At 43.4% G+C, this 144,179-nt stretch overlaps 2 protein-coding genes across 2 annotated transcripts; one reads left to right on the plus strand and one right to left on the minus strand.

Annotated features, from left to right (window-relative positions):
• Positions 1–5,200: 5,200 nt before the first annotated feature.
• On the plus strand, positions 5,201–50,205 carry CSGALNACT2 (chondroitin sulfate N-acetylgalactosaminyltransferase 2). Its single transcript, XM_084845257.1, has 8 exons — positions 5,201–5,306; positions 26,739–27,979; positions 36,400–36,616; positions 37,327–37,428; positions 39,717–39,895; positions 42,797–42,891; positions 43,707–43,788; positions 46,803–50,205. The coding sequence occupies exons 2-8, from the start codon at positions 27,322–27,324 to the stop codon at positions 47,093–47,095; spliced, it is 1,626 nt and encodes a 541-aa protein (XP_084701383.1). The 5' UTR covers positions 5,201–5,306; positions 26,739–27,321; the 3' UTR covers positions 47,096–50,205.
• Positions 50,206–58,687: 8,482 nt separating this feature from the next.
• Positions 58,688–106,608, minus strand: RASGEF1A (RasGEF domain family member 1A). The gene is made up of 13 exons (XM_084845258.1): positions 106,398–106,608; positions 99,087–99,266; positions 86,411–86,539; positions 81,399–81,536; positions 77,440–77,661; positions 75,610–75,684; positions 72,580–72,672; positions 69,539–69,641; positions 67,841–67,920; positions 64,940–65,131; positions 64,532–64,655; positions 63,753–63,825; positions 58,688–62,361 (listed from the first exon to the last, which is right to left on the minus strand). The coding sequence occupies exons 1-13, from the start codon at positions 106,422–106,424 to the stop codon at positions 62,337–62,339; spliced, it is 1,461 nt and encodes a 486-aa protein (XP_084701384.1). The 5' UTR covers positions 106,425–106,608; the 3' UTR covers positions 58,688–62,336.
• Between the last annotated feature and the right edge of the window lie 37,571 nt (positions 106,609–144,179).

Below are 144,179 nucleotides of genomic sequence, written 5' to 3' on the forward strand. Positions count from 1 at the left end.
CCGTCCCTCCCCCTGGAATCCTGGACAGGGGGGGAGGCGCTCCGTTACCCCCCCCCCCGGAATCCTCCTTGGCCTGCTGTGCTCCGTGGCGGTTCTGTGGAGCAGCCGGCCAGGCCTAGCCAGGCCAGAGCCGTCCGCAGCCGGATTTCCGGCCGCGGAGGGCTCTGGGAAAAAAAACACAAAAAACTGCGTACGCAAATGGCGGCGGCTACAGCTGCCGCCATTTGTGTTCCTTATTTTTGACGTCTTAATCTACGTAAATATTTACGTAGACTAAGACGGCGAAAATAAGGGGAACGCAAATAGCGTAGCCACCGCCATTTGTGTATGCTTTTTTTTTTACCCAGACATTTTAGGCTATGTAAAAACTTACGTAGCCTATCACGTCGATGTAAAAAAAACAAAAACAAACCTGCAAATGGCGGCAGCCGGTCAGAAGACCAGCCGCCGCCCGGAAGATCCGCCCCAGGTAAGTCTCGTCCTGGGGGGATCTGCGGGGGGGCAGGCTGTTCCGCCACAGATTTAGGGGGGCCGAATGCACTGGCATGCGGCCTCCCCGAGATCCGTGGCGGAATCCCCGCCATCCCTATGTGGTATGCTTTGGATCATGAACTGTTCCTTTCCTTCTCCATACTTTTCTCTTCCAATCATTCTGGTACAAGTTAATCTTGGTTTCATCAGTCCAAAGAATCTTATTCCAGAACTGGGCAGGCTTTTTTAAGTGTTTGCTGGCAAAGGTTAATCTGGCCTGTCTGTTCTTGAGTGTTACCAGTGGTTTGTTGTGAAGCCCCCGTATTTACATTCATACAGCCATCTCTTGACTGTAGATGTTGACAATGACATGCCTACCTCTGCAAGAGCGTTCTTGACCTGGCTAGATGTTGTGAAAGAGTTCCTCTTCACCATGAACAGCATTCTGCAGTCATCTGCTTTAGCTGTCTTCTGTGGTCTTCCAGGTCTTCTGCTGTTGCTGAGCTTTCCAATTAATTCCTTCTTTTTCAGGATGTTCCAAGCTGTTGTATTGGCTACTCCCAATGTTTTTGCTATCTCTCTGATGGGTCTATGTTGTTTTCTCAGGCTAATGATGGCCTCCTTCACTCGCATGGACACCTCTTTGGACCTCATGTTGGGAGTTCCAGTGAACAGCTACCAAATGCAAATGTAACACTCAGAACCACCTCCAGGCCTGTTATCTGCTTGATTGGTCATAGGGTACCCAGGAAACAGGCCACACCTGGCCATGCAGCTGCTTGCCAGGCATTCGTTCCATTACTTATGAGCCACCAACGATAGGGGGGGGGTATGCCACTGGCTGTCCTTCCTGAATGGTTAGTGCCCCACTTTTGTCAAACCCCTTGAGTTACAGCTGAAAGTCCTGACTTCGCTCCCATCTGGGTGTGTTTCCTTCCAACTTTAATGTGGTGGTGTACAGAGGCCAACTGCCAAAACAGTTATCCTTGTTCCAATATTTCTGACCCTGACTGTATGTCTCTCCCCAGATTTCATGTTATAAATATGATACAATATGATATATTGTATCATGATGAAAACCCTCCCTCATATTTACAATTGAACTAGCTGGTGTACATTTATTCTTACCAGCCCAGATACTCCTTTTTATACCACTCCTATGTTGACAACACTTCAGCTAACAGTTCAAAGGGTGAAATCATTTCTAGTTTCAAAACAAAACAAAACACCTGATCTTTGCCAGTGAAGTCTGATACTGAAGGTTATTACATTTGTAAACAAGTAGTGCCAGAGTAGTGGTGTAAATCACAAATTGTGGCACAGATCTAACATGGCAAGACATTTTCTTGGTGCAACAGCACGAGGCAGATCCCACTACAATAGAAACAGCTGCCAGTAGCTGACATGGCATGATTCAAAGTTGCTTCATGATATGTAAGTGGGTATCAAGACGGGTGTTGTGTCTCCGTCATCAAAGACAGCAAGAATGAAGTACACAGGATCTCTAGAGATATAGGACAGCAGGCATTTTCAGGGACACTGCATCCTCCAAAACTGCCTGAGACCTCGTTCAAGGCAAAGTCATCAGTGGACCATCCTGTGAAAAGATTGTTTTGATTCTGCCCCTGAGGCCAAGGCCTCAGACTCCCCAAAGAATCTGCCCCTCTGCTTATTTACCAATTGCCCAAAGCCTCTCACTCTTTGGTACGTTCCTGGCTGAGAAAAGGCACAACTGGTGCCCCCTAACCCCAGCCAGGGGCATGAATGCATAGCTTCAAGCTGAGCTTCTGCTTAGCTTGCAGCTGACAGAAGGAAATATAGCAGGCCAGCTTGCATCACTATTTAGGGCAGGGGTGGGCAACATGTGGCCCTCCAACTGTGTTGGCCTACAGCTCCCATCAGCCCTAGCCATCACAGCCAATGATGAGAGTCATAGGCCAGAACATCTGGAGGGCCACAAGTTGCCCACCCAACTTAGGAATCAGCTAGGCTCTGACCACTGTCAAAGCAATGCCTGCCTGCCTGGATATGCCCTCCTGCTATCTGCTCCCCAATGTCAAATGACTCCCGCTCCAGTTCAGCCCTGCAAGGCTTGTTCTGTGGGCTCTCATCCTGGCCAAGCTAGAACAGGAGGGTCTAGTTGGAGATCACTTCTCAGCACCTTCTTAAAGGAACTTCAGCTATGCTGCCACATATCTACATAATTGTGATGCAATCCAGCCGCCCTAAGGAGTTAGTTCCTAGCTCTTAACGTGAGACCACCAACAGTACTGCATTAAACAGGCCAAATGGGCCCTTCTACTGTGAAAGCAGGTGCCAAGCTCTCAGTCATGCTACCACCAGTTGCTATTGTCTCAAGGCCTGTAGGAGCCGGAATATTCCCAATCAAGAGTAGCTCATAGCAGGCAAGGCAGGTGTGGAGAACCTTAGGCTAGAGGGCCAAATCCGGCCCTCTGGGGTTCCCCAGATGGTCATGCTCTATCTTCTTTGTTACACCCTTTCACATGATTACCGATCATTTGGTGGTTTCCCAGCTTTTGTGCAATCCCCCCCCCCCCCCATTCTAAAAGGTTGAAATAGCTCTCCTGGGGCTTAGTTACTGGCAGTAAGAACCTCAAGCTAAAATATGCTGGGTTTTAAAAAATATTTATTGTAATTTTGGCTCTGCCCCTTTTGCCCCACCCACCATAGGAATGTGCCCAGAGAGCTTCTCCTATAGAATTTTTCTTTCTATAGAATCTGGGCCTTGTGTTGAAAGAGGCTCCCCGCTCCTGAGACAAGGCATCTAGCCCTTTGTACCAGTTCTTTCAGAATTACTCATGTTATCCAGCGCTAGCACTGTAAGGTACATAAGGCAGAATATATAAACTATTTAACCCAGAAGAAATTGTTATGCCATTAGAAGGAAAGCATAGTAATAAACTTTATATAAAACTGAAATAAAACTCACTTTCTCTCTCTCTATTCCTACTCTTATTGAGGCTAGTGTTACATCAAGAGTGGTTTCTCAGACCAGCCAAGGTAGCTTTCTGTGTGTAGAATGGCCCGACAGCATTCCTGAAGACACAGCAAAAGTGTTTACATCTGGGAGAATCCTCCACAGCCCTCTTAAACCACCTTTGTGTAGTGACCTGAAGATGACATCACAAAGCTTTTAAACTGCCAGTGGCAATTGTTTCCCAAGGTTCAATTAGAATGTTTTGTCCCTGACAGTTATGGGTACTTCACTGCAACTTCACTCACCAGAGATAACCAGTTGGCGTCATCAAAAGACATAAAGATGTGTCTACTAGAATTGAAAGAATTGAGTTAGCCATTAAATATTCCCCCCCCCCCCCGCCCCATGAACCCTGTTGAGGGAGACCAGTTATCCAGGTCCCAAGTTGTTTAAGGCTTTAAACAGTACCTTGAATTGGGCCCAGAAAACAAAAACAGAAGCCAGCACAGCTGTACAATACTGGTACAATATGGTCAATTGACCATGCTACCATTCTCCTGTCAGAAGCAAGGGCCAAATTTCTGAACAGTTCTCAAGGGCAGCCCCATGTAGAATGCATTACAGCAGTCTAAACTAGACGTGAGCAGGGCATGCATAGCTGTGGCAAGATCAGCTTTCTCCAGGAAAGGCCACAGTTCACTCATCAACTAAAAGCACTCCTATCACTAGGCTATCCAAGAGAAAATCAGAGTCCAGATATATTCCCATATAACCTACTCATTTAGGGAAAAATACAAACCCCACGCAAAACAAAACAAGCAAAACAAGTTGAATGCCGCTTCCTGGGTCAGGCATGTAACATCTGTACTTCCATCTTATATGGATTAAGCTCCAGTTTGCTAACCCACCCCCAACTCCCCAGCCAGAAAGCGCCCAGGTCCTCCCCCTGCTCCTACATCCTCTCTCTTGCTCACCCTCTGCCTAAGGAGAGAGAGGGAGGGAGCACACAAATGCCTCTGTCCGCCCACCATCTTTCTCGGGGCAGTGCAGCATAGAGGGTTGGTCCCTGCACGAGCAGCGCCCCCCCCCCCCGCCCTTACTCCCTCTCCTTCTGACTGGCATAGCGGCGGGGATCAGGCCCAACTCGCTCAGGCCCCCACGCGACTGGAGGGGAGGAGGCGGCTGTCCCTTTTAGGGCCAACCTTGCACCCCGTAGAGCGGGAATGACGGGAGTGAATGAGCAGGCAGAAGAGGTGGCTCTTCCTCGAGGCAGGACTGCGGGCCAAACCCTCTCTGCCCGCTCCGCTGCGTGCCCAAAGCGGGCGAGCCGGCGAGGGAGGGGGGAGCAGCCGGTTCCCACCCGCTCAGAAGAAGGGGCAGAACTCACAGGAGACCGGGGGGGGGGGGCAGCAGCTGCAGAGGCTTCCTGACGGGGGCGTTCTTTTCTGCTGCAAGACAGGGGAGAGGAAGCGTGGCCCTCCGCGGGTTGCTCCCCTCTCCTAACGCAGCTCGCGCCTGGGTCGCCTAGGGCGGCGCAGAATGGCCAGGGCTGCGGGGTGGGGAAGGGGCCCTGGGGGCGGCCGGGCGGCCTCGCCCTCCCCCGTCCCTAAGCCCTTCCGGCAGGGCGTGTCAGGGAGCGTGGACAGACAGAAGGCGAAGAGGGGGCCGGCGGGCCACCGTTCCCTCCTTCCCGTTGCCTATCGCTTTAAGGGGCTGCCGCGGCCGGGCGGAGAGCAGCGGCTGAGGCGAGCCAATGTCGCGGCCGCCTCCGTCTCATTTCCTCGCTTGCTCACAGGAAGTGGGGTTGCTGCTGCTGCGCTGCGCTGCGCTGCGCAGCCCTCCGCCGCCGCCGGAGCGGCTCCCTCTGGAGAAGGAGGTGGTGGGGGCTCCGCTTGAGGTGAGTGCTGTGCTTTACGGGGGGGGGGGCATTCCTTGCCTGCCTGCCTGCCTGCCTGCCTGCCTCAGCCTTATTTTGACTTGCTCGTTGTTGCGCTGTATCTGCCGTAAGTAGGCACCCGTCCCCTCTCCTCGCTCCGTTTGCCTCCCTCAACCCGCCCCCAGGTGACAACCACATTTTAATGCTTTAAACAGGGTAAGGCTCGAGTGTTTGAAGTCGGTTTAAAAATATATACTCCCCCCCCCCCCAGTCATGTGTGTGTCATGTTATGCCTGCAGCCACACACACGCGTGCACACCTGCGGGTGTATTTTTCCTTAAATAAATCCTCACACCCGTCTGTGTCTTGTTGCACCTTTTTAATTCTTCCATCTTCAACCACCCCCTTGTAGGAGTGAAATCTTTTCTTTTTCACCTTCAACCGGCCCCCCCCCCCACAAAAATAAATACAAAAACCCTTAGGGTTTTAGGAGAGCTAGCTGAATTCAGGTCTCTGGATGAAAACCGGTTAACGCCTCATTCCAGCTTTCCCCAACCTGGTGCCCTCCAAATGTTTTGGACTTCAGCTCCCATCAGCCCCAACCAGCAAGGCTGATGGTCAGGAATTCTGGGAGTTGTAGTCCAAAACATCTGGAGGGCACTAGGTTGGGGATGGCTGCTTTGTACTCTTCTGCACACAAGCAGAGTAGTTTTAGAACGGTTAAAAGGGGGATTTCCCCCATTCCATCCTTGTAGTGCTGCATTATCTTGCGGAGTAGTAAGTTACTGGTTGTCAGTATAGTACCAAGGCTGCCGCTTATTTAGAATAAATTGATTTAGATTATGCAGAAGGAAATTAATGAAACTATGCAAAATTCTTCAGTACTCTTTCTTCCTTTTTTTCTTTTCTGGCTTATTCCTATTAATTATTGCCCTGTCTTTGCCTAGTGTTGTTGACACCCTTTCCCCTAGCCCATTTTGTTAAGATAATTGTATAAAATCACACTTTCCTCCTCTACCCTTTTGTAATTGCAGTTCTTAACATAGATTTGAATTGCCCACATGATCTCCATGCACAGCCCTGTGGTGCATTTGTTCTCCCTCCCCCTATTTTGGTTTTGTGCCCCTTATTTTCTTCAGATACCTCTTTTCCCTAGAAGAGCTTTCCCTGTTTCTGCATCTTCCTTCAGGCCTGGATTTCTTCCTGAATCCCTTGTGGAGAAAGCTGTTTTTTAAGCGTTGTTTTAGGATGGGGCATACTTGAAGTCTGAGGTGGTAAATAAATGGTATGTTGGACAGTACTGTGCACTGTCTTTAGAAACAAAATACTCTTAATAAAGAACAGAGGCGTGTGTGTGTTTTGGTTAGACTTGATTGCTCATTGCTTGTCTTATTTTTTAAAAAAAGTGGTATAGGAGAGCAAGTATGGGAGGAAGCCCCTTATTTTACCTTGTTTGAGTGTTCATTTTCAAGTTTAAGAGATGAGCCAACTGAGCTGGCACGAACTGTTACAGAGCTGCTTCAGTAGGGTGGCTAAGAAACTGAGCTATGAATCAGGAAATCTCTGGTTCACTTCTCAGCTCTGCCATGAACTCGCCAGGATGGTGGTACTGGGCAAGCCTCCCAGTCAATAATATGTTGATAATAATATTGACCTACCATATAGGGTTGTTAGGATTAAAGGCAACATATGTGAAGAGTTTTGAGCATACCAAAGCATTATATAAATGCTAGCCATTATTTATAATGAAACAATAAAACTGATTTTAAATTTTTGGTTGTATCCAACTGTGTCCCTCTGATGACAGAAGGCTCTTTGATCCATTAGAGGCTACTGTGAATGGAAAGGAGAGTTTCACAAATTTCCAATTTCTCCTGCAGCCCTTTGCACCAACTCCCATACTGTTCCAAAGGGTCCCCCAATCCTCTTGAGCAGCTTTGCGAGGGTGGGGAGCACAGGGAGCTGCATAGGGAAGGGAGAATTGGCAAAAACTTGGTCCCCCTCCCCCCTTTCTGCTTACAGGAGCCTCTGCTGGATCAAGGAGCTTCACATCAGGAGAGGGACACAAGTGAATAAGAGCCTTTGTTTCTGATGGGAGAAATGAGTGGCCTCAATACTACTGGCAGCAAATCTCTAATGTCAAGCATGTTGCATCTGGGGTGGGAATGCATGTAGTAAATTGATAGGCTGTACTGGCAGTTCTAGGATCATCTTAGATGAGAAGTGTGTTAAATGGTGAGTGAAATCTTTCTGTTTAGATTGGCTTAAGCAAAGCCGACTTGCATTGCAGTGACACAGTACAGAATTGTGATTTGGCACCCGTTGAATTAAACTGTATTGGAGTAAGTGATGTAGGTTTTCTGGAAAATTTTGAATTGGCGCTAATTAGGCGAATTTGCATGGGGTCGTTTTCATTGGAAAATGTTAAATTTACATTGGAAAATGTTCTGATGCCCTAGAAAGTGATCTAATTTAGCATGTTTATTTTACTTGTGTTTAGTAAATAACAAAGCTAAAAAAGTTCCCCATGTTAATTTTTTGTCCCAATATATCACAAGTGTTTGACCTGAAATACCTGAGGGGAAAAAAAATTAAATCACACTTAATGTAATTTAAACATTATATTATGTATACATTTTATTGGAATACTTGTAAACATTTAGAGACAATAGCATGTACTACTCTTACATTGTTTTAGGGCACAATCTTATCTAGATAGGCGGCCACCTCTAAACTCGGAGGTGACTGCCTATCCAAAGCAAGGCCGGAGAAGCATGGGGGGGTTGTTCCCTCTGTGCCTCTCCTCCCCTTCTTTTTCTGCTAGACTGCTGATCGTGGCTGTCTTGCCGTGGGCGGGGGGAGCGGGAGAGGAGGCTGCGTGTACGACACATGACACATAGGATGTATTGTACACGCAGTTCCGCTCTCCCTGCCCTGGAACAACCCCATCCATGCCCCTTTTCGGCCGCTCTGCACTCTTCTTCCAAGCGTGGAGGATGGGGCTTCTCAGCGCGGAGATGGGGGAAGGTCAGTTTTCCAGGAACCGACCTTGGAGCACGGGCTCCAAGGTCGGTTCCCAGAAAACAGCATATCCTATGGCTATCTACCAGCCATAGGATTGCTCCCTAAATGTAAGAAAAAACCAAATGTACTGAAAAGTGTTGACACACTTTTTTATTTTAGCAACCCAAAGGACTGTGCTCGATATGCTGACAACACGCATCTATTTCAACAGCTTCCTCTCTCTTCCATGGGACACCTTCAGTTTCACTGTCACTATTATTTTTTTATTTTTTTATTTATTTTCTATACCACCCAATAGCCGAAGCTCTCTGGGCAGTTCACAAAAATTAAAACCAAAGAACACAAATAAAACAAGACAAAATATATAAAACATTAAAACCACAGTAAACAATACAACCAGAATAAAACCTAGCAGCAGTGTGGGGATTTAAAACAGCAAAGCTAAACATCTAAAGAGCTAAAATGCTAAAATGCCTGGGAAAATAAAAAGGTCTTCACCTGGCACCAGAAAGAATACAATGTAGGTGCCAGGCGAACCTCACTAGGGAGCTCATTTCACAGGCGGGGTGCCACAGCAGAAAAAGCCCTCCTCTTAGTAGCTGCCCGCCTCACTTCCTTTGGCAGGGGCTCACGGAGAAGGGCCTCTAAAGACGATCTTAAGGTCCAGGCAGGCACTACGTATTAATTCCTTTCCACACTGAGACATACATGTATTTCAATGACATACGTATTCTTTCACATACTTGCTAGCGACAGTCGCCTGAAAAACATTAGTTACAACTTTGAAACTGCTAAGCTTACCTACTATTGTATTTGCAGTTGCCATCCATTCACTGTTAATAATGAACTTATGAAACAGAACATTTTCTGTGGAAAAATAAACTTCTAGAACATTTCCTGAGGGGGAAAAAACTCAATTTGGAAAATTTTCTACCTATCATCACTTATTGGAGTTCAGATTGGTAAAGGTGAGGTGAAATTATTTACTTGTAATTCAGTCATCGAGTGAAGTGATGCAAATCAGCTCTAATGATGCCTTTTCAGCTAAATGAACTGGCTTGGGTTTCCCCATACCCTTACGTAGTACAAGATCATATCCATCTCTTGGTACATCTCTTGGACTGGGAGCAAACTGATTCTAGTGCCCCATTGGCCTGATTCAGATGTAACAATCTTGTCTTAAAACTTTATTAAGGAAAATATGTTAATAAGGTAATTGCTAGTATTGAATTATTTGCTCTTTGTGGACGTTACATCTTTGTTCCCTTCTGTGCTTGCTTTGGTTGAAGAAAAAATTAGTGTATAGTTGCACAGAAAAAATTGAAAACTGGTCCCTTCTAAATCTGGTTGGAGTCAAGTATGTGGTCTCCTAATGAGCTCCCAAAGCTTGATTACCGTTCTTTCATGTGAAGCTACTATTGCATTGATAGAACTGGATGGAAGGTGCTTGGTGCAGCCAAGTGCTGGTGCAGATATAACATCTCCTTGTCCTTAAGTATAATAAAGGGACTAGAAGTGGCTCATTGGACTGTGTGTAACTTCCCTTTTGCATGTAAACTATCAGCACCCTTAAAGATAATGGGCTGGTTGTCCTTTTCTTGTTTGGACATTTAAAAGTAGCATGCCCTGGCTGCTGAAGTGAGATTTACGAAAGATTTGAGTAGAAACTCGGAGGTGGCTGCTTGAGCCATGATCTAGTGCAGGAGTAGGCCACTTTAGTTGTTTTGGCCAGCAACTCCCATCATCCCTCACCATTGGCTGTGCTGGCTAGGACTGATGGGAATTGTAAGCCAAAACATCTGGAATACTACAAGTTGCCTACCTGCGATCTAATATATTGTGCAGCATGGCCCAGATTGGGTATAGGCAGCATGCAGCCCCTGTGTTGCATATTGAAATATGAAGTTTTGAAGTTACTGACACGGTAAATACAGCACAGCAAATAAAATAGATTGTTGCTGGAGAACAAGCACAAAGTTACACATTGATGTTTAATATGAGCTGGGTGTATTTTCAATTACTGTATGTTAGTTTCTGGGGAAAGTATTCCTGTACGTAAATATGGAAAATTTTAACAAGTTTAGTTTAGAGTAGGATTAGCTTTTCTTCTTGCTTTTGGAAAATCTAATTTTGATCATAGAACCACTCCTATGTTTCCTAGCTTGGTTATCATCAAGGTGAAAGAGCAGAATGAATAAATAAAAAACACACACACAAGAAAGTTTACTGCAGAAATGATTAAGGCAGCATTGTGACTGAGAATCTAACCAGGCAACTAGGAAAACTCAACTCTTATTTCCCACAAAGTCCATAAATCTGCCATATTGTACGACTTTATTGGTGTCTACTTTTATGCCATATGTGAAGCACTAGACACATGCTATGTGGATGAGTTAGAGATGATGTGGGAATTATAACTTTGACTAGCTGAACTTAGAGTAACTTAACAGTTCTTAACATAGTACAGTGGAAAATTCTTTTTGCATTGATATGTCATACACTCGGCATTGTATTTGACTGCATTGCTTTAAGGTAACTCAGATGTTCTTTGTTTCTGAATGATATTCCAGGCCTGATCTTTTAACTGCCCTTTTATTTATGTTTTGATATCTGAAAGAGTAACTGTTCTAGAGATGACTGCTCCAGTGCAGATGTTGTATATCATGCTTTCACAGAGTGTTCAGTAATGGCTTCGGATACAGATAATGGTGATGGTGAACTATTCTTGGTGTTGGTGTCAACATTTTAAGAAACTCAACTAAGTGGTGGTAGGAGTAGTCATTAGTGCCAGGGCTTAAGGAGACATCTGCTGCTGTATATCTACAATAATCGTCTGTATATCCTTTGCTCATATGTGTCTGTTTTGGAAGCAACATGTTCTACATACAAATTGAAAAATTGGTTATTGTTGCTACAATCTTCTGCTGCCTGATGTACAATATCCACACAGGCTTAGGGCAGGTGAGTCTTGACCATACAAAAAATTAAACAGTATAGCTAGTGAAAAATGTCCACCAACCCATCTGTGATAGGTGTGACTTTAATGAGGTGGGGGGAAGATGAAAAACTCATTCCCTTGTAATTTGATTCCCCGGGTTACATTACACTTAACCAATACAAGTGAATACAATAAAAGTACAAGCTGAAACAAATGAGAGGGCAGCAGGCCATACACAGATGATAAAACCTGACAAATAATAAAAACCCTAAAACCAGCTAGTCAGCATACTGGGATGCCTCAGTAAAGAGCAGAAGTCTTTACCTCATGCTGGAATAACACCAGGCGCACCCTCACGCCGGTCATTGTCCAGCTGATGTCTGATGGCAGGGGGAAGAGGCACCCCTTCAGATAGCCTGGGCTTAGGGTTTTATAGGTAACAGCCAGCAATTTGGATCGTGCCCGGAAATGGACTGGCAACCAGTGTAGTTGTTTAAATACTTGTGAGATATTCCATAAAGTTGGCTCCAGTTAACACAAAAAGTGCTAGATTACTAACGGAAGTTTCTAAGAAGTCTTCAAGGGCAACCCCATGTAGAAGCCATTGCAGCAGTCCAGGGGTGGGCAACTTGTGGCCCTTCAGCCGCTATTTGTGATAGATGCTACTTGGGCTTCAAGTGACAAAGCTAGATTTATCAGCTGCGAAACTGATTCTCTCAGGTGAGTGCAGAACAGTTAAGAGTAGATTCTAAGTTTGGATCTCAAGAGGTGGTAAATACCTCTTGTGAATGGTGACCTGTCTTTTTGAGGCCTTTTAAAATAGTATTATAAAACAACTTACTTATAAAAGTGATACCAGTTCCATTTGTGAAGGAAAATAATGTATTTCTCTTGGAATTTGAAAAATGGTGTTTATCAGTAAATGTTTTTCCAACTCATGCTTCAGATCATGGCATTTAGTGCCCGAGTAAGGCTGTGGTGCTATGTAGTATGATACAGCCTGGTTGCTTATAAAATACCTGCTCTTTTTGCAGGTTATATGTATGTACTATCTTGCTATAGCATGAATAAGATGTGGTAAAATAATGGCACCAAAGCCATCTGGCTATGACATGGTTGATACAGGTGCCAGTGTTTTGGCACCACTGACCTGTATCATTATTTTGGTGGTTAAATAAGCCTGGAAGAAATCATGAATACAATATAGTAGAGGAACTAGTTGATATAGTCAGGGGAATTAAACGGTAAATCTCTTCCTCTATTACATCCTAAAGGGGTATATGCATATTTGAATGCTCCACCCAGGAAGAAAAAAACCCTGAACGAAGAACTATTGGGGAGGTGGGTTTTAGTCTAGCTTTCTCCAAACATACTATTTTTTTATATGAGCAAGGAGCGTGTTTTGGTTTGTTTTGGGGGAGAATTCAAACATGCAACTGCCATGCCTTCCACCAACAGTGTGAAGTAGCATAATTCAGGAAAACCATTAGCACTCAGTTCTGCTGATTGTACAAATGGGCCTAATATTGGAACAGGTAAGATAGTTCTGATAGCTGAGGCACACTATTCTTCTTAATTAAGATCTGGCACACCATTCTCTGAAAGGGTTTCTTTCAGAGTTTTGTAAGAACTGTAAGAACTCATTTCCTGAGAGAGAGCCCACCCTCTGTGTTTCTCTGTGAGTCATTGTCCTTGATAATGACACCTCCAAAGGGTGAGTAACTTCGCTACATCTCTACATCAAGAATTACTGAATGATCCAATTGCACGCAATGCGGGGATCCATCAGATCTATCCTCCCCTAGCAGTCCTTGGTTTATCTGATTTTAGTACAAAGCAGATTAACAGTTTATGGTTGTCAAAATAACCTGATTCATCGTTAGTATATGTATATGTGCAACTGGTGGAGGAGAAGAAGGAAGTGGGATGGTTTAATTTGAAATTAGTTTAGTCTGTGGTTGTAACATAAACTGTTGGCTAACAAGCTTGAATTAGTACATGCACATTTTGAAATAATTACAGTCAGTTATCAGTCACTATCATGAAAGTAATAGTATAAATGAAGTCAAAACCATTAATGAATGTGGTCTAATATTAGGCGGGACATATTGACCTGGTTTGCACATCACTCCAAGCCGTGATGAGTTGTCACCATGGGTGGTTGCAGGGTGACTTAGCGTGACATTTGAACCTGGTGCAGCTTTTCTATCGTGGGTTGTTTTTTTGCAAACAAGCCACCCTGAGAACCGTTGGCTTGTAGTGAGCTTGATAAGAGTGCCTTGTTCTCAGGGTAGCTTGTTGTAATGTCCGAACCTGGCCAAGTCACTTTAGTGTGGGTTGTTTAAAATGATGAGAGAGCTGCCTGGCAAGACGGGCAAAAAACCCTGCCGGCTGCTCCTTGTAATCATACTAACGCTATCCCTTCTCTCTTACATCTTGAAATGACAGTCAATTCATTCCTCCACTTCGCTGCCTCCCTAGAAAGTGACACCTCCCCCCCCCCCAATCTTTGGGAAGATTTGTGCAAATTTAACAGTATTTCCCCCCCTGCCCCACTTTTGGGGAGATTTGTGCAAATTTATTTTTTCCACCTTCAGGGAGATTTGTGCAAATTTAGTGTTATTTTTCACCTTCAGGAGATTTGCGCAAATCCGCTTCAGCGCAGTAACTACTGCACTTTAGTGGATTTGGCTTAAATTTGCATATGTTTAGCAGTCCTGCTCACTGCTGTGTAACCCTCTTCTACATCTGACAGCTGGCAACAAAGACCAGTGGAGGAATTGACAAGCACGAAGGGTAGGGAGGAGCTGAAAGTGGCTGGCAGCTGCAGGAGAGAAGGAGCTTTAGGGGCAGGTGTTATTACTTCAGTAGAATGTGAAGCAAGCCTTTTCTTTAAAAGGTGTTTGCTAGCAAGGAGAGCCCAAAGTGGAGGGTGAAATTGACAGGGACATTGACAAGAGGGGAATATGGCTGTGCTGAGCTCAATAGCAGACAGGTGGTCTTGCAGTCTGACACAATTGTGCAAGACCCCTAAAATATATATATATTTTTAAAGTTTGCGAACTTGTTCCCACGTACATAAGGGCTCAGAAGCTTAAATCTCTTTGGCGATCTGGTGAGGGGGGGCAGTTTCCTTCGTGAGCTGGCAACCCTAGTGGACCAGCTGGAGAAACGGTGCTGATGTAGGGAACAAGGAAATTAGGATTTCAGACACAAAGACTCCTGGGATATGGGCCAGGAGTGGCCAAGAGGACTGAGAGGGACTGAGGGAGAAACAATCCATGGCAATCCACTGAGTGGGCGACAGTACTCGTCTGTCGGGAGTAACAAACAAGCCACCCACCCACTGTGGCTTATTCTCAGGGTGGCTTAGTGTGATGTGCGAACTTGCCCACTGTCAAAGTTTCTAGGTAGTCTCATTGTATAATTGTGTGCACTTCATCACTGAAGCAGGGGCTGGGCAAGAAATGTAGTCAACATGGCAAACATAATCTTCAGGTTTAAAAACTTGTAGTGAGGGCCGGCCAAGCTGATGAACATCAGAGTGGATTCTGTTTGTAGCAATATGGAATTTCTTACTGGATATATGATTTTCATAATACTGAATGCCCATTCACACTTTGCCATTGATCTAATTGAAGTATCAACAGCTGCTTTAAGTGGCTGAAGGTTCTTTGATTTACTGTCATAGGGCTCCTTCTGTATTCTTGAAAGGTTTAGAGAGCCTCTTTCTATCTTTCAGCCTTGCCCAGGTTAGAATTGTTTGGGGCTGGGAGAGGCAGAAGCAGGCAGGTATTTGAATAGATAGCTGCTTCTTCCTCTAAAACCTAAACCAGGAGTAGGCAAATTGGTGTCCTCCAGATGTTTTTGACTGCAACTCCCATAATTCCTGACTATTGGCCAGGTTAGCTGGAGCTTATGGAAGTTAGAGTCCAAAACATATGAAGGGTATCAGGTTGCCTTTCCCTGGCCTAAACCCAGCAGAGCTTGTGGCGTCTCAAGTTGTTGGAAGAAGAAGCTGTCTTCACAAGTGCCTGCCTCTCCTAGCTCAACAAACAGCTGTGGCTTGGCTGTAGTTACTTTTTGCAATAATGGTGTAACCCTGCTTTGTGTAGCATGCTGGGATGGTTTTACATCTGTTGAAAAGAAATAGAGTGGCATCTCATCTCACTTTGAAAACTCGGCACAACCCAGTTGCCTTGTTATCTTCTTAAAAAATGAGATCTTTGGCATGATTTTGTCCGTGAGTGACATTTAAAAAGCAAGTTATAAATTGTCTTCCTTCTCAAAGTTAATGAGTGGAGAACAAGATATGACTAGCTGTTTTGTCTCTTGATGAGCTATGTTATGCGGACCATGTAAAAAGAGTTTGGATTGGGTGAAGTCAATTACAGTCTGGTCAACATTCTGTAGAATAGGAGATAGATGACAGTGTCGTGGGAAAGACATATTTTGATGTGAAGCCTAAGTTTTGTTCTCTGTTGGCCATAACAGTATGCTAAGCGATTGTTCTGAGCTAACAGTGTGATAGAAAAATATCAAATATATATTTCCATAGACGATGTTATGGGATGTAAAAATAAATTAAATTACTACAGTTGTAATCTGTAGGAACTAATGATGTGGAAGATTTGGCTTGTGATAGTTTTCCATGCAGATGTTATTAATTTATTAATTTATTTATTTGCAATATTTATATAACACTTCTCATTTGAAATAAATCCTGAAGCAGTTTGCAAAACAATAAAAACAAACAAAAACCACACACACAGATTAGTATCATGAGGTTGGTACAAAGATAGCTCATGGCTGCGGGAAACCCAAAGGAAACAGATACGTCTTAAACATCTGAAACATGCCAGCACTGAGGCCTGACGTACCTCAGAGGGGAGATTGTTCCACAGGGTGGGAACCACTGCAGAGAAGGTCTGTCTGCATGTCATAGGCTGTGGCATGGACAACAGGGCCACCCCCCGAAGATCTTAGTGGCCTGGGAGGCTGGTATAGGGAGAGATGTTCCTTGAGGTTCTGAGTTGGTCTCAGAACCTCAAGGAGGTTCTGAGTTGGTTCTGAGTTGTCTAGGTCTTTGTATACTAATACCAACACCTTAAACCTAGCTTGGTAGCAGAATGGCAGCCAGTGTACATCCTTTAGTACAGTAATATGTGTGCAGTAACACACCCTAGTCAATAACACAGCTGCAGCTTCCGAAGCAGCCTTAAGGGCAGCCCCTCATAGAACACATTACAGTAATTCAGTCTTGAGGTTACCGAAGTGTGGATTGTAGTTGCTAAGCCATCCCTGTTCAGGAACGGGTACAGTTGGCATACCAGCCTAAGCTTGTAGTAGGCACTCCTGGCCGTGGAGCACCCGCAAACTGTGAACCTCTTATTTCAGGGGGAGTACAATGCCATCCAGAGTTGGGAATTTCCCTAATTCCCAGACTTGGGCACTACTCACTTACAATGCCTTTATCTTATCGGGATTCAGCTTCAGCTTTTTGGCCCTCATCCAGCCCACCACTGTGTTCCAGCACTGGTCTAAGTTGAGAATCTTGATTCAGATGTAATGGAGAAATAACGTTGGATATCATCAGAGTACTGATGGGGGATTTAGGACAAGATGCTGTGTTTATATTTTGGTTTGTTTATAGCAGGGGTGGGCAACTTGTGGCTTTCCAGATGTTTTGACATACCGTTTGCACCATCGGCTGTGCTGACTAGGATTGAAGGGTTTTGCAGGCCAAAACATCTGGAGGGCCACAGGTTGCCCACTCCTGGGTTATAGGGACCTTGTTCTTGTTAAACTTATAATATATAGTCTGTTCAGAGCAGACAAATCAACAGGGAATAGTAGGAAAATGTAGAGAGTAGTCATAGTGTGTATCACGGGTTTCCTCTGGATGAGCTGCTGTTCCTTTATGTTGAAATATACCAATAAGACTCTTACTTTGAAGAATAGAGTTGTATGGGATAATATGCTTGTCTAGTTTAAATTAAAACTAGAGATCATAGCTTCAATTCATTGCCTATGTGGTGTAATGGTTAAAATGTCAGATAGGACTAGAGAAATCTGTGTTCAAGTCCCCACTCTGCCACAAAGCTCAGTGGGTGACCTTGGGCCACTCACTATCTCTCAGCTTAACATCTCACAGGATTGGTATGAGGCTAAAATGGAGTGATGGGGGTGGGGGCATGTATGCCACCTTGAGCGCCTGGTAGAAAGGTGAAAGTAAATATAAATAAGTAAGTGAAGTAAATAAAAATACATTCTGCAAATACAACTTCTGCTGTAAGAAATTATATTTTATTTGATTTTTCCATTGGTAAATATGAGAAATCATGATGTGTATAAATTAAGTTTGGGGGAGAAAGCATTCAGTATGCATTTTAATCAAAAGTTACCCAATTTTGCTCTTTCGAACCACTGTGTGAACTAAAACACGGTTATCTGTTGAAATTCTCACTTCTCTGCATTTTGCAGTGGAGTTCTCCAATTTTTTTTAAAAAGCATATGAAAATACATATATTAGGGAAAATAATATTAAAAATGCATTATAGCTATCTATTTATTTATTTCATTTTTATACCACCCAATAGCCAAAGCTGGCTTGGCGGTTCACAAAAATTAAAACCACAAGGTACAGCATAAAACAATATAAATATGAAAGCTTAAAACTACAATATTAAAAGTACAACTAGAAAAAAACCTAGCAGCAATGCAAAGATTTAAAATACAGATTTAAAACAGCAGAGCTAAAATACTAGAATGCTAAAATGCTGGGGAATAAAAAGGTCTTCAGCTGGCGCCAAAAAGAGTACAGCATAGGTGCCAGGTGAACCTGTCTTGGGAGCTCATTCCACAGCTGGGGTGCCACAGCAGAAAAGGCCCTCTTCCTGGTGGCCATCTGCCTCTCTTTGTTTGGGAGGGACTCCCAGGGAAGGACTCCTGAAGGTCTGGGCAGGTACATATATAAGGAGGCAATCCTTCAGATAACCTGGCCCCAAGCCGTTTAGGGCTTTGAATATAAATATCAGGACTTTGAATCAGGCCCAGACATGGACTGGCAGCCAGTGCAGCTGGGAAAGTACTGGCATAATGTGATCTTGTTGGCCAGTCCCCATTAACAATCTCGCTGCCCTGCTTTGGACCAGCTGAAGCTTCTGGACCATTTTCAAAGACAGCCCCATGTATAATGCATTGCAGTAATCCAGACAAGAAGTTATCAGAGCATGGATAACTGTGCCTCAAGTGACAGTTCTGGGTCCAAGAGCACCCCAAACTACAAACCTGATCCTTTAGGGGGAGTGCAGCCCCCTCCAGAACAGGTTGAACATCACCTAGCCAGGCAGACGAACCACTCACTAACAGTCCCTACATCTTGTCTGACTTGAGTCTCAGTTCACTGGCCCTCATCCTGTCCATTACTGTGACCAGACACTGGTTCAGAACAGCCGCTGCCTCATCGGGATTTGATGAAACAGAGAGGTAGAGCTGGGTATCGTCCGCATATTGATGGCACCTCTGCCCACACCTCCAGATAACCTCCCGCAGTGATTTAATGTAAATGTTGAACAGCGTAAGGGATAGAACCCTGTGGAACCCCATAGCATAGTGGCCAAGGCACAGAGCAATAATCCCCCAGCACCACATTCTGGAGTCTGCCCTCCAAGTAAGAGTGGAACCACTACAGTGCAGTGCCTCCAACTCCCAACCCAGACAACCTATCCAGAAGGATACCACGGTTGATGGAATCGAAAGCCGCTGGGAGGTCCAGGAGAATCAACAGGGTCGCACTCCCCCTGTCCCTCTCACAGCAGAGGTCATCCTACAGGGCGACCAAGGCGGTTTCTGTTCCAAAACCAGGCCTAAAGCCCGATTGAAATGGATCTAGATAATCCGTTTCATTCAACAGTGCCTGGAGCTGTCCTGCAACCACCCGCTCACGCACCTTGCCCAGGAAGGGGATGTTGGCCACTGGCCTATAATTGTTAACATCCTCCAGGTCCAGGTCAGGCTTTTTCAGGAGTGGTCTAATTACCGCCTCTTTTAAAGCGGCAGGCACCACTCCCTCTCTCAGGGAGGAATTTACAACCTCCTGGACCCAGATGGATATTCTTGTTCAATGTAATAAGCCAGGAAAGATGAGAGTCGAGCACCCAGGTGGTTGACTGGACTTGGCTAAGCACCTTGTCTGCTTCCTCAGGCCTCAATAACTGAAACTCATCCAATAAAACTGGAGCAGATGGTACTCTGGACACCTCTACTAATGGAACTGCATTAATTGTGGTGTCCAGTTCATGACGAATCTGAGCGACTTTATCTTCAAAATGCTGTACAAACTCATCACAGCATCCTACTGAAGGTTCCACAGTTTCTTTCCCTGGGCCCAGAATGTAGGAGGCCATGAACCACTTGGGAAAGCTCCACTGGATGGCACTGAGAAGATGAATGCTGGTGGAAAAGAACTGTCTCTTTGCCACCCTCACCGCCACAGAGTAGGCTCGATAATGTGTCTGATCAGACTCAGCATGGGTTTTCCTCCACCTGCGTTCTAACTGTCTCCCCTCTTGCTTAATTGCTCTCAGCTCAGATGTATACCAAGGAGCTGGCTAGGCACTGCTCAAAGGGAGAGAGCGCTTAGGCCTGACATGTTGATATTCGAGTCATCTGTGCACCCCGCAGAGCAAGCTTTGCTTTGACAGGAGCGCTAGCCATACCAGCGGAAAAATCCCCCAAAGCCCTCTGGAATCCATCATAGTCCATTAGCCTCCAGGGGTGGACCATTTTAATGGGTCCCCCATCCTTGTAAAGGGGAAAGGCTGCAGAGAGTCTAAACCTCAGTAGGAAGTGATCTGACCATGACAAGGGGGTAGATATTAATCCCCCCACTTTCTGATCACCATCTTCCTGCCCAGTCAGGAAAACCAGATTAAGCATGTGTGCTTTTACATGTGTTGGACTGATGACATGTTGAGACAGCCCTGTGGTTGTCATGGTGGCCATGAAGTCCTGAGCCACACCAGATACAGCAGCTTTGGCATGGAAGTTGAGAACCCCCGGAACCATCATTCTGGAGGTCCTCAACACCAAATCCAAGACCACCTCCATCAGCTCAGGCAGGGAATGTGATAGGTAGTGGGGTGGGCAGTACACCAGCAGAATCCCTTATCTGTCCCAGGTACCCAACTCAAGGTACAGACACTCAAGATCCTCACTCAAATGAACAGGAAGCCTAGAGAGGGAGATTGTATTGCTATAGACCACAGCACCTCTGCCTCCCCAACCCTTGAGTAGGTGTTAGTGCTGGACCAAGTACCCAGGACAGTAACCCCTCCCAGTTCCCCCATCCAGGTCTCAGTAACACATACCAGGTTGGCCCCCTCCTCCACAATCAAATCACGGGATGAGGGAGATCTTGTTTTGGATTCAACAGCAGCAGCATCAGACCCAAGGGCAAGCTGGTAAGGCCACCAGGAACCATCTGGTTGGGGGAAGAACCAGAAGAAGGGATAGCCATATGGTATCTAGCCCCTCTTCTCCTCAACCTTATATTAGGAAGATTGGTTTAAACATACGTATATATTAGGCAAAATGCATACAGAATGCATGTATTAGGAGAAATAAGCACAAAAACACTTACACATTTTCATGCAGACTTTAACAATTCTCAGAGTTTGGGATGAATCAAACAAGACTGGAGAAATACTCAAACTTGGAGACCAGACAATGAGAAACTGAGAGAAACCAAACTTGACAGAATTGTCTATCCCTAGTGTATAATCCACAACACACAGGGTCAATGTGGCACCCAACATTTGACTATAGAATGTCTGGGGAAAATGTTACATTTGCCTAGTACAGGGATGGGTAACCTACCGTCTATGGGGTTTCCCCATCTGGCCCATCAGCTTCTGTCCTGGGCTCTGCCCTCTCTCTCAGAACCCACCTCCTGCTCAGTGCTAGAGAAAAGTTGCCTTTTACTAGTGCTGGGCAGGGTAAGGTTGCCCCTTTCTCTGCCCACAGAGAAAGGGGCAGATCAGGGATTGGGGCTTTGGGAGGGTGTGGTCACTCCTTGACATCAACTAGCCTCCAGGAGGTGTCATGGATTAACCCTAACCCTAATCCTCCACAACTGGAACAGTTCCTCACCCCTAGCCCAGTGGCTGTGCTGCTGTGCTGCTGTGCTGAGTCACTGGCAGAGGCATTGTTTGCTGGCAGAGGCATTGTGCCACAGTATACCAACGTTTTTGAGCCTGTGGGCACATCTGGAAATCTGAGAAACTGTCCTTGGCATCACTACAAAATGGCTGCTGTGGGGGCTTATCTAATCACAAATTAAATGAGTACAAGGCGGAGTTTGGGTGTGAACCAAATACCACACTGCATGTTTGCCCACAAAAGCACAACAAATATCCATTTCACAAAAGAAGAAGTAGTGATGCTCAGACCGCACACACACACCCCACACACATATACAGGCTCTCCTCTCCAGTGTCCCAAGCTACCAGCCAGCAGCAGGGCCTGTTCTTTGATAAAGTTTTGGCTGAATGGAGAAAAGCAGGGCGCTGGCCTCCAGCTGCTCCACCCTTTTCCTTTCCTTTCTGTAGAGGAATTCTGGGGAAAGGAAATGAGGCGATAGGGCAACTGGAGGGTGGTGCTTTGCATTCCAGCTTCCCAAGGTATTTCTTTTAATTTTATACATACATACGTACATACATAAAGTCAGAGGACCTTGGCAGTACCAAGGGAAGTGTTTCCCGGTGGCATATTGGCGACCTTTGCAAACGCTTTGCCATCTCTTTGTACTGTAGATGTTGGAAGGCTTGATTTGGGTTTTCTTTCCAGTCATATAATGTCATTGTGATCTATAGATTAGCTACCACTGTTGCTAGCCCAGTAGAATTTTGGATTTGGGTCAAAAGAATTAAAAGCCCACTGAATAGAGATGAGCACTTTATATTGACATTAAAGGAAGTTGCACTTGATCATACAGTAGCTACCTTTCAAGGTCCTCATGACCCCCCCCCCCCAAAAAAAAAAGCTAAATGTGAGGTAGCTTTATTGTGTGAGATTAGCAGGATTTACAGCTGGGGGAGTAGCTCAGCCTTCTGCGTTATGACTTCACAAAACATCTGATAGATAAACCAGTGATCTCAAACCTGTAGCTTAAAAACAATTATCACGCTAGTAGATCCCATGAAGATTCGTGAAGGGTACTGTACTGTTTCCTGTAAATTGAATATAAATGGTTGCTGCTTGGAAAAATGCACCTTACTTAGTCCATTTAAATGGAATAATCAAAGAAAATCATGAATATGATTTGTCTCTTGGAGATAAAATTACTGAGGTTCTTAAATGGAGCTGGATAACCACAGAACAATTTAGCCAAAGGACCACTTTGTAGCCTAGAAAAAAACCAACATTTGGGAAATGAAATTCACATATGTCTCAAAAGTAAATGTGTGTGATTAGGTCATTACTGTAACAGAAATATTTGGCTAGCATAATAAAAGCTGTCATGAAATTTGGTTGGCTTCCCTTTTCAGAGTGTTAGTGAGATTTCTTTGTAAGAAGTAGAGGCCTTAGTCATAACTAATGGTAATTTTTTTCTCTTGCATCTTATGGGAGCGGCACCTATACATCTTACACCAGTTGCTGGGGTACATGGGCAGGAGCATGCTGTTGTACTCCTGTCCTGTTTGTGGGTTTCCCATGGGCAGCTGGTTGGCCACTGTGTGAACAGAATGCTGGACTTGATGGACCTTGGTCTGATCTAGCATGGCTCTTCTTATCACTGACAGTGAGGAGATGCTGGTCTAAAACACTGGACCTCAAGGAACTGAGATAGCCCAGTGTGCTAGCTAAGGCTATATATGCCCTGCTCATTTCTACCCAGATGTTTTTCTGCCTTCCTCCCTGTTAACAAAAAATGCTAGAATCATGCTTCCCTGTCTCTGGACTGAAGCCCAGTTTAAACATGACACAAAAGGATAAATTATACCATTTAGGGTTGACCAATGTAATATTGTCCAATGTTTTAATAATGGTTAAGTATTTTAAGGTACTAACTTTATCAGAACAATAAAAAAGATACTTTCATCAAGTTTGATACTTATGCTAACTATTGTTTCACAATAAGATTTAACTTTTTAAAATGTATTGAAATATTATAACAATACTATTGGGTGAGGTTTCTATAAATGTGAATGATTCACTGAAATGTTCTCCTCTTTGGCTTTTATCCTGGAACCCGGTGTGAGCCTACAGTTACTTTATTTTTCTTTTAATTTCATTTGTTAAATTTTGTAACAGCAGCTTTTTAAAAAGTTGTTTGAGGCCAATTCTTCAACCATCAGTATTATGGTTTGATGATATTTGAGCTCCTACTAGTTGACCACAATCAGTTGACAATATTTGATCAGTCTGTTGGCCAGCATGTCACTCATTCAGCATAAATTGCATTAAACAGAGTTGCTGAGTTAAGTATCCATGGCCCTATAATACATTGTGTTAATGATGCGCATATAGATGCCAGCAGCCTGATTTAAAAATGATATGTTCATGGAATCCCACCTGGGTAAGATTTGGGTTTGTTTTCTTAATACATCTGGTATGTTGTTCAAACTGGGCAATACTACTCATCCAGCTCCCCAAATCTTGGCTCTGTTTCAGGCTACTTCTATCAGATCCTATTATTGTTTACTGCAAGTCTGTATCTTGGATAAGACTATCCACAGCACCGGCCTAGCTACAGATAGTCTTCAAAGTAAGTTTCTGTGAATAATGAACTTGTTCACTATTCCCCAGTTAACTGAGCCAGTGAAACCACAGAACAAGGTAGTTCAGTTTTGACCTTCAAACTGCAGGTCATATGTATCACTTTTCTTAAAGGTGGTCATGCTGATTACTGCAATCGGGCAAAAACTGTGGGGCACACCAAATTCATGTGATAAGTGACTGTATAGAAGAGAAGACCATTGGTGTTGGAAGTACATTCCAAGGGTCAGATGGACGATATTTGAGGATTTTTTCTCTTTAAGTTAAGGCTTCTATTCCAATGAAAAGTTAGTTTTTCTAGTTACAATGATGTTGCTTTCACATGCAGAGTGATGTGTTGAAATCGGAAATGGCAAATATAGATACTTGAATGGTGTAAAGTCATTTATTGGCAGTGGTCTTCTCCCTTTCCAGAATGCATATGAGAGTATCAATTTAAAATACATATGAGGACTTATTTGCTTTACCACAACATAGCTAAAATTCAGTAGAGCTACTGGAAGCCGTGTAAAGTTGTTTCGGGTATTGGATCAGGCTCTTGAGCTACCAGGTGGCCATCTGTTATAGATGATGATTCATCCTTGTCCCTTTCCAAAGCATTCAGCTTGTTAGATTATAGCTGTCTGCCTTACTCTTTAGAGAAAAGGAAGCTTGCTTCTCAAATGTAAAATGTATTTGGATGTAGTGGTGACTGGTTAAAGAGTGCACTGTTTCCTTATAACTGTTCTTACTGCTCGTCAAGAATGTGAGTGCTGCCCTCAAAAGGATGTTCCATCATAGTCAAGAATGTGGACTAATGCTGTGAGGATTCCCCAGGTCAGAAATGGGTTGTTCTATGTCTGTTGCCACTGTTGGCCTGATCTCTGCTTAAGGGTATAAATAGGCTGAGCTTGCTTATTCCTGTTTCCCATACCCAAATATAGATATCTGCAGTCTTCAGTTAATAATGATATAAGCAATGCTTAACTTCTATTTAATATTTTTATTCTAAAATAAAAATGTGGAATATTTTTTCCTTTGCAGTATCTTGAATGGACTGTCTAAGAAGTTGTATGTACAGAAAATTCTGTTTTTACTATAGATTTAGAAGTAGATTTAAACCCAGCTACTACATCTGCTCCCCCAAATACTGTGGAAGGACAGTAAGCTAATATAGAGATTGGAAGCTGTGTTTGCCTCATCCCTTTGTCCTAGTTTGGCACATGATGCGCTCTCTCCCTCTCTCTCTCTCTCTCTTTCTTTCTTGATCAGATCATTGACCAGGGTGCAGATGTGAAGACTCAGCTGCTATCACTTCTATATGCATGTAACTTTTATTAAACACTCTTAGTTTGGCTAGACTCTTATCCTTGCATGCTTTTCTGTAGTTTATACAAGCATTGTCTTAAATATATCTATTAAAATGATAAACTAGAGAAAATCTTATCTTGTCTCCATGAACATATTCCCTGCTCCCCAAAAGGCCAAATCAAATGACCTTAACACTCTGCCTTTGACAGGTGTTTGCTGGTACTGCTAATACATCTCTGCTCACGCTTTGCACAAAGGTAGTATGGTTTAAGAGGTTATGCTGAGACAGTCTCAAGAGATTACACTGTGACCTATGGGAGGAACTAGTTTCTATAATGAGTGGGTGAGTTTCAAGACATTTTGGGCTTTATAGCACCAAATCCAGACCATGAATTGTCTGGGAGGCAGTGCTAACACCCAAGAGTATTGTGTGATACAATCTCGGGCTTGGCATCTCACTCCAATTGGGCATTAGAGTGGTTTTGGAAGTGTAGTCCCATGTAGAGCCAAATACAGTAGTCTCATCTCTTGGTTATGAAGTTGTGCTCAGAATTATAAAGTCTGCCAAGGCACTCAAGGCCTTTTTGGTCAATGTGAAAAGCACACTGGCCACTAAAGCAAACTGCTGTAGCTTCTCTCTCCCACCTTTAACTTGTTCTCAGGTTCTTTCCCATCTCCTCCTTCCCATTCCTGGTGACCAATATGTCCTTCTCATTTTCCCTCCTTTCTGTGGCTTTGCAGTCCTGTGAGCCCAAGATCATTAGATGACGTTCTCCCGTCTGCTGGAGGGGGAGGAGGTTCTCTTCAAACCTCCTGCAAGTTGGAAGGCAATTCCATGATGTAGCCCCATCACATTTCCTTTAAAACAAAAAACATCATAACCACCTCAAATACAACTGAAAAACACACACTCTAGCTAATTTTCTGAAATTCTATATCCCTGTCAAATTTGATGGTCCATTTCCACTCTGCAAAAACTACAAATAACTTTCCCTCCAAAAGGTGATAGAAAATCCTGCAGGGTGATATAAAATGTGATCAGGAATAGAAGCAAAATTCACCAAGTTCTTAATACATCTGTTATCTTAAAGAAAGCTGGTTATGGTGCTTTCCAGAAATGACTAGCACAGGGAAAGAATTATGTGACAGCCTACTTATAGGGTTGAAAAAGCTGTTTTTTATTAGCCCGTTGGATGAGCCTGTTTCAGATATTTCCATAAGAAGGAAATCAGTGATGTGTAACCTAGTAGAAAGAATTGAAGCTTTACAACGGTCCCCTGTCCTGGATCAGCACAAAAAATAAAATTTGTCATTCATCATGTCTACATTTTTAGGATATTAAAGCTTGCCTTTATGTCATGCTTTCCAGATGTCTAGTTGCTTTGTAGTTCTAACGGAGTGTAATTTTCATTTAATTTTAGGCTCTTGCTTAATTTTGCTGACTCAGATCACAGATTTCCAGGAAGAGTGAGACAGAAGCAAAACATGCCAGAGGAAAACATCATGCAAACTGTCCAGCAAAAATTACTATTGCTGAGATATTGATGACATCTGTGGTGTGCATAGATGGATGTCAGCAAAAAATGCCCTCATGGGTATAAGAACATCCAAAAGCTGAGAACTTTTTTCACTTTATACTTCTCAGAATTTGATGATACATTTTTAGCTAGTTGTCTTTGGAAAACAAAAGCATAATGAAACCTTTGTGACTTCAAGTTTCTATATTTAGACAAATTTCCCTGAATTTAATGGGGACTGTACTTGATAGTTTCGACTGTAATTACTTGCAGTAATGGAAGTTGTAATAATACTGGAACTTGGAGTTGAACAAGACAACTGTTGCCTGAACAAAACAACTGTTGAAATATTTTTTTCCTCCTCACACAAATGGATGTAACGACTGAGAAAATTGTTTTGCTTCCTCTTTAAAACTATGGCTCCTTTCAGATAGAACTAGCAAAGCATGACCAAAAATACTAAAAAAAACCTAAAAGTGCTCTAAGAATGCCCAGAAGAGGCTTAATATTTCAAGCCAGGACTCGATGGCTGTTGGTTGGTCTTGCTTTACTGTTGAGCTTACTGCTGATCATGTACCTTCTTGAATGTGCTCCACAAACAGATAGCAATGGATCACTTCCTGGTGTTGTAGGGGAGAATTTTGGCAAGGAACACTACCAAGCCCTCCTGCAGGAGCAGGAAGAGCATTACCAAACCAGGGCAATGAGCCTCAAGCGCCAAATTGCCCAGTTAAAGCAGGAGCTTCAGGAAATGAGTGATAAGTTGAAATTGTTACAGGAGAAGAAAAGTCCAAGAGTCAACAACATGGGCTACCAAGGCACCAAAGAACAAGCACCTAATGATCTCCTAGAATACCTGCATTCTCAAATAGACAAAGCTGAAGTGAGTACGGGAGCCAAGCTGCCTAGTGAATATGGAGTCGTTCCTTTTGAAAGCTTTACCTCTGTGAAAGTGTTCCAGTTGGAGATGGGACTCACACGACATCCAGAGGAGAAACCGGTCAGAAAAGATAAGCGAGATGAATTGGTGGAAGCAATTGAGGCTGGTCTAGAGGTAATTAATAATCCCGATGAAGAAGAGGGTCAAGATGATGTTGATGGAATAGAGGACAAACAGCTTTACAATGAAAATGATTTCATAGAAGGTACTGTATCAATGTAGTTCTAGTTTGTGTTAAAGCATTCTACACAAAACAAATTGGCAGAATCTCTGAAACAATAATCAGTGAGCTAACTTGTTTTGCTTTTATATAAAGCATGATTAATGGGGCTAAAATATTTTAGATTAGTTAGCAGCAGGCTTGGTCCAGTTCAGATTTAATGCTGAAACCAAGTTTTAGAGATGGGATCATGGAATTGTAAGAGCTCCTCTCATATATGAGCTCCCCCTCCCCCCTTATCCCTTTTACCTAGGTATGCTCCTAACCCTGATACTTCAAGTGAGTCTATGAGCATATGTGGTTTCATCTTTACCTGTGTTATAGTTGCATAACTGACAAAGCCAGGTTGAGGGGTGGGCTCATGTATGAGGTGTGGGTACACACTCTTCTGCAGCCCACTCCTAATGTCTAAATCCTCGCTTATCTCTCAGACTGAACCAGCCTCAGTTATACGTATCCTAGGGGCTAGATGCCACAGATTTTCTCCTTCTTGATAATTAGAATTATATTGCAATTCTTCTCTTGTAATATTTATTCTGTTTATGAGAATTCAAGGAATTACTGAGAATGGTGCAACTGAATAATAATAAGTAGATACAAAGACGTCCACATATTCAAACAGGGCCAGAAATAGTTACTGACCTAGTGTCTGTAATATGTTTCATATTATACCATGAATAAGGGAAAGGAAAAACCACATTAATGTTCCAGAAAATTCTGTGTTCACTTAGAACCAGTGCATCTGTGTGGCATCAATCTGCATTACTTAATTAGAATGGTATGGATCTGACCAGTCAGCTAAGGGTTTTGTCTCTATGCACAGAACCTTAAATTATTATTCAGAGTTGTATCAACTTTAAAATAATTCCTAATTTATATAAATTGCTGTAGGACCATGGAGTAGCTATTACTACTACATGGAGACCAAGAGTAGCTATTACCACTCTTTCAATGGTACATTTATCTGCCTGATAAAAGTTGTCATAAGCTTAAAGGTTTACAGACTTTACACGCTGATACACAAAACAGGTAAAGTAACGGGTTGCCTTTTGATAACATTCTTTGCTGTCTGTGTGACAAGAATACTCCATCTCACCTAGGTACTGACCTGGTGTCTTAGCATTCAGTATTAACTCAGGCCTGCCCAACTTGTGACCTTTCACTGCTGTAGATGATAATCCACCAGGGTTTCAAAAAACTCCTGTGGTCTTTTGCCTGCCTAACTAAGCTCTTAAAACCAAGGGAATTGTCAGGCATCTGGAAGGCCAGCATATGTGGTGTCAGGGTAGAAACTGAGCCGATAGAACCCCAGAGCAGTTCTGATTCTGAGGAGGATCAGCAATCCGTGGGAGAGGAGCCAGCTCATCCCTCACAGGCACAGCAGCTGGCAGAGATTCCTCCTACTGGCATTCCTGAGATAGATAGTGACCCAGGCAGTGAGAGAATGCGGGAGGGGGGCTTGCTAGACGCTCGATGCAGATGCAGGGAGTGACAAGCGATGGAGGGTGTGGAAAGGAGGCGTAGCAGCCGTTTGGTGCGCAAGCAACAGCCGCCTCCCATGGACCCAAGGGAAAGAGGGAGGATCTCTCCCTAGCCCATAAGTTCAGGGTCTTCAAGTGATTCTCCTTCAAACGGGGACCAACTTTCTACCCGGAACAAAGGCTACTCTGCTGTTCATTGCTTAGTCGCTCGTGATTAGCATCTGAAAGAGTCATTAAGTTGTAAAAGGATTAAAGCCTTAAAAAGAATCCTTTCGTCTGTGTCTTGAGTTGGCTATTGGAGTGTACTGAAAGAGCCTGCTAGGGCGCTCCTGACATGTGGATGGTGAGCTGCATTTGACATAGTGGTAAGGTTGCCAATCATTGGGTATAAATTACCTACCCATTCAGTATTTTGGCATCTGGTTCAGTATTCGGTATTGGTTGAATAAATCAGGTACTTTTTAAAGAGGGTGGGGTTAACTTTCCCCCCTTTTGACTTCATCTCTTGGCCCACCAGGTTCTGTCTGACTTGACACAGTCCACCAGGCTCCATCCTCTGTCTTTCTCCTTCAGTCCATTCTCCCTGGTTCATCCACAGATCATGTATTTTTAAAATCGCAAGTTGACCGCTCTACTTCAGTGGGTCACAAGCTCTACAGGCCTGCAAGTCAGGGTAGTGAGTTCTAATGTAGTTCATAGCAACCTTTTTTTTTTCTTTTTTTTTTTACTGTAGTCTGGCAAAACATATTTTAGTGATCCCAGATTGAGTGTACTTGACACTCTACACTTGAAACTCGTACACAATATGCCCAGAAAGTCAAAAGTAGAAAACTGCTGTGACCATACTTGAATGATGCATAAAACAATCTGTTTGTTTTGGGAGTTTTTGCAGTCAATTATTTTGGAGCTAGAAGATGTTTACAATAGTTTCATTTTACTGCTAGTTCTTCAGGCAGCAGAAACTAGTTATTTTCTCTTTTGGATGCCATGCCATGCTTTACAAAAAGCAGCTATTAAATATGGCAGTGACTTCCTAGGCTCATTGAAAATGTTCATGTCCAAGATTGCCTTGAGACAGTCATTTTCAAGATGTCGCATCACAGTGGTAAGTAATACCATTATTTTTTTCCATTGGCTTTATTTCTACGGTCATGAGTACTTCTGCAGTTTTGTGATTAGGCATTTAAATCTTCAGGTGTTGATTGATACTAGTTCGTTCTACTCAAGTGTGAAGCAACCCCCTCCACCCCAATGGTATGTTGCATTGTACATAAGGTATGTGAAGCACTTTGAATACCCATAAAGCCCTCTGCAATTAGTAAGTGATTATTAATCACTAAAGCACAATGCTTTCAGTACAAAATAAGCACATTCCCTTCATGGCCAAGTGTGTACATACTTGGATTATAGACACCATCAAATCATTCTGCAAATTCCAGGAAAATAGCTGTGGGAAGTAAATCATTAAGAGTCTGCTAGTAACTGGCCACGGTAATACAACACTTCCTTTTAGCAAGAATAGGAACTTTTTAGTAGTTACTCTGCAGTTTTATATAGCTGAGGAAATAGCATTGGCTAAACTGTTTTGGCCAGTTAACAGAAGATTTTTGGTCAGAATTTAGCAACTATGGCAACCAGTAACTCAGTCTTCCCCTCTCAATATTTCATTTGCTGTACTAGTTTTAGTATCTTGTATGTCTGGTTACTTCATAAAAATTGTAGCCCAGTTCAAATGTCAGCAGCTTGCATCAACAAATGCAGTATTTTTTCCATACACATCTAGCTGCCTTACTTGATATTCTTGAGTGGAATTCCTAAGTGTTTTTTAATGGATCAGTTAAGAGTCCAGTTTAAAAGCAATCCTGGGTGTTAACTGCAAATGTTTAAATGTTAGGATTTGTGCACATCAGTACTGCAAGAAATGACAACCACAAATCCGGAAACAAAGTTGTCTTCTTGATATCAGAATCCTTCGATTTTCAAATCTTTGGCAGGCAGTGGGCTAATTTTAAAAACCCCACACAGTTAAAGTTATTACCACTTTAATTGTGACTTTTCCTGTTAAGCTTAAAGATGTAGAGAAACTGACAAAATAAAGTCAAGAGTTGCAAGTAGATGCTGAATTTCAAATTACATCCATGTAAAATCTAGACGTCCTATCAGAGGTGATGCCAGTATGCATAGCACTATGCAAGACAATAGCACATGTTCGATAGGGACCACTCAAACAACTTAACAAGACACCTAAGTAGGTCTCTGAGCATTTGGTCAGATACAGCAGGACTCAAGAGTAACTTACTGTGGAAAATTTTACAAAATGCAGTACTTTCTTTTGAATGTATAAATCAAGGATGTTAGTTGCATTTGAAACTGGTTATTTTGTTTACGAATTAGTTTCACTCCGTCATTAAATAAAATAGAACTGTCCATTCATTTCAATACAGTATTGAAGTCTAATATTATTAGGGTTAACTTGATCATTACACCATGCCTGAGAATGCTAACCATTTTGCAAAATGGTTAGTAATAGTCTTTAGTTATATGGTAGGAGGGAACAGAACAGGAGCCTCTTGAGCATTGTAAAAGGCATCAACAGCCCCCATTGAAGCAAATAAAACTGAGATTATGTGTTTGTACTTCTCTGCATTAGTTAGTATGCCAGCGAACATCTGTGCAAAGCATGATGGAAATCCTCATGGACAGATAAGAGTTATTTGTTGCTGCTGTTGGGTTTTTACCGTCCTCTCTATACTGGCTCCCATAAAATGCATAAAAATACTAAAGCATGCATCCAATACGTTCAGAGACTGTTGCTGTTCAATAGTCTTGGACCATTCTGTTACAAGATACCATAGAAATGTTTGTAAACTCCCTGGCATTAAATTATATTAAAACTCCTGGGCCTAAGAAGGTGGACTTAAGGACTCTGAGTCCATCGCTAGTCTTAGAGGAGAAATCCTATAGAGATAGATGGACACCTCTGACCTCCCCTGAAGTCGGAGGCGACCGCCTATCCAATGCAGGGCAGAAGCAGCACAGAGGAGAGGATTCCATCCGTGCTGCAGCTGCCCTGCAGTTTGCCTTAGATGTGCGTTTTTACGTGTCTAAGTAAAAGAGGGGGCGGGAACGGAGGGGGGGCAGGAACGGAGCTGGAGATCACATAGGAAAGCTGTCTAAAACAGGTTGGCCTGGCTAGACTGAGGAATTAGACATGAGTTCCACACCCACCAATATTTGTTCAAGGAGGAGATTTTGAATGTTATTTTAATAAATCGTGTTTTGCCTGTGGATCAACTTCCCCAACCGCTGGCTATCATAATTTTCTACAGAGTCAGCTACCTATTCTGCAACTTCTCAGCCTGGTTTATGTTTTGGGTTTTTTTTTAACAAGCAGTTAGTTGAATCTCTTCACTTTAAAATCTTAGGAAAATGTCCATGGATCAGTATATAGCTATTAATATATTACTGTATATCAAGAACTCAGGGCTCAGTATACTAAAGAGAGGGTAGCTTCTCTCTGGCTACCTTTCACAATGGTACTGCTATATAAGAATATAACTTCCTAGTTATCAATTGCTATGATGCCTTATTGTGCCAATAAGGCACAATATGCCAGTGTGTCGCACAATAGGACCTAACAGCCACTGCACTGTAAGCCCCTCACCCTACATAGACTTACTTATCTACAAGCTGGAAATCTGTACAGCCTTAAAGTACATAGTAAATGAATTATCAAAAGCAACTATTCCGTTTTTTATTTTGTTTGCTGCTTTAATAGTTTTGTCTGCTGGGCTGTTCCTGGAAATGTGCCTGCTACCTGTTCAATAGGGGAGTATAAAGCTTATTGTACAGCAAGCCTTGAATCAATACTTTGGTTGATAAGCATGAGAAATAAAAATGGAAATAACCATACTTGCGGTAGTATTAACTTCCTTGGTATGCATAGTTTCTGACTGTTTCTGAACTGATATTGCGCCACATATTCCACAGGAGAAAAATTGTCCTGCATTTGAATTAATAAATTTTAAATACTTCCATTCAGATTATATAGAAAAATCAGGATTATTTAAATGACTGTGTTTGAGTGAATTTGTTGGGTGTAGTGTCTAATCTGAACATATATTGTGGAGGAACATGTAATCGAAGTTCTCCACTGCCTTCTAAGAGAGAATGTATATTGCAGAGCTGTAATAGAACAGAAATTAGGCCAATTGATTATGTTCCCCTGGTTGCTTTCTTCTAAGAAATAGCTGATTTAACTAGAAATAATTTACTTTTAAGTACCATTTACCATCTTTTATCTTTATTTATTTATTGCATTTATACCCCGCCTTTTTTCCTCTTGCAAGGAACCCAAGGCGGCTTACATTATCCTCCTCCTCTCCATTTTATCCTCACAACAACAACCCTGTGAGGTGGGTTGGGCTGAGAGTCTGTGACTGGCTCAAAGTCACCCAGTGAGCTTCCATGGCCGAGTGGGGACTAGAATCCGGATCTCCCAGCTCCTAGTCCAACACTCTTGCCACTACACCAATGAAAAACTGGGAAAAGAATCACTGTTTGCTTTTTAATTATGCTTAAAATTAGTTTAACAACTTGGGTAGTTGCACACAATTTTGATTTTGGGGTAAGTTGATTAGCCTCCAAGCAATACTGTTAGAAAAATAAAATCTTCATACTGTTAGATTAGCTGGCTTTAGTTGTAAAGAAATGCATGACTGACTCTGAGGTGAACCCAGTGGCTGGACTGAGACGATGCTGATCCCTGATTAGTAAACAATCAGCCTTGCCAAACTGCAGGCTCAGCTGTTGGAGATAGGTAGTTGGCATCTTACCCATTTTTATACTGAATTATTCTTCCCAAATGCCTGCTTAATATAAAAGCAAGGAGGCAATTTGTTTGGATTTGTCTGTTTAAAGATCTGAAGGCAACTCATTCCTAGACACTTAGTATTTTGGAAGAGGTAGGGTAATCTAGTCCACGGTAGACTGAGTACCTGAACAAAACTGAAATTAGAAGTCTTTTCTAGATCTGTAGAAATCCACCTAGTACTGTTCACTAATATTCTGGATACTATATGTGAGAATTCTATTTGCTAGTGGAGAACTATGGCCCATTCAGAATCTCTGCACACCCTGGGTGCTTATACTTATGTTCAGCCTGACTTTATGTATGTTTACTTGGCAGCTGCCACTGATTTCGGAGGGACTTACCCCTACATAAGTGTGCATAGGATTGCAGCCTTTGTGTATCTAGCTCTTTGAAGCAGATAGAAGAGAAAGGCAGATGGTGAATTCTTAAAATTATCCATATATCAGGAATATGTGGTGGCCATCATTCTCCCCTACACACACACACACGTGCACACACACACACACACACACACACACTTACACTCTGCCCTGAAACAACATTAGGTCTGGGGAGAGGATGCTATATTGTGGTCAGGCTGTCAGCACAATTGCCACCACCACCACAGCTGCTATTGGTGAGCTTCCCCACCCTCAATAAATTATTGGAGGCTTTCTCCTCCACCTGGAGAATATTCAATAATATGGTCCTCCCGTTTTTGCCATGCACAGATAGGGTGGAGAATGTCAGAGGTCATTTTTGCTCAGCTCTGTGCAAAACCATTCCCTGAAGAATACCCCCTTTCCCTTCCAGTTAGGCAAAGATTTCAGTTTGAGCAGTGTGTGTAATATCTCTGCAAAGGACAATAGTATTCAGTTAGATCTACCACAGTTGATTTACTAGTGTATCCATCAAGGAAATAGGAGAGAGCGTTATTTTACTTCTTGCAATGAGTGGTTTCTGAGGCTGACTACAGGAAACTGTTTGCTACTCTGGTTTCTATGATGTCTAAATACATGTTGTTTGGAGGTAATGTACATTTGTTGGCAACGATTATCCTATCTATCATCCTTTAGTGCAGGGCTTCTAAATTTTTGTAGATTGCATTAAGGATATGAGAGCTACCTAAAGAATAAATGATGCTGCTTTCTGGCATCCTCATCTTCTCTCTCTCTCTCTCTCCCCCTCCCTCCTTCCCCCCCCCCCCGCCTCCCGGATCAATTATGAGCAAAAAAACTGATTTAAAAAATGGCAGCAGTTTTCAAAGAAATGTTGGAAATTAGCATTTCAATTACTAATCTAAATTTATAAGATAAGCAGGTTTATAAAAAACTGAATGTGTTAATATAGATTATGTTGAAAGCTCTCTTGGGAACCTGATTTGGCCAATAGGCAATTTAGAATTTTAAGATAATATTTACTTATTCTATGAGAGTCAGTAAACTGATTTTAAAGTATTGATCTTCTTGAAAAAAGATTAGCTGCAGCTTAACACAGTCATCATCTGCTGCTTACTGTAGGACTTGACCTACTAAGCATCTTAATCTGTCAATAAAAATCTACAATAGATACTGAAAGCATGTGCCTGACTTTCATTTTGAACATTGGTTCCTTCAGTGTCTCTGCAAAGTGGAGTCTACAATAAGCAACTTGGCTAGCATTTTGGAGGCAGGAGAAATGCTTGAGTTTGCATTCTTGTTGCAGGAATAGTTAAGGAGGTGACTCGTAGAGTCAGGTCATTGTTCCATCTACTCTGACTTGCAGCAGCTTGTACAGGGTTTGATTGAGGTCCCTCCACATTTTGGTACCTGAAATACTTTAAGTGGAAATTCCAAGGATTGAATATGGGATCTTATACACATAAAACATGTGGTCTGCCATTTGTTGGTGGCTCCATTTTCATGCCCAGGTGTTTTTTTGTGGGGTTTTTTTTTTTGAGAATTATATATACCTGGCTTTGTGCCAACCTTGATATATTTTTCATAATGTCTAGTAATTCCTGAAGCGGTGGACTTTGTCACTGCGTTTAAAATCTGTGACTGAATCAATTCCTCCTGTAAATTGTTCTTAAGGTTATTACCGCACTGAGAGAGACAAAGGGACACAATATGAATTGTTCTACAAGAAGGCAGATGATATGGAGTACAGGCATGTCACACTGTTTCGTCCATTTGGGCCCCTAATGAAAGTGAAGAGTGAAACTGTTGACATCTCCAGGTCAATAATAAATATTATTGTTCCCCTTGCTGGAAGGACGGAGGTGTTTGCACAATTCATGCAAAACTTCAGGTAAGTGCATCAGAAACTAGGCCCTATATGATCCAGTGTAGTCTTCCTGGAAAAATGTAAGATAAATACAGTGAATCTTCCAATGGAGCAGTTAGCCCAGCTGTTATTCTCATGCTTAATGGCCCTTGTACAACACTGGGGTTTCCATCTTCTTGTTTGGAGGAGCATCTTCTCAGTTAAATCTGTAGGATGTCATTTGTCGCTGATATATGCTAGAGTAGCCTTCCCCAGCCTGGTGCCCTTTATATGTTTTGGACTACAGTTCCCAGCATTTCTGACCATTCATCATTCTGCCTGGCACTGATGGGAGTTGAAGTCCAAAACATCTGGAGGGCACCAGGTAGGGAAGGCTGCGCTAGTGTAAAGAACTTGACCAAAGATTCTTGGAGCATTTGATATCTGAAATATAATCTCTTGGATCAGAGTAGTAGCTTGAATGCTTACCCTGTCTCAGGAGGCAGTAATGGAAAAAAGGCACAAAGGAAGAATGGGCTAAAGCTATTTGTCATTCATTTGTAATAGACTTCACACCTATATGCCTGTAATTCAAAACAGTAGCACAGTAACTTCATGATTAATTTAGTCAAGTTGAATTACAAGTCTATTGTGTGTGATATTTGCTAACTTTAAATACAAAATGCTTGGTCCAGAGGCCTCTTGTTAAGCTTGTGCAATAATAGACACAGCACACTGTCATTTTTCTCCTCCAGGGAAGTGTGCATTAATCAGGACAAGCGGATTCACCTCACTGTCGTATATTTTGGACGCGAGGGGCTTTCTGAAGTCAAGAGCATCTTAGAATCTGTTGCTAGGTGAGTTGAGAAAGTTCAAACATTTGATTATGTTGAAATTTTGCAATAACAAAATAAGTTTTACACATACACACAACCAAATGATTATGTAAAAGCAATGCGGCAATTAGCTGTTTGTCTTGTCTTAATGTGCAGCTGGTATAATTGATTGATTGATTGATTGATTGCATTTATATCCCGCCTTTTTTCCTCTTGCAAGGAACCCAAGGTGGCTTACATTATCCTCCTCTCTGTTTTATCCTCACAGCAACAACCCTGTGAGGTAGGTTGGGCTGAGAGGCTGTGACTGGCCCAAAGTCACCCAGTGAGCTTTCATGGCCAAGTGAGGTCTAGAACCCGGATCTCCCGGCTCCCAGCCTGTCACTCTCACCACTACACTACACTGGCTCTCATAATGTTGGGATGATCTCAGATCAGGAAAAGGGTTGTAAAGGTGGGGCAGCTGGGCAAACATTAAAATAGATTATAAAATGTTATCAATGGTCACATTTTAGTAAGTAGCAAAGGTTTTTTATTATATATATTTGAAATTTCTCTTACAAGAAAACTGAATGCGGCAAACTATATAAAAACATTCCAAAGACATCAGACAGGAATGAACACAACCCTTGTTTTAAAAAAGCAGCAACCAGCAATCTGAGCAGCAGCAACACAAATAATCAAATATAATTGACAATCAGCTACTAACCAAAGCTTCCTCAAACAATTGTGTTGTCACCCAGTGGTGAAACACCAATAGTGGTGGAGGCAGGCAAGCCTCCCTGAGAGGACATTTCACAATGACACTGCAGTGACTGTGAAGGTCCTGTATCTCATGGTCATTCACTGAGCCATGGCCAGCAGGAGGACGCACTGCTGCTGTCATCTATGGAAGGGAATGTCCAGGAGATGGCAGTTCTTAAGGTAGCTAGATGCTAAATCTCAAGTGGTTGACTAGGGGTGCTCAGTCCTTCAGTTTCCATCATGTTCTGGTGGAGAAATGGCTGTGTGTGAATTAAGCATGTATGAGAGTACCTTTGTTCCATTCTTTTTATTTGCTGCCTAAGGGCGCAATCCTATGCAGATAGGTGGCCGCCTCTGAACTCGGAGGCGACCACCTATCCAATGCAGGGCAGGAGAAGCACGAAGGGGATCGTTCCCTCCGTGCTCCTCCTGCCCTGCATTTTCAGCTAGACAGCCGCTTTTGGCTGTCTAGCAGTGGGACGGCGGAGCGGGGGAGGAGGCTGCCAGACGACACATTGGATGTGTCGTACTGGCATTTCTGCCCGCCCCAGAAGACCCCCCGGAATGCTCCATTTTGTCTGCTGCTCTTGTGAGCGCGGAGTACGAGGCTTCTCTGCACTGCCTGTGAGGCAGTGTGGAAGGAGAGGAAGGTAGGTTCTCGGAAAACCACATATCCTATGGCCATCTAGCTGCTGACTAGTGGCCATAGGATTGCTCCCTCCAAATCCTTTCCTTAACGTAGTTATTAGTGCTGTTGAATGTGTGTTCAAAGGTGCTATCTAAGATGTGCTAAATATGGTAAATAGTCCTTCAGCTTAAAAATTGCTTCACCAATAAAAATGTTTAAATGGCAAAATAGGGAACAATAAGCACTGGAAGAAGTTGTCATGTGTTTATGGTTCTATGTTCAAAAGGCTATCCTGGTAGGGAAAATGGCATTAATTGTGGAGTAATTCGCAGCAAAATTTAATGATAAACAAGGTGCCATAGTTTCTCTTGAAACCGTTTAATTTAGGGGCAGAAATGAACTGTCACTACCATCTTGATCCTAAATATTTCTGCTATGTATCTGTTGTGCAACTCTTTTTATGCCGATCTTATAGATCAGCTTAAAGCAATAGGTCCAATATGGCAGCTTAAGTGTGCAATCCTATGTATGTTTAGATAGAAACATGTCCTACAACTCTCAGCATGCCTCAGCCACCATGGCTGGCTGGGGAATGCTGGGACTTACAGGACTTTTTTCTATCCAAACATGCATTGGATGGCACCCTAAATCACTTGGCCTTCCAATAGGGGTTTAGACTGCCATCCTAAGGAGTTCCAGAGCTGAAGTGCCACCACAAAGAACACTGTGCTTTGGAACTACTTAGCCTCGTTTTGGAAGGAATCCAGTACAGAATCTCTCCAAAGTGGCAGCATCCATAAGTGTGAAACCGTTCCATAAGATATGTTGGCCCCAAGTTTTGAATGTGCCTATGAAGCATATTTTACCAAGTTCATGCATCATGAACTGAAAAATTAAATGTCTTTTTCCTGATTCTTTTTCTTATTCCTTTTTGTAGAGAGGCTAACTTCCATAATTACACTCTAGTTTCTTTGAATGAGGAATTCAATCGTGGACGAGGACTAGATGTGGGTGCCAGAGCCTGGGAAAAGGGCGAGGTCTTGATGTTCTTCTGTGATGTGGATATTTATTTCACAGCTGAGTTCTTAAATAGCTGCCGCTTGAATGCTGAACCAGGTATGTTCATATTAAGATCCTCCAGGGGTAGTTGATGTTTCCAAAAAGTGGGGGTGCTGCAAGTTCATCAATTCTGCTAAGCTGATTTTCACACCTCCCCTTGGGTCCACCTACTCAATGCTCTTTCTGTATGCTCTGCTCATGGAAACCCCTGCTATCATCTGTGATCACAAAATGAAACCTCCATGTGCAGAGGCAGTATAGCTCCACATGCTTGAAGTTTGGGACAAACAACAGAGAAATGCAGTTTTCCTCTTGCCATGCTTGTAAATTTTACACAGGCATTTGCTGGCCACTCCTAGAAGCATAATGCTGGCCTAGATGGAGACAAATGACCTGCCCAAGACCAAAAACCAGAGAATAATTGCTGGGCTGTGAGCCTCAAATATTAGCTATGTCTCCTCTGCCCCCACCCCTTTTCCATCCAAAAAACCATTATTTCCTCTCCTCAGAAAGAAAAATCCCAGTTTTTCTCACAGGCACCAGCACTTGACTGCCGTTTAGTCTTCAATCTATAGTTCTCTAATCTGATGCAACAAAATGTCTCTATTCTCCATCTTCTTCTCCAGCTTGAAGTGGTGGAGGGACAAAGGTGCATGATTTTAAAGATAGTCTCATTGTGGAAGGAAGCATCTGCCTGTATGCCTCCACCAGCCATCTTTCCCCCGTGACTGCACAATAGTGCAGATGTCCTGTGTGTAGTACTTCCACACTATGGGGCAGGCAGGGAACAACCATATTTGTGCATTTGTACTGGCACCAGGACCTCTTTTACTGACTAACAGGACATGAACACACTAGTACAAATACTCATTTTTACTGTGTCTTGGTGGCATAGTGTGCTGTACAAACTGCATATATAAATGCGGTTGAAAGTCAATTATTTTCTTTAAAAAGAATGTGTTGGACTATAGTGAGATGATAAAAAGAAAAATGAATTTAACTTTCACATGAAATTTCCTCCCAATTTTGAGGTGTCCACAATTCTTTTGTGGAAAGGAGATATAGCACAAGTTTGAGCTATTGCAGCTTTTCATTCGGGAGGGAGGGGCCCATCTCTGACATCATCCAGCCCCCTGGAGATGAATGAGAAGGCAGTCCAGCCACCAGGGCCAGAACAGTTCCCTACCACTGCTTTAGGGGCAGTGCAACCCCTCCAGAATAAGTTAAACATTACACAGCCTTGCTGACAAACCACCCTTAAATAGTACTTCCATCTTGTCTTGGTTGAGTCTCAGTTTATTGGCCCTCATCCAGCCCATTACCACAATCAGGAACCAATCCAGAACATCCACTGCCTCAGCTGGATTTGATGGAAAAGAGAGAGAGAGAGCTGGGTGTCATTCGCATATCGATGACAGTTCCCATCTCCACATAATCTCTCCAGCAGTTTTTAATGTAGATGTTGAACAGCATGGGAGCTAAAATAGAGCCCTGTTCCCCAATTTTGAAAGTCACAGGTACTGTGTGTTGTTTAAAACTGAAAGCAGAAGCCTTTTGTATTTCAGTGATCTCTGATAGCCTGATACCTCCAATCCTTCAGCAAGATTGTGGTGAGGAAGGGAAGAATACCTGTGCCCACAAGGCCAATCTGCAGACATTTTTTTTCCCCAGGTTTTGTCAGCCAGCAACCAAGTCCAGAGTGATGCCAAGTGTCTCCCTTCTAAATCCTTAGCTTTAGGGTGAGAGGGAAAGGCACCTGAAAACAACTGAGCAGTGTCTCCCCACCCCACACCTTATATTCCTGTGAGGTGGAACCCAGACCTGCAGTTCTCACTTGGGTCCACCTCACCTAAGCCAGCAGAATGTATAATGCTGGCCAGGATGGGCTCTTGCTCTCACCACCCAACTCTCCCAACACAACCCTGCCCCCCCTTTGGAGGATGAGAGCTACCATTTTTCACACAACTACTATGAAGAAATACTTTGGCAATAAACTGCCCAGCCCAATGGTAATACAGTCATTACCACTGACTGTAATTTGTGTAGGAATAATGGGCAGCCACCTTTATAGTTTATGTAGATCAAGTGAAGGGCTGACCTGTTCCAAATTTTGAATTAGTTCATAAAAAAACAAATTGTTCATTCATGTTCAACAGAGCCATTCTGAAAACGCTATCTAAGTTGAGGTAGAAATCAGGCAATGGTTTATTTCATTTTATTATATCTATATGTTGTCCTTTCTTCAGGAAACTCAGGGTGGGATAGGCCAAGAGATAGTGACTGATCCAAGGTCACCAAGTAAGTTTTATGGCAGAGTGGGGATTTGTGGCTAAGTCCCCCCAGTTCTAGTCTGGCACTTTAGGTTAAGAGTGGGGAATGTGCAATCTTCCAGGTGTTGTTGGTCTGCAGCTTCCATCATCATCCGTCACTATTGGCTATGCTGGCCAGGATTGATGGGAGTTGCAGTCCAACAATGATCTGGAGGGCCACGTGTTCCCCATCCCTGTTCTAGCCACTACATGCTCTCACAATGACAGCCACATTTTGGGTTGGATCAAAATCTGTAGCAGAGACAAAAGAAGTGCATTTTTGAGATTTGGATTATTTTGCCTACATACCAGGTTTTGACACTTTCTGAAAGTACCGCTTATGATCCTGTTCATAAGCAAAGTCTTTAGCCAGGGCAAGTTTTGAATGTGGGTGCTTTTTACTCCACAGTTTATCTGATGAGCCTGTCCTACGCCCAAACATCCTATTTGGCACTGCACACAGATTTCTCCCTTCCCCCTGCTGCTATCATTACTTAGCGTGGGTCTTTTTAAGCAGAAGTCTTAGGAGGCAAGTCTACCTCTTTTACTTCTTTTGTTAAATGGATTACTAATAAAAAGAGGAGACATGCAGCTTCCCTTTTCTGCTCAAAGATGTCCAGCAATGAATAAATCTCTCCTGTCTTTGCAGGCAAGAAAGTTTTCTATCCAGTGGTATTCAGCCTATATAATCCTGCCATTGTCTATGCTAATCAAGATGTACCACCCCCTGTGGAGCAGCAGTTGGTAAGTGACTGGAGTTTAAAGAAGCTTAAAAACTTTCCCGCTCCATATTAGCAGAGTCAGTTCAATGCAGTGTTTGGTGGAACATTTTTAAAGATGAAGCACCTCTAAACCCAGCTGGATATCTCTTTCCCTATCCTTATAGAACTTGCCCCCAAACATTTCAGCAGAAAGGACACTTACTTCAGTATCTGTGAATGATGCCTACAAATCTTTCTCAACCATAAAATCTTGCAAAGTTGTGTGTGTGTTTGTATGCGTGTTTTAGCATCAAAACCAGAGTGGCCAAGGTAAACAACTCTATCACATATGTTGCAGTGAATAAAGTGGACTTTTCCTAGTGATGCATGCTGTTTTTCCTTTTCAATAAAAGAGAGCTATTGTTTGAAGGAAAAACTCATATGAAGGAAATGGTTCTTATTACGCTGACATATAATTATGTGAGTTGCCAGAGTCTGTCTGGAGCTGAAACTAGACAGGACAACAGACATGGAATTCCCACTGAAAACATGTTCTAGGCACATGGTGATGTTACGTCATAGATTTCTATAACTATAGATTGTAGAGGAGAGTATGATTGCCGCTTTTGGCAGCAGCCCTATGTTGGTTGCCATGTCTAGTTTGGCCTTTGTTGTCATAAGTTTGAGTGGCATATCACAGTCTAACGTTTAAGAAAAGAAATATACTTTGAGAAATTTCAGTGTGAGTCAGTTGAGCGGGTGGGTCAGTGGAGAATTGCCAGTTTCAGGCCCTGCTTTGTTGCTCCTTCTTCAGAGATTTCTGAAAGACCTAAAATGTGTATGTATTTATAATTATAGGTGCACAAAAAGGATTCTGGTTTTTGGCGGGATTTTGGCTTTGGGATGACTTGTCAGTATCGAACAGATTTCTTGTCCATTGGTAAGATGCATAAATCTCTTGGTTTAAGATTTTTCTCTAGGAATGTATAAAATACCCTCTCTTCTATTAGTGACTCTGCTGAGAATCTTGTTGCTTTCTAATGGCTTTTCTGCTCAAGTACATGGCTTAAGCTACCCTTGCACTTCTTAAACAAAGAGAAATTAATCCGGAGGCTCTTTATTAATTTATGTTATTTCTATCTTGCCTTTTGACCTAAATTTATTTCTTGTTCTTTAACTGTGAAAAAAATGCATGAGTTGTTCACACAGCTGGCTTTTTATCACTTCAGCCTTTCATATTCAAAAAAGTAGTCAAAGTTATTGGAACAGCTTCATTTTGTCTATATATGTTAGCACCACCTTGTGGCTTAACTGAATTTTGATATCACGTTGCCTTACTTTAATTATTGTACAACATTGTATTAATGTTTTTTAAAAATACAGTAGCTTTGCACCAATAAATTTTCTCTTATCTCTCCATCCCATATTTGTAATCAAGGCAAATCTACTATATCTATTGTATACTGCCTATTTGCCTGCTCTTAAACTAAAATATGTGCTGACTGCTCTAAGTTTTTGGTTTCTTAGGGTAGAATCCTATGGCTGATAGACAGCAGCTAGATGGCTATAGGATGATTCACTTTCTGGAAACCAAGCTCAGAGCCAGTGCTCTAAGGTTGGTTCCCAGAAAACCGCCCCTCCGCCTACAACTTTTTTGTCGGTGTCTTGTACAAGTGCGCTAGAGCGTAGCACCCCCTGTCCGCTATTTAGCCCAGCATACCAATACCCCTGCCCCCGTCAATGTCCTTGTTAATTTCATCTTCCATTTTGGTGCTTACCTTGCTAGTGAACACCTTTTTTTAAAGGCTGCTTCACATTCTACTAATTGTACCCCATTCAAAAAGCTCCTTCTCCTGTAGCTGCCAGCAGCTTTCGGCTTCCCTGTCTCGTGCTTGTCGCTTCCCTCCACTGTTGTCCTTTTACCTGTCAGATATACATAAGGGTTACAGAGTAGTGACAGGGATCGGTAAAGATACACAAATTTCAAGACAGAGCAGGGAGTCAGGGGGATTGGTAAAGATATGCACATTTCAAGCTAAAGATATGCACATTTCAAGGCGGACAAGTGAAGTGTATCAGTAAATATGTGCAAATTTCATGGCACAGCAATAGAGGGGGAAATTACGCACAATTCGTAGCTGTGAACTTTTGAATGTGCACACTTCTGCAACACTGAAAAAACAAAACAAATGTTGTGGACACTCCCTGTGTCCTTTCTTCCTGATATTTAAGAGCACGGGGCGGAGGGCACTTAGAGAGGATGAGGGAAGATGATGCCAGCACTAGCAAGATCGTGAGGAGCAGCAGGGGGTTTTTTTTTGCGACTCTTGCCATATGGCTTTCTAGCTATTCCCAGCAACCAATGATGAAGTTGCCCTGCCTGGTCTAGACATCACAAGTCACCCTGAAAACAAGCCCCCCTGAACAACCCAACAACAAGCCATGGGTTCTCAGGGTGGCTTGTTTGTGAAAAATAAGCCACCCTACGGAAACCACACCAGGTTTGGACCTCATGACAACCCACCATGGGTGATCACCTATGGTGGGTTGTTGTGTCATGCAAACCAGGTCATAGTTTTAATTAATTTCTTTTTTTTCCAGGAAAGGGAAGCTCTTTATGACAAAGTTTGAGAACCTTTGACTCAATGAATTGCTCTTTTAACATGGTCTTATTACCTTTTGTTCCTAAAATTGCAGTGCCTATTACTTCCTTAGTTTATTGCTTGCTTTAACTGCAGTAGACAAGATTGTTGTATGGTTATGCATGCATATAACTTGCAGTGCTTTCCTGTAAAATATGGACAAGTGGAGACTGGGCAAGAATCCAACCTCTGACCAAGTTCGGACGATCAGTGGGGGAAACAACTGCTGATCACACCACCGGGATTACCCTAATCACCTGTGCCGTGGGTTGCAGTGTCATCCGCACCCGGCATGCGGTGCGAGCACAGTGCATTTTCACCCACCCTACAACCCATTGCTTGCAGTGTGAGTTGTACGGTGAGTGAAAATGTACTATGCTTGTGTCATGTACTGGATTTGGACGAACAGCAACCCATGATGCGGCACAGGTAATTAGGGTAATCCTGGTCGTGTGACCAGTGCACACAGGGGTGGGGGAAACAACCAATGCTGCATTGTTTCCCCTGGCAATCATCTGAACAACCAATCTGTCTGCCCTGTATTTGGCTGGGGATAATATTTTTTTTCTTTCCCTCAGGAACAGAATTTAGTAATTGCAAGTGAAATTGTTGCAAAATGAAACAAAATTCAAAAACTTTGTTCCAGTGCTCATGCCATCAGAAGTAACTGTCTTTTACTATGGCATCTGCTGTGAACTAACATGTGTGTACAAACAGGTTTTTTGTAGAGCTTATAGGCTACTATTACCTTATAGGCCTCTGAATCCCCTCCATTTGCAAGAGAGTTCTTAGCCTTCATGTTTTGCAGTGAAACAAGATTTTTAAATCCATTCCCAAGAATACTGATGATGAGTCTAGGTTTTCAAAGTTCTATAATTGAGTAATTCGAAGTAAAATATATAACATGATCTTCACTGCTGAACAGGTTGCTTTTCTCTCAGCTGAAATGACCACATAAGCAAGGTTTTGCTGACACAGGTGATTACAGCATCTCAGATAGTAGACTTCTATGTTTTCTTGCACAGGATCCATTTTTTACAACCCAGCCTGTAACATGAAACCTACTTTTAATTTTTTTACCATGTGTTTCAGTTTTTCTCTTTCTCTTGCTTACTCTTCCCGCTCTGAAAAAAGGAAGTAAGAAAGAAAGAAAATAGTGGAGGTGCTGCTGGTGTATGACCAACCAGTTGAAGACCTATGATCTATGAAAACAATGTATCTTCTCCCCCCCACCCAATGCACCTTGACTCATGACTGAACTTTATTTCCTTCAAAGGTACAATGTTTCTGATTTCTCTTTGATTTATCACAGGAGGCTTTGACTTGGAAGTCAAAGGCTGGGGTGGAGAGGATGTTCACCTTTATCGAAAGTACCTGCACGGTGACCTAATTGTGGTCAGGACCCCAGTACCTGGCCTCTTTCACCTCTGGCATGAGAAGCATTGTGCTGACGAACTGACTCCAGAGCAATACCGCATGTGCATCCAGTCTAAAGCCATGAATGAGGCATCTCACTCTCACCTTGGGATGCTGGTATTCAGGGAAGAGATTGAGGCTCATCTGCGTAAGCAGGCATACAGGACTAACAGTGAAGCAATAGGCTAGAATTATTCTCAGTGCAATCCTAAGACTCTAGAGTTGCTATGAACCAGCATTGTTCTGAAGCCTTAATTAACTCAGCTAAAAATTTTGGAGTGCCTCTCCCTTGCTCAAGATGAGTTCAAAGATCTTTTTCTCTGGCCAGCTGTTACCTACATATCACACCAGATCAGGCACTTGAGTGAAATGAAGTACTTCAGTGTGCTTTTAAGAGTTTAATTGTGTACGGGGTGGAGAGTGGGCGAGAACAAGGGCAGGATATGTTCACTTTTCCCCATCTAGATTTTTCTCTAATGCTTTCACTTCTCCAATCTGCATTATGTGAGGGTAATTGAACAAGAACTGTCTGCTCCACTGCCTATAGTTATTTTGTACTGCTCACTTCACTGTAGTTTTTAGAAAAGGATACTATATGTATGTATGCATTCTGTGGGAAGAATCAAACACTAAGGCAAAAGCTATGGAGAACCATATGCAAAACATGATACGTTGTGCAGCTAGAATCACTGAATTCGCCTTATTAACCATCAGGTACTTAAATCAACTTGCAAAAACATGTATTTAAAGTTTTTAAAAGAGGCCATTGAACAGTTGACAATCATTTTGTCATTCTGTTCTTTATCAGATTGTAAATGAGTTGAGCTTGCTATTTGCTTATCCTAGCTACTGGCCAAATAATTTTTTGCATGTTTCAGGATGTAGAAAGAGATGCTGTCTTGAACACAAGCAGTTTACTTCATTGCCTCATTATTACACTTCTGATATTCTTTGTTCTTCAGATGAATGTTGAAGTCTTTGTCACCTGGGTGAGGGGATCAGAGAATATGGCATTTAAAGATTAGAGAGACATCACTTGCTAACTGTGCTAGCTTGGATCCATTTTTTCATTTAATTTTGGCAGTAGGTACAAGAACGCCTCCTGCTCATGCCCCATTGAAATGAATGGTAGTTGGAGAAGAGTAGACCTGTGCTTTTATGTGGTCTGTATTCATTTCAAATGGGGTTTGCCAAGCAGACACAAAAAGCTCATTAAGTTCTTTGGCAGTGAAAAGAGGCAGCTTTTAGCTCTGAATGACAATGTACTAGTTGGAAAGTGTTCTGAATGCTGATCCCTGTTTTAACATGTAGTTTGCCTTTATATAACATTGCGGAGAGCAATGTAACTTGTCCGAAGTGGGGAAGAATGTAACGCAAGTTGGCTTGCTGTTGTCTTCTCTTTATAATTAAATTGAATACTCGTGTGTTTTAATATTTGACTGGAGCCTTATTTTGAGGTTATGAAAGAAATGTGCCTCAACCCTATAGAGAGTTGTGAATGCATATAGAGTGGTGTAGCTGCAAAATCCTATGAAAGGGATTTAAGGCAGACCCATCCTGCTATAATACTTTAACAGTTGCAATACCATTCCAGCACCTCAGTGTCAAGATCTGCACTAGTGTGCAAGTTTTTACTTATAATGCAGAAGGCTGTCAACACTTGGGGACAAAATAGTTCACATCCAGCAGGTGGAAGCTTGTAAGCATATGAAAGTTTTGCAAAATGGCCCTGGGTGGCTACTGTGAAAGTCCCCTAGGAGCCATAGACCCTTAATGTTGCTCTGCATGACAAAATATCCAACTATCCTACTCTAGAGAAAGATGTCCCTCTTTTTACCATCATCCCCAGAAAACCATCCAGGGGGGAAGGAGAGGTGGGAAGCAAGGCCACTCTATTGGCTCTGCTGAGACACCAGCTCCATTTGGCTCCTCTCCCTGAACTGTTTCCTTTCTAGACAGTCATTAAAAACTATTATGCATTACTATATGAACTACTTGGTGCCTAAGCTTTGTTGACTTCCACATCCCTTTTCTGTTTGTCAACATTTTTAGATTGTAAGCCTGCAAGCAGGAATCATCTTGTTGTTATTCTTAGATTAAGCCGCTCTGGGAGCCCTTTCAACTGTAGTGGGGTAAAATGCTTTAAGTAAATTAATAAGCCAGATATTACCTTCACATGTGACCATAAGAGCTCCAGGATGGACGGATGCAGTGCAGCATCCTCTTTCGAACATTGGTCAAGCAGGTGCTTCCAGGAAGCCAACAAGCAAGGTGGGAAGTCCCTCCCCTCATTATGTGTCACCCAACAACTAGTGTTCAGAGAGATAATACCTCTAAACAAGGGGATTGTATTTAGCTATGTTGGTGAATAGCTTTTAATAGCTTCTATTTATTTATTACATTTCTATACTGCCCAATAGCCAAAGCTCTGTTCTCCATTAACTTGATCTCCTTTTAAAGCTTAAATTTTCCCTCAAAGTCTGTCTTTTATCAAAAGCAGCTGTAGGAGGCTGCAAAGTTTAGGGGATGGTAAAGCTTTCCCCCTCAGTCATTTCCCGCTCAATTGGCCAGAAAAGCCAGGTGGACAAATGTTTTTGGTGGGAGGGAAATTGAGAGGGGAAAAGTACCCAGAGAGTGGTCTTCCCACTGTTCCTGCACTTGAGATCATAACCTCCTGTGGCTACTTCTGGTTTAAAAATGGAGGGAAAGTTATGCACAAATGTATTTAACTTCTTTGGCTCTAAGCCAGTATTACTTACGGCAGCAAGTTCCATAACGTAATAGTTATGGAAGAAGTCCTGAATGTTTTCAGCTCATCTGATATGTTCCTTACCATGGTTTGCATGATTTGACGTAACGTGGTGGATAAAGAGTAAAGCATTTCCTCCTTTTACAGAATTTCTAAACTTCTAATAAAGAATATCTAAACCTGCATAATAACTCCAGGTGAAGAAGTCAGCATCATCTTCATATCACCTTCACTGCATGAGAAATTGGATGCACAGCTTATGTTTCACACAGGATACTGCAAAGAATGGCCAAAATAAAGTGTTTATCAAAACAGTGTAATCTGATGAAGCACTGTTTTGAGTCCTTGTGATTTCCACATCAAGAATTGTAATGGACTGAGCATGAAGTTAGGCAGCCAGCGAGGGTGGGTCGTATCCATACTTTGCTCCTGGTATAGCTGACCAAATCCCATTCTTCAGTGCCTTCCAAAGCTGTGCTGCAATACCTGTTCATCTCAGTGCCTCCAAGTAATATCCAAATAAGTTACAATAAAACATGTTTCTCTCAGCACATGGCCGCAGCAATAAGAGTCTATATCATACATAAGTCTGTTCCTGACCTTTAGAAGTTTAGAACTTTGAAGAGACTGAGCGCAAACCTGATGGTTGTGGAGAGCTTTGCCTTAACACTTGTACATGTCCATCAATTGTTGACAATCTGCTTTCTACTGCAACTAAAGTCATAATACCTGACCTTGTCTTCGCTATGCTTGTTGCACATGCCAGTCCTTTTGGTTTCACAGCAGGGTAAATTATGTGACCTGTTAATCTCCTATGAGAGAGATCAAGACACACAAGTGAATTCAGTTTCCTTTAACAAATGCAGCTTGGAGCAAATAGTCCTAAAAGAGCTTTTTCTAGAGAAGGGAATTCTTATAATTCATCCTGTGCCTTATTGTGAGATTAATTACAGCTTTTATGGACAGGTATCTTGACCTGTCTCCTCAGTGAGAAAGAGAACAAGACACTTGGTTCAGTGTTAATCAAAAGTAAATTACATGGTCAGCAAGGATCAGCATGTAGATTTTTGTCACTGTTCATCAGCAAATATCAACAGTTTAAGGTCCTCTTCCCTTTCTGTCAAACTGGGAGACATCAACGCAGCCTGGTTGGTTTGTTCTGATGCACTTGGATTGACAACTGAAAGCATATGTTCTCAAATCCTTATATACTTAGGAAATTCCAGGGGGGGACAGTCCAGAAGAGGCAGCCAGAGCTGTAAGGTGCATAGCATTCTAAATGAGGCCATTCTGCAATTTGTATAATAAGACTGGCATTTGCTCTTTTTTATTTTCAGTCATTTTCCTAGTGCAGGCTACTTCTCTGTGTTCAGGGAATAAGCTCTTCTAGAACATGAATGATGTGGAACTGAGCGCGTGTACTGGGGAAACTTCCCATTGTGACCCTGGCTCTGTTCTCCAGGAAGACAGGCTACTTTCTGTCCAGCAGAGCTGCCCCAGAAACATTTACTGAAATGCACAGGAGCTTGCTGTGTGTAACTTTGGGTTAAAGTCTGGATGCTGGAGTGCCCTTGTATGGTGCTTGGGAGAAAACTAGAGAGAAAAGGTCAGAGCTTTTCTAGAAAAGCAGCATATCAAGAAAATAAAACAAAAAGGCAATCTAATAGTTACCTGTGAAGGTAGGGATAGAAAGGGAAGTGAGATGATAGTTAAAGAAGCTGCATGGTGATTCTTTGATGAGGGCATGGAAGAGCATGAGGGAGGCTGCAGTGATGGAAGTTATAAAGTTGGCAGTAGAAACTGGAGACGGGAGGTTTATAAATGTCCCTCCTTATGCTCTGAAAATCAAGGAATAAGAGTGGAAATCCTTGGCATCAAGGTGAATCCAAAAACAGAGGCAGAAATGAGATTTTTCTAGGTTGCAGGAGACCACTGGAAATGGGAGTGCAGAAAAAGGGCACTCAAAGCCAGAATTCCAGAGCCAGGCTATGTTTATCGCAGTAAGACCTGGGATTGTTGAAAAGATCAGAGGTTCAGCGGTACAGGAATGGGCACCAAGGCATGAATCAGCCAGACTGAATTCCTCCTAGCAAGGCCACTCTCCAGAAAAACCCATTTTGGAAACTCACTGAGTTCGGGGAAATCTAAGACAGTTACAGGCTTAGACACAAAGACTGCAAAAAAGTAGAGTAGTCCTGGAATAGTCCTGTCATGTACTGTCATTTCCATGGGTATCTGGAACAGGGAGAGGAAATGTGGGAGGTGTAGAACTTTGCCAGTTGTGACTAGTGGCTGGTGAGGCTTTTTTTAAAGTGTAAAAATAGAAGGTAAACAAGCCTCTGTCACCTTGTGTATAAAGTCAGGCAAGCCAACCCATCCCAGTTTTCAGAAATATCTGCAGCCACTATTCAATCTTTAGAAGTATCTTTTGTTCCCCACCCCTACAAATAGCTGAAAAAAGCTTGGTCAAAAATATTGACCCAGCTCTGGTCATAATTTCAGGGCAATCCGTAGCTGATGGATGGGTGACACTGTTGCTTTCTTCAAATTTGAGCTCATCAATACTTTCAGGAGGTCCCGGCCTCCGTTGTCCAATTCAATAGAGAGTTTTGGTGGGAAACTTCCAGATGTATTTTGTCCTAGCTTGCCAGACGTCTCCAATCTTCCAGACAAGTGGAAACTTTTGGAGCCAAACGAACCATGAGGGGAACACAAAATGGAGGCAGCTGGTGATCTTTGGCAACAAAATAACAGAAGGAAAAAAAGCTGAACAAATGTGTATCAAACTACCAGAAATTGGGGGTGGGAAATGTAGAAATCAGTGAGATTTTTTTGAGAGTTTTGAACAGAAGAAAGAAAGATAACCAGAACCCTTCAGAAAGTCAAAGCTGTAACCAGTTTGCTATGGGCAATTTGATGCATATGTGTCATGGTTAGTCAACCAAACATTAAGCATTTCAGGTGTGAGGAAAATGGGACTCTGCTCTCACAAGGAAAGGTCATGCTTCCTTTGGTAGCATGTCCAAGGCGCTCTCTTTTTTTTTACACAAAGTCCAGTAACTGGAGAGTAGGCAAACTGGGTTGTATCCAATGTTCGTCCAACTTAAATCCTATTAATTTCAACTGGTCTGTTCTTAATAGGGTTAACAATGGACACAACTTGTTGCTACCCCTGTCCCAAATAAGGTGGGATTGTTCATGTTTTCATATTGATTACTTGAAAGCCCTCAAGGGGCTTTTTAGGTGTTTGACATGAACATCTGAAAATTCCCCTTAGCTACTGCTCCTCTTTCTCCAAAGGGAGAAAAAAAGACTTATCTTGGAGGAACGGTTGCAAGCATTTTTCCCACCAGGTTCGTGGAGCTTGACTACACCCCCCCCCCGGTCCCTGGCAGATAACAACACTTCCCATCTCATCTGCATCCTCTGTATGGTCCTGTGGGCTGACCCATTGGCTGAAAACAATGGGTGGCATGTTATTTTCTACCAGGTATGATAGCGTTTATAAGCAAATCCCATCATCCCCATCAGAAAACAAATGCTGCAAATGAAAGCCCTCTGCTGCCTTCCACCTTTCCCCAGGGTAAGGTTTTATTTCTTGGGAAGTGGGGAGGGAGTGGCAGAAGAGAGCTGGGCCCAATCCAAGCTCACATTGAGGTGGGCCTGCTCAAATGGAACCACTCCATTTGAGCAAACCCATACCTACTCTGTCAGCATTTCCTAAATGATTTTTACCAGTATGGCAGCGTTCTTTCTCTTGTATCTGTAGGAGCCAATTTTAAAAACTCCGCTTGGATGTGGGGGATATTTAAAAACTGAATTGGGCAATATCCAACAGGGCCATTGTGTGATTGGCCTCTCCCACTGATTCCATTACATAGGAAGGACCCACTTCTTGCATGATGGAGATTTAACATTTCCTTAAAAACCAAGAACAATGTCACATAATATAACATATGATCCCAAGGGAACATATCATATAACTACATCCCAAGGACCTGTCACTCCCCCCCCCCTTTTAATTTATGGTAACAAAAAGTGGATCTGATGTAATGGAACAAGTTAGGTGCAAAATATATAAACCATGCAACTTCTTCAGGGGTCATCACTGGTGGTGTTTAATATATGCATCTCAGGGTGTGGATATATTGCAGTTACCCAGAGTCTTGTTATTTGTGGCAAATGGGGATTGCTGAGGGATCAAGAATGGGAGATTTTGCAAACTGGGGAAATATATTTTTGGTTCTTTCAATGATTATAGGTCTATTTGGACAAGTGAGCTAGTACTTTTTGTGGGGGAGAATAACTTCTGGGGATGGTGGAAGTTGTAGTCTCATATTAAAATGCAATTCGCACACAACTGAAAACTGGTCTAGGTATATTAATCTAATAATGTAACAATATTGAAACACACAATCATTTATAATTTTTTCTGATTTATCTTTTAGTGAAAATTATTAGTGCTTAAACAGAAATAATATGAATGTGAAAAAACAATGTAAATATAATATACATGTAATAGAAAATGTTAACATCTATATCAAAAAGTATATTCAACAAAGTTTTTCTGAAAAATCTTTTGCCAAAACTTTTCTGAAGGTCTTCTGAAAATCTTTATCCAAGAATCACTCACTGAAAGTTTTTTTTACAGGAACCCAGTACTATCCTGTTTCACGCATATATAGCTTCTTCAGATTGAGCAACACCTCAGACACAACAAAAAAGCTGTGGCAATGATGCAATCCAAAAAGTGTTTTAAATGAGCTAGGCTGCTTTATCTGTTGGCACTGGTTGCATTTTGTCTTGTACAGCGACACAAGGCTCAAACCACAGGCAGATAATTTTACATGCTGTAATGGCGGTAAGTTGAGTCAGCAGCTGTGAGTTGTAGTCTAACATGTCTGATGGGCACCAGATTAGGCAAGGCTGGACTAAAGCATATACCTCCCTTTTTGATTATATTGACTGGATTACTTTTCATGTCCACTTGGTGGCACACATGATCTTTAGCGTTTTAGGGAGGGTTATGTGCACTTGTGTGCTTGATAAACATCCTTTCCCCACAGAATGCTTAATAAAGCTTCACCTGTCTTGTGAAATTTAAAATCCCTATTCTGGTGATGTAATCCAGTCAGTTTATTCCTGCTGCAATTGGTGTCAAAACAGTTGAGTTCAGTGAGAGTATAGTTTTCTCTTTGTTACAAATCTGATGGTGGGAAAAGTATGAAACAAAGAGTTGTTTCACACATTGCATAACACTAAACCTGGGCTGGCCACTGAACTGAATACTCAGCAACGAGCTGCAGCCAATCCAGACTCTCTGAGTGCACCAATAGGACACAATGTGTTGTCAAATACCTGTTGTTGCATTTTATACTTTCAGGTGTACAATAATAATTATTTTTTAGGTGTACACTTTAAACACATTGTACAAAGCAGTCAAAGGAGGGATGTATGAGAATTTAGTTTCTGTTCACAAATTATGTGAACATGTCCTGTTTGCAATTTTGAATGTGGGTGTGAGCAGGAGTGCTTTTTTTAAAGAAATGTTTGCTAATTCCCGAATTTGTGGTTGTGTTCAAAAAATGCGTTTTTTTTAAAATGCGCCTTTGAAATGCACATTAAAAAAAGCAGTTCCATGCTTTAGCCAGTGGAGGAAATGCACATTTTCCTGTTTGAAATGAGCACTTTTCTTGTGTGAATGAGCCAAAAATCAGATCAAAAACGAAAATGAGCCAAAATGAGCTTCAAAGTGAATTTCAGGGAATTTTGGCAAGCTCAAAAAATCACCTGGTTCTCCCATCCCTAGTCCAAATGACTAACCCAAAGTTGCCAGAGCACTTTTGTGTCCTGAACTTATCAGCCTATGGACATCATTCAATTCCTAGTTGGATGTTTACTGAATCATTCCCCCAATGATAGCTGGCACCTCAAAATTCTAGTTGGGCACAGGTGGATGCCCCCATGTGCACTTTCCTGACTTATTGTCACAAATTCATCCTTGCATATAGACTGTCACCCCAGAAAGACAAACTAGTTTCCCTCTTGAATTCTTCAACATTGATGTTGAGCACTCCCGTATTAAGGGGTCAGTCTACATGACCTTTATATGTTCAGGAGGCTGCTTCTATATGGGGGGACTCCACATCCAGCTTGCTGTGTGGATAATTTCAATCTGAGGTTAGGGAGACCTTGTTTATACATAACCATAGTACTACCCAGTTGGAGCACTCTATTCTGTAGGGTGCACACTAGTTCAACACTCTTTTGGTATCCAGTTCATCAAATTTCCTATAAAGTATCATAGGCCTGGTTCACACATCACAACAACCCTGAGTTTTTGTTGTGAACACAGCTGCTGATTAATCTTGCTACAAGCGAGTGGCTAAACAACCCAGGGATGGTCCGTCCCTGGGTTGTTTAGCATGACAAACAAACCAAGAATGCTGGCTTGTCAGAGGAGACCCAAGCCAGAGTTGGAACCCAGAGTTACCTGGCGTTTTTATTTCTCTCTTGGGGTGGGAAGGATAATTGCTCTACCTTGATTGATAGGGTTAGCTGAAGAGAAATGGATCCTGAACTATCAGGTCTCCAAAACAGTGTCCTGCATGCCCTCAACAATCTTTTTGGCTCCTTTTGAACCATACCAACCTAGCATCCCGGCCATATATGCATTTCCCATATTTTGCCCCACCACTTGCCCCATGGCTCCTGTAGCAGAAAGATCCCGGCGCCTCCTATTTCTTAGCGCCTGCTTCTTTCTTTATGGAATCCTGGGGATCCTGTTGCTGGGGCAACCAACAGCCAAAGGCAGGTGGTGGCTGGTATCTTTCAGGAACACTCCCTCACAAAGTAAGTGAATCCATCATTTTCTTTGTCATCTGAAGAATCAGCTGAGAAGGCTGCTTTCTTTTTTTCTTGAACTGCTCCACATCAAGGATGAATGTGGTATCTAACTAAAAGGGTGTGAGTTGAAGGAGTCCATTGCCTTTCTTCTGTGAGCAGAACTTCCTACATCTGTGCAGAAGCAACATCAAGTTGTAGCCCATTAGAAGGGATAATTGTCAGATTCTCTCCTTGCAAGGGAGGATTTGCAAGCCTAAAGCTTTATCCTGCTGCTGTCAGGTTGGTTGTCTGCAGCCATGGCTTTCTGACTGGGTAACATTGGGTTAAAACCCGTTTGGAAAGGAACTGGGGTGGATTCTGCTGGAGGGGGAGGTTGCTTTCCTAGTATTGCCCTTGATTAAATTTTGATCATCAGTGCAAGTTAGCTAATAATCAGGGATGCAGCTGGTATTGGAGCTGAATATTGACTGATCTTATTGGCTGGCCTGGAATGACACACTTCTCCCCCTTAGGATTTATTCCGCTGATGTATTGTGGCACTGCTTGCATCAAGTCAAGAGTGCCTTAGCCACATTGAATAGTTTCTTGTTGTTTAATGGAATGGAGTTTTGAAACTGTTTATGCTCTGACACAAGAGTAAAAAGAGTTTTACAGGATGGAATATAAGGTTGAAAAATGGAGCAATCTACATATTAGGAGGAACCGGCCATCAGTAAAACATTACTGGTATACCATGATCCCATCAAATCGGATGGAAAGTGAAAACGTTTCTTAAGCAGCTAGAAAGTCTGTCAAAATAGTCATCTGGCTAAGACAAATGTCTTACGCTAGCTCTTTTTATTAAAGGAGACACTGTGCTTGAAGGGCTGTACGTATATCATCTCAGTAATCCTTATAACAACAATATAGATTGAGGGTTGGTGTGCCCTGAGGGGTAGAAGCTTGCCTCTTTGTTAGGATGATATCTGAACAGGAAACTTCTGGTTAATCCTCTTAAAGAGCAATCCTATGGCCCCTAGACAGTGTCTAGGGGAAGGCATAGGACACTTTGGATTTCCAGATCTGTGGTCGGAGACAACACTATGCTCTTGGAGCCATGAATCAGCGCTCTCCACCCCTTCACAGCCAGTGCAGAAAGCACTGCACTGGCTGCCTCTCCAAGGCTGGGAACACAACCTCAGCGAGAGCACCCCGAGGTAGAGGGGGCACACCAGTGGGCAGGGAGGGGACTGGAGAGGCTGGGATACGAGCTATCCTGAGGCCTCACCAGCCCTCTTCTCTTGCCCTCCAAGACACCTATTCGATGGGCAAAAAAGCAACAATTGCCTCCACCTCTCCTCCTGCTCTGCACTGGATGGTCATAAGCTCTGAGTTCGGAGGTTTATAAGCATCAGGCGCAGAAGTAATAGAACTCCACCTGAATGACTATGTTATGCCAGTCCTCCTGTTGCGGTCCTCCTGCTAACGCTACCAAAATCCCTCCACCTCATCCCAGCAATCAGCGTGCTACTTTATACAAAAAAAAGTTACAACAGTTCAATGTAGCCTGGTTGAAGCAATTCGATTTTATTAATGCAAGCACATCAAGTCAAACACAGAATATCCTGCTTTATGGTACAGCTTTATATGTAGCAATTCAGCTTGGAATAACAAAACACAGATGTTGAAAGAATGTATTGAACCAAAGGAAAAGAAAAAAAATAATAAAAAGCCATGTAGAAATGGCACTTTTTCAAGTATATACTAGAACCAATTGACCACTGGAGTGCACATTCATGTAAAAGCTTCTTTTCTTCTTAAATATGCATACATAAAAAGTGTTCCAGAATTGCGTTTCAAATATATATCTCTGAAATTTAAAGCATCCCTTTGTAAATTTCAAATACATTAACAAAACTGATATACAATCCCTTTCATAGTGTTTGACAATGTTGCTAGATAGGACATCTCTGAAAGTGCAAAACATCACTGTAATAATACAGTATAAATATTCTCTTTAGTCCAGGGCTGAAAATCAATACTTCACCATGGGAAAAATAGCAGCAGAGCACAAATAAACAAAGCCACTGATTCTCTGTCTGTCTTTGTGGGGCTATCTTTCTGTTAATACACAGTATTTCTGCTTCCTCTTTAGACTTGTATAAATAATTTCCATTGGTTCTGTTTAGCTTTTTTTTTTTTTTTTTGGCCTTGTTCCCTGAACAATTTTAGTGGTGGCAGCAAAATGCTTTGGCAAAATGTATTTTTTTTTCAATAAAATGGATAGATACGTTCCCAGTTAAACATGTATTAATTAGAAAACAGGAATAGGATGGAAGAGAAAGGCCCCTTCACACATGAAGCTTTTAGGTGTGACCTAATGGTAGTAAACTTGCAAATATTGAAGTATATTAATGACCTGCTATTAGGTCTTAGTTTAATTGTCCTAGAGGAAAGCAGTAGGTGCATGATAATACATGATTATCAATTAAACTGAGCATTATATTTAAGCTGGTGCTCAGTGTTATTTTTTGTCTCCTAATTAAAAAAGTAATTAGTAGAAAGTTGGAATAAGCTCATTTTTTTTAAAGCAAATGAGAAACCTGAAGCCCAATAAGAGTTCTAATCAGCGATCAGTGATCTAATGAGCCATATATTCAAGAACATTTAAAGTAAGTTTAAATTGACTAGCTTAATTGGCTTTAGAATATGTTAACTGTGGTCTATGGGGACTGTTCCACCATGTGACTTGGCCACATCTTTTAAAGCTGAAATCTAACACCAGGCCCTTCAGTTCCGTACAGTCTGCCTTGTTCTAATAGGGTAGCTCTGCTTTTATGGGCTGGTTCACACATGCATCTTCATCACTTGAAAACCAAAACATCACATGACAATTTATGTGTGGAGTCTGCTCCAGTGGCACTTGACTGTGAACAATCAAGTGATGTAGCCTAGATGTGTGAACAGCTCTATATTTTTTTCAAAGGAGCCAACAGGAGAATAGTGTAGCTGTTAGAAATGAAGACTCAAATTGGCAAAACACAAGATTGATAAGATTGATAATGATTAGAAAACATTTTCCAAAGCAATGTAATAAATTAACAAGAGAGGTGTTGAAATACATATCAGTTTAAAATTGTGCATTGTATCACTGTAATTGGACCAGCATGTGATGGAGTGCCTAGATCAACTTTTTAAAATGTTTATCCCAATAATTCTATAACAGCGTCCAACATTTCAGCAAGAGTTAGACTTCAAAGGGTGAGTTCACAATATCAGTATAACTCAAATAATTACTTAGTAACCTGATTGGGAGAATTTGCTTTTATATGTTATCATGTGATCAATGGTCATGAATTTGATACCTGTTATAACCATCAATTTACCTACTAAAGAGTCACGCAGGAAGGCAGCAAATCTTTCCAAATCCACTGACCCTATCTGTATGATGGTTTAACTCAGGGGTTGGCAACCTTTTGGGCCATGGGCACATTTGACAATTTGAGAAACTGTCCTGGGCATCACCACAAAATGGCTGCTATGGGAGGTGTGGCAAATGACAAGTAACCTGCCCAAAAGACTGAGTACAAGGCCAAGGCCAAGGCCAAGTTTGAGCCCCAACGCACCGAACAATTCCTTTGAACCCAGTTTTCAGCACCAGGAGAAACCAGTTTCACAGCAATCTCAGCTACTGGTAAAAAAGTGGGAGGGGTAGCGCACCTTCACAAATGCCAAGAAAGGTGGCGGGATGGGGGGCATACTGGCACATTGCCTATCCCTGGTTTAACCTTTAATTTGGTCTCTGAACTCACACTGTCATTTTTTTTAAAAATGTCCTCCTTTACTCTTCTGTTGTGACACACCACCTTTGACATCCTCCAACTAATTTCGGTATTTATTAGCCAGATGCTAATTTGTAAAAGCGAAATGCCATTACTGGTTTCTATTTTGCCAAGATTGTGATGATTATACTCCCCACCCATCATTTTAAATCCCTAATAAATAAAACGCAAATGTAAACTAAAGAGTTCTCAGAACCAGTAAAACGGTAGTAACGGGGGAAGAAAATTAGAGAGATCAAGCAATTATCCCATTTTACCTTGTAACAAAAATAAGTTCTGCTGCACCATTATTGTTATAGAGACAGGTATACTCTAGTTTGTGTGCCGTATCTTCCATTATATTTACAAAGCTGTAGCTGGTTTTTTAAAGACATCCATATTCTTATTTTGTTTGCTTCCAACCCAGAATTGTAGAAGAAGGTACGCTAAACAATTTCAGTACCTTGTAAGGCACTATTCTCTGATGTAAGAGGGGAGCAGCCTCGCTGCTACAGTGTTTTAAGGCCAGACTAAAGGAAATGAGGAGTCCTTGTGCTGATCTGGGGCTCTCACACTTGCGCTCAAAGGTCAGTTTATGCATCTGGCAAAATGGAATGAAGCTTGACCTGGACTTTACCTCTTCAGGCTGTAGGTGATGGGGTTAGATATTTGAATGTTCCCCATCAAAATGAACATATTGGCCTAGGTCCTAAGGTAAGTTAGCAGAGGGAAGGTTTCCCATCCATGTTTCCCCACTCCCCTGCAGCTACCTGCGACCCACAAAAGCCTTTCTAGAGAATTGGGGGGCCCTCCTCAAACAATTTGAGATGGGGAGTGTGGGGCTGCTGATGCGAGGTGGTGGCGGTGGAGAGAATGGAACAGGAAACTTCCCATCTGTGAACTTCCTTAATTTATCTTCTCATAGGATTTGTAGCATTGTTTAGAAAAAAAACTGGTGTATCAGGGAGAAAGGTTTGGTCTAGTCTTCTCTGTACTATGTTTTCCCCTTCTATGCGAACATTCAAACCTGCAACCAGCTCCACACTTCACCATCTACAATGGAACAGTCCAGGCAAAGCTTTACTACTTGATTCTGCCTGACTGTATAAAGTGGCCATAAGAGCACAATTTTCCAGAGCTCTACAAATCAATGAGGCAAGGAAGGCAGCATCAAAAAAGAAAATGTGGGAAACCCAGAACAATGAAGATGAATTCCAGAAGTGTAGCAGTGTAAAATATATTGTGCGCGGGGGGGGGGGGGGGAGAGAGAGATTACAAAGCTATGGCACCTAGAAGACTAACAAATTTACCATGGCATGAGCTTTCACAGGAAAACACCTCCTCCATCAGGTACAGCAAAGGTACAATGAGGCATGCTTTGGAAGCTGACTTTGCCCCACTCTTCCATAGGAATGGGGGAACAGGAGATGCAAGCTCTTCAAAATATCAGATGACCCAAATGGGGTTACAGTTTAACAAGGGCTCTGTGCTTTCGCATCATTAGCGGCTAACCTAAGTCGACCTGTGCTAATCCTGGAAAATGCTCTTGTGCCTCTTTGGGTCTGTGGAAGCCTTGCTGATTTTCAAGTGCATCAGCCCCACGTAGCGACATTTATTTTCCGCAAGTGTTGGGTGGGTCAAGGCAGAGCGAAGCACTGAACCTGTACATGTATAGTGTCCATCTGAGAGTGTGCATGAATCAGGCAGAAGTAATCAAACAATAAAATAAAGATCTGGATGTCGTTAGAATAAGACATCACCATGGATTCCCCCCACCCCCATCACTTTCATCTCTGAGAACAGGGCCCTGCCCTTAGTTTAACAGTTAAAAAGCAAAATCCTTCACTTTTAAGTGCCTTAAGGTTGATGTGAAATATTTAGCAATTTTCTTCTTCATTTGTAATTCATAAAAGGTATTGTATATACAAAACAGGCCCCAACCAGTGAGGCTTTCCTTTCTCAAATCATGTCGCTCAGGATTTAAAAACAATGTTTTTAGTGTGTGCTTTAGAATCTGGAGCAAAAGTCCACCATCTCAGGCTCTGTTGAGCAGAGTTGTCCTAAAAATGAAAAGATAAAGATCACATCAGCAAGCCATCGTTAAAAGATCTTAAAAGATAATCTTAAATTGGAGAAGGCAGAGGTATTAAGACAACCAGGCCTAACTGTGAAGATATTTAGGACTGCTCTACTTTGGTCTGAATTCCCATTTCATTACGCTTGCTTCGGGATCCCCAACAGCCTGGCTGCCTGATGATTTTTTTTTCTTTGTTCCTGTGCCATCTCGCTTGTCTTCATATTCTTCTTCTTTTGAGATTAATTTGCCAGCCCACAACCCATGTGCTGAAAACAAACCATACATCAGATCTTTGGCTGTTGATGCAGATACTGTTGTTCTCTGGTTAAAAAATTAGATCAATCCTGGCCAAACCTACAGTGCATCTCTCTACTATAAACTGACTTTGGAACCAGCCTATGTGCAGCTTGTCCTGGGTCGCTGCGTAATACAGAGCTGTGCTGCTGGACTTGGTCTGCACATGCAGCAAAATCATGTGAAAATAAGATTTTAGAATGACAAGGAAGGCTATTGTGTCAGATTACAGGTGGGAGACACCACTTCTCAATACGCCCCATTTTTTTTAAAGGACCAAACCTCTCTGCAAGTGGAAAATCAGGATATCAGGAAGGTATTCTTTAGCCAGTACTTTGCCTGATTTGCTGCATGTCTATTGCAGCAAGCTTTTATCATAGGCGAATATTTAAAAAGTGATTTCCTCACCCCCGCTGAAGTTTTCCATTTTACCACCTTGTTCTTCAGCATGTGTGGACAGTCCCAACTTATGCAGAATGAGAGATAATAGAGTACAGTGACAGAATGCTGGACTGCACTACTTCAAAGTGCATATTTTGAATGCTTCCACATGTAAAAAGCTTTCTAAACATATAGTAAACTAGCACGCCAGTCTCAAGGTTATACTACACCTTGCCCTTTGATTAGTTTACTACGTGCAAGGAGCATATGGGAGCATTCAAAAACGTATTCCTCACCTTTAGAATTCCACTACCACAGTCCCTTCACTTTGCATGTATTTTGTTCCTGCACTGTGTTGTTTCTCTTAGTGCCTGTTGATTTCAAATGCTACATCTGGAAAAAGTATTGCAAGTGGGGGGGGGGGGGAGTCCAACCCCACAGGTACCCTCTTTCCCCAAGGATCCCTTGTGCAGAATGGACTCTAGCCCTCCCACAAGCACAATTTTACAAGGTGCCTCCTTGGACTGTCTCCATCTGTTTGTACACTGACTGCTTTCCAAGGCAGTACCCAGAAAAAAACCTGCTCCTGGGAATGAAAAGCCTACCCCCTAAGAGACCCTTGGAACAAGAGAATCTCCTGTGGGCTGGGAGTTTGCCCTCCAGCAGCAATTTTCTCAAACAAGAAGTTGGCTTTATTACCTGAGTGTCTTCCAGCTGTCTTTCTCCATATGATTTTCTGGACCTTCACTTTCAAATGATGCAATAAACAAAGCTGAGAGAGAAAAGGCAGGGGAGGGGGTAGAAAGAACAGATGACAGGTCTTTAATCACTTTTATTTGTTGTTGTTCATGATGATCATGCTGTCAAAATATGTCATTTTAGGAGATGTAAAAGTCAGAAGATATTGTTAGCTCTTATCTCCATGGCAGATCCACGGCCCATAGCCATCCTAAAAGTTCGGGGGGGGGGAGTAAGGGAGCAGTTCCTCTGGATTGCAGGCCTTTTAAGGATGACCCTGTAAATTGTTTAATTGTCTGTAAAAAAATTAGGGGGGCAGAGAAAATTTACGGGGACCAGCCCTCCCCCCTAACCCACCCCTGGCTACAGGCCTGCGCCATGGTATTCTGTCAAGTATAGCTAGTTCTAACGGTTCTTTCCTTCTTGGACCCCAGTCCTATTACTCGGCAGTGGCATTATTGCCAGCGGACTCCCAAATATTTATGTTTAGAAGTGGAGCTACCCCAACAGTAGAAGAAACAATCTACCTGAAGCTCAGAAGAGTTTCATTTAGTTTATGCTTAAAATGGTCCAGAAGGGGAATGTAAGACCTACGTTGGTTGCAGTGTGCATCCTATTTCTCTTCTGCATCATTTCCAATGCTAGCAACTTTCACAGAGGTCACAAACAAAAGCATGAGTGGCACAAAGATATCTGTGTGAAAGTGAACTTATCTTGCATGAGCGGTTCAGGAATCTTACCTTCTTCACTATAAATAGGTGTGGTGAGCAGATAACTCTGAATTTTCCTGTCCTTCTCAAAAGGACATTCAACCTGCTTCCATGTGATAAAGTCATGGATTTGCCTTGAAATTTCCCAGAACTTCTGCATGAGATAAACAAAAATGAAGTAGGGTTTGAATAATGTTGTTACTTTATTTTACCACCTTCCCACCTCTTAAAGTACCTAAACTGTACTTTTGTATAAATGTTCAATGTAAAGAGTGACAATAAGGGTTATTTGTCATTCTGTCATTTCAATACGTGTTTATATAGTGTGCTGGTTCTGATCCATGTCAGGATGGATCCTGAGATAAATAGATTCTTTCCCACACGCTCATCATGCAATGACTACTTCTATCTTCTTCTGCCTGCAAAACATTTGCTTACCTTGAAGTTTATCTGTCCATTGGGCAAATGGTTGGTGTGTATTTTGTGCAGGAAGTAGATATCTTTAATGAAAAGGTTGAAAACTGGGATGACTATTTTCTCCCGGCTGCTATGTGCTGTTTGGGATCTCTGCGCTGCTCCTTGAAGGGCTGTTCGATAATTACAAAAGTTGCTGGATGGGTCCATGTGATGCTGTTGGATTTCCCCCCCAGAAAAAAGCAATTTGTTGTAAGTATATGTACTCATGGGAGCCCTAACATCGTTTATATCAACTTAAGAGGATCAGGGGTGGGGAAACGAGCTCTTGCATTTCCTTTTGGATCCATTTTCCTCAAATAGAAGCCTTTTTTGCGATTTATACACATTCCTATCGCTATAACATCTGAGAATTACAAACTTGACTTTCCTCATGGAATCCTCCTGAAACACAGGAGGTGCTATTTGGTGCTCCCAGATGAGGCCTGTACGGTGCCATCACCCTTTCTCCTTCACAGAATTTTACAGGGGATCCAGATGACACCATCTTCCCCTCAAAACCCTCCCACACTTTCCCACTGCTTCTTCTGTCTTTTTCTTTACTGTAGAAAATCTGTTAAGGAAGGAAAGACGGAATTGTTGTGCGCCATCTGACTGGTAGCAGGAGTCCGCCATCTGGAAGCACCCATTATCTCCCTTTTGATAGCATGCATTCAGCGGTACCAAAGGGCTCTGGATAAGCCTTTGTAAATTGGATGCTTGTATGCCTACATGCTGCACAAGTACAGTTTTGGATTTGACCCAGAAGTTACAGATCAGATATTTTCAGGGCTGGTTCATCTGTCCCTTGATTACTTCACACCTGATGACCTATAGTTGAATGTATGAACTGTATCCACTGAAGAAAAGCATTGAGGTGATGTGAAAGGTATGTCTGTGATAGGTTACACACACTTCCAAGTCATCACGTATGGCTAACAGTTGTTCTTGGAGATACAAATCATGTGTTTAATGTTTGTTGCTGCTTCGATGTTTTATTATTTGAAACTGGGATTACACAGCGTATGTTTAAACTGGTTTTTATTGTAAGCCAATTTAAGGGCCCATTTAGGGCCAGAGTGGCAGAATATTAGTAAAATTTCCAGTGATTCAGGACTTTGGTGAGAAGCAGGTTTCCCAGTCCCTGACCTCTCCTGATAAATTCACTTGTTCTCCTTAGGGGTTCACTGCCATTGTTCATCCTCTCCGCTGCTATTTCAGGGTGATTTTTACTGGTTAGAGTGATACCAGCCAATCAGGAATCACAGTGATTCCAATCTACAAAGTATATAGCCGATCAGATTTAACTACATGATGATATCACTGAGGGCAAACAAAGGCTATTGAAAGCATGGGCAATGCTTCCTACATCATTCCTTGCACTGGGTGATCCCACCTAATCAGATTTTCATTACTCTCGCTCTGCATGGGTAAATATTTTTGTGCCCTTTTGATGCAATACCTGAACAACATCCTGAAAGGCAGGAGTGGCTTTTGATGTTTCTATTTAATAAAAGTACTCCCCATTTTCGTCTTAAGCTTTAGAATAAACTACTGCTTTGCATTGTGAGGAGTTAATGGTTAAATGGTGGTGATAACAACAACAACAACAAGCAGTTTACAAGGGGACTTAGGCTTGTTAAATGTTGATCATCCCTCTCCACCAGATGGCAGACTTTAATTAGTGATAAGAAATAATAAATGCCAAGTAAACCAGATGTGTGAGCAAAAGGAAAATGATTTAAGATGGGACTGTGACCACAGGGACTGTGGGGCCTTAGTCCCTTAAGGGATATCCCAAATGCTTTCCCTGAATTTTCAGCTTTCATTTTGAAGGCAGATGATGGCAGGGGTGGGGCAACCTGTGGCCTTCCTGATGTTGTTGGGAGCCCAACTCCTGTCAAGCCTCAACCAGCAGGGCCAGTCAGGGATGATGGGAGAGAGGTTCAAGAGGCCGCATTTGGAGGGCCACTAGTTGCTCACCTCTGATTTAAGGACACCTAAGGAGAAAAATTCTGAGAGTGCCTTGGACTGCAAGAAGATCAAACCAGTCCATACTCCAGGAAATAAAGCCACACTGCTCACTTGAGGGACTAATATTAAAGGCAAAACTGAAGTACTTTGGCCACATAATGAGAAGACAGGATACCCTGGAGAAGATGCTGATGCTAGGGGAAGTGGAAGGCAAAAGGAAGAGGGGCCGACCAAGGGCAAGATGGATGAATGATATTCTGGAGGTGATGGACTTGACCTTGGGGGAGCTGGGGGTGGCGACGGCCGACAGGAAGCTCTGGCGTGGGCTCATCCATGAAGTCATGAAGAGTCAGAAGCGACTGATCAAATAAACAACAACGAAGGAGAAAAAAAATGTGCAGACACTATTCTGCCCAATTGCTCACTAAGGGGAACAAGATATGACCCTATCTTACAGTGATCTAGCCAATGAGTGCAAAGCTGCTGGGATGAATGACAAGCATTGGGCAACTTTTTATTTTTAACTGAAATTAAAGGCGCAATCCTACGTATGTTCTGTCTCCAGAAAAAAGTCCTACAACTCCCAGCATCCCCCAACCCCATGGCTGGCTGGGGGACGCTGGGAATAGGATTTTTTCTGTTTAACATGCATAAGATTGCACCCTAAATTGAATTAAAGATATCTAATAAATTAAAGAGCTTGGAAAGATTGGGCTATCTGTATTTAGATTTTTGCTGTTTTGTACTCAAGGTATTTCCCAGTGTACCCTTAGTTCCCATACTGATACAATACAATGACTACACACACGCTTGAAGATTTCACACAGCTTGTTGGCTTTTTAAGAAATGAAATACAGTGTACATTGTAGCTGTGAATGTTCAGCAGGACATGGCAAGGTACAAAACATTTACCTCTAAAACATCAAATTTGGCTGTTTTGACTTTGGACCACGTTTTCTTTAGCCGGGCCACAGGACTCAAGTTCATACCCGCTGAAAAGAAAGAGTAAAAACCAACTGAAAACATTAAGGAAATCATTTAAATTATCCTTGCATGTCTATCAGGGTGTATCTAGCAATACGGGCACTCCCTGAAGTACCACTCGGTATTTTTAGAGACACCTGCATTGAAAAGAGTTAGTGCAAATATAACAGAGGATTCCTGTAACTACATTTAAGAGATTAGCAGCAGGCCCTGGGATCGTGAGCTCCCTCCCTCCCTCCCTCCCTCCCTCCCTCCCTCCCTCCCACTCCTCACCTCCCTGAACCAAGCTCCTCCCCACCCACCTTGACTGAGGTTAAGCATTGCATTGTTAATATTAATAACCTGGTTCCCCATTCAACCAGGAGTCTTAGCCAGTCTCAAATCCTGGATAAGAATCCTGATTTGAAGAAATTCGTTAGTTTAACCCTAGTACTGATGTATCCCTCAACAATGGTTAAGGCAGGATGGGGGAAAATTTCCTCTGGGGACAGGACAGTGTGATTCCATGTTCCACCTCTGATCAGAGCCCCTTTGTGACATCTGTGTCAACCTCTGAAGTTTTAAAGCTGGGAGCAGTTTGAATTTTTAACAGCCAGATGAATGCCACAAAATGCCATTTTATCTCATCTATGAGCTATTCACACAGTAAGGTGTTACTTAGGGTAGATTTACATCTCAAATGTTCGACATATATAGTTGAAGAACTAAAACACGAACAAGTAAAGTAGGCAGTGGGAGAGCAGTTCTCATTCTGAACAGGAACCACCAGACATGGGGGAGGTATGTTCCCAGGCTAGTCCAGATACGGATAGGCAGGCTCGTCAGGTTTCAAAGGTCCGTCTGGAGGAAGGTCCTTTGTCACCTTCCTCTGTGAGAGACAGCAAACAGGGAGAGGCAGTGTTTGGCGAGTCTGAATTAAGAGATGCAAGGCGCAGACGCAGAGCCAAGGAGATGGCAGGGGCAGAACTTAGAAGGTCTTCCCGATTGGCCCTGCGTGAACAGTGGCACTTAGAAGCCTCACAAGAGACCTCCCCGCGCCCCTTAAGTTAGGCTAGTGAGCCCGCCTTTCTTTCAAACAGTGGGCAACTTTCGCAGCTACCTTTTGAACCCCCTGAAGGCGTTTCCTTGCAGACTGAGAGTCACTGAGAATTTGCATCTGTATGACCCTTCGTGGTAATGGAATTAAAAGCTGTAGATTGAAGCCTCTTGTCTGTGTTTGATTCAGCATTTGAAGATCAGTAAGGGCAAAAGGAAACCTGACAGTAGGGACAATTTTATGTCTGCAAACAACCTCTCTCTCTCGCGCACACACGCACACGAGCCAGGACTGGCGCTGTGTCGCTGTCGATATATTTATAGTGGCAAGCTTAGGTTTGCCATTTCATAAAGCATGTAAATGTCCCTATATTCAAGTGCAGTCTAGTTCTATTTTCCTTTCGCATGTTTATATCCCCTGCCCCCTACATTTTTATTATTTGGAGACTTTCACTTGGTAGTATCTCCAGTGCCCATTTGTCATCCAGAGTGTTGCACTCTCAATGGGAAGTTGTATCTACTCTAACACCATCATTTTACAGATGCTGTCGGACACACTGCCTTCAGGTCTCTTAGCAGAAGAGTACTCACAGATAATGGCCATCATTGAATTAAAGTTTCCAATGTTGAAGCACTCTCTTGCCACATCAATAAAAAATTCCACTATTCTTGTTCGCTGCTTTTTCTTCACAACCTGAAATTTGAAAAGGGTGTTTTAAATGGGAGCTGGAGGATAACACTTGCACAATGGAAGGACTCCCCCACCCACAATAGAAAATTATTTATTTGGAAAAGGTATAGATGCCTCCATGCCAGTCTCAGCCTCTGCTTTTTAGAGGAAGCCTTCAGGGTACCAAGGTGAGATACCCTTTTTATTAAAGTGAGCTATCTTCTTTGGGAGATGATGAAAACCCCATGTGTTGTGTGATGCTGGAATTCTGCAGCCTTATATAAGATTAGATCAGGGTCTTAGGAAAACCTTAAAAAGAAAACAAATAATTTAAATAACTTCCTTGTGAGGGGAAAAGGTGGGGGGAGAAGAATGCATGAACAATTGCTCTGATGATCAGGATACCAAAAACATTACAAATATTCTGCCCTCAAAGCAGAAAATACCAAATACATTATCTAGGGGAGATGTGCTTCTAAATAGAGGAGGCTGCAGGATGGAGACAATGTTTGATTGTGACACTGAGGATTTGTAATCGAAGTTCTTCAGTACTATACTTGATGAGAGAGAAATCCTGCCCTGAGATAGAGCATTAAAATTGCTTCAAATATGCAAATGAATGAGGCTAATCAGCTTAACTGCTGACTTGGTACTCCCTAATGGGTGAGTGGCACTGTTGAGTTTTGGTTTGTGTTATCTACTTACTACATGTTTATCTCACCTTTCCCCTAAGGAGCTCAAGGTGGTATATTTTGTTCTTCCAACAACCTTGTAATATTGACAATAACAATGATTGTTTAAATTACATCCCACCTTTAATTTACACAAATGGAGGCTGAGAGTGGCCCAAAGGCCACCCAATGAGTTTTATGCCTGATCAGGGGCTTTGAACCCAGGTCCCCCTGATCCAAGTTCAGCACTTTATCCATTACACGACACTGGCTCTTCAACATCCAGTGAACAGTAAGCACAGGTACAACTGTAGCAAAGTCCCAATTATTTTAAGTGGGAGGGTTAGACATGCACTTAAATCCCTGAAGACAATGGGTTTCAAAGTACTTAACTTTGTCTGAATCTATGTCCTACTTCATTTCTTAAAGTTTGGTGCCCACATGGTGGGCATTATCTTTTGTGCTTCAGAGAACCACTTCGTTACATGATTTGGTGCTGAGCTGCCATTTTGTTTATGGTGTTTGTAATTAGCTTCTGAGATGGAGTGTGGTTGTTGTCAGTTACTGTTCAATGGCCTTGTTGACAGTGAATCCATGCTTGCCTTGTTCGTTGCTTTCTCAAGTTTTATTTCTAAGGCCTAACCTATATTTTCTGCAGAACCATGTGTGGGGAGAGTGTACAGTCAAACTTTTCTCTCTGGTGGGCTACACTGTATTTATAGGGAGTTCATTTCCATGATGGAGCATCCAAAAGTGTCATCGCCTATCTAAAGTCAAAAGTGATAACATCCAGGAAGGACTCTACCACATGATTCTGCCACAAGACCCTCAGAGATTGATTTTAATGCACTCCAAAATTTATCATTGCAGGCATGTCTTTATCGCTACCACACTGACCCCATGCTTCTGGAAGATGATTTGGTGGGATACACTTCCATTTTCCTATCAGATGTTTGACATGTGTTAGGAATCACAGGTGTGGTCAGTGTCCACCTATTTGTGTACAGAGAAGACACTTTTGTAAAGTCTAAAGATTCTCTGTATTGGGTTTTCACAAATTCTGAGGAATTTGTTCAGGTGACAATAAGTGGGTTGGTCATGCAGAGCACACTGTGACACCCCCTTCCACATATACAGAATTTTTTCTTTCTGTTTTTGTTATGTGGAGTTTGGGAAAAGCACAAATTGTTCATAAAAAAAGAAACGAAAAAAGTTACATTGGCACCTTTTGTAAGCAGTTTAGCAAAGCTAGCATCTTGGTAGCCATGGAAACTATAGCATCTTCACACTTACACATTGTGCATTCTGGGTAAGAGCTGCACCGTTTGTTACAAGGCATGATGTGTTCATATGACCTTCCTCATGCAGGCCCAATTCATAATTACCAGGGCAGCATGATTGCTCTTCCCCATGACCTCAATTGCACATTGTTTCAGAAACATCTGACATAACCAAATTGTGTGTGGGCATCTCTACACCAGCCTAAAACCCTGCATTTAAAACGGAGCTTTCTGCTTCCATTTTAAATGCAGGATCACCACTGACTCCCTTTACATGCGCTTCCTCCCCCCCAGCTTCTCCCCATATCTGAGTCTTCCATTATCTTTCATTGATCTCGCTCCTCTTCTTGCTGCTTTAACTCTTTTCATGGAGGGAACTCAAGTGGAACACAATGGGGTAATTTGATAGCTCATTATCTGCGCTCTATTTAAAAATGGAACAAAGGGCATTTAGTGCAGGAGATGCCCTGGAGGGACACAGCATCATCTAAACAGCCTGCAAATTTCCGTGAAGGAGCAATCTCAATCGCAGGATAAAAGCTCCGTGTGATGAAGCCCCGTGTGTGGGTGGGTGGGGAGTCACATGGGATATTGTAACGCCACATCTGCTAGATCCCGAGAGAGGTTCAGCAGAGGTGTGGCCGCGCAAGATTTCACTTCATTATGCAATACTGCTGTGATAGGTGTTGGAGCCAAGTGAAGCGACAATCACACCACGTGGGGAATGAATGAACCGGGCCTTTACTATGCAGTGTGAGTCAAGTTTGAACACCTTCAAAATGAAGACAGAAACATAAATAGAAGCATTGACTATTAGTGCTAACAAAATACCCCGCAAAGGCTTGCATTTGACATGAGTGGGTGTGTTCATATACAGGAGCTCCTGAGCCAGGCGACTGAGAAGTTTCTTTGTGGGGAGGCAGCTAAGGCTTAAGAGTTCCAGCCAAGGCAGTTTCGAGTCAGTTGTATCAAAATCTGACATGCTGACAATATTCCTTTGTCAGTACTTGCCTTACAAATCTCTGTTGCCACTAACATGCTGAGGCAATTAAACCAGTTGTCGTAAGCCTCCAGATTGTAAGTCTTGGTAACATCACCTCGGCACTGAAAAAGAAAAGGTCATATACAATACTTGCATGAAGTGCTGGCAAAAAGAAAGACCACAACTGTTTCCTGTGAACGCACATGCACCCGCACACAAGTAAATTCAGATTGCATTTTCCAAATATAGATACGTGTTCCTGCCTGGAACTGGAAATTGTCTCCAGAATGATTCATGGGTGTGAAGGGGCAGAACTCCCACGGCTCAAAATTCCATCCCATCTATTATTTTGCTCACTTCGAGTGCTGCCCTCCTAGAAGAAGGAGAATCTTACGTCCTGAGTTCCGATAAATTTAAGAATATCCCGGTTTCTGCTATTTCTAGCAATCTGCATCTGTCCCGATGTGAAATAACAACCACAACAATAATATAATGGAACTCTTTATATAATTCTGGACCCTTTCTGCAGACATTTGCAGAAGTAGAAAAGGTATGCCTATTGTTTTCAAAAGCTTTTGGGAAAGACAAGGAAAAAAATACAGTACACATGGTCTGCTCCTCATGTAATGGGTGCAAAGCCCTGAACTCATTTTGTCTGATTTAAGAGATGGACTGCTTATTCAATAACATTAGCTATTGCTGACATCCAGCGCATATTATGTGTGCCCTCATTCTCTCTCTCTCACTCACTGTATACAACAACCGTGAGACTTTGAACTGCTTTTAACCTTGAAGGAAGGTTAAACATCTAACACTATATAATGCTTGTTGCCTGGGATGCTAAGGCTCAGAATAATAACTACTTGTGTGAATTATGATATTTAATCTTTTCTAGTTGTGTCTAGACAGATCCCAGTCTTGTACCATATCCCAGAAGATGTCCTTGACCTCTGAATTCCATAATTGCTAAGTTGCAGAGAAGCAACTGCAACGGAAAGCGCCCTGTAGATGTTCTCCCAGCAGCATGGGGGCAGCTCACAAATAAGCTGGCCCCACCCCCACCCGCAGCTGGGGATAATGTCGGCAGGGCACTGAAGAGGCAAAGTGGGGGCGGGGAAGGGAAGCAGCTATTGCAACCTCCAGCAAAATTACATTTTTGATTATCCCCAGTATTCAGGCCTCATAAAGCAGGAACAGAAAGAAGAAGAGCACGCCTTTGGCTGTCATGTGGGTCTGGACTGGGGTAAAAATGTCCTGGAAACCTCAGCTAGCAAAGAAGCGCAGGAGGCTTAGCAGAAACTATCCTTTTAGTCTCTCATTTTCCTCCCATATCAGTGTGCAGCTCTGTTTGCCAGTTCAGGAAACTCAAAAAGATTCCTGAATTAAGAGGCTAAACACTGTGGGCTATCATCTTTCTGTTGCTTTGCATTCCATTCTCAGAAGAATAAAGAACTTGATGCGTGCCATTCCATCTTTCATCTTTTGCTACCATTCAGACTCCTGCTAACAGGAACTGGATGGCGTATCAATTGCCATGGGAGGTCTAGTAACCAGCTCAAGATTTTAACACTTGAGAGTTAAAGTAGTATAGTGGCGAGGACACTTGAGGTGTGAACCAGGAAGTCCTTGGCCCAAATTTAAATGCAGCCCTCAACTCATTACGCGGCCTTTTAGGGATAATAATACCAACCAAGGGCTGGTGCAAGGATCACTGCACTAAATTATGAGAGGTGCTCTGTACACTTCCAAACACGATGCCAGTGCTAATTGCTATTATCATTAGAGAAGAAGTTTTGAATGGCCTGAGAGTACAATACTCTAGAGGACAATACTGTACTCTATACAAAAGAGTACAGGCAGGTAGATTAATATCCTCATAGCAGGATGTCACTGATCAGTACTGGCTTCTGCCATTTTTCCAACCTGAAGTGTCAAATCAAAATTACCCATATGCCCTGAGTGTTTTTTTTCTTCTTCTACTGGCACACAGAGGAGGAGGGTAAAAAGGTTAAAAACAGTTTTGTTGGATCAAAGAGAGGTCCATTTAATCCAGCATTCTGTTTCCAAAAGAGGCCCACCAGATACCTCTAGAAACTCACGAGGAGACCATGGAGATGACAGTGTTCCCCTATTGCTTTGTCCCAAGCAACTGATATTCAGTAGTATCTTGTCTCGGAACATGGAGGTTCTATTTAGCTCCCATGGTTAATAATGATAGAGCCATCTGCCATGAATTGTTCTAATCTTTTTTTTTTTAAGCTACCTAAGCTGGTAGCCATCACGACATATGAATAGCGAAGGGAATATGGAAGCACAAGGATGGCACCACTTCCAGAACTGGCCACCCAAAGCAGACACTTCCTGACATCCTGCTCAGGCTGCCCCTGGTTCCCAACAGAACACCAAAGACCAAAAAGCTTCTCAGACAAAATGGAAATGAAGTTAAAACAAAGACTGCCAAGCCCTGCACCCATGAAAAAGGCTATGAACATTGATGAGTAGTAACAACAGGCTGAGACCCTTTAGGATGTTTGCAGCTCTAACAAAAAGAAGCGTTCCTGTTAATTTCCATGTAATTGAGCCAAATTTGGTAGCCACCCCTCACTCTCTGTGCAGTTACTGAGGAAGTTTCCACACCAGCCCTGAACCTGGCACCCTCCAAATTTTTAGGACTTCAACTCCCATCAGCCCCAGCCAGCATGGCCAATAGTCAGGAAACCTGGGAGTTATAGTCTAAAACATCTGGAGGGCACCAGGTTCAGGAAGACGAGTGATAGACTTAAACTGGCAGAACTGTCTTCTCCTTCCCAAAGAAATCCTGACCTGGGAACTGTAGTTCTGCGGGGTTGGGGAGACGGAGTAGGGATTTCTAACAGAATCCTTAGCAGCCTCACCAAACTATAATTCCCAGGATTCTTTGGGGGAATCCATATAAGTTTAAGATGTTAAAATGCCCTGATTTTTAAACACCCTTTCCTCTTTCTAAGCCTTGAACACCATTATACCTGTGGCAGCCCTTGCTGTTTCCTATGACTGTTCCAGTCATACTCTGCACACACCTTGTGATTATCCAGGGAGTCCACATGGCTGACAATTTGCATGAGGTCCTCAGGATAAATGTTGCTCACCCTCTCCTGAATACAACAAGACAGAAAAGATTGTCAAAGATTACAAGCACATAGACAAGGAACGGAGCTGTGTATTGACAGGTATCCCTGCGGGGCCACATCTTAATTGAAATGAATATAACAGAATAGGTTAGGCTTCAGTTCTTTGACAGGTTTCGGCCCTAGAAAAGATATACCTTATAAACCTTCAATCAGTCTCTGTCACTTGTGCATGTGGACCCCTCCACCACCACCACCACCACCACCATACACGAGAGGGCTCACGCCCCTCTCTCCTGTTACGTCTCTTTTTCTTTAGCTTCTATACTGCCTAGTCAGATTCTTGTGGCTGCCTCAATGATGCTTGTGGAAAGGGTGGGAATAAGCCAGATTGGATCAGCATGGATTGCTAATGGCTAAGCGGAAGTCTCCTTAAAAACTGGAGGGCACAGACAGAGTATGCCGCGGTGGTTCCGCCCACCCTGTTGCTCCATTGGTCTCTTGCCCACCCGTCTTTCTTCCTCTGCTGTAGCAAGCAGACTCTAGCTGCACAGCAGAGAGGAGAGATAGATGAGCAAAAGAAACATTGATGCAGAGTGGCCTTGCCCAGCCTGGTGCCCTCCAGCTGCTTTGGACTTCAGCTCCCATCAGCCTCAGCCAGAATGGCCAATGGTCAGGAATTCTGGGAGTTTTCATCCAAATCATCTGAAGGGTGCCAGGTTGGGAAAGGCTGATGTAAACTAAGGGGTGATGCCACTGCTGTATATTCATTTCCAGAATCTCCAGATTAATATCCATAGCCCCAGTACAGGGGAAAGGGGCAGGTAACAAAAGTTCATGGCTGGGCTTTTAGGAGATACAGGCCCTGGGAAGAATTTCTGCTTTCACTAGGTTTTCCTAGAATCCATTATTGCTCTGAGATAAGGATATAGCATAATGACCATTATAGGAAATACAAATAGTATGTTTGGTTTATTTATTTCATTTCTGCATTTATAGGCTGCCTTTCAGAGTTACCCCTCTCAAGGTGGATCAAAGCATGTTAAAACAATCTATGAGAAAATATTGCAAATTATAACATTGTAAGCTAAGATAGGAAAGAGTCTCATGGCACCATAAACCTAACAAATGTATTATGGCATAAGCTTTTGCGGACCACAGTCCGCTTCATCAGATGCACGAAACCTTATGTCACAATCAGTGTGTTAGTCTTTAAAGTGCCACGTTTGTTGTTTTTACAGCAACAAACTAACACAGCTGCCCCTCTGAAAATCATAAGCTAAAACAGACAAACATATTTAAAAATATTATAGCAGCAGCAGAGAAAAATAGCAGAGGAAAACATATATAGAAACTAGCAGCAAAAATAGTAAGTTGTTTCAAAATTCGCATCAGCACTATGGCTGGATTGAATGGCTGAAGTTCCTATTAGCAGGATTTCAAAGAGAGTGAGTTTTTGGTGTTGTCCTTGACTTCCCCACCCCACAAGAAATTCTGAGGGGGAACAAGAGTCTGAGATGTAACAATCCTCTAGCAGAGGCTGAGGGAGCAAGAAGTTGACCAGTTGCATGTGGTCTTAGTCCCTCCAGCTTTAGTGGGTTCATAATCTCTGTAATGACCATGTTGCCTTCCTCTTTCACCCTCTTACTGATGTCTTGGAGTCACTTTTTCCAAGCGTTTAGCTGTAACTTTGACAGCCTGTCTGGTGCCCTGTTTTCTTGGGGCTGCCAAATCTTCAAGAAGATAGAAAATAAAGGAGTGGACAAATAATGGCTCACTCACCAGTTCAATATGTGTTAGCTGCTGTGCAAGGACCAATGGATCACAGCAAACACTCAGTATATCCTTCTGTGATGACTGAGGCTTAGTTTTAAGGATTGTCCCTTTGTCGGTCACAGGTTGGCGGAATTTTTCTCGGATCTCCTGGTACTGATTGCGTGCGGCAAGGGTCATCAGCAAATTCTGTGTCATCTGGCTGATGATCTTCTTGACAGTTCCATTTTCCTAATCCATAAAGCAGGATAGTTTTTGTTGAAAATTCAGTTAATTAGAAGTATGCTTGATGAATTTGCGGCTGGGATACTACAATTCAACATCAAAGAAGTTCACTAATTGATTGAGCCCTCATGTGTTTGCCCTGAACACTGGAGAGCCTTTTGTAGATGAATTATTTTATCACTGCATTGAAATCTGCTTAGAATTACCAAATGTGTTAAGACCCCAGCCCAAAGTACTCTCACTGGTCTACTGACTTCCATGGTTGAGATGTGTCCCAGACTCATTGTCAGACCTGACTGACATCAAGAACTGCTAACATTGCTTGCGACTTATATTCTTAATGGGTCAGCTATTAGTGTACCATTACATGACTAGGTGAAGTCCCTAGTTTCAGATCAAATACAAGACAGCACACACACCCAGCAGCACCACCATTCTCACTTTGCACAGAGCATCCAAAAAGCTCTCAGGATTGCCTGCCTCACCTCTGCCAGGTTAAAGGAGTCTACTGAGAGTGCCTTTCTTGACCCCCCACCCCAAAAAACCCTGGTGCTGGCGCTGCCAGCAGCTCTCCTTAAGGCAGGAAAGGGGAAGAGAGAGCCCCATCTGAGCTACGGATGAAAGGGGACCCACAGTCTGAGCTTGTTCATCTGTTGCTCTCTCATGTGGCTAATCTTTGGTAATGTTGGGAGGGGCAATGAGCTTCATGAGAGAGATCAAGAAAATGGCCAGCCCAGTGACTCCTACCCCAAACAGGATTGCAGTGGGACTTTTTCACCCAGGAATGCAGGGAAAGACGAGGGGCAAGTGAGTGCATCAAGGCTCTCCCGCTTTCCTTGTTGGAGGGAGTCTTGAGGAGGCTGAACAGGAAAAATTGGGGCTGCTTTCCATGGTATCAGTGCAATATGTAGCCTGGCTAAAGTCCTGCTGTAGAGGGACAGTTTTCTCGCCACTTTGGAAACAAGCTCAGGTTTCATGGTCGGGCATAAGCAGGCAGGCCATTGCCACAACTGGATGAGCAGGCATAAATCCTCCTTACTGATGTATATGTTAATTCAGTTTGCTTCTCAATTATGACCTCAAACACATGGTTGCAACCCTTGGTAAAACTAGTCACCCTGCTTGCACAGGCATGTATGTTCCTTAATCTTACTTTGGTATTTCTGTACTGAGATATAAAAGAACTGCCTATGCAGTACACCTGGGCCCTCCCTACACCTGGTTCATGAGATCTCTCCTATGCCTGGTGTCTTAGCTTATTCAGGCAATAACAAAAACTTCTATTTTTACATTCTCCTAGAGTCTTCCAGGCCAAACAACGCAGCTAATGTCAGCATGTTTCTTTGACTTAACTTTCTTGAATGCTACCGTTTTTTAAAAAAAAATCAAGAAAAGATTGGAAAAGTAGAAAATCTCCTACGCCATTGCTTGGTATTTTATAAGGGCACATACAGGTAAGCACAAAAGAGTGACAAATGGAACCATTTGTTTAAAGTTTTGGCCCTTCCTTATCTTAGAGACATCTCATGCTCATCAGCCCTGGTTAGTACTTGGATGGGAGACCGCCTGGGAATCAGGCTTCCTGCACTGAGCAGGGGGTTGGACTCAGTGGTCTTATAGGCTCCTTCCAACTCTATGAATCTAGGATCTACAACTTTGGCTGAGAAGGTTATCTTGACTAGACTAATGTGCTGCTGGATCTAAACATGCAGCAGAGGTAGATATGGATTGTACCACTTCAGACTGCAGGCAAGGAATTTTTAATGCTTCTCCATGTATAAAAACACATCTCCCTGCAAGTAGAAAACTAGGACATAAAAGAGGAAGGTTCTAGGCCAACTCTCTGTTGTTCTAGTTTGTCACTTGCAGGGTTTTTCACATAGGGGAGTAATCAAAAACAGTGCTCCCCTCCCGTGATCCCCCAGATGCGATAATTTCCATCCTGTCACCTCTGCTGTGTCACCTCTGCTGCATGTGCGAATCCAAACTTTGTGGCCAACTCCATACAACAAGGACTTATTTCACTATTACTTCCACAGATGCTTTGGACTACCCACTACCACCACCAAAAGTGACCCTGCATGTTTGAGACATATATCCACAACAGCATATAAGCAGTTTTTACAAAGGTAGGATTTTCCAAATGGCTATTTGGTATGAGTTTGGATTCTTGATTGTTCCTATTTAAAGGAACTAGGATCTGGCTTAATACATGACTTCTAAATGAAAAACTCAGAGATACGGCATAATTATACATAGTTTCCACTTTGGAAGTAAGCAGATTGCCTTATATTATTTTGTTCTTCGTTTTCTGCATAGTTACATATAGATATCTCCCCTTCCTCCATTACATATTTTTATTGGTCCCCATGCTAGAGTTGATCTTGCCAACCATTTATCGGCCCATTCTACAGTCTAAGAAGCATAGCCCATACCAAGATGATTTTATTATTTTCATAATATTTTTTTTCTTTAATCAGATAGGACCTCATCAATTAATGTGGGGCGAGGAAAAGATGGCGCTTCCTCCAGTTTGGGAAATCATCATCCAGATAATTAAAACTGAACATAAAAGGACATCAAATTGTTTTTTTTTAGTGTAGGATTTGTGAGAGCATGCACGCACACACGCTTCTTAAAACCAACAGTATTACCTTAATCATAGCCTCTCGCCCTCAGGCTGTGACATCTTAATGACATGCGGGTAAACAACATTGCTAACATACTACAACTTGTCAGGCTACTCTTGACAACACCTTTAACATCTAAGAATCACCTCATTATCCTGCAATGCTGTTGAAGTTGTTGCTCTCCAGTCTTTAGCCATTGTGTTTTTTAACAAGCACATATCCAATCACTCTTAAAGCTCTGTGACCAATCTCAAAATATATTCAGAAGAGTTCTTTTTGAAAGACAAGGTCCTTCAACTTCTTTCCCTTTATAGTGCTTAGGCTCTGCGCTTCACCATACTTAGAGTGCTACCAGATGGAATGCTGCTTCAAATGGTCCCTTGGGGAGGGAGACTGGGGGGGGGGGGCTGCTGCTAAAAGGGCAAACTGAATATTTTCCATGCACTCCTGGTATACCACTTAGGGCCCTTTGGATCCTGCCCTTTGTTTCCTTCATAGTTTGGTAAACAACATGGCCACCCAGCGCTATGGATAGGATGAGACTGGTTGCATATAGGCATGGGAAGCAAGAGTGGTTAGGGAGCAGTCAGAACTCCTTTTCCTAGAATTACAGCTCAAGTCAGTATCTTAAATCTGAGGGCAGTATCCTATGCTGCCCACAAGCGAGTGGGGCCCACCGCCTTACGCAAACTCCACCAACCTGCCCCGTTCCAAAAATGAACCTTTCCGCTCATTTTGGTTCTGCCCATTTTGCCCCTGGAAGTGCTCAATCTCTGTTACGCAAGCAGTGGGCACTGCTTGCGCAATGGAATCAGCAGGACTGGCCACCCACGAGTGGCCACTGTTGGATTCTGCCCATGGCAGCTATGGGTTGCCAAAGGCAGCAGGCCTTGCAAGTTACTGAGTGGTGGTGGTGAGGACATTTGCTGTACAAGAAACTGAAGAAAAAGTAAGGGAATCCTGAAAGGTTGAGAGGCAAACCCCTTTGCTCCTATCATATCCTTTGGGTCCAGAAGTTTTGGACAGGTGATGGTCAGCAGTTGAGCTTCCTAAATGATAGGTTGGTACCATCGGTTGCTGTTCTTTTATCTGCATGAGTTTTTTCTTCCTTACCTCATCACACTGTGTAATCCTGTGAGCAATTTCCTTTAGCTCTTTCATAGATTTCTCATCCTGGAAGTCATAGGGGAATGTTTCAGTCCATTCCTTCAGGAGCTGAATGATCTTGGCAGCAAAGGACTTGAGCTTTGCCTAGGAGGGAACACAGGGAGGTTAATCAAAATTTCAGACACCTTCCTTGACCAAGACCTTGGGGTAACCAGATGATGCCCCAAGTACCGAATCTTTGAATAATTAACGGGGCCACACAAAAACAAAGGAAATGTTAAGTTGCATTGGGCTACAGCAGTGACCTTCACTATTTTTCAAGCAGGAGAGCTCCAGGCATCACCACTGAGGCCACTTGGGGGCCTTCCCTGGGCTGTGGAGGGCCTCTCCCCCAACCCCTTAAGCAGTGATGCTATGCACTGGACTCGGCTGGAGACCTTCCAGGCCTATTCTCCCCATCCCCCTACATGTCACTGAAGCCAGTCAGTCACCAGGCAGGCAAATTCTGACAAGCTCACTTGGCCCCTGGACTGGGATGGATCTTTTTCTTCTTAGTGAGAAAGTACGCTGCCCTGCTTAGTGCTGCAGACTCTCCCAGCACAGGTCCACGTTGCTTTCTCTCTTGCTCACGTATTCAGTTCCCCCTGCCTACAGAGTCTGATGGAAGGGCAACTAGCCAATCACATGCTGTTCGCCTCCTGGACTCCCCCCCCGCTAGTTGGCAGACTGCTCCTGAGTCCTCCTGCTCCCCACATCCAGCCACCTTACAGCTAATGAGCAGCAGGTCTCCTGATGCTCCACCCCCAAAGCCTCCTATGGTAGCCCAGATCACAGCAGCTAGCCCACCAGTAAAACAAACAAGGCAATGCTAGAGAGCCCCGGGGGCTGAGAGTGAGAGAGAAAGAGACAGAGATGGTGAGGTAATTGGGAGGGACCGGTGGCTCTTGAGCCTTTCAGCGAAGAACACTGGGCTAGAGCCTCAGCTAGCCTTACAAACCAGCTCCCCCCCGCAATTCATTAGAACATTAAACAGAAAGAAGGATCGCAGAGGTGTACAAATGCTTGGCTCAGCACACTCAAGGCTATGTGAATTTGTCTCAGTAAGATGTATGTGGAGGCAGCTTGTCTCAACCATGTCAGGGGAAGGCAACCTCAGGTCCGTGGGCCCAATTCAGCCTGCAGAGGGCTGGGCACCCTCCAGGGGCCTTCCCCAAGCCCCCACCCCCTGGCCTGGGGAGAGGAATCCCCTTGTCATCCCCGATCTGTGGAGACGACAAGGGGATGCCCCCCCTAATTTGGCCAGTGCTTGCAGAGCTCCACGCCTATCTCCGCATGGGGAAAAGGTGGGTGCGAACACCACCAATGACATCAAGGGAGGGGGCAGGGCTTTGGGGAGGGGGCAGGGCTTTGGGGAGGGGGCAGGGCTTTGGGGAGGGGCCCCACCCCCTTGATGTCATCCGACCTGCTGGGCCTGGTCCAGGGGGCAATCTGGCCCCCGGACCAAAAGAAGTCTGTCCCCCCCAACACACACACATGGTCTACATGTCCCCATGACAGCAGTAAAAGAAAAACTTCCAAAAGATTCTACCAGGTCTATTTCTTTGCAAGGAGATTTCCAGAGAAAAGGCCTCACCTCAGAAAAAACCTGAGATCTAGCCTCACTGGCTTTAAAGGTCAAAATGAGCACAATGAATTGGGCTTGGAAACACAATGACAAACTGGTGAAAAGGGAAGGGCTGTAGCTCAGTGGTACAGTACCCGGTTTGTCTATCAAAGCATCTCCACGTTGGGCCGGGAAAGGCTCCTGCCTGAAATTCTGGCAAGTTGCTGCCAGCCAGTGTTGACAGTACTGAGCTAGATGGATCCATGGCCTGACTGAGGAGGAGGCAGATTCTGATGTTCCTGAAACCAGTGCAAATATTTTAAGATAGGTGATATGATTCCCACAGCGGATGTCCATCAACAACCTGGCTCCTGAATTTTGAATCTGTTGCCCTTTCCAGCACTTTTCAAGTGTGTTCCAGACCCTTTCTTATACAAGGAATACACACCACATTTTATGCAGTAATCACATATCAGGTAGCAAGGCAACTGCTCCAGCTTTATTTCATATTGGTTCGACTCCAACTTCAGTGGTTAAAGAAGGAACTACCAGCAAGTTCCAATGGGGCATTATTGGAGAGAGATGGAAATTATGCTTCCTTCATTACTGAGTCATTTGAGCTTCATCTGTGCTTTGGAGGGTGGGGACTTCCCAAATCGTCCTTGGGCACAGGCTATCTAATTCATTACTTCTAATGGCTCTTTTGTTGTTGTTGCTCTACCTTTTCATGCTGCCAGGGTATATTAGCATGGCCAAATGACATTTAATTAAAATCTAGTTCTCAGCGAGAGGAAATGGTTTAATTTTTGCTCTGAGCAGAAACGGAAATATTACTCTCAACAAAACTCTGAGGAGCCCTAATTTCCTTTGTTTGTCATTCTGATCAGGTCAGCTGAAAAAGTTCCTGAAAGTTTTTCCCCACCCACCTCCACCCCGTGCAAGCTGGGGAAGGGTTATTCCTTCTGCTATTTCCACCCTTGCCTGGAATGTACAGAGCCCAAGCAAGCAGGTTCCCCTTTGGGAGAAAGAGGAAGATGCCTTCTGAGAATCTCCTCCACAAGAGGATGTTTTGCACAAGGAAAGTCATCTTTAGATTCCAGCATATCAGGGTCTTTTTAATAACCCAGCTGCTCTTTATTGATTCTTTACAACTCACTACATTGCAGTCTGTAGGAGATGTAGCAATTTGCTTATGATATGAATTTATAATCGAATCACTCGAGATGGAAATTCTAGAAAAGCAGCACACAGGACAGCAAGGCATCACAACATTTGTCACACAAGAAATGCAAAGCTGAAGGAAGGAATAGGCAACAGGCAGTTCCTGGGCCAAGGCCAGCCTCTTTGGCATGACCACCTGTCTCTACTCTTGTCAAGGAAAAGGAGGGAGCTCCTCATGGAGGGAGCAGTGGGTGGGGAGAAGGGGCTTGCCAGCAGTCTTTTGGGGAAGGCAGTGGGGCACTGGCCAATCACTGCTCCTAACATTACAGAAGCCAGGTTTATACATGCATACATATATATCCCTTAATTTTGCTATACTTGATTGCTGTACATTTAATGACTGGCAGCTGAATGTGTAATAGACTCCACAGACCTAACCTAGAAATAGAAAGAGGCTTAGGGAACCAGAGTATGATATACTGGAACAATAAAAGGATTGCCTACAAGTCAAAGCAAATGCTCGCTACCCATATGCAATTATGTAATAATTTTAATGAAGTACACATATTACGGAGAACGCCCAATTGCCCTTATCAGGACACCTGGAGGAACCTTTTGGGGAAGCACAGTTTTTGCCAGAAAGCATCTCCAGCGCTTTGCCTGGGCCTTCTTCTTTTGAAGCAGCCACTGAGGCAGCTAACATACAGGAACGGCCTCTGACTCATTCAGGCAATCAGCCGGCTTACTGAGTTGCTAAAAGTGGCTTTACACATAATTCTATTTACTTTTGATATCTTTGAGACATTCCAAGGGCAAGAAGAACTGAAAAAGCTCAGCTTTGTTTTACCAGTCTGGGGGTGTGCAAGGCAGCTGCCAGTCATGAAGGTTCTAATGTTCTACTGTTTCAGCCATTGTTTTGATTCTAGCTAAATCTTACATTCTGGTCACTGCCCAAGTAGGACAATATTGGGTTCCTTTTTGTCTTCCATTTTATACTCTTGTAACATTAACTCACTTCTTTTTGGCAGGGTTAACAGCCCACTGACATATTTATTAAAACGTTGTATTTTAAAGCTCTGAGAACCTCTCCTTGTCCAATAAACCAGCAAAAGCCTCCCACGTGAATCTGAACAGTGCTAAAGTTTGTTTTTAATCTGCCAGCTAGTGTCTTGGAACATTTTCTGTGAGATTTTGCTAGTAGCTGGTGACGTCACTGAAGCAGGAATGATAAGTATTAGAACACATAACCACAACAACTGGCTTCTTGCCAGCATTTCTGCTCAGATGTTACCCAGCCAGCTTTTGATTTTATAATATGTCTATATAGATACCTTTATCAATGTGCATCAGAGCTCTGTGACTATGTGTCAGCTATTTTGCACTGTAGTAAGTTTTGATCAACAGCACTATGACTTTTCAAAACTTACTATTCCTTAGTAGTTGATTGCAGGATTTAAAATGAGAATTGTTCTTCTTTAAAAAAAGCTCTAAAACCAAAATGCAGGGGAAATGGGAACCTTAAATCTAATTATTAGGTAAGAATAGGTAATGGATAACTGCCCTGGGGTAAGACAGCAAGACATATCAATTAATTGTTTCAAATATTGTCTTGAGAATAAATTTGCCACTGAAATTCAGTGGCAAATCTTTGCATTTTCCCTTTGCCGAGCAAGCTCTAATGATAGTGTGCCAGCATTGGTTCATGCTAGTGCAACGCCGTTGGTGCTAGCACAGTGACAGCGTTGGATACTTGCCCTTTGTCTTGCTAAATTATAAGCTATTCAAGAACGCTATTCTACTGATACAACAGTGGTATTTTCCAGAATGGCTTTTAAGTTCCTGAGTATCCCTTTAACTCATGTCTTAGTAGTTCTTTCAGTACAGACTTTTAGGGTGAAATTCACAGATGCCTGTTTCAAGGAAGATTCACATGCTCTTGTTTATCACAATGTAATGGCATTTGGCATGGAAGGAGGCTTATTTCAGAGTACAAACAAAATGAGGAGCTTCACTTCTCACACCCACAGCCATATCCTTGTGTCATGTTAAATATGTACAACTGGCAGGAAAGTTCAAACCATTAAGTATAAATGTAGCACATTCAAAACCAAACAGTAGAGTTGGAGAGCAAAGAACTGTGTCCACTAAGCTTAAGTCAGGAGGCAGAAGAACCTACTTGGCAATATACAGATTTCAGTGCGGGAAGAAAGAAGACACATTGCTGGTGAAACCAGAGAAAAGCTTTGTCACATACCTTGTCTGCCTCAACTCCAGTCTCTAGTTGCTGCTTCTGTTTAAGGCAGATTTGCCCCACTTTAGCTAGGAGCTCATGGGGGTGAATGAAGACTCGGGAGCTCAGTAGGAAGGTGAAGATATACGTCCTCTGTGTTGAAGGCATGGGGGTGAGGAGAGAGAAACAAAAAGGGCATATGAATAGGGATTTTAATTCAGAAAGATATGCAGCGACAATAGGTTTTTTCTAAGGATTTGATCAATGGTATCATCATTTTGGTAGCTACCAGCCAAAATTGACTAAACTTTTGGATATGAATGCCTGAAAAAGGTTTGTAATTAAGTTTCTGTTGATGGTGTTAGTTCTTTGATGGTTCCACCTTACTTATTGCAGTCATTAGGTGCTGAACGTGTATTTGTGAACCAGGCTCCATTGATAGGTTAACATATCTCCTTATTCCTCATGGAGAAGCAGTATGTACTTCCCTTCTAAGAGGAGTATGGATCTTGGTTCCTGAATTCTTTATGAAAATGTTACGTGACTAAGGTTGAAGTCTTGTGCACACTTACTTGGGAGTAAGCCCTACTGAACTCAGTGGGATTTACTTCCAAGTAGAAATTGTGTTGTGAGACACTGTTACAGTCTTCCCAGGGTACTCAAGGAGAATGACTGCTTCTTTTTTCTAGAAAAGAATTTCCAGTATAGTCAGGAATGGCTTGAAAGTGATTATGGGAAGGTTTAGCTGAGCAGGTTCTGGAGAACTTAATCTGAACTTTCTCATTCTTGAATAACCTCTCCAGAATTGCCTAACCCTGTGTCCCAATGCCATTGCTCAACGAAGCCACAAACTCTCCATTCACCACCCTTCACACACTATGACTTCTCTGACCCCTCAACTCGCAGTGAATGAGGGTTTGTTTTCCTCCCTGTTCATCATCTGGTCCTGTGGTCAAAGCCACAAGACAACCCTCAAGGGATGTTTTATTTTGCCTCCTCCTGTAGCTTGAGGAGAAATGTACAATGGCTGTGATTGGTTTCCCCAAAGTTGCTGTAGTGCCAGAATGCAGCAGAAGAGAACTGAATTCTTGCACACAGACATCACTATAATTACTGTTAGCAGAGAGGGTCCCCCCTCCCCATATTTTCACCTTCGGACTGCAGTGGGAAAATCCTGGCTAACTAGAAAACAAAATGGATAGTTGAAAAACTTAAGGTATATGCCCACCTTGAAGATGGCAAGTGGATCACATTTGGTTGCTCTGTCCCTGGCCCACATCTCTTTTATGCTTCAGACATAACTCTGTCTGCCAGGTGTGCTAACAGAGACCCACAGACATGAGTCTCATAATGCATAAACCTTATCCCTCAAAATCAGTAGCAAAGATTACGCACAGGGTCCGACTATGTACATGCTGTATCCAACACACATAGGTTGAGCAGATGGGTATGCTACTGGTTGGAAGGTAGCAATGAGGATCAGATAACAGTGGTGTTTTCTTCCCTGTGTTCCTCACTTGGACAGCTTGATATTTTGAGGGTGCTTCCCGAAGGAGGGCTCCTCACACTACTAATCAGAAGGCATTGTCCACCAATGCTGTATTTTTCTCCTTAACAGATTTTCTGCAGCAGTAAAAAAGATGGAAGAGGCAGTGGGAAAACATGGGAAGGTTATGTGTGGAAGACAATAATGTCTGGACTACCTGTAAAATTCCATGAATGTGGCAGGGTGATGGCACCATAAAAGTCTTGTCTGGAAGCACCCTTCCCAAGGACAGTTCTGACTGAAGATGACTGGAGGGATGATGATGTAAAACATACATTCCCCAGTCATCAGATGCTACAAATAGGGATGTATGCGAATTTCATTCCTATTTGCAAAACACGTGAACGTGTATTGTTCGCAACCCCGAACATGAACAGCAACACAATTCCTGAGAAATTTTCACAATTTCCCAAATTTGTGTTCATGTTCAAAAGTGCGCACTTGCACAAGTGTACACTTCTGAAAATGCGCACTTGCACAAATCCCCACAATCTGCATTTTCATACTTTAGCCTATTTTTAAAAATGTGCATTTTTCCTGTTTTAAAAAAAGATGCTCATATTCGGGAATCCAAATGGGGTGAAACAAGCTTTGAGGAAGAATTCAGAGAACCTCACCAAACTTGAATATTGCATGTCTGCCCATCCCTAGTTACACATCATCTGAACATTTGGTTCTGGGAGGAAATTCCCTCCAAAAGTTAGGTTTTCTTTCATTAATTGCTTTATCAGTTAATGAATTACATTCATACACTGTCTTCCCACAAAGGAGAAGAGAGTGGCGTACAGTGGGGACTATCCCATTTTATCCTAACAACCACCTACTGAGGTAAATCAGGCTGAAAGAAAGTGACTGACCCAAAGTTACCCGGTGAGCTTTATGACTGATCCAGAACTGGACTCAAAGTCCAACCCTCTAATCCTTTATACTGCCTAGCTTGCTGCTGCTTTTCAGGAAGAAGCAATTTTCCCATTCATTTCCAGTATGTGCAAAAAAGAAGAAAAGGGAAAATGTGTTATATTTCAGAGGCTGTTAATGGTTCCCTTATTTCTACATTCACAAAGTATTTGTTGTCAAAATGCCACACAGAATCTATACAAGGAGCTATAATCAATTGAAAAGTAAAATGGGGTGACGGGGACACTGAGTCTGTTTCAGCTCCATTACTTTTACTGCCTTGCTTCTTTGAAGTTTCCTGTTTATATTTTTACTCACAAAAAGCTTCTGTGCATCTCTTCCTTTTTTTACTCACAAAAAGCTTCTGTGCAACTCTTCCATGCCATACCCACATTTGCCTTTTATATGCTTTTCTGTCTTTCTTTCAGTGCCATTTCCCCACAATCAATATTGCAACAAGCCTTGACTCAGTCTGCCTTCATGAGCCAGCGATTCGCTCCGGGAGTCAGTAGGGCCATTTACTCAAGACCTGGGTTTGGTCCCCAGGAAGAAGATGCAGACTGTATAAATTAGAGTTGAATGGTACTGGCCTGTTGACACAACCATGAATTAATGCTTTCACATTCTTCAGTCCCCAAATTTTAATTTGGGCCTCTTGCAAAGAATTTCACACATATGGTTAATGAATGTCTGCATAACCTCCAAACTTCAGAATAAAAGCTGTAGGCCACAACCCAGTAGGAAGTTCTCCTGCATGAGCCCCACTGGAGGGAATGAGACTTTGCAAGAGGGTTATACTGCTGAAGTAGAAACAGTACCTATTTTCTCATTACATGAGGAGGTTGCTGGTGTGGTTTGAACTGGCACCCAAGGGACCTGGACTTTTCTTCTCACTGGATCTGTTTTGCCCATGTTGAGAACTGGACCTCACAATCTTAACAGAGTATATTGACTCTTTAAATATTTTGGGAGGCCAAAATATATACATATATCATTTAGAATTCAGTTCTTAAATTAGCATTGTAATTTGCAGTTCAATCCTATGCATGCCTATTCAAAAGTCCCATTGAGTTCAAAGGATCTTACTCCCAGGTAAGTGTGTACAGGATTAAAGCTTTAGATAACTGAACATCTGAGACAACAAACTTCAAATATTTTATCCAGGACTCGTTTAGAATCTCAAAAGCTGAGTTGGGAGGAAATGAGCATTTAAAGTAGGGTTATTATATTAATTTTGGTGCTTATAAACAGTATTGGTTTCTTTTCCGTTGGGATAATGCTGTTATTTAAACAACATATTCTGTGCTGAACCGAACCTAGATATTGCTACCAATTCAGCAAATTTGCCCAGTTGTACAACATGACTCTATCACCCTTCCCCAACCTCAGGATGTTGGGGGAAGGCTGCAGATGTTTTGGATTTCAACTCCCATTGGCCCCAGCCAGCATGGCCAATGGTCAGGAATCCTGGAAGTTTAGTCCTATCTGGAGGACACCAGGTTGGGGAAGACTGGAATATATTATTTTGGACTCACACCTTATTTTTTACTGGTGTCATAAATACTTTTGATTTAGCTTGGTGAAATCTTACATAATTATTTGTTTTCTGCTGGGCCCTCAGCATGTACTCTTGTTATGCCAATTTTGTGCCACCAGCTGGTAAACAGCAACTCGCTTGGTCACTTTTGGTGAGTAAGAAGAATTGCCCCCAGGTCACCAGACCAGGGAGTTTTTGTAAGGGAATTGTTTTTCTTTTCTTTTCAGGGTGCCAGCGCCACAAATGACTAGCATAGGTAGGAGTGGGCGGGCAGGTAGGCAGGCATGTTTCTGCGAGTGAATGACATTTGTAGATTTAGTTACCAGGCTACTGTACAAGGAGCAGAGCTGCTGCGTTTCAGGCCAAACCTTTGGACGGTGGCTACAGGATCCATGCCCACCAGTGTGTTTCTGTGATCAGGCTACAACCCTTGAAGATACTGCCAAGTAATGTAGAAATGTTCCTTTGGAATACCTTACATGCTATAGACTTAATTGTCCACTGAATATATCAGTCATATGTTGGCTGTTTTGTTTTTTGTTTTAACAGCAATTATTATCAAAACCAAATGAACTGCCAACATGTTAAGCTGACTTGAGAAGGGAGGAATTATCAATAGCTGGAGCAACATATACTGGGAGCTGGAACTCATCACAGGAGAAGGGAGTGGGCACAAAGGCTGTATTACTGACAGAACATTAAGATGAGCTTGGAGAAACACAAGTCTCTGTAACTTATGGCCAAACTGGGCATACACAGGAATAGGATGAATGGTCAGCTGACCTTCTGAAAAAAATGGGCGCAGCTGCCAGTTTAAGCAGAGGACTGCCCAGCACAGGGGCTGCTGGACCCTTTCTCCTCCTGATATTTGCCTGCCCAAAATCACCCTGCCCAAGCTGTTTTGTTTTCCTACAGAGGAAAATGAGATAGGGAACCCATCTATTTTCTCCTGGGAGCAAAACAGCAATGTGGAGGGGGAGAAAGGGAAAAGGTTAAGTACCCCTCCCCCAACCGCAATCTTCCACTCAAAATCACAGCTCCCAAATATGCTTTCCAGTAAGCAACAACAACAAATCATCAGGAGATGGTTTATCTCCCATGGAATATATAGTTTGGCCCTTTAATCTCTGAGGTGTGGAGGGGTGAGGAGAACTAGATGTACTTCTAGTGCACATGCTTGCCAATGCACATATATAGCCTGCTTCCATTCCACATCCGTCTCCAGATCACTATTGCTACTCTACAAAGAATACAACCAGATTCACTATGAGAGTTTTTTTTTAAAAAAAACATTATTTAAAAAAGAGAAAACTATCACGGTCTGTTTATTGGACCTGCTTCAGAAGCCAGTAGAAGACAGGCTGTTATAGCATAAACAAATGCAAGACAGTAGTGAGAAACCTTCAGTAATATACAAGTGGGAACAAGGAACCTTAGGCAGTGATCCTTTCCTACATGAGGCTGTTAATCGCTATATGTACTTTCAGTTTCGTTGAAGAACTGAGATCTGAACTCTCCACAAAGAGCTTTTCCTTTAATGCTTTTCTGCTACATAACCTCTAGGTGGTGCTGTGCTAAAGCAGAATAGCACAAACACACAAGTAGTTCTTTCCACTTTCAGAATACCCAATTTTCCCCACTCTAAAAAACCTAGGAAAGTGCTCTTAAAAAACAGAAGTGAAACTGGAGGATCATGACATTATCTAAAGAACCTGTAAGCAACCATGAGTAAGGAATCACAAGCGCACAATAAGTGCCTTGTATAGAAGAGCTCTGAGAAAGGGGTGTTATAAGAGGGTCCCTATTTTTCATTTGTGAAATGCTGGAGGGCACAGGAGGACACTGTCTACTGTATTGGGAAACTAATAATGTATGAATGCTTCTGCCCCAGGCATTGTGACAAGTGCCTGCTGCTTTGTGCCATCTCACATCCCACTCCTGGAATTAGGAGGAACTAAAGAGGCTTCTCCTAAGAAAACTGGATTTCCCCCTCACTCCACTAGAGAAAACAGGAACAGTAGTGTTGCCATACGTTGTGCAAGAGTGAGCTGCCTTTGCTGCATGTAAGCAGAATAAAAGCTGGCATGTAAGCAGCTCTGTCCTGTCAATGACCCTTATTCCAACAGGCCAGGCCACATTCTTTTGAGGGCAGCAAGTTATAATTCTGTCCTCCACACTAATTCTAGTTTAGGTCTGAACTGTCTGTGTAAAGCAGGAAATTGTGAACTAAAGCAGGTCCAAGATAACTCAAGTCAGAATCCTGGCTCTTCGAAGGCTGTGGGATGAGAGCAACAGATAACCAAGGTTGTTAATACAGAGAAGGTCACCAATTTCCACATTTATCACCATCAGGGAGGTTTCCTAAGATGACGGACGGACTACTCTGCTTAATGAGGAAATCATGAAAATCTGTTCTTTAAGTGCCTTTACTTAGCCCCCCCCCCCCAAAAAAAAGTGGAGTGGTATATTATTATTATTGCGCAGAAAGCATGGAAAGTGTTCTACAGTACACATTCAGGAGACATAAATTTGCCCAAACACAACTTCATTGGATTGGTTTGAAAGACAAGCTGGTGTCCTGTTCTGAGGCTTCTGATCTACAAAAAGTGGTGTCTTGGAGAACGGTTCTTGCCCAACCTTCACCTTGACATGTTAGTTTCAATGCACAGTGCTTTGTGTGTGGGTGTTTTGTGGGAGAGTGTTCAAGCATGTGTTCCACCGACCCATTACCATCAGAAGTCTGAAAGAGTATAATCCACTGTAGTAACAATTTTGCCACCGCAACTAATGTTTGTGCAGGTCAGATGTTACTGTCTCCTCGAGGGCTTCTACACTGAGAGCAATACGTTTCCCTCCCTCACAAATTAATGGCTAGTGTCACGTTCCCATCTTCTTATGGTCAGAGTGTTTGCAAGCCACAGAGGCATGTGTGGCAGGTCCTAGGCACTCAGAGCAAAGGGGGAATACCTGGGAAAACCCAGGACTAAAACTGAAAACAAAAAACCCTCCATGCAAATATCACAAAAGTTTAATGGGTAAGAGAGGAAGCAGGCAGTGCTAGTTAGGGCTCTGTAAACCAGCGTGGGATACTTTTTAGAGTGTTGTTGGGTGTGAATGTGGGAAATCCAGGTTTAAATTTCCATTCAGCTAGGAAGCTCATGGGGTAGCCTTGAGCAAGTCACTATCTCTTAGCCAAACCTTCCTATCAGTGTTGTTGTGAGGGTAAAACCTTGCTGTGCGCTCCCTGAAGGAAAGGCAGTAGCAGCAAATAAATAGAGAACTAGTACAGTCTGCTCCTGGGACTGTGACAATTCAGAATGCATGTTAGGGAGCGATGGCTGGAAGTGTCCCTGTATCAAAAACCACTGATACACCTTCCTTAAGGTATCAGCTTTCCATGCGCATGGAGGCTTTTATGCGGGAACACGTTTATATGAGTCCTCCTCCATGCACTGTGAGGTGATGCACTCCTTTGAGAAGGTTGGAACACCTGCCCTCCACAATATCTGAACTGGCTCCCCTATGATAAAAGGGACACGGGAGAGTGAATTAAAACACTGAGGAGGGCATGTGGCCTTCTTAAAGAGTTGCCGCGAATCACCTCCAATTGCATGGGGAGAGAGTTCAAACATGTACCCAAACACTTTTGCCTGCAGCATAAAGTGGTAGAGGCAGCACTATCTAGACAGGGAATTTGAGAAGCTTTGCACCACAGCCCTACAAAAGAAGGAAACCAGCCCACTCCTACCAATGCTATGCCAGCTTATAAATGCTTACAAGGAGGTCCAAAAGCTATACCCACCCACACATTGTTACAAAATATGCCACTCTGTCTAAGTTACATGTGGATCTGTTGATGCTGTCCATAGTTAGGATGTGGGTGTTAGTCACTTTATTTTTTAACCCCTAGAGAATCCAGCATTTCTCTAGACAGGCAGTTGGGGGCCCAATCCAGCACCAGAATCTTCTTGTCTGCTTCCAGTGTAGCCCTGATTCCAAAGACCTCTCCCCAGCACATTTGCAGGGGCGGCTGGTGCCTTCAAAAAATTAGGATGCTACCTCTCCCCTCCAGCTAGACCACTCACCCCACCCCACAGTTCCACTCACCAAAAGCTCCTCCTACCAGCTCCACCCCAGCTTTGCCTATGAAAGCACCTGCTATTAGCCACCATAGCTAAATGGAACCTCCATGTTCAGAGGTAGTACATCTCTGAATGCCAGTTGCTAGGGACAAACAACAGGGGAGGGCTGTGCCCTCTGTTCCCGCTTGTAACCTTACCAGAGGCATTTGGCTCTGGTAAGGTTACAAGCTACTCTGGAAACCAAGTGCTGGATTCTACGTAGACAGGTGGAGAGATTTGCCCAACGTCACAAATTAAGTATAAATCGGAGGTGGGGTCTGAGCTCCAAACCCCAAAGCACTCCTTTGCCCCCACGTCTGCTCTTGCAAGAGAATAGCCATCTCACAGAAGGCAAAGTAGTGAGGCTGAGAGACAAGGGGCTTGGCCAAGAGACTAGAAGAAGAATACAAGGCAGCGGTAAGATCTTCATCCCAAACACCAACCCCTCTGAAACAATTTCCATTTCAACTAGTTTCTCCCAGTTCAGTTCCTAGTTCCAGATTCTCCTCCCCCAGTTCCTTTCATATGAATATAAGGGTCCTGCTCAATCAGACCAAAAGCCTCTCTAGTTCAGCATTCTGTCTGCCAACCAAATGCCCAAGGGACGCTCACAAGAGGACATGAATGCAAGAGCATCTTCCTGCTCATCTTCCCCAGCAAATGGCATGCAGCCTCTGCTTTCCTTTTCTATCGATTCAATGCATTTATTTGTTTTATTTCCCCCTCTGCTTCCCTCCCTCCCACCCAAAGAGAGGAAAATCCACTTTCCCTCACGTGTCAGCGAGGCAGTCCTAGCCAGCTCTGTTTCCCCTCCAGTCTCCCATACAGCCTGTTCATCATCATTGCCTCTGTCTTCCTGGCTCCTTCCCAGCGTCTTGTTAGAAGAGGTGGGAGAACAAAGTTGCTGTCATTTGAGAAAAGGGCAGCTGGCCAATCAGCAGCCAGCCCCTTACTGTGCTGGCCTCCTCCATGATTTGTGCCCCTAAAAGCCCTGGTGCACCTACAGTGCTAGAGCCTTATCCACAGTGGGTGAGCAGGGACTGAAACGGGAAGTCCCTCAATTGTGTGAGAGTAGATCAGGACTGAACAACTTGTCCAGCTGCACACTGCGAGCTGGAGGGAATCGGCCGATGAGCTTATTTTAGTGGCCTGGGATGAACAGAGTTTGAATGCAAAATGCACATTCCCATGGGAGGGCACATAACGTACCAGCATTCCTCTAAATATGTTGCCCTTAAAAGGGGCAAACTTGAGCCAGCCTTTGAATAATGCTGATGCATGAACTCAGAAATGGTAAGAGTTGAAATGTAAGCTGGGTTGTCTTTTAAAAACAGGCCACAATGTTTTGTTTCTTAGGACAGGTATCAAATCATATTTTCAAGTGAATCTGCAGTCAAGAGGCTTTTCTTTGACACAAAACAAAAAACTGGGATTGTAGCAAGAAAAGGGTGCAGTCTGCATGAAAATGCTTCAGGAGTTGCAAATGGGACGTATGTTGTTTCCCTTTTAATAGATTCACATATGTGTACAGAAAGAGGGAGGACTGAAACACAGCCAGCAGACCCACAAATGACAGCTTACTGGGAATGTATTACACCAGTTCTGAAGGAGTTGCACTGACTGCCAATAAGCTACCAAGCCAAGTTCAAGGTACTTGTGCTGACCTGTAAAGCCCTAGATGGCTTACAACCTGGATATGTGATGGAGTGCCTTCTCCCTTATGTAAAAAAAGGTAAAGGTAAAGGCGTCCCCAACCAGTCGTGTCCCACTCTAGGGTGCGGTGCTCATCCCCGTTTCTAAGCCGAAGAGCCAGCGCTGTCCGAAGACGCTTCCGTGGTCATGTGGCCGGCATGACTGAACACCGAGGTGCACGGAACGCTGTTACCTTTCCCGCCAAGGCGGTACCTATTTATCTACTTGCAATTTCTTGCTTTCGAACTGCTAGGTTGGCAGAAGCTGGGACTGAAGACGGGAGCTCACTCCGTCACGCAGCACTTGGGTCTCGAACTGCTGACCTGCCGACCTTCCAGTCTGCAGTTCAGCGTCTTAACTACTAAGCCCCGCAGCTCCCTTATGTACCTACCCAGATATTAAGATCGAGTGGGGATGCCCTCTTCATGGTGCCGCATTAGCCTGGAGTTTGATATGCGGCAACGTTTGAGAGGGCTTTCTTGATCCAGGCACCTCAACTCTGGAACCTCCTCCCTGCTCATATATGATTGGCGTCCAGACTTACAAGCCTTGAGTGCCAACTAAAGACCCATTTGTTCACCCAGGCTTTTGACTGAATTTGTTTTGCTGCATCGTGTAAACAGTTATTGATCTGTGTCACTGTTCTGCCCTGTTTGATTGTTGTTGCTGGTTTTAGGCGGGGGGGGTGCAATCCTATAAGAGTTTACTATGTTGTATTGGTTGTATCCCACTTTGGGGTTATTTTATAATGAAAAACACGTAATAAATTTCATAAATCAGAAATGTTGCTAGAATGTACCCCGGATTAAAGGTAGAATTGTTCCCCATGTTAAAACAAAACCAATACACACATGCAGAAAACAACCATGTCCAGGCGAATCCTAGAATGCTTTCCCCTAACGCAGCATGTGGAGTTTCTCTATGGAGGAGAGCATTCATACCTTCAACCCTTGACAGCCATCTAGAGATACACAGAACTGTGCCAAATGAGACTGCTGATCACATGTTCCAGCTTTTAGATCCAGAGCCAGTTCATACCAGATGGTGATTTCCCCTCAAGCAGTGGGCGCCATTCATAGGGAACACAATTTCTGTAAAGCAGCACACACACACGGAAGCTATGTATGTGGCTGCCATGATTTTTGTGATTACAGTGACACTTTCCCCAGCTGTTGTGGTTGTGCAAAAACAGGGAGAAATCTTTAATTCTGGGGTTGAAAAATATGCCCCACTGAGTTTTCAGAAGCCAACAAGAATTTGGGAGAAAGGGACGGGGGGATATCCCATAAACCTTTGGAAGAACTTAAGAAGATACAAAAGGAGGAGGTTTGGGGAATTAAAATGGGAAAGACTGGATTCCTATAGCTCCTAAACTTGTTGCTAAGAGACACGTTCAATTAAAGGAGGGAGGATAGGGAGAGAGCGAGTAAAAGACAAGACTAAAATAGTAACTGTTACTTAAAGACCAAGAATGTAGATCTTCTGGGGAAGAAGGAAAAATATTTTTCCCTTCAGCTCATGCTGTTCAATCTCAGATATTTTGTTTGTTTGAATATTTGCAGAAATGATTGCCTGCAATGGGCATCAGGGGCTGCCATTAAGTACATTCCATTCCTAACCTCCAGAAAGCTGTTGTCATGTGAGCACACATATTTCCCTGTACGCAAAACAAACCCCTGTATGCAAACAAGCCTGCATGGAACTGCACGTAGCATTTTCTTTCTCCTTTCCCACCTCTCGTGCCACTTTCCTGCTGCTTTCCAGCATGGTTGACAAAAAATTCTTGTTATGCTCAAAGAAAAACTTTCCATTTATTTTCTTTCTGTCCCTGCCTAGAAAATTACTGTGATTAATATACAGATACAGACTCCGGCCTTTAACGAGTAAGGTACCATTTTAAATACTCTTAACAGTCAAAGTAGCATGCAAACCAATATGATTAAGCCCCTGCCAAGCCTCATCTCAATCCACGAGTGCATATTCTCCAATATATTTCAGATGAAAATACATTTACTGGGGGGGTGGGGGGGAGATAAGCTCCTCATTGTAGTGGCATGCATGACCAAATCACTTTGAGGTGTGATGGTTAGCATGCTCCACTACTGAATTTTGGAAACTTCAGTATGTACACTTCCCTGCTACATGGACAGTGCATTTTAAAAACATCACATTCAACCAATCTCCCTTATTTCTGTTATCTAAATACAGCTCCCCAATACTGCTGACTTATTTATCACATCTGTATCCCGACCTTCCTCCAAAGAGCTTGGGGTTGTGTAGTTTATCCTCACAACCATTTTATGAAGCAGCTTAGCTGGGAGACAGTGACTGGCTCAAGGTTGCCAAGTAAGTGTCATGGCTGACCAGGGATTTGAACCCAGGTCCCCCCAGTCCAAATCAAAATACTATAATCTTCAAAGTTCAAATGCAGTGTATACTAACAGATCTGACCACCATAGTGAGAAAGTTAATAATCCACCAACCAAACAGAACTTGTATTCACTGCAAGCATATATTGGTTTTATACACATTTTAGCAGTATAGTTTTCCCCAAATAATTCAAGGAATTGAAGTTGGAGAGTGCTAAGAACTTTCTGTTAGAGGTCCCTACCGCCCCCGCCCCCCCGTATATTTTCCAGGGATCCTTTGGGAGAAGGAATGACTTGTTCAACCAGCTTACGTCTATAGCACAGAGATGCCCATGATATTCCCATGGGAGAAGCTTCATTAAAACATACAAATGAAAAATCCTCTCCAAAAGCAGAACATTGTTGCTGTCTATAAACTCCAGAAATAAAAGGAAGGGGTGTCAAACAAGTCTGAATTCATTATTCCTCCATCATGCCTTCAGGGCCCTCTTGTATGAAAACTGGCAAAAGACAAACAAGACCACAACCATCTACTTACATCTGGATAATATTCTGTGGTGGGTACCAGGCGCTCAATCAAGGCTTCCAGTGATCCAGAGATGAGACTCCCATCCTGATAAACGGGATCTCCGCTCCTCTCTCCCGTATCTGGCTGCACCTGCCCACTACATCCGGAACCAAGCATGCTGGAAAATATTGGCGTCTGGGGCATAGTTTCCTGCAAAAGCAGAGGAAAAATTGGAAGCAATATGAGCCATTTAGAATGGCTTTTTAATGTGTCTGTGTGGCTTTCTCATTAAAGCACACACACTGGCCTGAGTCCATGCGCTGTTAGGCATGCCTAAGTCCACTGGAATCATTAGGCTTAGGCGTGCCTAACTCTGCATAGGATCAAGCTGTATATTTGTACTGCACATTTGAGAGATCATAGTGTGAACTTTGGAAGGGGAGCTTGGAGTCCCCAGCTTGCACAACCGTGCCTGAAGCCTTTCGTTTGGTTTTTTAAAATTAAGTACACATTCTTAAGCTTACGTTGCACATTGGCTGGCAGGATGGTGTTTATGTCTCACAATGAAAGGGTTTAAAAACAACTGGCACAGCTAGAGGGCAAATTCTTACAGAGGAGCACACCAGACATACTGTATATTTAAACACACACTTTTCTATACCAACTTCCACCCAGTTCCAAAAGCCAAAGGTGGTGTTTAAGAATACCAACAAAAACACAATAATCCCAATTGTTCAAAAGGCTCCCTATGATAACACCGTTAAAAGAGCAGCTAAAAAAACATATAGAATGAACACTCACAAATGAAAAGGTGAAAAGAGTTGCTTTAAGTTAAAACAAATATATGTAAATCAAGACTTCATAGAGTGGGTGGACATCACTTGATAAGAGTTCCAAAAAGACAATGGCTCTACCATGGCTGGCATCACAGGTGGGCGTTGTTGGGCAGCTGCTGAGGCCCACCCCGACCCCCTGCCAGGGGTCCACTGTCAATGCCTGGAGCCTCCTGGCCCTGCTCCTCTTTGCTGTCACTGCCAGTTCACCTGCCCTCTCCAAGTGTACAAGCAGTGACAAGGGTGAAGAGATAGCATAGCTTCCTTCGTTTGCTCTCCTTTTGGGCGGTGGTACAGAATGGGCCTAGAGGGAGCCCAATCTGTGATTATGCAGCAGAGAAAGTAGCGAGGAGGTGACGAACGAACTCAAGCAGGGACCCATGGAAGGCATCTTGCTCCAAGGTCCCCAAAACCTGGAGCCAGCACTGGGCCCTACAGCTCCAGCCCATCATTGTTCAGATCTCCCAAGGACAAGGCATCAGGTTGGGAAAGGCTGATATAGGGGGCCCAGCCTAAGCTGTTTAGATGGATATTTTGCAGGTAACCAATTCAGCATATCTATTCCACAGGTCAATTCAGCACATCTGTCCTGCTTGATCCGATTTAGATCTTGACAGCAGCACGTCCCCTTCATCCAGTGCTCTGACACATGAACCGTTCTAGATGTGGCTGGAAACGTGTCAGCTGGGCCTGCAGCACCATTGGCCCAAGAGAAGGGATCCTGGGGAGGCAGTTGGCTTCTGGAACACAGACGGTCCCATTGCCAAGGCAATCCTATCAGCAGGTAGGGTGGCATAACACTAGGAACAGAAGCAGCCAGTTGCTGTAAAAAAAAAAAGGGGGAGCCAGTGAAAGGAGGCTGAGCCTGGCAGCTTTGTCTGTGTCTGGTCAGGAGGAGGAAGAGGCAGCCTGGAACCAGTGCTTGACCCTGGGAGAGAACCACATGGATCAGACTGCCTACTTGTTTCTAACCACTGGCCTGTGCTACATTATGGTGAGTGCAAACACAGCCTTACACACTCCCATGTTTCTGGCTGCCTCGCTTCAGGGAAGAGCGCTATTTTGAGCTATGCATAGAGTTCAGCTCTTTCTCCTCTATTTCTCTTCCAACTATCCAACAGAAATGTGTGGCAGTCAACAGCTGCAAATGTGTGTGTGTCTGCAAAGCAAATTTACATGGGAGGCAAAGACAATCACGTTGCTATGGTCTGCGTAGATCAAGGCTACCACTAAACGTGGATGTTAAACGTCAGTCCTCCATACGGTTTCTCAATGGCTCATGTTTACTATCCTGAGTTTTCAAGGTAGCAAAGCTGCACATTAGGAGTAGCTGCAGAAAGAAATCCTCAGAAGTGGCTCAGGTTACAACATCGTTTCTCTGCTTCCATTCCATGAAGGTTGGGGTGGTTCTTCTGTCACTCCCTGTGAACACTTTATGGCCAATATAATCATGGTACAGTATAGTTTCTGTGGGACTGAATTGTTGCTGCCAACAAGGGACCTGCTGAAAGATTTGTTTCCCAAAATACGTACATACTCGAGGCCTATAGCCGAAGAGATAGCTCTTTATTGCCAGTTAATATGCGATTCCTCATCTTTGCATTTGTTGTTCACGTGCATCTCTGCCCTCTCAGCTTTCATGCCCTCTCAGACTCCCCCACCCCAGCTTTTGCTTTCCGTTGGTTCTCTGGACCATTTCATTTTCCTTTCCTAGGCTCCCTGCTTGCTTTGGCCTCCTGGCCCTGCTTTCTCTGGACCCATCTTTCCTAGACCCCTGCTTCTTTGGCATCTCCTTCCCTACTGCCTGCCTTGCTCTTCTCTAAACTCTCTCAGGCAATGGCAGCCAGATACATTTCTGCCTTCTGTGACATGAGGGCAGCTCAGTCAATCACTGTCAGAGACATCATCACCACAGAATTTCTCTGTTGCACTCAAATTTAGATCATGCCAGAGAACGTTTTAACTAGGATATTATGTGTCCTTGTATGTCCTGAAGCTCCTGCATGCCACCATATAGAATTTTAGCATGCCTATTGCCTATATGATGTCTGTGTGACATACACAGTTCTATCTGCCATGCTGGAGCAGCAAAGATTGAGGCAGGGGTATCCCCATGCCCCCCCATTCCCCCATTTTCAACCCCTTCCTTTCATTCATAGAGTGAGCAATCCTATGGCCACTAGACAGCAGCTAGACGGCCATAGGATAACCTGTTTTCCAGGAACCGACCTCAGAGCCCACGCTCCGAGGTCAGTTCCTGGAGAACCAACCTCCCCCCACTTCTGTGCTGCCTCAGAGGCAGCATGGAACAGCCCCATCCTCTGTGCTCGGAAAAGGAGTGCGGAGCAGCCGAAAAAGGGTATTCCCGAAGGGCGTTCCGGGGCAGGGAGGGCGGAAATGCCTGTACGACACATCCAATATGTCTAGCCACAATTGGCTGTCTAGCTGAAAATGCAGGGCCGGAGAAGCACAGAGGGAACGATACCCTCCATGGTTCTCCTGCCCTGCTTTGGATAGGCAGTCGCCTCCGAGTTTGGAGGCAGCCGCCTATCTGGATAGGATTGTGCCCTAAAGGAGAAGGGGAAAGGGGCTGCAAATGGGTGGGAACTCAGTCCCCTCTTGTACACAACAATATCGGGGGTGACGTCAGCAGTACAGCATAAGCCATCTCGCCTTTACTACGTAAACCAGCAACCAAACGTTACATTCCCTTTTAAGGCAGCTTCTTGCAAACCCATGCTTCACATTGACACAGATCTTTGGGAGCCTGTCTAAGTTAGCTGCCCCACCACCCCAACACTAAGAGATGGCAATTAAACAAAAACAGAAGTAAAAACAGAAGACTGAGTCCTGCCAGCTCAGCTTGTAGGACAGAATCCCTCATGGCTGTTTACAAGTTAGAACACGGAATGTCCCTAATAGTAAACAGCAGTGCTCCTCCCACGTGTTTGTCATTTAAATGTTTTGAAGTGAGTCATGTGAGTCGGGATAGGAGACAAAATGTACAGCATCTAATTGGGATCTAATTGAAAAATGAGACAAGGCGATCCTATGCAAAAGTGCTTCCTTAGTAATGTTCTGTGGTATTTCACAAATGTAGTCACAAGGCATCGTTACAGGAGCGCATGACAGCTTGACAAATGGGCTGTTCCTTTGGGAGGAAGGGAGGGAGTGACATAGAAGGCAGTTTGGCTCTAATGATTATGCAAGTTGTCTCTGAGTTTACTCCTTCCTTTTAAGGTACACATGGCAATGGTTTTTAATGAGCCACTGATGTGCAGCGCGCACTGTCAGGCTGTTAATCTAGATGCATGCCCAAACTGCAGATTATGGAATGGGGAAAACATTTTTCTCTCCTCATAATACTAGAACTCAGGGTCACACAGTGACATTGATTGGCAATTAGGACAGACAAAAAGGAAGTACTTCTTCCCACAGTGTGTTCCCACCAATGGGATTCACTGTCACAAGACCCAGAGATGGCCGCTAAGTGGGGCCTACAACAAAATGTTGCAGCGTTGAGTGCTTGTATTCAGGGTTCCAGCCAGTCGTGCTCTTCCAGGATACTCCAACCCAGCCCTCCCCATTTTTCCATCCCATCCCCAACAAACACTCAGCATTCTTTGGCTAGTAAGCGTGCTCAATCCACACTGGGCTGTTCTTTGGGGTTTTTTTCAGGCAGAGAGGAGGCTGTGGGAGGCTTGCTACCTTAGGGTTCCCCCCTCCTAATTTTTTGGGGGTACTTCCGGAAACCTTGGTTTCTCCGAGCCTGCTGACCCCTTCCTCTTGTTTCTCAGTGGCTCTGCCCACGCTCATCACGTGAGGAAGACAGGTCTATGAACAACTCCTAGCTATAACGACAGTTAAGTGCAACCAGGCTAAGAAGAGGCAGCAGACCTCGGCATACCAGGTGCTTGGGGGCACACAACAGGGAGGGGCTCTGTTATGTTTCCCAGAGCCAGAGTCATTTGGCTGGCTGTTCTTGGAAATGGCATGCAGGACTAAGTGGACCTCTGGCCTGATCCAGCGGGACAGCTCTTAAGTTTTCCTGCTCCAAGATGGACGTACATGCAACACCAGGGCCCGCAATCACGCTTGCATGGCTGCCCAAACTGTATAGTTCCTGGCTTTCTCAGAAGTCGCCCTGAACGTGTGTGGATGTGGGAGCAGCACAATCCCATTCTCCCCACTGTGTATTCCGTCTCCCCAGTTTTACGTTTGCACAGTCCACAGCATATGACGGGTTCAGTATAAGATCTTGATTATTGTTGCACACAGTGCTGAGTCCAAATGCCATAGGAACAAAAATATTCCTAAAATCACAAGTCAGTAAGTCCATGCAAACAGCCCCGCATATGTTCATTGAATGTGCAGAGAGGGGAGTGGAATCATGACTGCGGACCCCGTTCCCAACACTGCACCTGACATCATAGCATTCAGAGTTTGTGCAAAAGGGGATTACGGGTGTACAGCCAAGCAAGTGTAGGGCTCCTTCCTATGACTGAGAACCTGGAGAGAGCAGGGTTCCTGCTCATACAGAGGAGCTCTAGATGTGTCCAGCTTTAGGCCCGTAGCCCCCTTGCATACTTGCACTGACAGATGTCAAGTGGTGGTGGCAGCAAGCATCATCCTCTTACACCTCTGTGCATTCATTATATACACATCAGGGGTGGAGTAGGGGAAACACATGTGCCTAACCCCACTATAAATTGTCAATGCGCGCACATGGTTCCTGCGATCACCTGTCTAAATGGGATCCATTTCTTCACACCATTAGACATTCTGTGGCAATGAAACCATTTTTTCTCTGTTGGTTTCTCAGCTGTCTAATCTTCTACAGCTCAAAGGAAACGACTGACTGACTGGGATCGACTGCTTGGCTTTCAGCTGCAGCAGTCCAGAGTCCATGGATTTTCCTTAATACAGCCTTCCCCAACCTGGAGCCCTCCAGAAGTTTTGGACCAACTCTCATCAGCTCTAGCCAGCCTGGCCAATGGTCAGGAATGCTGGGAGTTGTACTCCCAAACACCTGGAAGTCGCCAGGTGTTGAAGGCTGACTTAACATACAGTATTGTCAGACTGGTATCCCATCCTTGCCCCAAGGGACTCAGGGAAGTGTACATGGGGCCACTGCATTTTCTTTCCACAATACCAATCTTAGGTGAGAGAAACAGTGACTTGCACAGGACAAATCCCGTGAGCACTGCTAAGTGGGAATTCAAACCGGAATTTCCCCAGTCCAGATCTAACATGCCAGCTGCTGTGACACCTTTTCTACTAAGGTAGTGGCTACAACGCTTTTGGGAGGTCTAGCTGCATATTTCACTTATCAGTGTATATGGTATCTCATAAAGTAACATAAGCAAAGGAAGAAGAAGGCAGCTCCTTGCCCCAAGGAGCTTACAATCTAAATTTCAAGTACCTGTGTATGTGTTGGGGGGGAGGCAGAGCTAGACACTCTATGTCTCTTTTCTCCCCTCTTCCTTGTAATGTCTAGAACAGGGGTAACAACCAAGTATACCCCAGATGCTTTGGTCTACAATTCCCATAATCCCCAACCATTAGCCATCCTAACTGGGGCTTATGGGAGCTGTCGGCAAAAATATTCGGAGGGCACTAAGTTGCCTATCCCTGTTCTAGTATAACATAACGTATAACATAATTGTGCTGTGCGATTCCCCGGCCCTATCTCACATCATTGACCAGCGGGGGCGCAGAAATATACAGTGCGATAATATCAAGCTGTCATATACAAGAGGTAACCAGGAAGAAAGAAGAAAAACACACAGAGTGGCAATTCCTCTGTGCCTCGAACTGTAGTTGAAAGTTAGAAAGCGTGTGTGTTTTGTGAGTGAGGGAGAGAGACAGACAGACAGACATGACATTATAGTTTGGGCATGTTAAGAACTTAGAGCTGAAATGTTTAAAATCTTTATGTGCTTCTCACATTGAGAAGAAAAGTCACCTATGCTTGTTAGGTCTGTCTTTTGGTAAATACTTGAACACAACTCAAAGAATACAGCGGCTGGTATCTTATTTCTAGATAAAACAATTTGAATGAATACTTTCAGCAGCAGTCTCCAAGGCACGTGTACTCTGAAGTCTGTCCAACTGTGTTTCTAGAACAGCAGCCAAATGCTAAACCAAACCACAAAGTGCATTTTGAATCTGTAATCAACATTTTACTTTTGACGGAACCCCATGAAGAAAAGAGAGAGTGAGCGAGAGAGAAACACAGCCAGTGTCTAATACGTGAGCCATTATTTCCCCACAATAATACAGCAAAAAGATTTAACGATATCCACAAAGACTTCTACATTTTGATTGTAACAAGTGGCATGCGACCTGATGCGAATTTAGCAAAGATGCCACACTCGCTTGCGGTAACTTGAGTCCAGAATTTAATAGGGGTGAGGACAAAAAAAAAAGGGGGGGGGAGAGAAAACATTCCCAGAAAAAAAATCTATAAAAGAGAAATAAAAGAAGAATGGAAAAAATTCTTCCTTACCCTCATTGTTTTCTGTCGTATGTACATAAGCTTGTGGCGTTACGGAGAAATCCTGGTGGCTTTCTAGAATGAGTTGCCCTGTTAGCCGGGCATTGCTGTTTCAGCCTGAGATGAGAAAGCGAGGCGCCTCTCTCTGGCTCCAGCTCCTATTCCCGCCAGCTCACATCTCATAAACAAGCCCCAGTTCATCCGAGCAAGACCAGAACAGCCCGCAAGCTCCCCAGGCTGCCTCTGACGTCAGCAGCTGGCTCGGCTCGCCGTTGGCTGAGAGGAGGCTTGGCTGATTCAAAACGAGCGCTGGCGGAGCTTGCGGCCGCTGCCTTTTGTGTGCGCGGAGGGCCAGCGTGGAGAGGAAAAAGCCCACCCGCGGCTTCCCTCTCAGAACAGCGCGCAACAGGTCGGACTGAGCCATGGAAATGCCATTCCCCCCGCCCGCCTTCATCTTGGCTTCCTCGGAAATTGAAGTGCTGGGCAGCGAAGAGGAGCAACTCGCTGAATTGCCCCCAAATGTATTTCTTTAAAGAAAGGGATTCTGTAGGGAGTGTTCAAGATATGTCGGGGGGGGGGGGGATCCATCTACTTTCCAGTTTCTTAGAACTGATGCGAATATAAATTTATCTGTTTATATCCCATGTCTTCCTCTGCAAAGCTCCAGATGGCATACATGAACCCCCTCCTTTCCATTTTATCCTCACAACAACCCTGTGAGGAAGGTTAGGCCCAGTGTCAGTGACTAGCCCAAAGTCACCCAGTGAGTTCATGGCCAAGTGGGGGCTAGAACCCAGTCTCCCCTAGTCCAACACTTTAACCACTGTACCACACTGGCTCAATTTATATACCCTTACCATATTGAAATATATCTCTAAGCGGTTTATAGAAACAGATTAAAATAAACACATAATAAACACAATAAATCATCAGTTAAAATATTTAAAACCAAACTAAAAGCACAATAATGAATAAGCAGACTAACTGGGCAGCACATTCGGGGAAGGATAGGGTGAAGAGATGGGTGTTTAACAGGCATCTAAAACAAAAGGTTATTTCTAGTAAGAAAGGGAATCCTGATAGATAATAGAGATATAGTGCACAAGAGTGCCAAATCAATGATGGTGTTCTTGTGACTTGGGTGGCTGTTGTGATGACAACCAAGAGTATGTGCCTCTTTACCGAGCTTGATAAGCACAAAGTAGACAAGCCCCAGCCCGCAAGGAGCCTACAATGGGCTGCATGAGTTGATAAATATCTCCACATTTGAATAATTAAAATAATTAAAGGAGTGTCCTCCTCCCCAGCTGAAAATGAACCTAAGGATGTGCAACAGACTTTGCTTACATTCATCTCGTTTCCTTTGCCTCCCTTCCTTCCCTTTGTTGTCTCCTGATAGTATATGTTTAGATTGGGAGCTCCTTGGGTGGGGATTGCTCTTTTTGCCTTGCTTTTCTGTTACCCTGGAAAATGCTATGTATGTTGATAATACCATGTATGATGATGATGATGATGATGATAATGATAGTACATGATTAGATATGTTTTTTTTTTTACTGTGGTAGCGATAAGTCCTTTGTTGTCCTACTCATTTTGCCTAACTGAGGGCACAATCCTAAATACATAGGTGGCTGCCTCCGACCTCAGAGGCGACCGCCTATCCAAAGCAAGGCAGGAGAGGCACAGGGAGATCGTTCCCTCCGTGCTTCTCCTGCCTTGCTCTTTTTCACTAGACAGCCATTTTTGGCTGTCTAGCGGTGGCAGGAGAGGAAGCTGCCGTACGATACATAGGATGCCAACAAGGGGGGAACCAACCTTGGAGTACGGGCTCCAAAGTCGGTTCCCGGAATAGACTATATCCTATGGCCTGCTAGACAGTGTCTAGCAGGCCATAGGATTGCTCTCTGAAGTGATGAATTGCTGGCCTGTCTTAAAATAATTTGCTAGGTGAATGGTGCAATCCTATGCATGTTTAGACAGAAAAAAGTCCTACAACTCCCAGTATGCCCCAGGCAACTATGCTCACTGGGGGATGCTGGCAGTTGCAGGACTTTTTTTCTGTCTAAACATGCATAGGATTGCAACCTAAAAGGCAGTAAACCTTTTTGTAGGTATGTTATCCTTAAGGTGTTTTCACAAGCGATGCTAACCGTAGCTTTTGATCTTGACTTCATCACATCTGAATACTGAAAAAAGGAGGATCAAAAATAGGAGAGAACTATTTAAAAATTGAATATACATTCTAACCAATGTTGATTGTTAGTTTCATCTTCAAGTGCAGGAAATGGAAAAGGCAGTTCAAGTACTGACTGTGAAAACATCCCTAGATGCAAGATTCCCTCCCTCCCATGACCCACCTACACCGCAGTGCTGAAATATCAGTCAGGTTAAATGTCAGGTTAAATGTGGGACAAATTGCACTCAGACCCTGGTACTAAAGAGAGGGTGCCATTCAAATAATTAAGCCATTAAGTTAGTCACTACTAAATTCCATTTTGTTCATTTCAGTGGGATCTGAAGCCTAGTCCTGTGCGTGTTTATTCAAAAAAAGTCCACTGAGTTGAACAGAATTTACTCCCATGTCACTGTGTGTAAGATTGCAGCCTTAGTTGTGACTAAAGGTTGTGGGTGTCTGCCCAGAATGTTTGACAACAGCCCTGTATGGTAGGTCAGTGTTATTAACTCCTTCTTGAGATAATCACCCATCTGGAGTATGTCAAGTGTGAAATACCATAAAGAGATCATTGAAGTAGTACCAGTAGCTATCATTTCAGTTTAATGTCAACATTCTCAATTACTTCTTGAGCTTTAAGTGATTTAAAAAATAAAAATGCACTATGCCAACTCCACTGGCTGGCACACACCACTCCTACTTCCTATGTTATGCCAGTCCATCATTTCCCATCTCACCTGTAAGAATGTGTACATTGTAATGTATTTAGGAACATATGTAATTAGCATCCATTGCTGAACTCTCGGTGCCTGCCTTGTGCCTGCAGAAAGCAGCTCCCGTATAATAACAATGACTAACCTGCATATAATAATAATGACTAAGCTGCTGTGCAGGCCTTTTCTAAACAAACCTTGGAAAGAACTAATTACTACTAGCTTTTCATCAAATGGCACGGTGGCGTGTCGCTCCTTCCTCACTCTGTACAAAGGTCATGGCGGTTCAGCTCCCTCCTGAGAAACTCTATCAACCCTTCTGGCTTTCTGTGCCCATTGATAAGAAACAGAACAGCTCTGTCAAGTTAGATGGCGGAAAGAAAAGAATTTCCAGTCGCTTGTCCCTCACTCAATATTTCAGACCCTTCTGGCTGCACTTCAGTGCGGCATCTAGTCGTTTCTACACCCAGTGCAGGTTCCTAATTCGTCTACCCACCCGCCCCTTGAGCAATGGCGTTAGGGGTTACGCATGGCTGTGGATCCTTAAGGATAGCTGCGACTGCTGTGCTCAGAGGTTGTTGCGCAAACAACATGGTGGCTGCTCGTATCCAGCGTTGCTTGTCTTGGATTTTTCTCCTCCCCATGCAGCAGCGCATGATGGCTGTGTGTGCTTTACTGTGCGAGGCTGCAGGCACAGGGGGTGATAAGAAGCTGCGACAGACTGCACCGCTCTGCCTGGCCTGCTGCCCTGACTAAGCATCTCAAGAAGGAATACAGGAAGCTGTCCATACAGAGATTGTTGTTCCATCTAGGTCAGCCTCTCCCCAACTTGGTACCCTCCAGATGTGTTGGACTGCAGCTCCTGCCCTTCCCAGCCAGTATGGCCATTGGCTGAGGAGGATGGGAGTTGCAGCCCTACACATCTGGAGGGCACCAGGTTGGGGGAGGCTGAGCTAGCTCAATACTGTCAGCAATGACTGATAGCAGCTTTCCTGGGTTTTAGGACAGGAGTCCTTCCCAGCCCGACCTGGAGATGACAGGGATTGAACCAGAACGAGTTTTGCATGCAAAGCATGTGCTCCAGTCCTTTCCCATTCTTGAAAACATGCTGAATTATTCCATATTCAAAAACACTGTCATATAATGTTACATTCTTTTAACAGCTGTCATGGGGTTGGATTCAGCACTGGTCATCTGCTAGTGGAATTGATTTCTCCTCCCTACCCACCCCACCGTACACCCACCAAAATTAATAATTATAATTTAAAATATATAGAGACCAACCCTTGTTATCAGATAACAAGGCAGTGTATAAAATGCATTGTAACAATAATTAAAATAAAATTCAAAGATAAAAACAAGAATGAAGAAAATCTACCAGGATAGGTATTAAGATCAGCAAACACCTAACTATACAGATATGTTTTCAACAGGTTCAGGGCCCCTCCAGTGCAGATTTGAGATGCACATGGTGGGCTGTGGGGCTGGGGGGAGGGCTTGTGGAAGGAGACGACCGGGAAGTCCCTTTGTGCAAGTGGTAGTTGCATTGCACGATGGGTGGATGTAGCCCATGAGTTTTGCCTATTTTGCACTCTTGTCCAGATTGTGTCCATAGGAGAAGATTTATCTGCACTGAAATTGCAGCAACCTAACCCCTCTAGGATAGTCTTTTGCACAACTTCCATTAATTTCCATAGACTTGTCCTGGAGGAGACCTTGCTTCAGGGGATTATGCCCAACATCTTTTACTTGAAGAGCATTTTCTAGAAACCAGCACATTCATTCGCTTGCACATGCTCACAAACAACCCATGGTTTGTTAACCATGGGTTGTTTGGTCATCTGAACTGGATCACTATGTATGTAGTTAATGAAGCCACAAGGAATAGTACATAGGAAGGAAAAAGAATGATGACAGCAAAAGTTAGAAACCAAGATAATGCCGAAAGATTCAAACCATATTCACCAGCATAGGTCTGCATATGACATTTCTTGAAGATCAACAAGCTGTGACTGCAGTGTGGTCAAGGGGAAACACTAATGACATCCAAGGTCTTTTGCGCTTGATTAATACCTCAGGATTGTCACATTGATGTTAATAACACTTAGCCTTTATATACTGCTCTTCAAGTCTTTTGAAGTGCTTCATATATATTATCTCAGAAATCCTTACAAGAGTCCTGTAAGGTTTGATGATTAAATAAAGTTACTATTCCCTATTTTGCAGATGACAGAGGGAGTAGGCTGAGAGGTGGGGGAATAGTGGCTTGCCTACATTGTATAAGGAGTTCGAGGAAAGATTTGAACTGGGGTCTTTTCCATATGGCTTGAGATCCTCTAACTGGATATGCTTAACAGTGAACCTCGGACCTTCTACATGTAAAGCATTTTGGTGCTGAATCAGAGCCAGTGTCCCATGAATAGTAAATTGTAAGTGTTTTAATAGTCTGGAAAGGCTCTGCCAGAAACAACATCTAGACACTTGTGGACCAACAGTGTCTAGCAAATGACAGTTGAGATACTTTATTTGACCACATTAAACATGCAAATTATCACTGATAATTCCGTCCAGTGTTCAGAGTGACCACAAGCTATACGTATTTTTTAAAGATTATTTGCAAGAAAAATAAATGGCAGATGGCACTTGAGCACATAGTGATTAAAAATATACTAAACTCCTTCCATTGTCTGGGGATGGAATTTCCAGATGGAACCATGGATTGATCCTAGATTAGAATTCTGGTTTGGAGGGCAGGTGCAAACCATAGTTTGCCAGTTCAGACATGGCAGCAAACTACAGTTTGTGCTGAACAGGAACCAACTCACTGAATCTGAGCGTGTGAGGGGAGGGAGGATAGGAGAAGTCTTAGTATTTTTTGATCCTCCAAACCATGGTTTACGCATTACATTTGAGCTGACCCATAGTGAGAGAAAAAGATTTAAAGTGAATATATTTTCTACATAAAGGAATATAAAATTGACTACAGGTCAGTTTGTGAATGGATCAAGTTTTTGAAGCATTATAAACTCAGTAGGTGTATTTAAAAGAAATTTGCAGTGGGAAACAGACAACCAAGCATTGTTTGGATGGCAAGTTGATAAGGTTCCCCAAGATACAGAGGGTTGAAGTATATGGGTTTACCTACAAGTGCTGGGAGATGTGTAACAGAAACACACAGTAAATATATAGTGGGCAGTTAACGGATTGACCCCAGATCAGTTTTTATGGAGATGGGGTACATCTGAAAGATATAAGAAGTTACAGGAAAAAACGACTTACATTTGGTTTGAGTGAGGTTCGACAAAGCTCCTGTTTTGCTGTCTGCTTTGAACTGCCAGAACAGGGAGGTTGTTAAACACCTGACAGGCACAGTCTGTTGCTGGAAGGGTTGCCAAACAACCAGAAAGAACTGGCCTGGCCAGTTGTATTTGTTTTATTTAGCTTGTAGGCCAGTTGGTTTATAGTTATACACCTTATGTTCCTTGGCTTGGCTTTGCAGCATTCCTTTGCAAATCATTCTCTGTTTAGTTTGTTAATGTGCAAACAATATTTTAGCCATAATTAGACTGTACTATTTATACTATAAGCTGTCGTTCATACAGTGTTTTTCCAACTGCTGAAAGTATCTTATAGTTCCTGTCTCACTTATCTGCCCCACAACCCTTCGAAATATGATGGCAATAACAACGATGAGTATTTTTCAAATCATTTTTCTGGTGGGGAACATAGATTGGGAGTGACTTGCTTAAGGTTGATGACTGAGCTCATCATAGTTGATCAACAAGAATGACCCCATACATTGGGGTGGGCAACATCTGTGCTTCCAGATGTTTTGCCCTACGACTCTCATCATCCCACACCATTGGCTATGCTGGCTAGGGATGATGGGAGTTGTAGGCAAAAACATCTGGAAGGCCACAAGTTGCCCACACCTGCTATACATGTTTACTCAAAAAATAGGTCCCATGGTGTTCACTTATGCACAATCCTCTATGCACTTACTTAGAAGTAAGATCCATACCACTAGATGAGTAAGCATGCATAAGAATCACAGCACAGATCCAAGGCCAATGGATCACACTACACTGCCATGCAAATGTTTGTACACATAGGCTTCCAAATAGCAGTCATTTTGCCAAATTAAACAAAAAACCTGAGAAATAAATTTTCCAAAAGTATTTTATTCTATTCTATAAATGTGAGTGGGCTTTGCTTCTTTCTTTGGAGTAAGCTTTTTTTTTTAATTGAAAAAGATAAGCAAAGAAAACCTTAATAGTTTAAAATTCCCATTGAACTGAATGTTGCTTACTTCTGTATAGACATATATAGGACTGCACTGTAAGAGTCGAATTTAAATTGAGAGCTGAGTTACAGCGTGGTATAAGCAATTTACTTACAGGCACTTGGATAAATTGCATACCTGATGGATTCTACAAGAGAGTAACAAGTAATTAGAAAGGCATCAATTTACATTCTTCTGACCTAGGCTACCATCTTAATTACAAGGGAAGTAGCTCTGACATATGTCATTTACATCCTTTTATTAAGTCCTTTCAGTAATTTGTAGGTACGTTACATGTAGCCTTATTCTGTAAAGTCTGATTTTGTAAAATAATATGCATGCTATAGATGTTGGAAGAATTCAGCCTCAGACTAGTTTGTAGGTTGGAACTTTGCTGTCCACCAGATTTTGCACATTTGAGGACACCATCTTCTTCTATCAGAGTAGATCTTTTGCCTTTTTGTCTTTGCTGCTGCTTTTTAGTTTGTTGTAAACATGTTTTAAGGATGATTGTTTTTATGTGTTTTATATCTTGTAAGCTGTGGTGAGTGGCTCCTTTTCTGAAAGGGAAAAGCTGGGGTATACATTTCTTAAAGAAATAAATAGTAATTATTTTGTCTCAGATCTGTATACTTTGAACACTACTGGAAGCATTGCTGAACATGCCTTTTTGGAATGTGGTGACTGGGAGAGGGGAGAAACCAGTGGAGGGGGTGATGTACCAACTGTCTGTCTTGCTTATGTAACAATTCAACATGTCCGTAAAGAGAACCATTCTTGGAATGTTCATCGTCAGCATGCTTTAGAAGCTAGGCAGGTTAGTATTACCTGGGGCCTCCCAGTTACATAGGGTGTGGTACAGAGGCGTGAAGTAGAAACCTGCAGCTAATTTCAGCATCTTAGATACCACATTGCAGTGCAAACCCAATTGGTCACAACTGTCACTCAGGCAACTTTGACAAAAAGTGTGACCCTGGCTGTGTTGTATAGGGGCATATTTATTAGGACCTCAGCCAATATCTTCATACTCCTATTTTGGTTTAGTGCAATGGAATGGTTTTTAAATTTCCTACCTGCAGGGACCTCCTCTGTCAAGGAAACCCTTTAGAGCATTCTGGGGTATATTCTGAGGTTACTGTCAATTTGTCTGGGCCTATTAATAGGGCCTGTATCATCCTGTGCAAACTGAGAGTGTACTCTAAAACAGGGGTGGGCAAAAAGTAGGTCTCCAGATGGACTTCAGTTCCCAGCATTCCTGACCATTGGCCATGCTGGCAGGGGCTTCTGAGAGTTGAAGTCCAAAGCATCTGGAGATTTACCTTCTTCCCACCCCTGCTCTAGAATACCCACAACACTCCCTTGGGGTAGAATCATAGAATAGTAGGGTTGGAAGGGGCCTAGAAGACCATCGAGTCCAACCCCCTGCTCAATGCAGGAATCCAGGTCAGAGCATCCCTGACAGATAGCTGTCCAGCCTGATCTTGAATGCCTCCAGTGTGGGACAGCCCACCACCTCCGTAGGTGTGCATTACAATGGAAAATTGGTAATGGAAAGCCAGTTGCCTTTTGGGGAGCCTGCTTGCCATTACTCCTGAGGAGCCCCTAAGGAGCTTCTGAGAAGCCCCAGGCTTCCTAGAATGCAGTTTAAAAACTAATGCTGTAGGATAGAACAGGGCCCCAGCATTAAGAGGCTCTGCCAAATCTCTTTGACATGGAAATTGAGCTTTTTCTCTCCGCAAGTTACAATCCCTTCTGTAAACTAAACTGGACATCATCATCATCATCGACTTCTATGTTTTATTGTTTTGAGTACTGTCTGAAATCAGGCCCACAGCCAGAAATTTTGGGTTGGACCCAAATATGGTTTGGGTCCATATTAGTCTAACTTAAGTCCCAGTCATGTCAAAGGGTCTACTCTAAGTAGGACTAATGGGATGGAGCTAATTCCCAAGAGAGTCATGACTCATGACATCCAGCAGAGTGTGGTGGTGATGGAAGCTGTAAATTAATGTGAAACAACAAAATCCAAATACAAGTAATTCAGTTTGTTCACATTAATAAAATACAACTTTTATTCGTGCCAAATACTTAATCATTATTCCCCAGTATCTTTGCACTAACTGGCCAGAATACTGAAAGCCAGGCACAGGTTTACTTCATAGTAAGAGTCGAATACTGGATACAAGTTCCCTTCCATACAGGAAAGGGTCAGCTTCCCTACCAGTTGAGCACTTTTAGACTATTCACTGTGCAGTATCAGAACACAGTGTTAGATTGCTACACAACAAACATTGTGCAACTGTTTACTTAGAAATCTACAGTTTGTATTTGACACTATATCACATAAAACGGGCATATTGTATTAGAAGTGCAGCGTGATTTAGAAGTCTTAGAATTTACAAAAGTGGGGCGTTGTTCATTTATAGTGCAACCCAATACATGTCTACTCAAAAGTAAGTCTCACTGAGGTCAATGCGGCTTACTCCTGAGTAAGTAGATATAGGATTGCAGCCTCAATCTCTTTGAAATGTACCTTGCAAAGTGAAATGAAAGTATTTGAGTGTGTTCAAATGGAAGATAGGAAATTCATTAAGAAGTTTTTGTGTAATTGAATTTTAACTATCTATTGGACTAACCTATCACATTGAAATCAATGGGTCTAAGCACTCCCAGCTCCATACCGGACTGTGCCCTTTGTACATGCAAGTGTGTAATGGTAAACAAGCATATACAAAACTGGATTGGATTAAGTTTGGAGTTTCAGTTCTAAGTGTTTTTCTTTATCTTAACTGGGTTGCTTTAGTAGGCAGGGCTTCTTACAGTTGGCAAACAAGGTTTCGTACAAACAAAGGAGGCATGCAGAGTGACATGGCAGTACGGAATGTGTAGAACATTAAGCAAAAATGGCCTCTGAGAGATGATAAGCAATAAGTAGTAGGCAATTAGGTATGGGGCCTCAGGAGAATGCCTAGGGTACATACTGTATATTATGAAGTTTCATTATGGTATTAATATCTGATTCTGAATCATCTATAATGCTAAACTAATGTTGTAGTCCTATGTATAACTGACCACTGAGTAAGCCCCACTGAACTCAGCAGGGCTTCCTTCTATGTAAAAACACATTGAATTGGGCTATACAAAATATGGGTGGCGAAATTTAAAGATATCCAGTATCTGATACTGGAGATACCTAGGGTTGGATCCAGACTTAGTCATGCTTAGGGTAGACCCACTGAAATCAGTGGGACTTAGGTTAGTCATGACTAATTTGCCCCATTGATATCAATGGGTCTAAGCAAGTCTACCCCTTCATGGATCACTGCCTTGTTGTGGCGAAGGGGCTTGCGTAACTCAGTGAAGCCATAAGCTATGCTGTGCAGGGCCACCCAAGACGGGCAGGTCATGGAGGAGAGTTCTGACAAAATGTGGTCCACTGGAGAAGGAAATGGCAACCCACTCCAGTATTCTTGCCAAGAAAACCCCATGGAACGTATCACAAGGCTAAAAGATATGACGCCAGAAGATGAGCCCCTCAGGTCGGAAGGTGTCCAATATACTACTGGGGAAGAGCAGAGGGTATTTCCAAGTAGCGCCAGAAAGAGTGAAGCGGCTGGGCCAAAACTGAAAGGACACTCAGCTGTGGATGTGTCTGGTGGTGAAAAGAAAATCCGATGCTGTAAAGAACAATATTGTTTAGGAACCTGGAATGTAAGATGAATGAATCAAGGTAAGCTGGAGGTGGTCAAACATGAGATGGCAAGATTGAACATCGACATCTTGGGAATCAGCGAATTAAAATGGACAAGCATGGGTGAATTTAATTCAGGTGACCATCATATCGACTACTGTGGGCAAGAATCCCAAGAAAAAGGGTGGGAAAAGCAGTACTGGGGTACAATCTTAAAAACGATAGAATGATCTCAGTATGAATGCAAGGCAAACCATTCAACATCACAGTAATTCAAGTCTATGCCCCAACCACTGAGGCCGAAGAAGCTGAGGTTGATCGGTTCTATGAAGACCTACAACACCTTCTAGAACTAACACCAAAAAAAGATGTCCTCTTCATCATAGGGGATTGGAATGCTAAAGTAGGAAGTCAAGAAATCACCGGGATAACAGGCAAGCATGGCCTTGGTGTACAAAATGAAGCAGGACAAAGGCTAATAGAGTTTTGCCAAGAAAACACGCTGATTATAGCAAACATTCTTTTCCAACAGCACAAGAGACGACTCTACACATGGACATCACCAGATGGTCAATATCCAAATCAGATTGATAAGGGCAACGCCAAAGAGTGTTCAAACTACCGCACAATTGCGCTCATTTCACATGCCAGCAAGGTGATGCTCAAAATCCTACAAGCTAGGCTTCAGCAGCATGTGAACCAAGAACTACCGGAAGTACAAGCGGGTTTTGAAGAGGCAGAGGAACTAGAGATCAAATCGCCAACATTCGCTGCATCATGGAGAAAGCAAGAGAATTCCAGAAAAAGTCTATTTCTGCTTCATTGACTACGCTAAAGCCTTTGATTGTGTGGATCACAACAAACTGTGGCAAATTCTTAAAGAGATGGGAGTACCAGACCACCTTACCTGTCTCCTGAGAAACCTGTACGAGGGTCAAGAAGCAACAGTAAGAACCGGACATGGAACAACTGATTGGTTCAAAATTGGGAAAGGAGTACGACAAGGCTGCATATTGTCGCCCTGCTTATTTAACTTATATGCAGAGTACATCATGAGAAACGCTGGGTTGGATGAATCACAGGTTGGAATTAAGATTGCCGGGAGAATTATCAACAACCTCAGATACGCAGATGATACCACCCTAATGGCAGAAAGCGAAGAGGATCTCAAGAGCCTCTTGTTGAGGGTGAAAGAGGAGAGTGCAAAAGCTGGTTTGAAACTCAACATTAAAAAAACGAAGATCATGGCATCTGGCCCTGTCACGTCCTGACATATGGAAGGGGAAGAAATGGAAGCAGTGACAGATTTTATTTTCTTGGGCTCCAAGATCACCGCAGACGGTGACTGTAGCCATGAAATTAAAAGACGCTTGTTCCTTGGGAGGAAAGCTATGGCAAACTTAGACAGCATAGTAAGAAGCAGAGACATCACTTTGCCGACAAAGGTCCATCTAATCAAATCTATGGTTTTCCCAGTAGTAATGTATGGCTGTGAGAGCTGGACTATAAGGAAGGCTGAGCGCTGAAGAATCGATGCTTTCGAACTGTGGTGCTGGAGAAGACTCTTACAAGTCCCCTGGACTGCAAGGAGGTCAAATCAGTCAATCCTAAAGGAAATCTACCCTGAGTGCTCATTGGAAGGACAGATACTGATGCTGAAGCTCCAATATTTTGGCCACCTAATGCGAAGAGAAAACTCTCTGGAAAAGACCCTGATGCTGGGAAAGATCGAAGGCAAAAGGTGAAGGGGACGGCAGAGGATGAGATGGCTAGATAGCATCACTGATGCAATGAATATGGACTTGAGCACGCTCCGGGAGAGAGCGCAGGACAGGAAGGTCCATGGGGTCACGAAGAGTCGGACACGACTGAACGACTGAACAACAACAACAACAAGCAAGTCTAAGTATGACTAAGTCAGGGTGTAGCCCTTAGTATGGATCTCAATCAGGGAATACTGGAGACTGTAGTTCTGTAAAAGGGTCGAGGATCACTCATAAAGCACCCTTATCACAAAAGTGAGAAGTGCTTTGGAAAAGCCATAATACCAACTGTAATGAGTTTCAAATTAGTTTATATTTTCAGTGTAAATCTACTTTTTAATATATTTATTTTTAACTGAACTTCCATTTCAGTTGGACATCTGTTAATTTAAATATGCATTTTTTAAAAACAGAAAGAAATCTGGATGTAATTATTTGTAAAATGTGAATATCTTATAAGGTTAAGTTCTAAAAAAAATCCAGTGCAGAAGGTTATCCTAAGAGCTAGGGGAATAAGCTGCAGGAAGTGGTCTCAATAATGGAGTAACTGGAAGGTTTTTAGCCCTTCTGATTCAGGTTTAAATATAAAACTGTAGGGCTGATTAAAATGATACAGAAAGTAGGAGAGTGGACGCTTTGGCTGTATCTACAGATTTTGGTTGGTTTAGAAGTCATTCCCTCTTCCCCTGGGAATCCTGAAACATTAAGTTCTGTGAGGGGAGCTCAAGTTCTCTGACAGAATTTCAGCACGCTCATGGAGGGAGCAATCTTATGGCTGCTAGTCAGCGGCTAGACAGCCATAGCATATGTAGGTTTCCAGGAACCGATCTTGAAGCCCGGAGAACCGACGTTCCCCTGTCTCACAGTGCAGGTGAAGGTTGGCGCTGAATGGCCCTGCCTGTGCTCTGCATTCACAAGAGGAGCATGGAGTGGCCAAAGTGGGGCATTCTGGGATGGGGAAGGCGGAAATGCCGGTATGACACATCCTATGTGTCGTCCAGCAGCCTCCTCCTCCGCTCTGCCTTCCCCTGGCTAGACAGCTGAAATTGGCTGTCTAGCCGCAAATGCAGGGCAGGAGAAGTGCAGAGGGAACAATCCCCTCCATGCTTCTCCTGCCCTGCATTGGATAGGTGGTCACCTCCGAGTTCGGAGGCGGATGCCTACCCCATAGGTTTGCTCCCCAAATTACATTTCCCAGAATTCTTGGGTGGAAGCCATGACAGTTAAACTCATCTAAAACTCATTTCCATGTTCAGCAGGGATGGGCAACATGCAGCCCATGATGCAGCTCCCCATTTTTGAGGCCCCTGCTCTGCTGCTGCCGGATTTGCCACCAAGAGAAAAAAGCACCGACTTTGCCAGGAAACATAGGAACATAAGAAGAGCCCTGCTGGATCAGACCAAGGGTCCATCTAGTCCAGCATTCTGTTCCACAGTGGCCAACCAGTTGCCCTGGGGAACCCTACAAGTAGGGTGTGAGTGCAGTAGAGCACCCTCCTGCTTGTGTCCCCCAATAACTGGTGTTGTACAAAGGCATACCGCCTCTAATACTGGATATGGCATATAACCATCTAGCCATTGATACTCCCCTGGGAGCACAATTCTGCTTGCAAACAAGGCATGCGCTCCTGAACACTTGGTTTCCTTGCAGAATTGCTGGGGGTGAGGGGTGCCACTGCCATGGCAGCATTTTCAACAGCAATTTCAGCAGAGGCAGGGATGGGGTGCAGCCCCCCAACCCCTCAAAGTTGCCCACCCCTGGTTTATAGTATAAATACACCCTTGCAGTCTAATCCCATATATGTATATTCAGAAGTACGTCCTGCTGTGTTCACTGGTGTTTACTCCCAGGTAACCATAGACAGGACTGCATGCTGCAGTCCTAGATCCCCCGGCACCGTTTTAGGCTAAACTAGGGTTGCACAAGCATGCCGTTGCTTTCCCTGCAAGGGGCCGAGGCTTTGCATGCATTCCAAATGAATACAGCCTGTGAGGGCTGCCTTTGGTAAAGATGTCATGAGCATTTGAGGAGATGTACCGCCATCAGCAAACACCCCTCCTCAAATGCCACCAAGGGGGATCAGGGTGAGCACAGCCCTACTCATCATAGCTGCTCCTGGTGAAGAAATGTCCATTGGGGCATGCAGAGGGAAAGGTTGTGGCTGCAGATGCTCCTAGCCTGCACCAGAGCATCTTTTCCCACCGAGGACTGGAACTAGCAGCTCCAACATCCCTGTTAGGAAACAGATGCTTTGCATCCTATTCCAGCTTGAGACAAGGTCCTAGGCCTTTGCCAACAGTGTTTGCAGTGTCACTTCCCCACTGGGAATGCTGGAATGATAGTTCTAGTCCCAGTCCCTGGTGGCTAAAGAAAAGCTTCCAGGGACTGGGAACCAGAACAAACTACCATTTTTCCTTTGCCTTTTCAATTTCTTCACCTTGGGGCAGGGGGAGTGGGAGGCAGCGGTGTGCAGCATTGGGGTGTGCACAGGGCTGTGTTTGCTGTGATCCTGCTTGCGAGCATTTGAGGAGGCCATTTGCCTGGGCAAGCGCCTCTCCTTCCGTGTTCACGACATTCCTGCTAAAATTATATCAGCATAGCTGAATGTGCAACTCACATATGTCAAGATGTAAGCACATCAATGCTTCAGCAGATCAGCACAAAGAAACAAACACTTTCTACTGATGTCAGCCTTTGAAAGTAGTATTTTGGGCTGCTTATATGTTTCCTCTTATTTAACAATACAATTCCTTTTGAAAGCTTTCTGAACCGCAAGATATCAGAAACAGCAATAAATTTTAAAAAAACACATTAAAGCTAGCAAGTCAGCGTTGTAGTTTTGGCAGACAATAAGATGGCAACTGTCTGGACTTTTGCAATGGATTTAAGCACAGTTTTTGATTAAAAAAATGTTTTTGTGAAAGTGACTATAAGACAGGCACTACTAATAAAATGGGCATGTTAGCTTTTCACTTATTAACACAACTGTTTCAGCACAAACACCAGCACTGAAAATTTTCAAGGCACTGGATTGGATCCAGACTTAGGCATGCTTAGAGCAGACCCACTGAAACCAGTGGGACTTAAGTTAGTCAGGACTAACTTGTCACCTTGATTTCTATAGGTCTGCTCTAAGCACAACTAAATCTGGATCCAACCCACTGTTCTGAATCATTCCTTGAGCTCAGTTTGCAGAAGATCTCCCACTGAGATGAGAAAGTGACTTGTCCTCTCTTGCACGGAGAGAATCAGACACTTTGTTATGATACCATCTGTAAAGCTAATTTTTGTAATGAGGCCCTGGTCTTGATTGACTGAATTCATCATGTTCTGGGAGCAGCATTGCCTTTTCACGAGACATATTCCAGTTACAAATGAGTCCTGACATTCTAGCAATAAGAATTTTTAAAAACATTTTGTTCTCCTGCCCTCTCTCTCCCCCTCTATGAGGCACTCCAGGCTTTGAATGAAGAATTTCATGACCTGAGTCTAGGAGCCAGTGAGCTGCTTGGAACAATGTAAGCTGAAGTCTCTTTTTGGGCTATACTGTGGGAATCCTGCATCCTTGCAAACAAATTCACAAGCCTTACAAGTCCACAAAACCTTTTACTAGTCTGCATACACATACCTATGTAAGTAAAATGTTGCCCCAAAGAATCACTTTTAGATAGCCTACCTTGCTTAGAGAAGATTCTTACTCTCTACTGGCCACCGGGCAAGTGGTTATTTACAAGCCTGCATTAGAGTTGTCTGAAAGTGTCCTAAACTGAGGTTTTATTAAGAACTAAATTTTCCTGAGTACCAAGTAAGGATGGGTGAGAGTTTCATTTCAGTTTGGTTTTTGTAAGAATTTACCAAAATTCACAGAGTTATCATATTTGGGACAAAAAAAACCTGAATGTGGGAGAAACTGAAACTGACAGATTTGTCCCAGGCTGAGGGCTTTGAATACTTTGCTCTTAAAAGTCTGGGTTTGAATGTCTGTGTATTCAACCATCTTAGTGCTTAATTAAGTTTGACACCTCTTTTCTCTGACAGCTGTGTCATCTCTAAGCTAACTGCTGTATGGCAGGGACAACGTGGTTCTCTCCATGCTAGGAATAGCAGTAGTTATTGCATTTGGCTGGAGTAGATGGATGAGAATTTTGCTTCAGTTCATTTTTGATAAGGATTTATCAAAATTCGCAAAGTTTTTCATATTCAGGGGAGAAAGACTTAAAACATTTGAATGCGAGAAAAAGCAAAACTGACAGATTCGCTCAGCCTAACACCAGGCAGCAATCTGCAGCCAACTATCAAAGCATCTGTAAAGTCTTTCTTTGCCCTTGTAAAGGAGGCATCCGGAGGTGGGTTATAACTTACTGATCATGCTATTTAACAACTACATGGGACCTAAATGTGGTAGGTCATCAGTTTTATTTAAATCACATCTATTAATGTATCTCACTATATGTTTCCTCAAGTCATGGAAATCAACCATCCTTCCCCTCTCCTTTTATTGTATGTGTGCTTTTAGTTTAGCCAGCTGCAGTGTCTTCTGAACTTTGCAAAGCCATTCATATTTAAAAGTTTTCATAACAGCCTTCCAGTGTCTGGTGTATGTGCAAATAAATCACTAATAAATGCAGGAATGCCTCTTTATACCTGGACTGTACACAGGTCCTAAGGTAATCCAGTAAACATTTGATTGTATCATAATCCCAATCATATCTTGCGGTATCTCTTTCCAGAATTCCATCCCAGACAATTCCAATACATATGATAAAACTATATTTGTAGAAGTATAAAACCAGCTGTTCCCATTAGCGGTTTGATATATACTGTGAAGTTTCCAAGGCATGAAATGCCCCTGCCTGGTCCTCTTAATACAGTTGCTTTGAGAACTAACCAGCAGAGAATCCCTTTAGTGTTACCAGTTTGCTACTATTGGCTGATGACTAGTATTATGTGATTGGCGGCTTCTCCTTCAGGATGAAAATGGCAGACAGCTGTGCTGATGTCAGTCTCCTTTATCTCCGAGAGAAGGGCTGATGCTAATAAATATCCATAGACATTATCAATGTGACAGGGATGATCGTATATTTCCCAATAGCCATCGCTGGCCTTTGCAGGAAACCTTCCGTTGTGTGGTCCACAGTGATAATGAGTGGTGGAAATAAGGGATGGATAATGACTGAATGCAGCTCTTGGGCCTGGGCTCAGATAAAAAGTTTAAGGAAATCTTATCCAGATGCTTCCTTTTTACAGTTACAATCTATCCAAACTACTTTCCTGTTCTCAGTCCCAGCCCTTTTCACAAAATATACACTATTCTCCCGTCCAAATACAGGATACCAATGTTCTTTTGCCGTGTAGCTGCTGCTACAAGGCATGTTGTCTTGAACGATAAATGTCTACCTGAAGATGAAATTACTATTCCACTGAACATAAAGCATCTCATTTAGAGAGGGAGGGAAAGGGGAAGTTCTCTCCATCCCTGTGTTTATACCACATGATATATCACATATATCAGGAGTACCTATACTGCTGGTGGTAGTGTTTCCTACCATGTAATCACAAGATTACCATGTAATCACAAGAAATGAACTTAAAATATATTGCAATTTAATCTTATATATCCAAGGACACAAATTATATAAATCTCATTGTCATTACCAGAATTTCTTTGCCCTCAGCCACTATTGAGGCCTAAAATGACACCTCTGCTCAGCATCAAATAATGATAATCAAATATATGCAGAGCTGTTTTTAAGGGCAGTTCTGCATATTACCACATGGAAATGAAGACTTGACCCCATCTTCTGTGATAATTTATAGCACTGGTAAATATGTCCTACATTCTTCTCATGAATTTTCCATGCAGCAGCACCGTAAGAAAAGAACGTAAGAACATGAACTCTGGAATGGAGGTGTCCTACATCATGAGGAAGTGGGGTATATTATTGTTACCTATTCCTGAAGCAATGGGGACAAATCATGGAGGGACATCATGTAAAGAACAATTGTGCAATTGTACTGTAAATTGTACTGTGCATGATCATAGAATCATAGAATAGTAGGGTTGGAAGGGGCCTACAAGGCCATCGAGTCCAACCCCCTGCTCAATGCAGGAATCCAAGTCAGAGAATCCAAGTCAGACGCACCTCCATGATTTGTCCCCATTGCCTCAGGAACAAGTAACAATAATATACCCCGCCCCCCATCCTCATAATGTAGGACATCTCCATGCCAGCCACAATTCATGTTCTTATATTCTATTCTTATGGTATATTGGGTGCAGAAGATCAGGCCAGGGGCCAAATCCAGTCCACCTTGGGGTCTCAGTCTTGCCATCTGGGATTCCCCAGAAGGCCATTCCCCTTTCTTCTAGCCACACCTCTCTTTCCCCCAACCACAACTCATTTGGTGGTTTTCCCAACTTTTATGCAGATTTTTCCAAATCTGAAAAGGTTGAAATGCTTCTTAGCTACTAAGAGGTTTAAGCTAAAATAGGCTGGTATAATTGGCATTTTTGGCTCTGCCCCTTTTGCCTTTGGCCCACCCGCCACTGGAATGTAGCCATTGAGAGCTTCTCTGAAATGGAATTTGGCCCTCAGACTGAAAGAGGTTCAAACCCCCTGATGGATATGTACATGATAACATGTACGCTATCCAACAGATGGCATTTTTCCAGACAGTGTCCACATCAAATCTTATCTGCACCAGTAAGGAATTAGAAAGCCATTTTCTGTCCATCTGAATGCTGCATGTTGACATGTGTTTTGTTAATTGAACTAGTGTTGAGATATGAAGAGATGAAAATGCAGCATATGTCTGTTTAAGCAATTACTCATCTCCCACATACACAGCAAAAACCTAAACTTCCTTTCATCTTTATTCTACTCGGCAGTGATGTTTCTGCAAAAAGCCAATCCATTATTCATCAACACCTCTGATTTTGGCCTAAAATTTGAATTAGAGATAATTGGAATTGTTTCTACTGTTTATGTTCACACATCAAGGATCATCTAGCCAGTGTGTTGTTGTGCGTCATGTATTTGGAAGCTCAGTTAATTTTTCAAAAAACAATTTTCACAATGGAACTGTTGCATTTAGACTTGCATCTGTGACCAACTGAAATCCAAAATCTGCATTGGTGAAGAAGGTGGAAATAATCCCACTGGTTTTAATGGGATTTGTATCAACCCTGTTTCAGAGTTCACACTGGATGCTATAAAAAGTTGACAAATGTGATGGCACCTGACAGCCAAATTGGTTTATTGTGCCTAAGCTCTTGTAGGCCACTGCTTGCTTGATCAAATGTATATAGTGGACTGGGACTATGCTGTGTGTATATTTTGTCATTTGCCCCAAGTGTGTCCTTTTTCTCCAAGGAGGACAGGGCAGTGTATCCAGGGACTATCCTACTTTTATGCTCAGTCGAGTAATTAAGGCCATGTAAGCTGGTTCATGGCTGGGTGGGGACTTAAACTGTGATCTCTCAGGGCCAGCATTCCATCTACTACACCAGGGGTTTTCAGACTTTCAGCATTCAGGAAAACCTTTCTGCACAAATCTATCTGCCAAGCAAAGCCCTGCGCATCTGCCATAGAACCACTGCGAGTTTCAGAGAATTTGAGAAAGGGTCCCATGGTGTGCACTCCATTGACATGAGTTGCCAACCAGGTTTGCTGGGCCTCACTGCCGCTATATATACAGTGAGCTGGTCAACACACACACAACACGCTTCAGGACTGCCTTCCCCAACCTGGTGCCAGGAGAGTTGGAATACAACTCTCATCATTCTCAGCCAGGTTGCAGAAGGCTGCTGTGGGAGAAGACAGATGGTAGTGGGGAACTTGGCTTTCATGAAGCTGTGCCATTGCTTATCTTGTCATTGAGGGCCTCCTCGATAAGCTACCAAGGAACCCCAGTGTTCCCTAGAACACAGTCTGAAAACCACTGCTCTGCACCATGCTGGCATTTTCTCTCCTGTATACACTGAAGACAAAAAGTTTGTAAAAACTCAGTTAACAAAGGGAGAACTGCCGATAACAGAAACTACTCTGATTAGCAGTGTGCTAAATGTAATGTAATTGGAGTTGGATTCTTTTGCCTGAGCAAGGAAACAGCAAGGCTGTGTGACGTTCGTGCACAGTCCTGAGAGCTGTGATGCTCAGATTCTGTTTAAATTCTGGGCTATTGTTTCCGTCTTTAGCTAAACAAGTGGATGGCTTGCAAAACAGCACTTCACTTAAAGTCAGCTTGGCAAATGGTACTGACCAAAGTCAAATCTCCATAAGCTATGCTAGCAAAGCCTATAAAACTATATCAGATCTCCACCCACCCTCCACCTAGGGATGGCGGAGAATTTCTCCATGAATCTCCGGGAGGCCGAATGCCAACGCATTTGGTCCCCCGAAATTGGTGGTGAAATTCTCCGCCGGCCCCTCGCCCGCCCCCCGGGATGGGACTTACCTTGTGCGAATGTCCCTCTCGGCGGCGGGTCCCGGCGGCGTTTCGGCGGGGGTGGCGGCCGGTCTTCTGACTGGCTGCTGCCGCTGCCATTGCAAAATAAAAAAGGAAAGTAAAAAAAAAAACAACAACACCTATGATAGGCTATGTAATGATTTACATAGCCTATCACGGCTAGATTTCCAAAGTCAGCCGTGATAGGCTACGTAAATCGTCACGTAGCCTATCACGGGTGACTTTGAAAAAAAAAAAAAGCACGTACTCAAATGGCGGCGCCCATGGGGCGCCGCCATTTGCATTCCTTAGTTTGGCACGTCTAGTCAGCATAAAGATTTACGTAGACTACGGCGAAAATAAGGGCAACGCAAATAGCATTCCCTTATTTTTGCCATAGTCTATGTAAATCTTTACGTAGACTAGACGTGCCAAACTAAGGAATGCAAATGGCGGCGCCCCATGGGCGCCGCCATTTGAGTACGCGCTTTTTTTTTTCAAAGTCACCCGTGATAGGCTACGTGACGATTTACATAGCCTATCACGGCTGACTTTGGAAATCTAGCCGTGATAGGCTACGTAAATCGTTACGTAGCCTATCACGGGTGTGTGTTGTTGTTTTTTTACTTTCCTTTTTTTTTTCGCGGCCAGGTAGACGGGGCGCTCCTGCCCGGCCTGAATTTCGGCGGCGAGGGATGGGGCGCCTCCCCCCCGGCCTGAATTTCGGCCGGGCGAGGCAGGACGCCTCCCCCCCCTCGCCTGAACTTCGGGGGGAGAACCGAAGCGCCTTCCCCCCACCGCGAAGCAAGCTGCGGGACCAGGTAAGTCCCTTTCGTCCATCCCTACCTCCACCTCCTCTAATCCTGTGCACATATATGCCATCAAGGAAGACTGGACAATCAAAAATGATTATTTTCTCCAAGAACATATTCTTTGGAGAGACAAGGCAAATGCTACTCTGCCACCCACACAAAACCTCTCCTCCTGGTAATACAAAAGAGATCACCTCTCTCACCTATTGTTCTCTCTCATCTCTGTGGTTAGGCAACTGAAAAAGGGATGGGCATTAGAATTTTACTGATTCACCCTTTCTGTATAGGTATACATAGCCTCTCTGTGCCCAGCCCTTTTCAGAAAACTTTTCAAGGAAAAATGAAACTTTTCAAAACAAGTCACAAAGGCAAATAACTCATTCCTCTAGCCTTTTTAAGACAGGGCCATCGTCCCCCAATAGAAAGAGTTCATTCCCATTAGATCTTCTGTGGGAGCAATTCTGCTAATGTCAGTGTGCACATTGTACTTTCTCCTGATCGCTGGAATTACTACTACACTATCTCCCTCCTATGCCATATGGTGGGTGTTATCTCATACTTGATTACAGCAAAGTGAGGAAGAATATAGGAAGCTGCAATTGATGGGGGTATGCTAGGCAGCTACAGCTTTTGAAAGGACAGAAGTACATAGCTGTGCTATTTTTCAGTGGTCTGGTTCTTGTTATGCAAGTGATGTGGTTACTGCTTCCCATAGCTGCTTTTCACCCTGCTCCAGTTATAGAGGAATGGAGGAAGAAGGATATCTTTATGCGGCTAAAAGCACATCAGCAAAACCTTCTTAATCCAGCATCTGTTGCTGGTGTGGTTGTTTCCATGGGAACCTGCACCTTTTTGTGGTTGCTCTACATTAATGGAATGTTGGGGGAACCTAGGACCCACTTTGCTGTATCCATCTGGAGTCCCTCTAGCATTCAGTTTCCAACCATGCTTAGTCAGATAAGGACATAAGAAGAGCCATGCTGGGCCTGGATCACACCAAAGGCCTATCTGCTCCTGCATTCTGTGTGCACCATGCCCAGCCAGATGCCCATGGGAAGCCCACAGCAGGACATGAGCACAATAGCCCTCTCCCACTGTTGTTCCCTAGCAAATGGTACTCAGAGGCATGGTTATATTTAAACATCATGACTAATAGCCATTGATAGCCTTATCCACCAGGAATTTGTCTAGTCCCGTTTTAAAGCTGTCCAAGTTGGTGGCCATCACTACATCTTGTGTTAGCGAATTCCATAGTTTGACTATGAGCTGTGTGAAGAAATACTTTCTTTTACCTGTTCTGAATCTCCCACCATTTAGCTTCCTTACATGACCCTGGGTTCTAGTAATATTTAGAGAGAAAGAGAAAAACATCTCCTTACTCACTTTCTCCACACCATGCATAATTTTATACGCCTCTATCATGTCCCCCATTGCTTGCCTTTTTTCTCTTTCTATGGTCAAGACAACCCTCCAGTTCTCCCCCGCCCCACCAGAAACCAGCATCAGGGCTTTAATGTTCCTTTAATGGTGCTGCTGCTGAAGGTCTCCCTGTTAGGGTTACCAGAGCACGATGAACCTGAAATTCTGGTACCTGGTCGGCCCTACAAATGGCTGGAGCCCTCTGAATCAGGGAGCAGAACTAAGAAAACATGAGGCTGGAGCGACAGGCAGACCCATTGGCTCCTGAGGGCTGCAAGGGCAGCCAGCCCATCACAAAAGGTGTTTATCCACCTAGGTTAGGGGTGGGCAACTTGTGGTCCTCCAGAAGTTTTGGCCTACAACTCCCAACAGCCAATGGTGAGGGATGATGGGAATTGTAGGCCACCTATGTCTGGAGTTGATGGGAATGGATGGGAATTGTAGGCCACCTTGTATCTGGAGTTGCCCACCTGTGACCTAGGATGTACCAAAGAAGAAAACAAACAAAGCACAACCTGGCCAAGGGAGTAAAAGAGAAAAACAACCTGCCCCTTTTGCTTTGAGGGTCATTTGGTAACCCTCCTCAGCTCTCAGGTAAGTCTACTGTTTCTCAGAAGCAATCATGGCCCCATCTACATGGAGACACTTTCTGAGGCCCCATTTAAATCCGGTTTTTCATGAAATCAGGTTTGCTCCTCCCGGGGCAAACGTAGCCAGTAAAGCGGTGTGGTTTTTTTTTTTTTTTTAACCCACTTTCATGAGGAAAATGACACCTGAAACCGCATTAGTTGGGGGTTGGGAGGGCAGAAATCCCACGAGTAGAACTGAATGTCATCAACTATGTAGGTGCGGTGGAGCGAATGAGCAGAGGTTTGCGCCCCTCCCCTCTCCTTGCTCCCATGGTCAGTGAAGGAGAATGAGTTACTTCCGAGTAGATACATTTAGCCCATTCCTCTCCTCATGTCCACACTTTCATGGCACAACTTTCCCTTCTGCCAATCAGCGCTGCTCCCCACAGCCCACCCCGAAGGCAGCTGAGGTCACACAGACTCCCAAACCATGCTGAAGCTGCCGCGATGGGAAAATCCGTCAGAAAATGTTGGCGAAAAAATAGGTTTTACAGCATGAAAATATTCAGAAATAAATCACCCTGCATTCCAGAGAGGGGCATGCATCATCTGGGAGGCACAGTGGAACCAGAGTAAATGCCCCATGTAGATGAGGCCATGGACAGCAGCAGCCAGCAAGTTTTTATAAATCACATAATTCTGCTTTTTCTCCTCCCACATCAGTGTTCAGTGAGTGAATGTGCTTTCCTGTGTTAGCCTCTGGGATAAGAAGCTGCCATGGTGCCCCTCTGCCAAGCTGCTGCCCTTGCTAATTCTCTGAGCAAACTGCTATCTGGCATTTCCTCCACTCTTTTGAAAAATGCTTGGATTATTCCATTCTCAAAAGAAACATTGCATAATTCAACAGCACTTCAGTACTTGTCCATACATTACATGATCAATGCCTATTTTATGCCCTCTCCAGGTTGCATCCAAGCGAGCCCCTATCAGCCCACACTAGTTACACCACGCTTCTCTCAGGTCAGACTACATGTGGCATGAGAATTCTGAGACTGGAACACCCGATATCTTTTGTATTTTACAAAAAGAAGCCTCAGGGCCCCTGATTCAAACCAGGGCTAATGTGTAGGGGAAGGAGGGAGTGTCTAACCCTTTGCCCAGTGCTGATTCCTTGACTTTAACACTTCACTTAAGGCTGTAAGTTTTCCCCTTGGCTAATAGTAGTAGTAGTGGGGGGTTAATGACTGAATAACAGCAACAACAGGAGCTAAGAGTTAGACACACACACCCCACGCACACACACCCCTGTAGCTTCTGTCCAAATCTAGGGATTTGGTTGCTGCTTTTTCTAAAATGAAAAGCCAGCAGGAGTTCCAATCATGGAGCTCCCTTATCACATAGAGTTTGCCCTCAGACCTGGGGCCATTGCACATATTACAAACCTTGGTTTGCTACATAGTGTACATTTAATGCAGAATTGCAGCCAAGCCTGACTGTTTGATGGGTTTCCAAAAAAAGTGCTGTTTTTGTTTTCCTCATTCACAGTTTATATTTTTAGGTGTACACCTAAAAAAAACGATGTGTGAACCAACCCATGTGATCTGGGAATAATAACAATACCAGCCTCCTCACAGGGCTGTTAACAGGATTATTACATAATGAACACAAACACTTTGAACACTTAAAATATGCTCCATAAGCATTCAATATTGCTATTTTCTAGGTCTGTTTCCAGAGGTTTTCTTCTTAGCTATCGTAAAAGTTCTGAGTATGTTTATTACCTTTAACAACAATCCCTGTTTTAGCTTCTAAGGGGGAAAAAGAATATTATTCACAAACCCACAAGAAAATGTGCTCCTGGTTTTTTTCCTTGTACACTCTAGGATAAGGAATTCCTGTATACTACACTACCAGCAGTAACTATGGTTAGACAGCAGGGGTTTAAGTATTGTATACTCCCTAAAAATATACCCCCTCCGCAAAAGGTCTCACAAGCACCCAGCAAAACAGGTCCTCATTTATTCTGTTTGCATCTGACTCTTTAGTCATAAGCAAAATTACTTGGAGTGCAAAGAATATGTGAAGCACCATTAATAAAAGCATTCAGTGCTCACCTTTCAAGTCATCTCTTCATCCCAAATATCTATCCTACCGATCTGCCTGGAACCACCCTGTGTCCAACTGATGAAGTTTTTTTGCAGTCCATCCTTTCTTGCTTTCTTTTTTGGTGTCAGTCTGCTGCTAGCTTCCAAGTTCTGGTTTGTTTTTGTTTTTTAAAGGAGTAGGCAAGCCGCACGCCACACGTGGATCCAAGCAAGGGAGCTGAACGGCTTTTCTTTCTGGCGTGTGTTCAGTGGCTCTGGACTCATTAATGAGAGAAGAACCCATCCATCTTCTGAAATCTCTCAGCTTTTCCTGAGCCACACTGTCTGCAAATCTCTTAGGTTCCCCCCATCCCCCTGTGGCTCTAATTTTGCACACTGTTTTCCTCCACACTTGCCAAATCAGATGCGATGAAATGGTAATTTCCCTGCTACTACACTTGTTGATTCAGGAGTGTTCTCTTTTGTGTTTGTTTCTTCATTAGAATAGGCCACAAAGGAAAATATCTGGTGCTGTTGTGGAATCTTGGGAGGAAACAGCACAATAAGCAAGAGTGTGTCATGCAGTCACAGGGGTGCAGGACACATTCTGAAGTTACCTTTGTGGAGTGGGAGGTGATGGAGTGCAGCTGGACTCCTGCCTTGTGTTCTGGGGCTTCTGATGTCAAGGTAAGCAGGAAAAAGCTACTACAGAAGCTTCTGGGCTGCAAATGCAGCATGAGTACACTATGTATCCATGGGAGCATACTACAAAGCTGGGATTAACTACAAAGCTAAACTGAAAGAAGTCCCCCACTCATAAGCCTTTCACACAAATGCCTCATTTTTACTTAGGCTCACTAAGCACTCAGGTTGTCGTATGAGTGTGTGTGTGTGCGCGTGTAAATGCAAGGCCTATAAATTAGAAGTGAGGCAAGCTAACTCCCTTGGATACTGTGATGGGGCATAAATATATAGTCACATGGTTTTAAAATATTGATTTTCCTGTCAAAATTTCTCACTGATCCTTCAAAAGGAAAGTCTGTTTGATGTAAGTTTCAGGAGTGTTGGTTAGTTCTCTTAACTGTGCAGTCCTGATCATATTTACTTAGGATCTGGTCTCACTGTGTTCACTGGAGCCTACTCCCAAATAAGTGTGCATATGATGAGGATTGTACCCCAGGGCTGCCATCCTATGCAAACATACATGGGATTAAATGACATGGAATGCAGGGCAATGTATTTCTGAATAAACATGCATAGGATTATCCTGTCAATGGGAATGTGAAATGTCATCAGTGCATTCTTGGCTGATTTCTTCATTTCCACTTTGTACTCACTGTATTTTTTTTTAAGTACTGTTTGTTGGGGAGAAGGGTGTTTTCAGATCCAATTACAGTAAAAAGAAGGGACACATGATACGTTAACTCTTCATCCCAGAATGAGATGGAGTAATATGAGATGTCTCAACACTGGGTGCTGGACCACTGGTGTGTAACTGATGCTAGAATGCGAAGGATGGTAGAATCAATTAGTGGCATGGCAAAAATGGTACATATCAGGTATGTATCAGTTCATAGCTAACCTTAAATTGTCCCATGGGTTTGCAGCACCATGGGTGCAAAGCATAGTTGTACTTTGCTGAAGTAGGTATAGCTCAGGTTGATGTGGGCTGAAGCATGCAGAGACAATTACAGCGGTGGGGACAGAAGCAAGTGATCTAGGACTATTCCAGCTCAGCCAAAAGCAGTTCACAATCCTAAACAAATTGTTCTTGTCCCAAACTCTGCTGATATCCTGTGTTAATGCCATGGCTGGCTCCAGAATCTGTGCATAGAGGTAATGATGTGTTTGCACTGCTTGGGTTTCGCTAGGGCTATATATGACAAAGAGAAATTGATTTATCTGACCTCTATAGCTTAGCTTATTTTGCTAGTTTTCTAGTTATGCTGGTCATGGGAGAGGGCAAAGAGCTATACAGGGCACTGAAGTCTCACCCCCCCGCCCCGCCCCGCCCCACCATACCCAGAAATCTTATTCACACCCTCTGGTTTCCAGGATTTCAAATGGAATTGCTGACACACTTTTAAGCATCTCTTTGAACCAAGAACAGCTCGTAACACCTTTTCACTAGGTTTATGTGGTCAGTTTATTTTCTCAGCTTGCAGAACAGAGGAAACCTGGTTATTTTCTAGTGGGGGATATCGTGCATTAGCTGGGGTTGTTTTCTTTTATGGCTCCAAGCTAGCTCAAGAGTTCATCTGACCATTTGGAAAAGTGTCCTTTTCTTTGCAGTAATTAACCACTGGCAGATAACATGAAAATATTGCTTCTGCACTGAGACTCTGCATCTCTTTTTTCAGAAAAGAAAATTAAGCAACTTCAGCTTATTAAAAAAAAAAAGGTCCCTGGTCAAAGGCAGCCATTACAATCAGGGGAAGTATGTAGAGAATTTGAATGTAACGGGCCAGAGTCTAGGTCAGTTCAATCTGAACTGCAGCCATACTATTTGCTTATATAGGAGAATATCCAGAGATTAGAAGTCCCCTCCTAGCATCTGAAAGCTGATATCAGCTTTTGGGGGGAAATGTCATTAATGGATTTGGGCCCCATTTCAGATCTATAATGAATGAAAGATGAAGCCTGGTGCCTACACTTGTACTTGAAGTTGAGAATTATTATGCCTACTTCAGTGGTTGCTTCCTACCGCTCTTAAACAAAGCCTTAACTCCTTAAGTACCAAAGTTAGCTGCCAATTTTGGCTTCATCTTTTAAAGAGAAATATGTCCCTCAGTGAACTATGGAATAGATTTATTACCGGTACACATTCACTGTGAAAAGACTAAAGTGGAAGGCAACTATTTATTTGTTTTAGCCATAGTCCATAACAAAAATGGCAAGAAATTTGAAGACAATAATAAACAGCTAATAACAGCACTAGATTTATTTCCAATACAGCAAGCCCTTGTAGGCATACTCAGGGTTAATCCAAGTGATAGCCAAGCCACATGAGTTTTAATAAAATTCTGTCATGATTTAATCAGAGCCAAGGCAAAGAAAGCCATTATCTATGAAACACTCACACTTGTTATCAAGTTACTTGTCCATTCATTATAATAATTGTGACCTTTCAATAACTTAGGGGAAAAAACTTTTTCTGGATGTTCACAGTGATCAGGCAGAACCACAGTGTTATCAAGTATATTTCAATTATCTTCCCTCAAAAACTGTGGAGGACATTAAGCTAAATCTAAGACAGGTAAATGCATTTCTCAATGCATTACTAGTAATGTCAGACAGTTCTGAAACCCATGCTAGTTCTTAAACACAGCATACCAGATTTACCCTGGAATTGCCAGAAGGGCCAACTTTTTTGAATACAGACATTACCCTTCTTTTAAAATCAAGTTTTGCTGTAAGTGCCCTGAAGCCAGCAGAGTAATCCAGCAAGAAGCCATGCAATTAGATCATCTGCCAAGCCCTCTGCAGCCATGATATGTAAATCGACAGGCTCCAATGAGCAACATTTTGGAAGCTTAGAGCAAGGAAAGCAATAGAATTCTGTGGCTTTAATTATATGGTGTGTAATATCTCCCTGGTGGACATGAGGCCTCTGTCCAAGACCACCAGCTGGAGGTAGTTGTTTTGCATGCTGACTTGCCAGCAGCAATTCCTGCATCCAATTTTGCCACCTCAAAACCCAAAATATGAAACACATGTTTTTAAAACTTAGTTACAATGCCTAGAGTAACATACTTTGGCAAATTCCCAAACGTCTGCTAGGACAAGATAAATACAAATTAAGATGGTACATATGCTTAAGGTGCTGTCAGGTAACTACCGGAAACATTTATAATGCTTTCAGGTCTCTACTATAAGGAGGCTGCCAGACATTTTACTCATCCCTTTAACCTGGCTACAGCAAAATCAGGCCACAACACACCAAGGGTCACTCAACACAGGGCCACTTAAACCCAGTTCCTCCCAGTGTGTCAGTCTGGATGACTGAAGTTACTTCCAGCCAATGCCCTGGGAATCCACCTCCATGCCCTGCACCCAGCAAGCAAGGCCAGCATTAAGGGCAGGCATGGTTGAGCCCTGATTCGGGGTTGTGTATTCAAAGCAGCAGCTGCATGTGCCTGGCACACACTGTGGCTCATCGTGGGTTAAATAATCCATTGTGGATTAAATAACCCATGATGTGAACTAGGTCATTCTCTTACTAATCAATTCAGGAACCTTTTAAGGCAGTCTTCCCCAATGTAACGCTCTCTAGATGTTTTGGACTACGAAGCCCAGCATTCCTGCCCACTGGCCATGCTGGGTAGGGCTGATGGGAGTTGAAGTGCAAAACATTTGGAGGGTACCAGGTTTGGGAAAGGTAAACCAGCATCTAGGAATGGATGAACCTGTCAATTTTGATTCCTCTCAGTTTCTCATTTTTCTAGTCTTAAACTCATCTCATCTCAAACTCTGAGAATTTTTCCAGTTGTAAGTTCAGTTTGTTTCAAACTTTCTGACTTAAAAAAATGTTTGCATTCATATTTTTGTAGGCATTTCTAGTATATACCATTCTTACACATTTTTGCCTAATATCCTCATTTTTTACATTCTATTTTCCTAATATAAAGCATGTAAACATTATTTTCCAGAATATATGCATTTTTGTGTGTGCCTTTCCCTAGTATGCACATTTTGGTATGCATTTTTTGACTGGGGAAGTCTACTGCAAAATTCAGAGAAGTGCAAATTTTGAATTTTTGTTCATGTTTTGGCCCAAAAGGACAAAATTAGGTAAGTTTGCATGAAAGTGTGAACCAAACAAATTTCTCCCCCACTTCTAATTATGACCCTGGTATTGCAAATTTTAGGGGAGGAGAAACACTGACAGAGAGAGAAAGGGGCTTGCCCGGAACTACCTCTATTGAGTTTGTGGTTGAGGTGACAGTGAGAAATGAACTGGGGAGTTTCCAGCTCATTGCTTAAACCACCACACTAGCACCACCCGTCTCTGCTACTTTGTCTGAAGAGAGCAGGATTCAAATTCCCTCTCATCAATAAAGCTCGCTGGGTGACTTTGGGCAAGCTGCTGTCAGGCTAATCTACCTTTCAAGGCTGTTGTGAAGTAAATGGGATGACCCCACGGTGACCTGAGTTCCTCAGAGGAAAGGTGCAATACAAATGTAATCAATATAAAATAAACACAGTGCACGTGGGGTAATGGGTAATAAAGAAGGCAATATATGATGATCCAGGGGGAGGGGGAGGATGTGTCTTGATGCTTGACGCTACATGTTGTCTGTGGTTTCCATAGTGACTGATTAGGCTGCTTGGGGACTAGCAGAACAAAATAGTGTAGCTGACTGAGAATGGTAGATTCACAGAGATTCTAGGAATTAGATGCTGACTTCGTATTAATTCCCTGGCTTGGTGTGGTGTGTGTGTGAGGGGGAGACACACACACTGTGTTTGCCTTGCTTGGGGATGAGATGGAAATGCTGCCTATGGTTAGCTATAACTGTTTATCTACTCCAGCATAGCTTGGGCTTGAAATAGCGATTGCTCTTAGAAACAACACACACACACACACACACACACACGACTGTGATCCTTAATATTCTCACTTGGGAGGAATTAGAACCCTGCCTGATCCAAAGGAGATTTTGATTTTTCTCACCTCAAATATCCCCTTTTGCAGCCTGCTTTGGCCAAATCCTGTGCTAGACATGAGATTCCAGATGGCAAATTTACAGGTGCCCAGAGGTTAAACTTCTTCCAGTTGTACATCCAGTGTGGTTTCATACAAACTTTGTCTCTTTACCTTGAGGAGGCCTGGTTTTCAAGCTCCTTATTTCTCCCCCTATCCCCCCGTGTGCACAGCTAGGCTCACTGTGAAGAGCAAACCTAGCAGGCATAACAAAAGCCCCTGAGGACGAGTGGGTTTTCACTTCAGTGAGTCAAAAGCAGATCTCCCTGAACTGTGGCAGAGCTAAGCAGCATGCTTGAATAGTTCCATGCAACAGGTGAGTGAAGTGGGGAAGTTTAAGACATGCATTTCTGTTTCCATTTTCTAAGAGAGGAAGGATAAGTTTGTTTTTCTTTTGCGTCTGTGTACTGTAGAAATGGAGCCATCTTTATTTAAATCTCTCTGTTTGGGATCTTCTTAAGTATTTATAGTAAGCTTTTTGTCCTGTAGATGAACTGCGGTTCAGCTTAGAAATACAGCCTGATCCTGCTAACCATGTTTCCTCAGATGTACATCTCATTGTTGTTGTTTTAATAGTCTATTAAAATATTTACATCTTGCCTTTTGGCACCCAAGGGCCATTATTGTAGCTTTTGTTGGGGGCAGACTTTGAAGTGGAGGGATCCCCGGGATACCAGATTTCATTGCTCTATCCTTGAAATGCTGGAGTCTGGGCTAAATCAGCCTTCCCCAACCTGTTGCCCTCCGGATGGTTTGGATGACAACTCCCATCACCCCGACTATTGGCCATGCTGGCTGGAGCCAATGGGAGTTGTAGTCCAAAATATATGGAGAGCACCAGGTTGAGGAAGGCTGCCCTAAATGGATATGTTTCAATCTCCTGCTCTTCCCACTGTCCCCTTTGCTTCCTTCATTTCTCATGGGTCCTGGCAGTTTCTGCCACTGCCATATATTCTCCCACTAGGGTCTAGAATCTAAATGCTGAGGCCCACCATTACTAGTGATGCCTGTGCCCTGGAGCTCTCGCCGTTGATAACTTGGGGAAAGGGGGTTGAGGGAGCTCTTGGTGGGGTGGGGGGCTTCAGACCTACAGCCCATAGACTTGTCTTACCTTGTGCTTTGGAGGAGCGACCTCCGCTGACGCATGGCAGTCTGTCAGCTTGCCCCTCCTTGTTGGTACATTGGTCAGGTGAGGCATCCGAAAGGACCCTTGGCACCTCTTTTTTGTCATGTCTAAGTGGGCTGGGTTGCAGGGTGAGAAGGGAAACATCTCTCTTCTCTCCCCCCACCCTCCACCCCAGCCCATTTCTCTTAATATGCCTTTCACAGGAAAGGCCAATTTGGAGCGCGATTGCTGTGGGCATTTGTCTTATGGTTTGTTATTCTGCAGGTTAACAGGTCAAGGGCTGGGACATTAATCAGTGAGTGCAATACAGAGAGAGAGATGCTAAGTGTGCCTGAAATATGAACCTGCTGTCATGGGAACAGCGGATGAGAAGACTTTTGAAGGAATAGCATTCACAAATGAGAGTGTGTGGTTCAAACGTTCCTGTGTATGTGTGTGTGTGAATATGATTGTTAATGCTTTACAAAAAGAATCAAGGATCCATCCTTTCAACCAGTGTATACAATTTAAAACAGCACTACCTAGTCACTGACTGTAGAAATGTTATGCCTGAGTTTAGAATGTCACCCGCCCCCCGCCCCCAAGAGCAACAAGTGGTGACTGAGATGCACCACTTGAAAGCATTGTCTGCACACAGGCTTTGGCTTGTGCATCTTGTGACTTAGCCATATACCTCATACATATAAAAATATGCTTATTAGGAGCATATACATGCCACACTTGGACAGGGTATAGTCACATGTATACCCCCCCGTCTCTCGCATGTGTGTGTATGTGTCTAGGTCTAGTGTGACAGAGAAGCAAAATCAGGATGGGGTTAAGCAAATAGGAGGAGCAAGGTTGTTTCTCAGTGGCTTTGATCACTGCAGTCACCAGGGCAGAAAGGTTTACCCCCACCCAGTGGAGGCTGGGGGCTCCAATATCAGTGGGGCTGTGCATCCACTCTGGGCTTCAGTCAGAATTCTAAAGGAGCTATCCAAGGTGCTGAACCCCAAATAGGTTCAGCACCACAGATAGCTCCTTTGGGGTTCTGACTGAAACCGAGAGTGGATTCACAGCCCCACTGACATCAGAGCCCCCAGCCTCCACTGGCCCCCTATTGTGTCTTCAAGTGCATCTCTGTCCCGGTAGCATCACCTCTGTCATCAACAGCAGCCATTCCAGCAGGCTGCACAGAGGGAGATGACAGGGGAAGCAGAGCCATTTCACCAGTCCTGCTGAAAGACTATTTAATGTTTCCCTCTTCCCCGCCCATACCTTTTTCCTTGTGTGTCATGTCTTTGTAAGCCTATGGGCAGGGACTTTCATGTTGCAGTAGCCAAGCCCCTACCTACTCTCTGGGCCTATTCACATGCACATGGGGGGAGGGTGGTTAGCCTAACTATTGGTGTGTGTGTGTGTGTAGCAAAACCATGACACAATAGGCCTCCCAGACAATCGTGGAACCATGCAGGGCCGTGTGGTTCTGCTAACCACCACCCATCTGCAGTTACCTTCCTGACATGTTTAGTGTGTATCTCATCATCCTCCACAGCGCGAATGGGCTCCCGGTGGGTGCTCCAGCATCCCAAATGGCCATGCAACCATACAGAAAGTCCATGGCAGCTACAGCGTTGCCCACAGTGGCAGATGCTCTAGCCAGTGGACTCTATGGTCACAGCCTGGAAGTCCTCTGGAGCCCATTCTAACCACCAGGGAGCCCACCAGATGACACAATAAGCCACCCTGAGCCCCTTAACCCTTTTGCAGGGGGGTGGTTAGTGGGGGTGGCTTACTAACCATGGGGAACATGGTTTTCTCCCACCACATGAGACGCTTAGCCAGTGTGGTTAGCAAAAACAGCCTAACCATCATAGCTTAGCATTACATGTGAACAGGGCCATTCTCTCTCTCTCTCCAGAAGCAAAGGAAGACAGGGTTCCTGCACCTTTTAAGGGCTGCACCATCAAGATTCCCTCTTCTTCACCACTGTTCAGTACAGGAATCATCTCCTTCCTTGTATCTAGTTACTAGATATAAATGCCAATGAAGAATATGAAACAGTATAGATAGTCTTATAAACTTTGCTAGGTTTATCAGCGAGGATGCCAAAATCTAAGCATACAAAGGCCATTGGTGCCTAAAAATTAGCCTTCGGATGGGGTTGCTGAATATTCTTCCTCCTCCCATGTTTGGGGGACCTGGCCATATCCTACATTTCTTAATCCCTAATCGCAACTAGTGGTCACCCCTGAAAGAAGTGCTCTCAGGTCAAAGGTTAAGATTTTCAGGTAGGCTTGAAATCTTAGTCACTCTGAGTGACTCTTCTCAATTGAGCACTGCTGGGAAAAAGGGGGACAGTGAGTAGAGACAGAAGAACATAGGAAGAGCCATGCTGGAATAGACCAAAGGCCTATCTAGGCCTGTGTTCTGTCTTACAGTGGTCAACTAGATGTCCTGATGGGAAGCTCACAAGCAGGACACAAGTGCTTACAGCACTCTCCCGCTTGTCTTTCCCAGCAACTAGTATTGAACCCTCCATGAGCGAGGAGAAAGTGAACAGAGCACACCAGCAAAACAGGATCGCTCCTCGTCCTGGTGTACTCAGGGCTCGGTCTCTCCTTTGTTGGTTACATTTTGCAAAAAATGTACCCTTGCACGCTTCGCATCCCTCACTGAGAATTAGTGGCACATGGTGGCTGAACTGTGAACCAGGATGTCCACAGGTCAAATCTGGATTTTGGCATGAACTTATTTGGGGTCCTTGGGCAAGCCATAGTCTCCTATCCCCCACACCTCATCCCCCGGCACCACGGAGATGATAATGCTGATCTTCATTACAGAATTGTTGCAAAGTTTATATAAGGCCACATCAGAGGTGATATGGGAGATGTGTGACTGGATATCTCAATGTCTTTTGCTGTGGCAAAAAAGCAGCCACAGGACTTCCAATTTGCATCGGAGCCCTCAGCACTGGGGGCTAAAGCCTTTATCCTCCCGCTTCACTTTTCCATGACTTAAACTGTTCCCTTGAAGCTACTAATAGCTGTAAAGTAGGAGGGGTGGGGAAGACAGATACAATATGAGTATATGTCTTTGTTCTCCAGAGTCTGTAACTAACAGTAGCTTTGTTTGAAGCGGCAATTTAATTTGGGGAAACTGCATAAGGGAAAGGAGAAAAACCCTCCCCTGACACTGTGGCCCTAATCCAAACTGCCCTTCCTGCCATGGTTGGGTCTAATCAAAGAAAATGACATTGGGACAAAGTTCTGTATAAATGCTAAGTACGTACATATCTGAGTGACTTTCTAGTTCTGGCCAGTGGAATCAACTTTTTGCAAGATAAAGCAAAATGTTTACTAACCCATCAACTCATACCTGTGCCAGCTATTTGTGGCCTGCAAATGTCTTAGCTATAATGCTTCCCACTTGATTGCTTAGAGACCATTTTGTTTCACCACAAGTGACCAGATCTCAAGGTACAAGCCTGGGATAAAAAAGCACTAAGCTGGGATGCAGAAGTCCCTGGACTGGGCCTCCCATTTATGTGTCAAAGTAGTACATGCAGCATCAGTTTGGATAACAAAATGCTGTTTGTTTTCAGATTAGAAGCTTCCTGTAGTCTGCAATCCTATATCCTAGGGGAACGTTCTTCTGTTCAAGGCCCAAATTCCAATCTGGGAAAGATCTCAGGGGCAACATTTCATCTGTGGGCAGGTCCAAAGACAGTGAGGGCAGAGCCAAAATGTGATTCTTACCAATTTTAAGCCTACTCAGCAGGATACAGCTCTGCATGTCTACTCAGAAGGGACCAGGCCTAAATGACTCAGTAGCTTCCTCCCCGGGCCTCACCCCCTCTCCCCCAAAAACTCTTATTTCCAATCATCTCCTGACTGGAGATAAGAGCTTTCCTTGCTGAGCTCTAAGAAAGGGAGCCTTTTTGTCCTGCCAGGGGAAAGGGGGAGACCTGGGGAAGAAACTAGTGGGTTGGATGAGGAACCCCCATAGGTGGAGGTTCCCCATGCCTACTGTATCCCGTTATGTGTGCTAAAGCTATTTATATCCTAAACACTTTACAAGAAGTCCCAGTGATCTCAACAAAACTTGTTTTTACATAAAGTGTATTTAGGGTACCAGTCAGATTTTATTTTCATTTCTGCCAGGCACAGAGAAGTAGCACCAAAAAATTGGTGTGTGTATCCATGAATGTAAGAGGAAACATTTATTAATAAACTTAAAAAACCCATTTTAAATCCAATGTATACACCAGCCTTCCCCAGCCAGGCTGGGGCTGATAGGAGTTGTAGTTCAAATCATCTGGAGGGCACCCGGTTGTGCAAAGTTGCTGTACACATTTCGAGCATCTCTCTTTTGGGTGGGGGGGATACTTCTGTAAATACAACAGAACTTTGTTTTTTAGAGAATTGTTTTAAAATAGAATACTAAGCCTGCATTTCTATATCTACTTATTTGGGAGAAAGCCCCATTGACTTCAGTGGGACATACTTCTGAGTAGATCTGCATAGGATTGTACTAATTGACTTCTCAGCCACCCAAAGAGGGTGAATGCTTCAATAGTTTTGTGTTACTAGCAGTAGATAAAGACACTTCTTTAGCCCATTTCCTGGTAGCCTTTTCAAGCAGATATGAAGTTCTTCTACACTCTCTTTATTTCTTCAGTTTGTCTCAATTTCTCTTTTAGATATATTTGGCCACAGGGGAAGTTATTATAGCTGCCTAATGCATCTTTCCAGCCTATCAGTCACTTCAACAAGTTCGGGAAGAGGGAATATGTAATGTTTGTAGTGGCCCATCTTGAAAACCTGAGATATGATATGCATGTGTGCAATTATTCCCTACTTCTCTTGAACATGCAAGTGATTGGAGAGAAATGGAGGCAATTGTTTTTTAAATGATTATGGAAGTGAATGCTCTCTTATGGTGTTTGTAACTGTCATTGCCCCACTGAGTGAGAGGCAAAATGCAGTGAACTTAAGCGGTGAACTAGTCACTTAGGGCTGGATCCTAAA

The sequence above is a fragment of the Heloderma suspectum genome, chromosome 3 (assembly GCF_057233095.1).
Source record: "Heloderma suspectum isolate Gila_16-S chromosome 3, 16-S_ref, whole genome shotgun sequence".
In the NCBI taxonomy this organism is placed as follows: Eukaryota; Metazoa; Chordata; class Lepidosauria; order Squamata; family Helodermatidae; genus Heloderma; species Heloderma suspectum.

Excerpts from the sequence above, each read along its gene's own strand:
- RASGEF1A (XM_084845258.1), bottom strand. The coding sequence starts at position 106,424 with ATGTACATACGACAGAAAACAATGAGG. Across the intron at positions 72,673-75,609 it reads ACTCCCTGGATAATCACAAG|TGCCGAGGTGATGTTACCAA; the intron begins GTGTGTGCAGAG and ends TTTCTTTTTCAG. Across the intron at positions 63,826-64,531 it reads ACCTATTTATAGTGAAGAAG|CTTTGTTTATTGCATCATTT; the intron begins GTAAGATTCCTG and ends TTTCTCTCTCAG.
- CSGALNACT2 (XM_084845257.1), top strand. The coding sequence starts at position 27,322 with ATGCCCAGAAGAGGCTTAATATTTCAAGCCAGGACTCGATGGCTGTTG. Across the intron at positions 36,617-37,326 it reads CAATTCATGCAAAACTTCAG|GGAAGTGTGCATTAATCAGG; the intron begins GTAAGTGCATCA and ends TTTCTCCTCCAG. Across the intron at positions 42,892-43,706 it reads CCCCTGTGGAGCAGCAGTTG|GTGCACAAAAAGGATTCTGG; the intron begins GTAAGTGACTGG and ends TTATAATTATAG.